Source organism: Neovison vison, chromosome 11 (assembly GCF_020171115.1).
Source record: "Neovison vison isolate M4711 chromosome 11, ASM_NN_V1, whole genome shotgun sequence".
Taxonomy (NCBI): Eukaryota; Metazoa; Chordata; class Mammalia; order Carnivora; family Mustelidae; genus Neogale; species Neogale vison.
This window is the reverse complement of record NC_058101.1, coordinates 44,989,469-45,133,647: the sequence shown is the minus strand read 5'-3', so window position 1 is coordinate 45,133,647 and position 144,179 is coordinate 44,989,469. Positions and strand designations below refer to the sequence as shown.

General features: G+C 34.8%; 1 protein-coding gene across 1 annotated transcript; it reads right to left on the bottom strand.

Annotated features, from left to right (window-relative positions):
• Positions 1-95,521: 95,521 nt before the first annotated feature.
• On the bottom strand, positions 95,522-96,091 carry LOC122890216 (sorting nexin-29-like). Its single transcript, XM_044225939.1, has one exon. The coding sequence runs from the start codon at positions 96,089-96,091 to the stop codon at positions 95,522-95,524; it is 570 nt and encodes a 189-aa protein (XP_044081874.1).
• Between the last annotated feature and the right edge of the window lie 48,088 nt (positions 96,092-144,179).

The following is a 144,179-nucleotide window of genomic DNA, read 5'->3' as shown; positions in this document are numbered from 1 at the left end:
GAACTTTCATAATCAGTACTCCTAAAGTAACTAAGATCTGTGGGTTTATAAATATATAATGAATGAAATATTCAGAAAGCATGTCAAATGTAGCAAACAGCATTTGCAGTAAAAAAAAAAAAAAAAAAAAAACTACTTCATGTTTTTTTCTGGCTCTTGGACTAAGCCAGGCCTTTCATATTTAGCCATTACTCTCACCAACTTTCAAATATTGTAGTGTATGCTTTTGCATTTTAGGCCAAGTATCTACCTCTATAGCCACTTTATTGATTTTTCTTTTTCTTTTTTTTTAATTTTTAATTAAAAAAATTATTTTTTTCTTACAAAAAGTGGAAATGATCTGAAAAACGGTTGCTATTACTTATTTTCCAAAGACATATCAGCCTAAATTCTAAAATGTTAAGACTTTTTTTTCCCCTCCAGCATAGGCCTTTTATTCTTTAATTATGAAATAAAATATTTCTATTTTAGGGGACTTTGAACATTCCAGAAAGGGTAAAATTTTTATTTATAATTCTTTATAAATGCATGTGGAACATATAGGTCTATGAAATCAACCTGTGAGTACTAAATTAAACCAATCTGCCCAACAGAGATTGTGAGACATAGTCCTAGGGGCTCCACCCTAAGACCTATAATGATTAGATGGCATTTTCAAGTTTTCACAGAATGCCATTGAATTCATTTTCCTACTTCCTTCTTTGTGTGAGAAGGTGTCCATCCTGTTTTCTGTGCTGCAAAATGTCCAGCAACCTCTATGTGTATTCTATGCAGTTGGTAATATCTTCAATGCTTTTAAGATTTTATGTATTTATTTGACAGAGAGAGAGGGAAACAGAGAGAACACAAGCAGCGGAGTGGGAGAGGGAGAAGCAGGTGGCCCGCTGAACAGGGAGACGGATGCGAGTCTCAATCCCAGGACTACCTGACCCGAAGGCAGAAATTTAACCAACTGAGCCACCCAGGCACTCCTTCCTTAATACTTAATAATGTTTTCTCCTATAAGTTATCATAATTGGGCATCTAAGAAAGTTTCCCAAACCTCATATGTCAGTTTAAATATGTTCTGAAAAATAAAAGTCAATGGTACTGTTCCCTATGTTAGCAACTATATTCACTTCTATTTCTCTTTATAGGCGGAGTAGTTCTTGATACAACAGACCTAACATCCTAAGAGACAGCAGTGATTTTAGATCTGAACAAAACAAAACAAAACAAAACAAGAAAAGAAAAAATTTTTTTAAATAAGAAAACTCTAATTCTAATTCTAAAATGGAATTAGCTAGTGTCTCAAAAATAGGGCAATGCATATATGATGTTATCTTAAGGAAAATAAGATCCTGTGTCAGAGCCCACGCTGCAATGTGCAACACCAGGATATTCAGTGAGGAGGAATACAGACTGAGTACTTCTAGAATATACAACTGAAGGTCATATGCAGAAAGAAACAGTTAGAGAGACATTATCATAAAAAGGAATGCACTTGATAATTATTGTCTTGTTTAAGCAATAATCTATGAACTGACTATAGGGAAAATATACGAAAATTAACTCAAAATGTTATTATAATTTAACACAAGCAGTACTATTTAGAATTTACTCTGAAAAATATCACCAATAGGTGGTGCTGCTGTGATTGAATTGGATTAAACTTCATGCAAATCTGACCCTAGATTATCCTATTTTTAGTTTCCTATATACCTCCATCTCGTCTACTTAGCAACTGTTCAATAGTGAACTGGTTATAAAATGTCACTGAGGATAGAATGTTTTTAAGTATTTGGGAGGCATTTTCTACCACCATCATTTAAAAAGATGAGAAATAGGTCAGAGATCATAGCTATAAAAAATAGACTGCTCAAGGTGGTACTTATCTGAAGAATGAATATACAAGTGCTCGACTCAAATGGAAGTTATGAATTTTGCATAAAGCCCTTCATTAAGGTTGAATTACATAATGTCTCATTTAATGGCATATCTATGTGACATTCCTTGTCAAGCATTATTTTTCGTTGTCAGACCAAACGTTTGATTTGTAAGATATAAAGCGAATTTCACTGACAGTAAAAAAAGCATGTTTACAATTTGCAATTAAACATGAATGATAAGACTAGTGAATGCATAATGTATAAGTATAAAAAAACTATGACTTTAGACATGCAAAATTTATAATAAAACACCAAAGTTATTCAAGTTATTTTGATTTTATTTTTAAAATATTTAATTATAAACAGATTTGAAAATGAATTGAGTTGATATCAGAATTATTGTGATACAATTTGAGACATGCAGTGATTTGTCAGAATAGAGATCACTTCTCAAAATTAAATATTAGTAACAAAACTTTATTTTGACGTTTATATGACAGTTAAAAAGTACACACATTTAAAACTATGTTAGCCCTTTAAAAAATAGCTACCAAAACAAATCAAGGTGAATATTCAAAAATAATTTTTTAAATTATTTCTTTTATTTCTTTTTGGAATAGATTCATAAACAGAAATTAAAATTTCTTTAACCAGTGGAAATGGGATTTTGAAAGTATAAATCATAAGTTTTCTCGTCAGGATTTTTACTCCTAGATTTTTCAAATTTGCCCATTCTCTCTCACTTTCTCTTAATCATATTTTAGAAACTCTATTTTACAACATCATAGAGTATTGCATATTTATACTGCTAAAATAAAACTTGTTTAAAAGAAAGCATGACTTTCTTTTAACTTGTTTAAAAGAAAGCATGACCTGAATTATGTAAAATATTAGAGTTATTAATTGTTACTAGTGCCCCCTATTTATATGTTGATGTCTAACCCTCAGTACCTCAGCATGTGATGTGATTTAGAGATAAGTAAGATCTTCACAGACATAATCAAGTTAAAATGAGGTCATTAGGGAAGGCTCCAATTCCCTATACCTGGTGTTTTAATATAAAGGGGCGATTCAGAGACAAGCACACATGCAGGGAAATCTGATGTGAAGAGACTAAAAAAACTAGCAATCTAGCAACTGATGAGAGACATCGAGCACAGACTCTTCCCTCACAGATGTCAGAAGGGACCAACCCTACCTACTCCTTGACCTTGAACTTCTAACCTATAAAACTCTGAAACAATACATGTTTGTTGCTTAAGTCACTCAGTTTGTGGTAAGTTGTTGCATCCCTAGCAAACTAATACATTAAATTATTAAATTATTACCATCTATAATATTTGCGAAAATGTTGAAACTGTATCTTGTGATTCAGACAAGTTTTACATTAGGGACAATGTTGTTTCAAAAAGTGAAATTTTGATCCCATTGTATACATTGCAATATATAATTTCCTTCTCTTGCATGCTTCTACTTTTTCTAATTTCATTCCACTGAAGAATAAATACATGGAAAATTCCTTATATGCTAAAAATATTAAATAGATGATGTTTTTCTAAGAAAATGAAGTATTCTTGATCCTTAAAGTTGCAGATAAATAAATAGTGCTTCCTCTAAGAACTGTCATAAACAATTTGCAATAGACCACTTATAAATATATAAGGTCAATTGAAATCCATACTGAACATCGTATGACCTTTACTGCTGATATAGGTTTATCATTATCAACAATTTTATTGAAAAGGAAAACAAATACTGAGGGCAACTACTGAGATATGTGAACCTTTTTTTATTCCAGTTTCAAAAACAAATAAACAAACAAACAAGACAGGCATCTATACTTCTGTACTTTTGCAGTTCTTTCAAGATCAATATGTCAACCTAGAGAAAACCCCATTTTTTCCAAGTTTCTCCAGAATGTATAACTCCTGTCAGAACTTTTCATGTATTGGTTTTTATAATAAATCTGAAAGAAAACAAATATATTAATTGCCACTAGGTTGTCTATTTATTTATTATTAGTTGTTCTCCTTTGGACAAAGAAGGCCTTAAGTATGTGATGAGGCAGTGAATGCAGAGAAGTTAAGGGCTTATGAAGGAAAAAACAAAAGTGATCATAAGCCAGAATAACACTTCTTCAGTGTATTCCTACTTTCAATTCTATCTTATCCATAATTTTCTTATTTTTTTTCTATACTAAAGATGATATCCAAAGCTACTCTATACACTATTTAATTTTATAAGACTCTGCCTTGGACTAGTTTAGAGCAATTTTTTCCACTTAATTTAATGTACTTCAACAATAAAATTAACCGTAATCACCACCACACGGTGGACACACACATATGTGCACACATACACATGTCCTATGTCATTGGAGCAGAGGCACTTGGCCTTGCCTTAGAGATGGTTGGTAGACAACCCTCAAGTAATCTGAACACATGCAAGATATGTGCTTCAAGTAATTATTTATGACAATAGCAGAAGTGGTAAGATATATTAAGTGAGTTGTCATGAAAATATAGGGCACATGCAGACATCATCTTCTTTGTTTAATTTTACAGATCAGTTGAAAGATCCTTATTAAGGAAAATAATAAGGTTGGTAGATAAAAGTAACCTATGGCATCTTCAGGATTAAGCATGAATCAAGCCTGAATAAAGTTCTCAGCTGTGGTGATAAACTTCTTAGAGACTTTTAATTCTCATTCCGGAAAGCTGATTAGAAGTCTGCAACTTGGATTCCCTAATGCAAAATCAATGTGAAAAATACTTAGGCACATACTTCAAAGGTTAGGAAAGATTAGGAAAAATTATTGTGTGTGTGTGTGTGTGTGTGTGTGTGACAGGTATAATTCTGTTAGAAAGACCATGTAGATCATTCCTTTCTTTAATTCTTGCTCCGATACTTTTTATTTTTAAAATGTTGTTGAGATAGTGTAAGAACTGTTTTATTGCATTCACTTAATGATGGCATTATCATTTAAAACATGTGAAATATTTACAAAACAAAAAAATATTTGCTATTTATTGTTTAGTACACAAGGTGCCAGATGGGACATTGAAAATGCTGTTTAAGAACCAAACCTCATCCTCAAAGAACCAAAGTCTCATCCTCAAAGACAAACTACACACACACACACACACATATATATGAATGAATGGGATGAGACCTGGAGTGAACAAATCCAAATTAAACATGAAATAGAAATGTTGGAAGCAAGAGTTTTAATGATATTGCCAATGGTGGTTTCAGGGCAAGGTTGTTTCTGAATTAGGATTTCAATATTTCTGGGAACTCCCTAACCAGAGCAGAAAGGAGCCACCAAGTATCATGCTAATTTACACATTTAATCATGTCAATAACAGCTTAAACAATTTCCAAGTTGCTGCTTCATGCAGCTTCTCAAGCTTCCCTTAACTTCACTTCCATGCCATGTCTTCCAGTTTCCTACCACATTACTCCCAGACCCACTAAACTTAACTTAGTTTTGCTGCCCCTGTTACTTTAAAAACATTATTTCTTTTAGGTAATACCTTTCACTTGGCTAAACAAAGAACTGAGTCAAATATCTAGAGTCTTTGTCATAACAAAATAGCAAAAAAGCAATCAAACAAACACACACAGAAAACAACTATTCCCGATTTTGTGTTCTCATATCATTTTGAGCTTTGTTTGACCATGTTGTCAAAGTTGATCTTCAAGTCAGTTTCTCTAGAAACAGTGTCAGAGAGCATTTACTAAGGGAGCACATTTTATTTATTTCTTTATAAAGATTTTACTTATTTATTTGACAGAGATCACAAGTAGGCAGAGGCAGGCAGAGAGAGAGAGGGGGGAAAGCAGGCCCTCTGCCAAGCAGAGAGCCAAATGCGGGGCTGGATCCCAGGACCTGCTCATGACCTGAGCCTAAGGCAGAGGCTCAACCCACTGAGCCACTCAGGTGCCCCAAGGGAGCACATTTTAGAGAAAACTATAAGAGTATTTGTAAAGCAAGATAGGACAGGGAAGGGAGGTAGGCAAAGAGGTGTTTCCAGGGGTACTCTAAACTTATGATCCCAGAGGTAGCTCTGGCTTATGAATTGCTCCTTGATCTCTATATTCCCTGAGTCATGGGTTATAACTTTATATCTCATATCAGTAAGTCACTGGCCATGACTGGCAAAATCTCCCAGACATCTTTTGATTGAGCTCTCTCTGTTGGTTAAAGGACAATTCTCTAGATAATGTGTAAATGGGGATCTTTTAGCAGCAATTTTCATATGTGGATGATGTTGACAGCAGAGATGAGGATAAACAAAGATAATCAGGATATATTTTCTGTGTGCATATAATAGTTTTTGTGAGTGTATTGCATATAGAATATGACAAGGTAAAGTAAAGGATCAGAGGTGGAAACTGGTCTATGTTTTAAGCTATTGGGGCAGTGATTTTTTTTTTTTTCTTTTCTTTCTTTCTTCCCCCACCCCCCACCCCCGAAATGTGTTGGGTTACAACAGAGTTCAGAGCATAAAATGAAGACTTCTTATCTAGCCTCTTATCTAGCCATAATAAATTTTGAAATGTTTTCTAGACATGCAGATATTAAATGAGGAGTGAGGTAAAAAATTCTTGAATTAAAGGGACAGGCCAAATGCAGAGCTATGAGTTAGGAAATCTTTGGTATACGGATGCCATATTAAACTACGGAAACAGGATCTATTTCCTGGGAAAGTTCATTAGCAAATTGGACCAATGCTAATTCCTGAGGCCCCACAGCTTTTGGAGCTCACGTATAGGAAGGAGGGAAAACAAAAAGAGAGAGAGAGAGAGACTGAAAAGTGCATACCAAAGACCCAGAAAATAATTCTGTTGAAGCCAAAACATTTTTCAAAAAAGTTATGAGATGATGCTGAGAGACTGAGAACCTGAGTAGACTGAGTGAACTGGAGACAGAGAGGTATTCTTTGCGTTTGTCAAAGGTTGCTGTTGGAAACCTTGTAAAGAACAAATAATCCAATTAAAAATTGGGCAGAAGACATTTTGAACAAACATTTCTTTCTCATACAGGTTCTTTCTCCAAAGAAAACATCCAAAGGGCCAACAGACACAAGTTTTATGAAACATTAATATCTAATAGTGCAAGTTCACTTTCCTCTTTATAAAAATTCCATCATCTATTTTCATCTACTTATTTTTTTACCATGAAATTTCCACATTTTCTTTAAAATATACCAAAACAAACCCTACAATGAAATAACAAAATATGAATCTTCTAAGATAGAAGGTGGCGGGTTACAAAATAAGTAAAAATGCCCTACATATATACACAAGAAGATGTTTAAATAGAGCCTTAGTTATACATAGAGAAGTTAAAATAATAAATTGGGAGAAAGGCTGATGTAATGTGTTATCGCTGAATGTATACATCAGTGTAAAATTTCTGTAGAGATTTTTTCTGAATTACCTTTCAAACTATTAAGTGTTCAAAATTTCGATTACATATATAATATATAATAAAATAATATAATAAATATATTTATATAACTATAACTAGTTATATAATTATTTTATATATAGTTATATAGTTATTTATATATCTATAACTATCTATATATCTATATATATGTTTTGCTGACAGCCCAAAGATGCCTATTGAAATATTGTTTGTGACAATAAAGTCCAAGAGAGTCATCAGAAATGATTAAATACATTCATTATACATTCATATTTATAATGGAATACTACCTTTGCATACCCAGTAGATTGATCTTTAAGATGTATTAGTAAGTAGAATTGCTGCCTACCAGTTAATGCCCTGGGGCAAACACCCTCAGTTGCCTAGGCTACTACCTATACTATTACCTATTCTTCCCTACTATAGACCTCCAATATTAATGATGTTTTAAGCAACATGGCTGTTCCAGGTAAAAGACTGATTTGATATAGTATGGAACTTAGTGAGAATGGATGCTTGCAGATACACCCCATGGGGGTGGGGACGTCATAAGTACATAAAATGAAAAAATGCTTCTCTAGTCATTCTAACCCATGAAGGATGAGAACAGAAAACGAACAGGTGACAGGAACTTCCATTGCCTTTAAAATCTTATGCTAGAACACAGTAAAAGTCCAACATATTCACTTCCCATTGGCGACAGTAAGTTAAGAGAATAAACTCCAAGTCTACCAGAAAGAGAGAGAGAAGGTAGGGAAGAATCAATCAAGATAGCAACTGAGGAGAAGGAATGAATAGTGGCAAACAAATAATATATTCTACAAATATCAATAAGATAATGACTAAAATTAATTGAAACATATAAAATAAATTAAATTCCATGATTTCATAATGCCAATGAAAATTAAACTTAAACTAATCAGAGTGCCTGAGTGTCTCATTCAGTTAAGCGTCAGCCTTCAGCTCAGGTCATGATCCCAGGGTCCCGGGATTGAGTCCTGCATCTCATTAGGCTCCCTGCTCAGCGGGGAGTCTGCTTCTTTCTTTCCCTCTGCCACTCTCTCTGCTTGTTCTCTCTCTCAAATAAATAAATAAAATCTTTAAAGAAATAATAATAAAAACTAAAATTATACAACTTTTCACCATTAAAGGGTACAAATTCACCAAATTATTATTCTAAATTGATAAATAAGGAAAAATGGGGAAATCAAACATTTTTTTGCCTCTTCTCCACTGTCTATACATCAAGCACAGCCAAATACTTGATGAAAGAAAATTTTATACTTTTGTATTTATGAACTTATAAATTAAGGGAAAAATGCTAAAATTAGAATATGGCATTTTTAAATCCCTAGAGAAATAATGGATATAAATGATGACCACAGTAGCCACTAAGATCACACAAAAAGACAACTGGACAGTATGTGCCTTCTGATGTCAATACCATACAACACTCAGAAATATTATATCCTTTCTCTAAATAAATCCAGCTGAATCAGATCAAGCTTTTAGATACAACTACTTACTATTTTATAGGAAGGTAATAATAGCAGGAGAACATATTAGGTGACATTATGGGAAAAGAATCTGTAAAACCCACAATATACTAAACTATACGGGACAAATAATCTAGTTCCATTAATAATTAGATTGCAAGGAAAACCAAAAGAGGGTTAATTATCTGTAGATTAAGAGATTTTAGAGATACATCAACAAAATTCAATGTATTGATGTATCTAATGTACCCATTCATCCTGATTCAAACAAACCAACATTTTTTTAAAAAGTATGTATAGGACAATTAAAAAATTGGATTACTAACTGCTTATTTGGTGATATCAAACAATTCTTATTATAGTGAAAGTTTAATAATGTAATTTTCATTATATTTTTAAAATTAATATACAGGTTACAAACGTGTCTTGTGATATTTATCGGTTAAATGATACAATGTCTGGGGGCGCCTGGGTGGCTCAGTGGGTTAAGCCGCTGCCTTCGGCTCGGGTCATGATCTCAGGATCCTGGGATCGAGCCCCGCATCGGGCTCTCTGCTCAGCAGGGAGCCTGCTTTCTCCTCTCTCTCTCTCTGCCTGCCTCTCTGCCTACTTGTGATCTCTCTCTGTCAAATAAATAAATAAAATCTTTAAAAAAAAATGATACAATGTCTGATAATTTGCTTTAAACAAATTTGGTGAGGATAGACATGAAACAAGGTTGGTTTTGAATTGATAACTGATGATAAATGAGTATATTTAAGTTCATTTATAATGCTCTCTATTTATGCATATATTTAACTTTTTTACAATAAAAAGTTCCCAAAATCAGTGTTCATGAGACATGTATAAACAGGAAAAGTAGAATGCAATATGTGATAACAAATCTATAATGAGATGGGGCACCTGGGTGGCTCAGTGGGTTAAGCCTCTGCCTTCAGGTCAGGTCATGATCCCAGAGTCCTGGGATCGAGCCCTGCATCAGGCTTTCTGCTTGGCAGGGAGCCTGCTTTCTCCTCTCCCTCTCTGCCTGCCTCTGTGCCTACTTGCGATCTCTGTCTGTCAAATAAATAAATAAAATCTTTTAAAAAAATCTATAATGAGAGAGCAAAAAGTAAGTAATGAAAAATAGACACATTCAGTTTTATATTTGTTATTGTCCTCTGAAATAATTAATTTTACAACTATTTATATATTGAAAATAGTACAGCTTTAAATGGTAATAAAGCTTTGGAATTTAAACTGAAGAGGTTCAATATGACACTTTATTCTTTTATGCAAAAAACCTGATTAAGAACCACTCCATGCATATTATTTTGTATTTTGCTAATTTCATCCTAAGGAAACCTACCTATTCTTCCTGAAGGGTATAAATTAGATGTTCTTGTTATGGGACACTGGAATCACTCTCAACTACAAATATAGAACTAAAGAGAAGAATAATGCCACCACTGCCACAGTATCCTTACTTAGCTTACCCCCAAATACATATTATACTAAAATTTATTATAATATCCTTGATACTGGAAAGGACTTAGAATGACACATAAAGTTGCAATAAACATCATTGTTTTCTAAAAATTGTTTCATGTGTTTTGGTACTGAGATAAAGATCTATTAGGATCTAACCTCTACCTCCTACACCATTTCCAGCACCAAAGAAAATGTGCTCTTTAAGTGAAGGCAATCAGTCTTGCAGTGTCTAGAAGAGATTGAGAAAAGTAACAACATTTAACCTCAGCTATACAAAATAAGCCAGCTGTATTTGGAATGCAAGCCATTCTACTTTGCTGAAATGGAACAGGAAATCTGAAGTCCAAGTTTCATTGCATCACACACATGAAAGACCAGTAGTTTTAGCATGTCTGGAGTGGTGAAAATGTAATGCAATTTGCCAGAACAGAAAAGGACCCGCAGAAGCTGTAGAAAAGAATATGAAAAATAAAACCGTGATTCCTTCTTTTATTAGAGAACAGGATTAGTTACTTCAAAAAGGGAAAGCAAAAGGACTAAAACTGGATTTTTCATACACCTCTCTATGACACTGTCCGGACCAACAGGTGCATTCACTGACTTAGGACATTTGTCTCCTTTTAGTGACACCTAGTTTTTAGAAGTTCATGAGAGTACATAAGAAATTTTCAATAACAAATAAAACCTGATGGAAACTTTCTAGGAATGATTAGCAAATAAGTAAGTAAGTAAATAAATAAGTAAATAAATAATAGTGAGCTAAAAGAGCAAGTTATTGTACTTTAGCAGATGGGATGAACTCAGTGATATTCTCATTTTGAACAGAAACTATATTTTTGCAAGTTTATGTCTTTCCTTAACTTGAGTGAGGTTCTAGATACTATATTAAAAACAGTTTGATTAATAAATTATTTTAAGGAGAGGTACAAATGCATACTAACATTAATAATAAAAATTATAGAACTTGTATTCAGAATTTCATATATCATCAAAATATATTTAGCTAAGACAACCTCAGCCAAACAGGTAGAAATTCTTTAAGTTTCATAAATTTGGTTAAGAGTGTTGCCAAATTCAACCTAATTCACAGTTCTAACTTGCCCAGATATTTTCTTTCCATTTTTTCCATGTTGGAAATTTGTTAATATATTCATAGTACTAACACAAATGGAGAGATTAAATATGTGAGTCTTGTTTAGCATTGAATTCCATCTCTACTTTCAGTATTCTGACAACTGATTTATTTAAAAAATAAAAAACCCTATAAAATTAGTAGATTATACCTTATATTTATTGTCCTGATAAATCATCAATGTCTCATATATTTAACATGTTGAGATGATACTCTTTGCAAGTTATTAACATACCAAATGATGCTCCTTGAGAATGACAATTTATTGATTGTATTTATAACATATATGAGAAAACCATGTTGGCCCAATAGAGGAAAGTAAAAAATTCATAAATAAAACCTATCCATTTAAACTAGTCTAGGTATACTTTTTTTTAATATTAACACAATCATATTAAAAATCAGACTGAACTAAAAGCCCTCAAAAGAAAAGCTATTTACCATGACTATCTACCTCTTCCCCCATGAAGACACCAAAGTGACAACAATCTGGACTTCTGTTAAGAACTCCAGTGACCAAGTGAGAAGCTATAGCACGCAGACCATTATAAAACCAAGAAGGGAGTCCTGTGAAAAGTTAGGAATATTATCTGCATTTGGCACGTTATTTCTGCCCCTTTCCTTACATAGCATAGCAAAGCAACTCAGTCTCAAACTCTCAATATTGGTGATCTTCCTTTAGGATGGAAACAAAGCACTTGACTATGTATCTAGTGTTCCACCTTGTCCCAGGGCTGCTCTGGGGAGTGATTTCTTTTCAAACTGACACAGAGCACTGACAGAATCCATGGCAGAGTTTGTAAACTGCTGGAAACAGGTGAGTACCAACACACATCCAAGCTGTAGTTTTGCAGACAGAAATGGGGAGAAGGTTGGGGTATTGGGGACCAGAAAAGTTTTGAAAGGTCCCAGAAGTCCAGCCAGGCAAAGACTTTCCCTGCACGAAGTCAGGACCTCAAGACTTGGTCTTGCATATAAGGACATAGAAGATTTCATAGAGTCCGTAATTTGTGCTGGAATATATATATATATATATATATATATATATATATATATATTTTTCAAATGCCCAACTCCCAGAAAAAAAAAAATTATAAGGTATTCAAAGAAACAGGGAAACATCATCTAATCAAAGAAACAAAATAAAACTCCAGAAACAAACCCTAAAGAAAAACAGATCTATGGGCTTCCTGTAAAAGAATTTAAGATAACTGTCATAAAAATGCCCAATGAGGCAAAAGAGAAAACAGATACACAATAAGTGAGATCAATGAAACAATACATGAATAAAATGAGAATATCAGCAAAGAGATAAAAACTGCAAAAACAGAAATCAGACATAAAAAAGAAGAAAATGCTGCTATTTGTGACAACATGGATGAACCATGAAAGCATTATGCTAAGTGAGACAAGTCAGACAGAGAAAGAGAAGTACTGTATGATCTTATTTTATGTGGAATCTAAAAAACTCAAACTCATAGAAACATAGTAGATTGGTTGTTGCCAAGGACTAGAGGATGGGGGTTGCAGAGCTGTTGGTTAAAGGATACAAACTTTCAGTTATAAAATAAATAAGAGAGATCTAAGGCACAATGGTGGCCACTATAGCAACGATACTGGATTACATAAACTTGAAGTTTGCTAAGAGAGTAGATCTTAAATGTTCCCACTATACACACAAAAAAACATTATATGAAATGAGGGATATGTTAACAAACCTTATGATAACAATTATCTCTATATATCCATTTATATATATATAATATTTATATATCCATTATGTGTGTGTGTGTGTGTGTGTGTATACTTTAAACTTCAATTTATATACTTTAAACTTACATAATGTTATTTGTCAATTGTTTAGTAGGTATGAAATTTCAGATTTGTAAGGGGAAAAATTCTGGAGCTATGTTTCACAGCATTGTGAATATACATAGACTTTATTTTAAAAGTAGTTAGGATTGGGGTGCCTGGGTGGCTCAATGGGTTAAGTGTCTGGCTTTGGCTCAAGTCATGATCCCATGGTCCTAGGATCAAGCTCTGCATTGGGCTCCTTCCTCAGGAGAAAGCCTGCTTCTCTGTCTCCCTCTGCTGCTCCCCCTCCTTGTGCTCTCTCTCTCTCTCTCTCTGTGAAATAAATAAATAATATCTTACTCCCTCCCCCCCAAAAAAGTAGTTAGGATTGGCAACAGTGTTCATTTTTAAATGTTTATTTTTTAAATCCAACAATTCATTCACATAGTGTGAATTCATTGAAAAATATAGCTGTAGTTTATTATAAAACTACCTGCGTTCAAATATTCATTCCTTGACTGAGTCATGTGATCCAGCACAAATTACCGACTCTATGAAATCTTCTATTTCCTTATCTGCAAATCTGTCATGATTATAGCATCCTCCTCCCAGGTTGGTTGTGTGACCTCCCTTTGTTCCTGTGTGACAAATAGAATTACTGTCAGAAACATTCAGCACTCAACTAATGTAATTGGGCCTAAGGAGATTAGTTATTCTATTGCTCTAGAGTTATAATCTCATTATGAGAAGGGGAAAAGATTAGAACTTCTATTTTAAATGGCTTCTTATTGAAAAATTATCAAGAATGAACTTTAAAGAGTTCATTATTGAAAAAATGAGAAAAGCATAAATCACTATACAAACATTATAATAGTAACTGTTACAGTGGAAAGATTTTAGAAGCACTAATTTTGAACTTAAAATATCCTAGACCTTCCATTGCCACAAGTATCAAAACATTTTGCATTTTTATTAGTGTTGAATAATAATATATACTTCTCAGAAGAAACAATTAATGTCCTCCACCTCCCACCAAGAAAAGCAAACACTTTGATTACTCAACTTCATGTGTTAGCAAAATAAATCAGTGGAAATATTTTCTCCTACTGACTCATACTTTAGCAATTAAGGCATATTTTTTCTTTAAAAGAAAAATGTAGCTTAGCATGGTCAGAGGAGTATTATGTTTGTAAAGCAATAGAAATAATCTGTCCTTCAAATATAAGAAAAATTTATTAATTTTTACACAGAATACTTGTTTTTGGAATACTGAGAAAATATAAAAGCAAAATAAATTATTGAATGGGAAATCAGTTATATAACTAAACACTTTTTTTGTTGTTTATGGATTTGTTAACTGATTTGATCAACACAAAAAGCTCACAACTAAATGCTTTTATTTAATGTATCAAAATAATTTTTATAGTATAAAATACATTTTGAGAAAGATATTTTAAGCACTGAAAATAAAATTAAGCTTTTCAGATAAAAATAATTACTATATTTTAAGTGTTGTGTTTTCCTTTTACATGTCATTTGAATAACCAAATTGGAAATATATTACCAAAAGCTTTCATAGGAATAGAAACCATGAGAGACGATACTGAGCTAACAGACATCTAAATTGAGGATAGATTTAAAAAGTGTTACCATGTTAAATTCTTCAACAATGAAAGTAATACTTATAATTTAAAGGAAAATATAAAATCTAAAAGTAATTCTAGAATGGGAAGTCAATTATATAACTAAAACCTCTATTTTTAGCTCAGAGTTGCTAAATCCTTTGCTCAAAATAGGCTGGTGATAGTTACAAACATGTGATGGGCTAGTCATCAGAGCTACAATAAATTTCAAAATCAGAAGACCACAACTCTGAAGAACACATGATAAGAACTAGAGTTAGCCAAAGGAGCAACATCAAATCACTCCGAATGCAGCCATAGGAAGGCATAGTACACTTTCAGCGCTACCTTCTCCACGGGCCATGGATGAGTGGAAAGGTTAAAAATCCACTAGTGGGTACGAAAACACCTTTGACTTAAAAATCTTGTGCGCCAGAAAGTTGTCTTAGAACAACTCTATAGACATAGTTTCTAGTGTTCCACAATTGATGGACCCTTTTAGAGGAGTCACCACCCTCAGAGAAAGGCAAAACAAGGAGCTTCAGGCAGTTTATAGATCTCCCAGTGCAATTGTAATTTTTAACATAAGCAACAGTGCAGAGTAACATAATTGACACATATCTTTTTCTGTTTCCAGGATTTAGAAAGTTAACCAAAGGACAAATGTCCATGCAGAGCAAAGGTTTTTGTTAAGCCTATACTCTCACTTATTATGACCAAGGATGGTTTCTCAGATCTTGACTGAGAGCTCTTCCAAAACAAAGGATGCTAAGTAACATTAGAAGCAAAAACACAAACTAAGACGTTCTAATTACCTGTAAGAATATTCAAAAGAAGATTAAAAAGCTGAAAAAAAGTTTCAGATATAAGTTAATTATGTGTTCATACTATCTATAGGAAATTATAATATTTGTATTTTTATTCAAAACTAAGAACTACATTTTCACCATTAAACAGAATATCCATGTGCAAGCTTTATTAAGTAGTTTATTTTTTGTACATTTTTCTAAAATATTTCATTATAAAAGAATTACACTTAGCCCTTAAGAATGCGGAGGTTAGAGACATCAACCCCCGTGCAGTGGAAAACACATATATAATATCTGACTCCCCCCAAAATTTGACTACTAATAACCTACTGTTGTGTTTCTGCTTACTGGTAACATAAACAAATTAATACATATTCTGTATGTTTAAAGTTTTTTATACTGTATTTTTATAATAAAGTATGCTAGGGTAAAGAAAATGCCATTATGAAAAGTCATAAGGAAGAGACTATACACTTAAAATCTTGTATCATATTTATCGAAAAAAGTCCACATATAAGTGGACCCATGCAGTTCAAACTCACGTTGTTCATGGGTCAACTGTATTGACAAAGATCACAGAATATAAGATCCACACAAATTATGGGTAATCAGTTGTTCTAAGTAATCAGTGTATTCTCAATAACTTGTTATTGAGCCAACAAACACAAACAACAGAGTTTCTTTTTATTATAAAGGATATTTTTGTTAGTAGTGATAAAAAATAATTTAAATCTTATTTCTAGGTTTCAAAATTCACATTATAACTAAAAGTTAGAGAATAAAAATAATTTTTATAGTACCATAGTCTATTAATTGAGGAATTTTTAAAGTGCCATGAGACTAATTCAAAGGAAAGATGACTTATATTTGCATCATTCAAGACAGATTTCATTGAAGAGCTAGAATTTGATATTGGCAATGGGAAAAGTGTTACTAAGTAGCGAAGTCTATTTCCCCCTAAAGAAGAAAGGAGAGTAACTTTAGAGAGATATAAAAACATTTAACATGTTCACAAAAATGTTAGTTATTTGTTGGAAGGTAGAGAGTAAGAACATTAGACCAAAGAGTTGAGGGGCACCTGGGTGTCTCAGTGGGTTAAAGCCTCTGCCTTCAGCTCAGGGCATGATCCCAGAGTTCTGGGATCGAGCCCCGCATCGGGCTCTCTGCTTAGCCGGGAGCCTGCTTTCTCTTCTCTCTCTCTCTCTCTCTGCCTGCCTCTCTGCCTACTTGTGATCTCTGTCTGTCAAATAAATAAATAAAAACTTAAAAAAAGAAACTAAGAGTTGAAAGTAAACTATAATAAACTCAAAAACAGGGAGTGGGGCAGTGGTGGTAAGGAAAAATAAACAATTTTAAAGATACCAAATGTGTGTGAGATGTGTTCTTTACAAGAATCCTATGCAGAGGTTTTTCAATCTGTCCTAAAAATAAGGAACCTGAGACTCAAAAACTTCAAGTCACTTTTTCAAAATTAATTATTATCAAATATCAGCACTAAATTTAAACCTAAGCCTGTCTGACTTCAAGATGCAAGCCCTTTCCACTAACCCATTCAAGCAGATTGAGAGAGTATCCTTGTGTGTCATGCCAGTTGCTTAGAATTTTTGTGTAAGACTAATGGAGTCACTTAAATTGTTTAAAAACTCTTGAAAGTGACTCCATTAGTCTTACACAAAAATGGAGTCACTTAAATTGTTTAAAAACTCTTGAAAGGGGACGCCTGGGTGGCTCAGTTGGTTAAGCAGCTGCCTTCGGCTCAGGTCATGATCTCAGCGTCCTGGGATCGAGTCCCACATCGGGCTCCTTGCTCGGCAGGGAGCCTGCTTCTCCCTCTGCCTCTGTCTGCCTGTGCTCGCTCTCTCTCCCTCTCTCTCTGACAAATAAATAAATAAAATCTTTAAAAACTCTTGAAAGTATGATCATGTGAAAAACAAAAACAAAACAAAACAAAACAAAAGATCCTGGAAGGGAGTAATAGAATTCTCAGGATTTATTAATATGTCCTCAAAAAGCTACTTTAAAACATGCTTTTACTGGTTTATAGGTATTTCCCTTGTTGGATTATGGTAATTCTCAAGAAATCTATCTACCCATTCACATTTATGTCCAAAACTCCACCCCCCCATCCCAGGAGGCGATAGTTCATTGATCTTTGGCAGCTCAAGTTAACAAAGTGTGAAATGTATAAAAATATAAACTTTCTACTCTGTGTTTCTTTTTTGATTCTAGTTTAACAGATTTTTTTTTTCCTTGTGTGTGGCATGGGCTGCCAGCATCTCACACGTGTTTTAACACTGTGAATTGAGATGAGTGAGATTGCAAAGAAAATCAGGGCAATTTATTTAATCATTCTCTGGGCATACATGGTAATTTAAAGAGTGTCCTAAATCAATCAGACTAGCTAAATCTTTCTCCATGAATTGTTTTTAAATCCCCATCAGGAAATAGTTTCAGGGTGTAGTGTGTTTGAAGCATACTGTGAAAGGTAAAGTTCCTTTGACAGAAATTTCTTCTCTCTTCTCTCTCCAGTGGTTGATCAATTTGCAGTGGCTTATCATTGTTAGAATCATGAACAGGAAATAAGATGAATAATATCCTATTTTAAGACTGCAGGAGTCAGAGAGTATCACTGACATCAGAGAAATGTTATTCCTTTCAAAAGAGCAAACATTGTGGTGCCTTGTACAAGGACCCAAATTTTCCATTCAGATGGATAATGGGTTGACCCAGACATTTATATTTTAAAATGAGGAAGCCATTGGCCATTTAAATTTACTTTTAGATATTGACCCTATTACGTTCTAGGGACAAATAGCTCCAAAAAGATCATAAGGATGGATACAGGACATAAACTTTTGCCATAGATGAAAACTTCTTTTTATCTTTCCAAGATTTTATCTGAAATAATTGGTAAGCAAGTGAAATGACTTCAGCTCAACTAAATTGACCTTTTCTATGTGCTGTTTGCAGTGTTTATATATATGGCAAACTATAGCAGCACTAGAAATTTGAATAAAAAAAATCTACTTTGGAAAGGACCTGCATTCAGGATAATCAAAAACTTCTGAAATGAGTCATGTTCATTTTCAGGCTATTTGCTGCTGCACCTGTTCAGACACTGTTCCAACTGGCTTGCGGTTTAACCACTCCCTCAACACTCTTGATTAAGAACACAGCTTCATCAAATAGGCTGGGAAACTCTCACACCTGTATTTGAGTTTAGATTTTCTCCTTTCAGAAAATGATCTTAAATTTTGTACAGAAAATTTTGCACTCAGTTATTTCTCTACATCTTTCTCAGAGGCAGTTCTACCTTAGGAGATGATATATGTTACCCACCCACTTCTCCATACAATGAAAAGGTATACATTGTTTTCACCAGGCATTTAGCCTCCCGTATTTGTCCAAAACTGTGAGAGACTAGTCATGAATAGGGGATCTTTGTGAACATTAGCTTTACTCTCAGAAAAATCTGGAAATCATAATCTAGCTCTGTCACTTACTGGCTATGAGGCCTTACTTAAGCTGCTTGAGTTTGTTAAACTTTACTTGTCTGTAAAATGGGTAAAATCATTCATCATTCACATGGCTTCGTGGATTTAAGTGAGATTATGTAAACATTCTAACAGGATTCCTAAGGTAGAGGAATCTTAATAAATTGAGGTACAAAGTGTTCTTTAGTTTTAAACCCAGGGAGATTTAATCCTACCCATACCCTGTTCAATATTGATCTATAAAAAGCATCTCTTTCTCTTTCCATGTTGGGACTTTCTTCAACAACAAAAATGTCTTTTCTCTCTTTCTCTCCCTCCATAATTCCTGGCAGATTATAACAAGTTTTCTTAAATTTTTCATGAATGGCAGTTTTATAAGTACGCTATATAATATGCAATGTTTTGGGAAGTCACATAATCACATAAAGTAAGAAATTAAAATTCTTGTGTTTCTGAATGTAACCCTCAAAACATGAAGAAAATGGTTTAAAGAACCACATAGTAATGTAGAAATGAATGAATGAATGTTTATTATTATTATAACCAATCAAGTACGTGAGTGTTTTTCACTCCAGGTTGTAAAATTCTCTGACTGCAACTCTTATCCACATGAACAGAATCATTCTATAGACAATTAGCTAATAGGACTTTTCTATTTTTGTTTAAAGATTATTAGTATCTGTGAAATCCAATTTACCACAATATCATCCCATTCTGATCCATTAAACCATCCATATATTTTCACACACATACATTTCCCATTACAATATATCTTAAAATATATCTTATTTTTCAAAAAAATAAGATATAAATATTTAGAGTATTTGGAGGGAAAATGTATATTTTTGTAACTATATTTGTATATTAATTTTATAAGTTGAAAGGCCATGTTATATTTTATACCAAATCTCCAAACATCCTCATTTGACTTGATACCGTAACATCACAGGTTGGAATACATCAGTGCCATTGGATTCATAATATCTATGCAAGTCTACACATTATATGCTTTAGCCCACAAGCAGTGACAGACATAAAGGAATCCCATTTCATACACAATTGCCTTGAAGTAGCTCAATGTTTCTCACGACAGCTCTACTTCCAGATTTATTTTCATATTATGGAATATGAGGTCTCAATTCACAATAGAAACTCATCCCTTAAAACAACAACAATAGCAAAAACCAACAGCAACAAGAGTCATTCATTTTTAGGACTTGTGTGTTTTTAGTTCTTCAGGGTCTGTGCTACCTTGAAGGTGGTAGATAAGAATTTAGAGCTAGCCAGGAACATAATGTGGTTATTTTGGGGGATACTTAGCATATTCATATTTGACTTTTGAAAAAATCAATTTGTGTGTCTCATATAATTTCTCTTGTAAGATAACTGATAGAACATTTCATTTTCCTGAACAAAACAGTGAATTAAAACATACACAGATGCAATGCTTGACTTTTTGGATATCTCTGTATATTATTTTTTAAAGATCATTTCAGGTGGAAAACATATTTCATAATAATAGAAAACAGCTTAAAAATTTTTAATAATTTTTCTCATACATACATATTAATGCCAAAAAAATAAGATCTTATTTCTATAAATGTGAATTTATCCCTTTTGACCTGCTTTTCATGGTGGATTTTCATTTTGCAGTTTATTTAATTTTGAATTTTTGCCATAACGATCCCATTCTTGGGGTTGAAGCACCACATTTGTTTCATCTACTTGTATGTGAAGCCAGCTACATCATGATTTTTCTTTCAAAATAATATCTTTCTTTTTAACATGAATTCATCAGAATTCTTTTCTTTTTTCTTAGGATAGCACTTTTAAGATTCATAAAATAAATGTGAGTGCTGTTTTCATTGCAAAAGCAGAAAAAAGGGAGAGAAAGAGAATGTACTGCAAGACCCTTGGAAATCATCTGAGTTGGAAAATAATTTAAGAATATCACTTATATTTATGTCTTTTACTTGATGCTAAGTAAGTTTCTTGAAGGCAGTGGCTAGGGCACATTGTCAAGGACATAGTGCATACCAGGAAATGCTGGCTGAGTTAAATGAGAGACTTGGTTCCTGAAGAGTTACTAGATTTTCACAGGATTCCACAGTAAAAGGGAGAGACAGGGGGGAAGACATTTTTTAAGATTCTCAGTGTTGTACTTTTCCTACCATGTCACTTCCTCAATGAGATTTTAGTTCAACATGGAGTTTTGAAAGGAGAAATAACACTATTTTTGTATACAGTAATGTTATCCATGCCTTTAAGATTCATGGTAGGTTACCAAAAAGGAACTCTGACCTGAAATAATGATAATTTATTCAATTATCACTATATAACAGCAAAACTTGGCAGCCAAGAGCTTTATACTGTCTGCTGAAAGGAAAGGTAGCATGGGCACTCAAGAAGACATACATTAATAGTGCGCTCTCCTGAATCTCATTAATTAAAAACCTAACCCGTTCAGCAATTTATTTTCTTTGGGTTTTTATCCTAGTGACTTTCCATCTCAGATTAGTGCAGAGTAACTAGATGACAAAGACAGATTTGCAACTGTAAATGTTAAGCTAATTATTTACTGTTGATTCCCTGTTCAACCTCTTTTTGTTCATTGGGATGACTTGATTTCCCTGCTAGCAGCAATAGGCAGGGCGAACAACAGGGTAGCAAGCTTCCACTATGGCTAATATTTCAATAAGCTAATTTACAAAAGCCACCAAACTGAGAGAACGAGACATTTCTGGAGACGTCTCAAGGTGAACAGCTGAGGCAAGGTAAATACATTGATACCCAGTTTAAACCGGCCATTTGAGGGCCATTCCGATATGGACATACAGGTTTACTGAAGATATTTGTAAATTTCCATGCCAAGTTCAATGTCTTTTATTTACAACTTGTCATCCTTTTATGATATACTCCTCCACTCCAGTAACCCCTTCAAACAAATCCACCGAGCTTCCCCAAGGTAGAATTTGTCGAATTATGCATTTCTCTGTCTTTAATTAATCCTTACTTCATTTGCCTGAAGCTTTCCTCACTATGATAATATTAACATGTGTAAAAGGTTTTTGTAATTAGGACAAACAGGATTGCAGCTGGAACAAAGTATTCTCAACTGGTGTCTATGCTTCATTACATAGGATGTCCTAAGTGTTATTTGATTACCTCACTCCTATAATCTTGATAGAGTAAAACTCTCCAGTTTTCTCATTTTATTTTTGTCAGAAGATATTGTGAACAATAAAAAGCTTTTCTTAAAGTTCTGAAACAACAAAATCTATTTCATTAATTAAAACTAACATATTTGCCCCTTAGGATCAGTGACATTTTATCACCCATACATCATACCAGACAATTACCATTTCATAATTTAAAAAAAAATGTCTAGATCAGGGACTGGCAAATTATGGCCATAAGCCAAATCCAGCTTAATGCTGGTTTTTATAAATAAAGTTTCACTGAAACATAGCAAAATCCGTTCATTTATATATTTTCTCTGGCTACTTTTGCACTATAATGGCATTTCTGAGTAGTCGTGATGGAGCCATTATGATATCCAAAGTCTAAAATATCTTCTATTTAGTCCTTTAGAGAAAATATTTGCTGACCCCTGGTCTGGACTGGTCCACTGCAATTTTACTTTATGTGTAATCCACATACACGATTGTGTTATAAACGTCAGATACCGAAGCCCTATGAAAACAACTTGCTCTTATTAAAACAAAACAAAACAAAACACAGCAGCATATTGTTATGAGGAAATTACAATTGAGTGTTTTTAAGAAACTTTATCAGTTGAGACGGAGCAGTGGTGTTCAGGATTTACTACACGTACATAACTGATAGCAAGTACACACAATAGTTGCGCTTCCCCTTCTGACAAGTTCAAAAATCAGTGAACACTAGCACCTCTTCTATGTTTCTAAGGTATGGACTGAGCTTATTGGACTGCCTATACCTAAGTTCTTCTTGTCTTTAACGCTGCTAGAGGCAGAAATATAAGATTCTAAGGTAGAAAGTGGCCACTATAACCATAAGAGGCTGTGGACTCCAAGAAAAAAACTGAGGGTTTCAGAGGGAGGTGGATGGGGGATGGGTTGTCCCCATGATGGGTATTAAGGAGATCTCCTATTTCATGGGGCACTGGATGTTATGTCTAAACAGTGAATCTTGGAACTCTACATTAGAAACTAATAACTTACTGTATGTGACTAACATAACACAGTAGGTTCCTGCTAAGAACAAACAAACAAATGAACAAAAAACAAACAAGACAATCTGAGAGTTTGGGGGGTGGGGTGAGCCTGGTGGTGGGTATCATGGAGGGCACATATTGCATGGAGCACTGGGTGTGGTGCATAAACAATGAATTTTGGAACACTGAAAAAAAATTAAATTAAAAAAAAACAGTTGGAGTGAAGAATAAAGTCATTGGGTCTCCTTAAAGAGTTTATACTTTGGGTAGCTGGGTGATGAACTTTGGGGAGTGTATGTGCCATGGTGTTAGCCACACCTCCCTTTTGTTAACGTGAAGAAGAGTGCTAGGTTTCTAGAACATTTCTATGATCTGATCCTCAGGTTGTAACTAGAAAGGTAACCAAAATTAATTCATGATTTATTTATTTATTTATGTGTACTTTCATTCCTTTAGTTAAAACATTTATTGAACTATTAGGTACCAGTTACTATACTAGCCATTGAGGAGAATATAGAGGTAAATAAGTTTTCTATTCTGAAGTGGCTTTAATTCTCGGATTAGCAAGATGTTTGGTAGGGGATGGAAAGTTGGATGAAAACCAGAGAAGCACAAAAACAAGTGCAAAAAAGTGACTTGTTCTCATTCCAAAATATATCAAAGATCTCTGCAGGATTTCAACTTAGGCACTTTTCACAAAAAATATTAGTTTGGGGAGAGTTGAAGAAGATATCAGATATTGTGTGTGTATGTGTGTATACACACATATATTTATATTCCTGATATGATATTCATAATTATACACAAACATTCATAAACAAATAGAATTACTAGATGATGTACCTTAACATTTACCTTAATAGTCAGTAAGCTTTTATTAGTTTCTATGATGTGATTTACTAAACTATTCCACATTATCACTCAGATACTCAAGAAACTCTCTGCCATCTCAAAATTGTGACTTCTAGGTTTTGGTCATTAGCAATGTAGAGTCAGACAGTAGTTTGTACAAGATCCACCTTGACTTAGACACCAATTCTGTCCACACTCCATTGACCAAAACTCAGAAACACAGACCCACATGATACAAGCAGATTTGAAAATGCAGCCTCTGGCTAGGTAGACCTTTTCAGCAATGTCTTTCCACTATGGGACAGGTCCGTTTGATACAGTGATTTCCATACCACAGTGTTTAAAAAGTTGGTTATGTTATGTAGCTAAAGAAAAATCCCAACGTCTGGCAGAACCAATTTTGTTTTTCTATAGTTATTAGAAACTCTCTTAGATTGGCTATAACCATTTACCTAATATCATAATTGTTTACAAATGTATTTCATATTCCTTAATGGAATGTATACTCGTGAAGATAGTAATTCTATAGTATTTTAGAATTTTCTTTAGGGTTCTACCCTATTCACCGTTTTTGAAGTTATAGGATCACTACCTTTTTAATTTCAACTGCTATTTCAATGGAAAATGATGGATATTTAAGTTTATTGGGCTCCTTCTATGACATAACTCCTCCACACTCATATTTATAGAAGCTGGAGACTGGTGCATATTATTACATCAGCTAACTTCTGTAAGCCTAATAACAACAATTCTGGGAAGTCACTTTTGAAGGCCATGACCATGACATTATACTATGGTAAAATGATCAAGAATATCTTGCAAAATACAGAGATTGCATCATTAAGCAGCCTTGATCTACATGAGATCATAGTTTACTTCCACTGTTTTTGATATTCAGAAGCATTTTTTTTCTGGCCATTTACTAATGTTGACAGGACTTTTATCAATGAATTGATTTTTTTTCAAAAATATTTTCAAGCAAAGTATCCATAGACAGATCTATTCTAGACCATTATAACATTAGTATTGGGATTTTAAAAAGGACATATAGTGCTAGAAACATGAGTGTTAGTTCTAAGAGGATTTAATTGCTCTGAGAACAAGAATGTATAATAACGTAACACTGGTAAATTAAGAAAGGAAGCAATTATGAGTCATCTATTACTTATTTATAGGGGAAAATAATGAAATGCCAGTGATATGGAAATTGTTTTCTTCCTGGTAGAGCAATGGTAAGTCAATATAAACAGAATAGTTAACATGATGTATTTTACAAAATATAGAACTGTGTAAGACAGAAACTACTTTGCCATCAAATTAAACATTAAGGGTATTCAACTTTGTCTTTAAAGGGATCAAACTAGAATGAGACCTAAGGTATCACATAAATAAAATTCTATCTGAAACAGAGCACCTGAATTTTGGAGATGCAAGTCACCAGTTCTGAGCAAAAACTCAAGATAAAAATTGTCATTTAGTTAAACACAGGTTAGCAATTTGAGTCAATTTTCTTTTTCAGCCAAATATCAACTCTTGGAATTGAGAACTGTGAATTTCACTAAAGTAGATTTTTAGTACATATCTGCCTCCATCTTTTCTAACCAAGACTGTCATAATAATCTCCTAACAGACACTGTTGCCCTCTATAATCCATTATCCAAACACACAGCAGATTGTTTTTCCCCCAGCAGACTCAGACAGAGATTAGGTTATAAAGTGTTCATGAGAGATCAGTACCGCTGAAAAGGAGCAGGAGAATGCAGGATTGCACTTGGACGAGTTTGAGCTGAGATATAGACAAACACAAACACCTGACATGATCAGAAGAAGTTTTTTCTATCGCTCTCTCTCTTTTTATTTAAATTCAATTACCCAGGGCAATATTACACATGGAGAGTCTCCTTTGTTGGCTGAAATGTCTGGGCCTTTCTATCCTGGGCTATGGACTGCCCTGGGAAGGGTATAACCTCAAATGAGGCAGCTCTCTGTTCCCGAGGGCAGACCCTGAAGTAGCTGACTAGTGGAGGCTGTTTGCTTACTAATCCTCACAGCTGGGACTCTTTTCTGAGGCTGATCTGGGCAGTTCATCTTATGGCTTCCAGAAAACAACAGGCAAAATAAAGTTTTTGAAATACAAACGGTTTTATATCTTTGTTAGCCCATAACTCTTCAATGGTTTCTACTGCAGTAAGGACAAATGTATTATGAACTACAAGATGGAGTTAATGTATTTTCAATTTCATTTCATTTCTTCCTTCCCTTTGCTCAGTGATTAATTAATATATAGTCTTAAAAACATTTAGTCGTTGAGTTCTTCAAAGAAAAATCCACTTTTCCTAGCTTAATGACTTGTTGTTCCCTATGCATATAATGATCCTTAACCTGACTTCACATGTGTAGTTTCTAGCCTCTAGGTCTTGGATTAATGGTCTATACATAGACAAGACTTCTTGAACTACCCTGTACAGCAGCTGTTCTTTTGACTGTACCTGCTTGTTGTTTGTCTCCACAGCAGACAGCATGTTCTGTCAGAGTGGTGATTATGTGGCTGTTGTTGAATGCCATAAGACAATAAAATTAGAAGTTAATGACAGAAGAACTCTAAAGGCCATGGTCTGGTAATAAAATAACACATTACAAAAGCACAGTTGAGTTAAAACTGTAAATATTTAGAAATGAATAATAGAAATATTGTTAAAAGCTATGGATCATGGTTAGTATGACATGTAAGTTAGCATGAAAGAATATGAATATTAAAGAAAATAAAATAGATACTTAAGAACTCCCTTTAAAATTTCAAACATACTTGGTTTTAAGAGTTATATTTAACAAACCTTCAAGGAATAGTTAATGTGTTTTTAATCAAGTTGTACAAAAATCTTCTTAAAAATTAACTCACCTCGGGGCACCTGGATGGCTCAGTGGGTGAAAGCTTCTGCCTTTTGCTCAGGTCATGATCGCAGGGTCCTGGGATTGAGCCCCACATCCACGAGGCCAGTTCTCTGCTCAGCAGGGAGCCTGCTTCCCTTCCTTTCTCTCTGCCTGCCTCTCTGCCTACTTGTGGTCTCTGTCAAATAAATAAATGAATAAAATCTTTAAAAAAAATAAAAATAAAAATTATCTCACCTATCAATTAATTTAGTAAAGCTCTTATAAGCATGTTTCCAAAACCACACCCAGACAAAACAGACAAACAAACAAAAATAAGCACAGGCCTGTTTCACTGAAAAATGTAGATGTCAAAATTCAAAGCTAATTATTAAGTAACCAACTCTAATAATGCATTTCATAAATACTTTCTAGTTAAAGATGCTTAATTCCAGGACTCTGGAAATATGTAACAGGAAAAAAATATGTATTAGTGTACTTGGGAACCTTAACAGATTGAGAAAATCCATATTGTTTTATAAGTTGTGTCAGAAAAAATAAAACAACACAAATAGGTAAGCTACCTCTTTGGGATAAAAATGTTCAGCAGAAGAATAGAGACTTCTTAAATATATAAAAGTTGAATTTATCTACCAAACTCTATAGCAAATACTATACTTAATAAGGACACTTTACACATTCTCTTTAGCATTAGGACTAAGAAAAGAGTGTCCAGTATTACTTGTCCTGCTACATTATAATCAAGGTCCTAGTTAATCTTATTCATAAAGAAACAAAATAGAAGCTTAATTTATTTAAACATGATAGAATAATTTCCCTAGAAAATCCAATAGAATCAATGAGCTATTAGATGTAATTAAAGTTTTAGTAAGATTAAAATGAACTATTTAGTAAGATAAAGTGAAAAGTTCACATGCCCAACTGAGTATCATTTCTCTATAGCAGTAATAATAAAGTGGGAAATACCAATGAGAGTAAGGTAAGATATATAACAGAAACTAAAAATATAAAATATCTAGGAATTATGTTACTGGTAATTGGCACTTCTTAAAAAAAAACCTTAAAACTAACAAAGAGAAGGTAATTTATCTAAATCTGGGTTTCTCCACCTCAGCATTATTGACATTTTGGAGAAGATAATTCTTTGTCATAGAGGACAGTCCTGTGCATTGTGGGAGCTTTTTCATCCTTGCCTGGATATTAGTGGCATCTCCCCAGTTGTAACAACCAAAATATTAGATGACTAACATGCCCAGATATTACCAAATGTCCCCCAGGGGACAAAATTGCCAGTGAGTTAAATAACTTAATAATAAAAAAAGATGCTTTATGTACACAAAATAATCTATAACTTCAACGTTCATCACAATAGCAGTTTTATTTTTAAGACTCTTTATAAACTTATTCGTATACATAGAAATATAAGACAATGAGTAACTAAGTCAACTTTGTAAAATAAAAAGAATAAAGAGGGAGACTTGCCCAGAGAGACAAAAATCAAACTTTCATACCTCAACATCACAATCATGAAATTAACATATAATAAACCATATTTACTTAAAAAAAGAGACATAGACCATTGAAAAAAATTAGAGAGCAGGCAGAGTCATAGCGAAAATTTATACTATTAGGTGGGCAGTAGCACTATATATTAAGGAAATTTCAGGAAGTTTAGTATATTGCAGTAAAAAACTAGATTAGCATATAAAGGCGAGTAATAATAGATTCCTTTCTAAGAGTACACATAAAAATGGATTCTAGTTAGATTAAAGACTTAATACATAATTAGGCATGCATGATACCTTTTGTCTTGGAGTGGGAAATAGATTCTTACATGAAATTTTAAAAACAAAAAATAAAGCCAGAAATGACTAATCAAAATTTTATTGTCTGTTCATGGAACCAAAGCATAGTGAAAATTAAAAGATGTATAACAGAATACGAAAGTACAATTTAGATGTCAAGGAGTGACAAGAGATTCACATCTAGAATAGGATGAGAACTCCTGCAGCTCAACAAAGGAAAGACAAAAGTAGAAAACATTTGTAATGAAATAAAAACTCAGTTTGCAGAAGAAACTACCAGAACTAATGAATATATGAAAAAATTCATAATCGTTACTAAACAGAGAAAAGAAAATTAGAGTAACAGTAAGATATGGCTTTGCCTATTGGACTGACAATAATAAAAAAGCTGGAAAATGCCAAGTGTTAGTGGGAATGTGAGTCTCACTCTTGGTAAGATTGTAGGGATTGGCAGTCATTCTAGGAAGCTCCATATGGGGACATGTGCAAGGTTATTCATTGCAACAGTGTTCTTAGCCAGGGAAAGGAGTTGGAAACAAATTGACTGTCCATCATCTGCAGTGTGGATAGATAAAATGTGGCAGATGACACCACAGAGTGTTATAAAGTTAGAAGTTATGATTTAGATGTATACACAGGATAATGGATAGATTGCAGACATGTAGCGCTTAGTGAAAAATAGAAAAAAGCCTGAGAGATAACACAATAACATTTAATTCTTAAGCAGAAACTTGCATCCCATAATTTAAATACTTTAAATGTCTTCCTGATAGGAAGCTTTGTTCTATGACTTTTGTAAATGTCATGTAGTTATGTCTGCTGGCCATTAACCTCCTTTGGAGTCAATCTGCAAGTTAGTTGCCTACTTGTCTGATTTTCAAATTGTAGTTTCATAACTAGGTTATACTAGGGCATATATTATTTGCCTTCAAATTGTGTACTGTCATTTCTTCTTTCATATATTTCTACTTCCTTGCTCTGTAGTACCATAAAAAGTGGGATGAACAGAAAATACAATATGGCAGTCACATGTCCCAGAAAGCCTTACACAACTAAGAATACACCACCTTCCCAAAATACACACTTTTTCTTACCATTTCCTTACAAAAGATTTTTTAAAATTTAAAAAACAAAGGAATATCTGCCTAGGTTCTTAATCTCATGGAATACAAGAAGAAATAGTACTGACTTACTGAAAAAAAAAAAAAATAGATGAGAAAGAAAAAAGGCTATCTTTTTCCCACATCAGCCTAATACAAATGACTCAAGTCAGGGTAGAGATGGGAGTGGAAAAGTAAGACATCTTCCCATATTTTCAAGTTATCTATTTTGCATAATGAATTTGAGATACAATGTTAACATCCATTAAAAGCCAGAATATGTTTTCCTATAATCCATCTACATTTGTCATCTAAACAGTATCCTTAATATTTCAAATGTTCTCTCCTTCCCACTATCCCTCTCCTTGTGAGTGAAAGAATGTTATAGTAGATATATATTTAAATTTGAATTATGTATAATGCATTATAATAAATAGCATAAATATATTATAAAGTATATACAATAAATAATAACTAACAATAAATATGCTTTAATTATATGAAAGTTATATAGAAGTTTAAATTACACATATATAATGGCCCCCAAGTTAGCTAGTTTCTGCATTAGAGCTTCAAACATAAAGCCTGTTAAGTCCCTCTTCCTGTTTCACGGCATGTTGTTATTTTCAGTTTCTTACCATACTTGTTCAAAGGTTTTTGGACTCATGATTCTAAAAGTTGGCATCACTCTTGGGTTTGTTTTAACCAATAATATAAGTGATGTGAAGATTGTGTATTACTCCACATAATTAAAGAAAAGAAAGTAGCCAGGAATAAAGGTCTTTAAGATTCTAGAGCTCTCTTTTAATTTCTCGTTAATCTAAATCTGGATGAGTAAACAAGGTCAAGATGAATCCATCCAACTTCACTACCAGGTCAGTTTCTGTTTCTTCATCAATACTTACTGACAGTTCTGTCGCTAAACAAAATCACTCAGTTAGGGCTAGGTATTGTTCTATGAACTGAAAACAGAAGAAAAAAGAACAAAGTCTCTGTTCTCATGGATCTTTTATTTTAATAGACTGGTCAACAGAATAATAGAGTAATTTCATAGATCTTAAAAGGTTACAAAGAAAATAGAATCAGAGTGATATGATAGCAAATTTGTGCCAGGCTTGGATGTGTCTCAACAGGTAAGAGGAGACACTTGGGGCCAGATTTTGAGGAAAGGCTCCGTAAGAATATAATATTCAAGCAGAAATAAATGAGGAAGAAGAAACTTGTCACAAGACCAGGGGACTGAAGACTTGGTCTCGTAAATTACAATGTGCTTTCTATTACAGAGCACTGTCTCCAAAAAGATATGTGGGCTATTTCTGTTTTTAAAAAGCCCACAAATTAAGTATTTAACTTAATGTATTTTGAACTGATTGATTTTGTTGTTTTGTATTCTCCCTTGAACAAGATAGAAAGTTGCTGAAACAATGGCATTGGTTTACCATATCCATTATTACAGTTATTAAACTTTTAATCAATACAAGAGGATATAAACTTTCTAAGGAAAATAAAGGAAACACTTTAATTTGTTCATTTGAAAGACATATCAAATATCAAATACATATATGTTGGGCATTATGTAGATGAGAAAACATTTCCTTATCCTTCCTGTATGTATGTACGTATATAGGTGTGTGTGTATTTATACCGAATTACTCAGTTTTTTTGGGGGGGCGGGTGAGGAGGTGATCGATATGATGACAAAGCAGCCAGAAATGTCCTGATATGTTGGCCTGTTCGGGGAAATATGTTTTTAGATACTTGAAGGGCAATACTGGAAATCAAACTCATTTTTTCACTATGATCATGCTAACCCTAGGTGAACTGCACAGAAAAGCACAATGCGTCTTACCCTGTGAATTTTTTCCTCAAAGGACAATGAAAAAAAGATTACTTATTCTTTTAGAAATCATCAGTCTCCTACTTCACTTTTCCCCCATTTCTTATTAATGGGCAATCCAGGCACCTGCCGATGTGTGAGTGGTGGCTTTTTAAAGGGGAAATTTCTAAATATTTAGGAAATGGTGTTTGGATGAGTTGACAAGGGTGGCAAAATTCAAAGTGCAAAAATATGCTGGAAAAGCACATTAGGAATCTAAATGTAGAACATTTAAATGAAGACAGCAGTGTATAATAATTAGGCTCAAAGCAAAATATGTGAAAGCAGAGAACAATCATATGTTAACCTAATCTGATGCTCAGAGAATTATCTCAGGTTTACTTGAAAATTTGCAACTGTTCATAAGTGTTTTAGATTGCTTTCATGCTTAGTTCATCAGTTTGAAAAAAGTTATGCACATATTGTAGAACTCTTGTGCATATGTTATCAGCTCTTCTTTTGCTGTTTATATCACCACTAATTAACATTTTTAATTAAGACAAAAAACACTGTTAGCATAATACATAAAAAATTGGAGCAGGTGCTTAGGGTAATAATTTGTATAAATAGCTATTGCCCTACACTAGCATCTAAATTATGATCATTAACTAGCTTTTTAGTGGATCAAAGTGAAATTCTGCCTTTTATTTAATTTAAGGAGAAAGCAGGAAAAAAGAACACACTACAAATATAAATGCAGACACTACAAAATTCTATTATCCTCATTATAATCCTAGTGTATGCTGCATTTAAAACTTGGCCTCTTAAAGCCTGTCTGGACTTCTTCCCCTTTATCCCCTCTGATCTTCCTATTCTCCCCAACTATTCTTGAAAGCATAATTCTGAAAAGAAATTTTCTTCCTGATTTTCTCTGCTCTCCAATTTCTTTTCCCATCAGAAGCAGGATGGGTTTTTACAGCACTCAGTAATATATTCCATTAAAATAGGAACTCTGAATTAAAATTAGTTAATATATATACCCATTTTTTCCTAGTAAAAAAGCAAACTACTAGAGAATGTACATCACCAGCATATTGTTAAATTAAGTTAATTTAACTTGTCGACGTGAATTAAATTAAATTAGTTATTTAAATAGAGCTACTTAACTGTAAAGGCACCATCTGCAATATGCTGATTTATGAGGCTTCAAACTTACCTAAAGCTCAATAGCCTCACTTCTCATTCCTCTTGCAAAGACTTTTCCCCTACCTATGTTCAGAATCAATGACATCATTGGCTCCGCAGATACCCATAAAGAAACCATAGATCTATGTATAATATTTTTCCTCTCTCTCTTCTGATAGTCAATGGTCAGAACCCACTATGACAACTATAATTTAACAAACACGTATTATGAAATCTTCTCCAGGACTGAAAATGCAAAGAAAAAACAAACAAACAACAACAACAACAACAACAAAAATAAACCCATAAAACTATGATATATTACATTTTAGCCATGCTATCTTGAAATGTTTTTGCTATCACCCTATTAATTCAAGGCTTTGTCCTGTTCTTATTTTCATCATTTGCCTAGGTTCAAAGAGCCTTATTTTGATTTTCTAGTCTTTGGTCTTCACAAGGTGGCCCAATTATTTTTTTCCTATGAAAACTATTATTTTTCAGGATGCTGAGTGGCTCAGTTGGTTAAGGGTTTGTCTTCAGCCCAGGCCATAATCTCAGGGTCCTGGGATCAAGTCCCGCATCGGGCTTCTTGCTCCGCAGGGAACCAGCTTCTCTGCCTGCTACTGCCTCCTTGTGCGTGTTCTCTCTCTCTGAGAAATAAATAAACAAATAAAATCTTTTAAAAAATTGTTATTTTTCTTCTTTTGTACAAATAAGTAACATCTATAGTTGCCTTTTCTGTGTAGCAACTGCATTACAGAATATGTGTGACATAGTAAATTTCTATCTAATTTTTAAGTATTCTCACTAACTTTGATCTGACCCTAGCTTATTTCCCGAAACTTGTTTCCCATTATATCATTCTCCAGTATACACAGAATTTTGCATTGCTTCCATGTCAAAGTATTATGTATTATTGCCCTTGGAAGTTTGATCAGATACAATGAATTAAAAAAAAAAATCTTGTTCATATTAGGTTCTCCAAAGATCTAGAGTCAGTAGGATATATAGGGATGTGTACGAGGAGACTCATTACAGGAATTGACCCATATGGTTATGGAGGCCAAGAAGTCCTACAATCTGCTGTCTGCAAAATGCAAGTGCTGGAAAGTTCTTGGTGTGATTCAACCCAAATCTGAAAGTCTGAGAACTATGGGATCTTACAGTTTCATTCCCAGTCCATGCGGAAGACCTGACAAGGCGATGAAGGAAAGCAGAGGGACGGTTGTTCTAAGTCTCAGAGTTTGAAGGCAGGAGCTCCTATGTTTCTTGGTAGGAGAAGATGGACATCCCAACCCAAGAAGATAGAGAATTTCTTATTTTTCTGCCTTTCTTTTCTGTTTGTATCTTCATGCACTAAATGCTAATCTTTTTCAGAAACACCTTCATAGACATACCTCAAAACACTGTCTTACTAGCTACCTAGGCATTCTTCAGTCTACTCAAGTTGACACATAAAATTTACCATCACCGTCATTAAAACTTAGGTAGCATTTACTTTACATCATATATTATCTTCAGTGCTTTAGAAATATTAACTCATTCAATACCTTGTGAGGTAGATATTAACATTTTATCCATATTATACATGAGAAAACCGAGGTATATAAATTTTGCTCAAACTTACTCAGAATTAAATGGCAGAGTCAGGTTTCGAGTTCAGAAGTTTGGCCCCAAATCCATACACAGAACCACCAAGATGGACTGATCCTTCTGAATTCCTGCGTAGGAATTGCATGGTACCACAGTAGTATGCATCTTATTTTAAAGTCATATTAAAAATTCAGCTACATTATATCATTACTCAATACACTTGACTTAAACAAGTATGAGGCAGTGCTATTTATAAACTTGTGGACAGAGGATATATTTTGCGTTTATCAAAATGAGGTATTTATATAGCACAGTATCTTTTATGATGTCAAATAAGTGATGCAGTTCTTTACAATAAATCCAAGGATAGGGTTAGATATAAAACTACTATAAACCTATATGAAAGTATTTGCCTAACCATAAAAAGAGGAAGTAGTAAAATGTCAATCAAACAGTAACATGAGTATTCAATTTATGTATACTCCAAATTGTGATATATACATTAATGATTCATAATGTTCAGCTGTAATAATTTAAGACATTTTCAAGTTAACGTTATAAAAAAAATTTGAGGATTTTTTTCTATATTCATTCCATAGGCCTTTTTAAGTTTACAATCTTCACATCTGTTTGAAATAACTGACAAATACACTTCTAGAAGTTAAAAAGATATTTTAAACACTTCAAACACTTTTTGGGCTATAATAATAGTACCGCTTAATGTAAAATCATTACTTTATATTATTTTAGCCTATTAATTCTAAGACTGAAAGGAACCAACTCTGTAAGTCTTAAAATTTTATTTTTCATAGTATTTACTACTCTTTCAAGTTATAGTGTTTATTTACTTGTGCATTTCCCTATTGTCTGCCCTATAAATAAAATGTAAGATTCACAAGGCAAGCATTTCATCTGACTTACTCATTGAATAACCAGAATCTGAAATAGCTTTTGACCCATAGCAGGCATTCAAGGAACATTTGTACAATTCCATGTGCTTCAGTTTCTAAGTCCAGGGCAAGTGAACTTGACTCATGATCTCCTATGGATTGAATGTTTGTGTTCCCCTCAGATTCATATATTGAAATTTGAATCCCAGGGTGATGGTATTAGAAGGTGGGGCTTTGGGGAGATGATTAGGTCATGAGGGTAGAGCCCTGAAAATGGAATTAATGCCTTTATAAAAACCAGAGAGGGAGACAAATCATAAGAGACTCTTAATCTCAGGAAACAAACTGAGGGTTGCTGGGATGGAGGGGGATGGGAGGGATGCAGTAGCTGGGTGATGGACACTGGGGAGGGTATGTGCTATGGTGAGTGCTATGAATTGTGTAAGACTGATGAATCACAGACCTGTACCCCTAAAACACATAATACATTGTATATTAATTAAAAAAAATAAAAAGAGATCCAATGAGCTCATTTACCCCTTTGATCATGCGAACAAGCATACAGGGAAAAAATGACTATCTCTGAACTAGCAAGCAGGCCTTCATCAGACACCAGATCTGCTGGTGACTTTATCAATCTTCAGAACTGAGAGAAATTGATGTTTGTTGTTTAAATTACCCACTGTATGTTATTTTTGTTATAGCAGCCCTAATGGACTTAGACAGGGTCTATGGAGGTCCATTAAAATTCATGGAGATGATCAAAACATGTAAGAAGTTCTATATATAAAATTTCATACTCCATTTTCTTTTTATGTGAATATGTGATTTTTTTTCAAAGTAGTACATGAAAGAAGAGATTTAGAAATTCTACTGTGGTATTTATTTCACTACCAAATCTACTTACACTTTTTTTGTTACCAAACAACTTGAAAAAGGAAAAAAAAAAAAACAAGCAGAAAAAATAGTTTTGAATTTAAACAAATGTGAAATGAACAAAGTGGTGGTTAAAAAAAAATGAACTCCTTAAGAACATATCTATGAATAAGCTACTGCAGCTTCTGATATGCAATGATTAAGCTTTGGTTGGTTATACTATATATTTCTTATAATTGCATATGTTTTCGATGATAAACTTTATAACCAGTGTTTAACTTGTGCACAGTACATGTTACAATTTGCTTAGTATATGTTTCTCTAAAATGATACACCCAAATTATGACCATTGATTGTCCCATCCAATATACATAAATGACATTATACCAATAGAAATTCAAATAAAAATGATTAGTCACAATAACACTCTAATAAACCAACTATTAATTTTTTCCAGTATTCTATTACATATTTCACTATTCCTATATGGATTTGTGTCTGTATACATGAGTTTATGGTTTTGTGTGGAAGCTATCATAGTAAACATGTTTTTGTATTGTTGCACTGTCTTCATAGATACCATTTAAGTAAACACATCAAATGTATTTAATTGACATAATGTACCTTTCTTTAATTGATGTAACATGTACTGGTCAGCAATAAGCTGCTTCCAAATGTTTACTTTTGAGGATAAAGTTGTAATGGAGATCTTCAGGTATTATTCTTTTCCTCTAATCTGAATGATTTCCTTGGGACAGTTTACTAATAGTCAAGATATATAAAATTTTTAAGACCTACAAGTATGTGAAATCGCTTTCCAAAAAGGTTATACTTTTTTGTTGTTGTTTTATATTACCTTCATTGTTAGTATTAACATCAGGCATTGATTGCACTACTTCATGGGCAGAAACAGTAATGAGAAAATACCCGTCTCTGGAGAAGGACATAGTTATAAATCAAGGATAGTTCTTGGAAACCTGCCAACTAGCAGACACTGAGATCCCAAGGAGAGGGGGCAATGTCCATTACAATCTCAATATATAAGATAAGAGATTGATTTTATAAACATATGGAGATGGTAAACATCAATAAACAGAAATAAATCAGAAATAACAGAATAATAACAATATAATAACAATAAACAGAATTAAATAAACAGAAATAAAACAGAAATTAATAAAATTCCAAGATGAAGAGGCAAAGCAGGGAGAGAATCACTCTTCAGACATGAATGCATACAGGAATGCATTACAAAAGAAGGTGACAGAGGGGCAGCAGAGCCACATTCAACAGTCTGTCATTTCTTTGGGTATATTTACGATTTTTTACTTTTGGTTGATGTCCGTGTAATTGCCTACCTAAACCATTTTATTTTAAAAGCTGAAGTTTTATTTTTATTTTTAGTTTATTAAAAAGTTGAAGATATTTAATATGCTCTCGGGCAGCGGTCTCAGGCTCCTGAGAGGATGTAGAAATCTTGTACAACACGTCTTGCAGAATCCAAACAGCTGAGCTGGAGCTGAAAGAAGGAAAGAGTAACGTCAGGGTCCTCTACAAAATGTGTAATGGTTTTTTTAAGATCCATTTTAATAAATGAATGAAAGTGTCTTATTGTCTTTCTTGCAATTATCTTGTAATTAGTCTTAATGTCTTACACGAAATGTAAGACAACATTTTCCTGTTCATGTGAATGGCAAACTATTAATGCAACTTAGATTCTCCCTAAGATATTTTCATCCACCGGATAAAATATTCGTTGCCAGCAAAATCTGCGTGTGTACATGAGAAAAAGGAGAAAGAGAGAGAGGGAGGGATGGTGGGAGGGAGATGGAGAGAGAGAGGAAAGGAATCAATCTTTATAAAAAATGGGCAAAGTCTATAAGATTTCTTGAGGCAGGTATTCACTATTCCCCCAAACTCTATTTACAACTGCTATAAAATAATAATCCCCTTTTCTTGTTCACTTTTATGGGCCTGTCTACAAACCCTAGAAATATTGTGTTTGGATGAAAAAGTAGAAATCTTAGAAAGAGTAAAAATCAAGATTTGAGCTTTTTAACTTTAGCAGAGGAACCTGCCCACATAGGCTGAGCTTTGCATTTAACCTCCCAAACAGATTCCTTATCAAATATTTGTGACTTTTGAACAAAATTAGATGAAATCTGGTCAGCCACACACATACAAATAAAATAAGAATTTCAAAAAGTGCTCCACAATGTATTTTTTATCGTACTTCTACCTTAAATGTCAATTAAATTAGACAAAATTTTTCAGGTCATTTTGAGACTTGGTTCCAGTTTGTGACTTATGGTACCTGAGCTTTCCTAATGTATAGTCTTCCTGTTTTAAAAGAATCTTTGAGGAGAGCATTGGTTGAGAATTAAAAGCAGGTCATGAATAGAAAGTAACAGATAATACATTGTTTTTGTTTACTTTTTTTGTTAATCCCCTCACATTCAGTTAACCCACATGAAAGCATGAGCTTTTAAAATTAATGGAAACTTTTCTCTCATAGCTTATTGTTTGAACAAGAATAAAGAAGGGATTTACTTGAATTTGTCACAGTATAGAGACCTTTTACAAACTATCATTTCACTCTTTGATATCTGCTCATGACATTAAACAATTTGTTGACTTAAATAGGTGCTATGAGAATGATTCTACTACCTGGAAACAAGAAGGTATGTATAGGGGCGCCTGGGTGGCTCAGTGGGTTAAGCCGCTGCCTTCGGCTCAGGTCATGATCTCAGGGTCCTGAGATCGAGTCCCGCATCAGGCTTTCTGCTCAGCAGGGAGCCTGCTTCCCTCTCTCTCTCTGCCTGCCTCTCCATCTACTTGTGGTTTCTCTCTGTCAAATAAATACATAAAATATTAAAAAAAAAAAAAGAAGGTATGTATATACTTACTCTAGCAGGGGCAGATTCCAAAAGATTGTATCTGTGAATTGCAGCCAAATTCACCAGCATGATCCCTCAGTTTGGTATCAGATGTAGATATTTTAAAGATTTTGCTAGCTATAAAAACCATGAATTAGCTTATGTGAAAAAAAAAGTATTCAATAGTATTTCAGAAACAAGTGTGTAAGAGCTGATCAAACAGTTCCCCAGTTAATATCTGTCAAGTAATCTGGAAGAAATCCCATAATGACAAGGCTACTTGGTCGACTTTCTGGGGACAGAAGTCCAATTAAATGTGGTCTAGGTAGTTTCAGAAAATTTGAAGACATAACAATAAATTTATAATTGTTAGGAACTATAGGATCTTTGGGACTGTGTATCTACATAGTGAAAATGAAGAGCAAGAAAATGCATATAGTGCTTAACATTCTGAGGTTTGAAGTTAGACATAACCAGAGGGGGTCCTGGCTCTGCTCTTGTGAGACATTTGATTTTAATCCTGCTGAGCATCTTCAGTTTTATCTTCTCTAGAATGAAGAAAGGATCTTTTTTATAATATTGCAAAGAGTCATAAAATACAGTGTAAATAGAGAATGTGTTATATAGTCCATGGTAATTGCTTAATAAATTATGGTGATAAAGTGATTTAGAATATACAGATTATTTCTTGGCTTACCATGTTTAGAGGATTAGATTATACATAATAATATAATATGATATAATATATAAGAGTATATTTATATTATATGTGATTTTGTACAATAACTTGATTTGAGAGATCTGTGCTTGATTTCCCTACTCTTTATTTGTGAACACATTTAATAAATCATCTGTGTATTGGCTTATTCTTCATATTCTATATAACATCCTCTCTTTTCTGCATTACTAAGTCATTGACTAGTATCATTGACAAGGATCCTAGAATACTGTGTGCTTTTTTATTGTTAATTTTTACACTTAATTGCAAAAAAGGCTTGGTTTTATATAATTCCCCCCAAAAGCTCTGGGAAGGCATAAACTGTATATGTGTGTAAGTGCATATGTGTGTGGGTATGTGTGTGTTATTCCTGCAGATTAGCAGAGTGTCTGATCCAGTGAAGGAACTTAATAAAAGACATTTTCTGAACTGAGACATGTTATGCTATTCAGCCACATTTGTAATGATAGAACCCAAAGTTTTCAATCCTACTACAAATGAAACTGAATCAGAAAATTACTTTTGCTTTATGGATAAAATATTTTATAGAGGGCACGGCTTGCATGGAGCACTGGGTATGGTGAAAAAATAATGAATACTGTTTTTCTGAAAATAAATAAATTGGAAAAAATATTTTATATTAATAGGTTGAGTGCTGCTGAAATATAAATGTTTACATCTTCTCAAACTGTTGAAAGAGACAAGAATGAATAATAATAATATGGTACTACCAGAAGGAAAGAAAAAAAAATGAGCTATAAAATAAATACTCAAAAAAGTTTCTTTGATTTTTTTTTTAAAGATTTCATCCACCTGACAGAGAGAGAGAGATTACAAGTAGGCAGAGAGGCAGGCAGAGAGAGAAGGGGAAGCAGGCTCCCTGCTGAGCAGAGAGCCTGATGTGGGGCTCGATCCCAGACCCTGGGATCATGACCTGAGCAGAAGGCAGAGGCTCAACCCACTGAGCCACACACGTGCCCCTAGTTTCTTTGATTTTCAGTGACTTTTCCCTTTACACCAAAGCATTAAAATAAGTAAGTTATAGTTTAAGAGGAAGATTAATATGGTATTTAAAAGAGGCCTATGACATGTATTCCTTAATTTATACAACATTGTATGTGAAGTATATTACGTGGAGCTGGGAAGAAAAAGAAACCCATAACAAATTGCATATGCCCCAAGAAAATATTTTAGTTTGTTATATAAATAAATATTGAACAGAGAAAGTTTTATATATTGTGAAATACTCTTGTGACTTCTTTCCTTGGTTTTTGAAAAATAATATTCCTCTGTAAATTCTTGGTATTACAAAGAAGTAAAAGAAGACCCCATCCCATACACACCCACCCAATGAGATGAAAACTTTTCAGAAAATTTGAGAAAATGCCATGCTTATTTGTTTATATATTTAAAAGCTGTCATCAGATGGATATCAACTAGACAGTTGGTTTTGCAGCATATCATAAATCTGTCATGGCCAACTTTATCATTTGCTGTCTGACACTTTCCAGTACTAATCATCTCTGTGAAGAATAAGAAGTTGGAGTGGAAAACTCTTTGTAAACCCTCTCTGTAGTACATTTGTCAGTTTCATGTTTTTAAGTCCTTGCTGCTACTGTGGGGACATTTCTAATTCATTCTCATTTGAGAGTCCTCATTTTATCTACTTTTCAGAGTGCAGTGTTATCTGATGTTGTTTCATGCTGAGATGAAACACTGACTGTATCAGTAGGGATAACTGCTGAGAAGAAAGAACAAAAGAATCGTATATATCTAACAGTCCAGAATTTTCACTGGGGTTGTGCTGAGCTAGAGGATTTACTTATCTCCCAAAAGGATTGTTTCATAATATATCAGTTCTTATAAACTTTTAGACGTGCAAAGGAAGTAAGAACTCAAATGCAAGTTACACATATGGGTGAAGTCTTCAAAGTGTCTCTTTTTGTCACTTTCTTTTTATTTCCCGTAAGAAAACAGTTTTGCATATGCAACAAGATTGTCCTTGGGAACTTTGATCTAAAGGATAGAATTTAAGAGTTTAATCTCCGAAAATAGGCAAAACTTTACCTTTGTTTATCTGATCACTTTGCAAGTGTGCCCACTAAAGTACAGTTGGGAGTAAATATTTCAAAAAACCATGACACAATTAAAATGATTGAGGAAATTATGTGATCTGCCATTTTAAAAAAGTTAACTACAATTTAGCTTTTTTTTTTCCTAGGTTAGAGTCATGATCTCATGCTTAGAATATATTCTAGTGCAGATTTTAAATATAAAAACCTTGAAGAATCTAAACAATCTGCTCATATCTTGAAAATCTTCTTAAAAATCATATGATGAAACCCTTAGCAAATTTTAGCTTTAACCTTAATTTGCATGATAGATAACTTTTTCTTTTTTCTTTTTTTTTAAAGATTTTATTTATTTTACAGAGAGAGACACAGTGAGAGAGGGAACACAAGCAGGGGAAGTGGGAGAGGGAGAAGCAGGCTTCCCACTGAGCAGAGATAGGCAACTTTTTCAAACATGACATATCACTCCAGTTTGCAGGCACATTAGATAATATTTATAAAACTTTTTACATCAATCTTGGAACATAATGTAATATAGCTGTTAGTGAAAAATAGAAGTCAGGGTAGCAGTAGTGAAGTAGTAGTATTAATAGAATTTTTAATAATTTCCCTTTTGAAAAGCTAATTTAAAAAATACTACTAATATTTGACATCAGTGATTATCAGAGTCACTAATGGATAGATTAGATTCATAGTTACCATTCCATAATTCATGTTTGTATGCAAATTATGTTATAATTATAGTCCATTGCCTATTAAGACAAAGCTATTTATGTGTTAGGTTAATGTTTAATTGATATATAGCAAAATGGAAAATAAGAGCAATGTAATGGTATGCTTCATCTTAATTACATTCATATTCGTAAAGATTTTCTCCTCTTTTTCCTCTCCTAAGTGAGAAAGAAAATATTTCATAAAATCTTTCATAATAAGAAGCACCATATGGCTCATTATTTAATCAATTAGAGAAAATTGAACAGAACAGATTGTTCTTTTGTAATGCAGTAAATCTTCACTTTACCTTCCATTACAGTGAAATTCTGACCTCAGAATTTTAGGTTTGATCACAGGTCTTTGATCCTGGCCACAATTTGTTAACCCTAAACAATGGATTTGCTGTACTTATGTTTGATCATTTAGATCATCAAAAAATACTCTTGACTGTCAAAATAATAACTGAATTTTCAATATTAGACATATCCATGAAGAATGTCAAAAAATAAGAAGGATGATAGAGGTCAAATTTAAAATTAACTTCATCTTTGAAGACTAAAACATCAAGAATAAGAAAAAGTGAGATTCTACACTGAAACATTGTAGCACATAGAAAACTATAAGTTTTCATATAAACATGAATTATAATAAAGCACAATAAATAGGGTAGTATAAGAATCTCAGTCTAAGTGAAGAAAGTGTCAATTGATAAAGCATCTAACGAATGGGAAAAGCACAAGTAGAGTTAGTATATGAGACACACTTGTTTTCCTATTCTTAGTTATGCAAATGTAATTACCTACAGATGTCATATAGATGCCTTAAGAGAATTAGGTGGACTGATGGCATTCTATGTTCAGCCTCAGTGCCCAGGATAATAAGGAATGTTGGAATGTGGCGAACTGGACATCAAGTTCCCCGTCCAAAAGGCACAGACACTACCACTTTTTTACTTTTTGTGTTAATTTCTTAAATAGACTTTTTAAAGCAGCAGAGATACACAATGAAATTGAATAGAAGGTATGTAAATTTCACATATATCCTCTGCCAGGACTCAGGCACAGTCTCGCCCACTATCAACATCCTACACCAGGGCAATACATTTGTTACAACTGATGAAACTCCATTGACACACGATTACCAAGAATTCACAATTTGCTTTACGGCTCATTCTTTGGGTAAATATACTTGTTCAAAATTGTAATGACATGGATCCATTAATATAGTATCATACAGAATGTTTTCACAGTCCTAAAAATCTCCTGCTCTCCCTCTTCATCCCTTCCTTCTACTTAACCACGGGAACCACTGACCTTTTTATTACCTCCATAGTTTTGCCTTTTCCAGAATGCCAGTCATACAGTTGGAATCATACACTATGTAGCCTTTCAGATTAGCTTCTTTCACTTAGTAAAACACATTAACGTTTCCTTCATGTCTTATTATGTCTTGATAACTCATTTCTTTGTAGCACGGAATAACATTTCATTATATGGATACCACGGTTATATTTATTCATTCACCTTCTTAAGGGCATCTTGGTGCTTTCTCTTTTTGGAAATTATAAATAAAGCTGCTATAAGCATCTGTGTGCAGGTTTGTTTTTGTTTTTGTTGTTGTTGTTTGTTTTTTAAAGATTTTATTTCTTTTTATTTGACAGACAGAGATCACAATTAGGCAGAGAGGCAGGCAGAGAGAGAGAAGGAAACAAGATGCCTGCAGAGAGCCAGATGCAAGGTTCCATCGTGAACTGAGCCAAAGAAAGAGGCTTTAACATACTGAGACACCCAGGCGCCCCATGTGTGTAGGTTTTTGTGTAGAAAAAGTTTTCAACTTCTTTGTGTAAATATCAAGGAGCACATTTGCTCGATTGTATGATAAAGTATGTTTACTTTTCTTCAGAAACCACTAAACTGTTTTCCAGAGTGATGTGTATCATTTTGCAATTCCACTGGTAATAAATGAATGAGAATTTCTGTTGCCCACATCCTCACTACCATTTGGTATTGTCAGTGTTTTGGATTTTGGTCACTCTAATTGACACAGTGACAACTCATTGCTGTTTTAATTTACAATTTCCTAATGGCATACTATGTTGAAAATCATTTCACATTGTTATCTGTCATGTACATATCTTCTTTGGTGAAATGTCTATTTAGGTCTTTTGCCCATTTTTAAATTGGGTTATTCATTTTTTACTGTTGAGTTTTAAGTGATCGTTCTAGACCTCAGATAACAGCTCTTTATCAGATACATCTTCTGCATCATTTCCTCCCAATATGTGGCATGTCTTCTAATTCTCTTGATATTTTCTTTTGCAAAACAGAAACATTTAATTTTAAAGAAATTCAGTTTATCAATTTTCCTTTCATAGATGATACCTTTGGTTTCATATCTAAATAATCCTAGCCATACCTAAGGTTATTTAGATTTTCTCCTATATTTCCTCCTAGATTTATATTCTGTGTTTCACATTAGGTCTCTGATCTATTTTTGAGTTAATTATTGTGAAAGGTGTACAGTCTGTGTATAGATCCTTCCTTCCTTCCTTTTTCCCTCCCTTCCTTCCTTTCTTTTCTTATTACATGTGGATGTCCAGTTGTTCCAGCATGATTTGTTTAAAAGGCTATCCTTGCTCCATTGTATTTCCTTTGTTCCCTCATCAAGATGAGCTCTTTATGTGGATCTATTTCTACCTTATATATTCTGTTCTTTTTTTTGTATTCTGTTCTTCTGTTCTTTTAAACTATTTGTCTTTTTTTTCTCTTTGTTTTTTTTTTTTTTTTTGGTTTTTGTTTTTCTTTGCAAATACCACTCTGTCTTGATTATTGTAGATTTATGGTTAAGTCTTAAAGTTATGTAGTATCAGTCCTCCAATTTTGTCTTTCTCTTTCAATAATTATTGACATATCTGGGTCTTTGCCAAATCTATACATTTTTAAATATTAGCAAAAATATTTCTTTAATATTGTGCCTGCCAACACTCTATAGACCAAATTCAACATCTTTGTAACCTGTTTTTACTCCACAGATTGCAAGTGTGTGAAGCCTATCCCAACATATCAATATAGTATTTTGACATGATTTCTAGATAATTTGTTTCATGTTTATGGTAGGACAGTAAGTGGGAAATTCAGATTACCTTCAAAATAACTATTTAGAAAATATAGAACAGAACTGATGACTCGAGAGTTAGCTGTCCTAGCACATCTGATACTGATAAGAGCCTATTATTTACTCAAAACAGAAGCAGGGACTGTGGTCATCTAGAGTGAAGGTGAATCAGTTACCACGGAAACTATGTCCAAGGAGATATCAAGAGGGACTCTTGCTTGCTTAGTATTGGAATCACTGCTGAAACCTACAGGAGTTATCATGGAAAGGTGGTTTGACAGAAGACACCCTTCTTTATTATTTTAATGTGCCCTTCTTGTGTCATTTCCTAGATGGAAGCAATATCTCCTTGATTTAACTCTACCTCTCTCTGCTTTAAGCCCCTGAAAAAAAATTCTGCACTTGCCATCTAGAATGCTTCCCCTGGTCCTATCCTCTCCCACCCACCAAGATCAACATTAATTCCTTAAGTAAGTCTTTTGTTGCTCTCCAAGATTATATTACATTTTTTAATCTCATACGCTCAAAATATCTTTTACTTCTACTGAATACGCTTATCATAGTTTTAATAGAATAGTTAATTTTGTATTTGTGTGTTTAATTCTGTGTCATATACCAAAATATCAGCTCCATAATAGCAAAAGCCATGACTGAATTACCCTCCAGTGTACCTTGTGTCTAACATGGTCTTTACAAATAGGCAGAATAAGTTACTTTTTATGGGTGGAATGAATAGATAAATATGAATATATTGTTGGCCTTTGTAAATGTATTACTCTGTGAAAAGATAGTAAGAAACATTATTTCATTTAAACGTAATGGAAATGAAAACTGAGAACAGCTGAGAGTGGACTCAAAAAATTATCACCGACTCTAACATGAGCAAAAGCAGTTCTCCATTTTCTAGTTGTACTAGCGTAACTTGAAAATAGTTGCCAACCACAAATAAACCAACAAGAAACCGAAGCTATCTTGTTCACCCTGGTGTGGAGTTAAGGGTTACTTCATTTTTTTTTTTTTTGGTACAGCTTTTACTACGTTATCATTAATTTAAGAAGGACTTATTGAATGCTTTCTTTATTTCTTGGAATTAGTCATTCCCTTTAAGTGGGCAAGTCCAGAACCGTGACACAATTTTCTTTACAATATTAAAAAGCCCTAGATTATTATGTTGAGATTTTATTTTCTTGAAACTTCTAATAATAAAACAAAATTGCAGTTTCACAGCTGTGATGGTTCCTTGGTTTCCATAGAAGATGTTTTTATAAAGCAAGGGTTGAGAATCCATCCATATTCAAATGTTCCCCTTGCATGATGGCTCAATTATTATTGTTGGTACTAATCATCTCAGTACTTGGCAAGACTCATTCATACTGCAGGAAAGCAAACTTTCCCAGAAATCAAAACACCAAATGTTCTGAACAAAATAATTGGAGGATAAGGGTCCCCTTAGAATCTGAAATTTTCACTTGACAGAACCTTGACAAATGTGAGTGGGTGTTTAATCAAAAGGATATTTGTCATAGAGCATAGCTCACAATTTTCAACACAGCAAAGGAAATATTTGGTTCCTATGGTGCAACTGGAGCTTAAATCCAGGCAGACCATTCCAAGTTTCTGATCCAGACTGATTTTTAATTCAGAAGTCAATGGCTTGAAGATTCAGTTTCTGGGATTTGCACAGCTGAGAGCAGTGGCTTACATTCCTACAAAAGGTAGTGATGGTAGAACTGTGCATGAACACACACAGTTCTAGGAACTGAACTGAATGCCTGAATTAAAGACAGATGCAGGATTCTCGCCTGTATATTTATAAAATGGAACTGATATTTTCAGAGTCATAATGTTTGTGTTTACGTGCATTCACCTTTTGAAAATCATTACCAAAAGTGGGTGAGGAGTGTGATTTTATACTTCATTTTTTGTTGATTTTGTTAAGTCTCGCTAACAATTTTAGATCAGCTGGCTCATCTTGCAAAATGTCAGTTATTAAATGTGAGGTAGACTATACCTTGAGGAATGTTTAAAGTTACTTATATCTTCCAATAAAATCTGTCTGGCATCTAGAGTAATGCTTTTTGGTGTAACCTGGTTTTTTCCTCATATATGTTTATGCATTAGAGAAAGCAAAGAGGTATTTAAAAGTATGAAGTAGAAAAGTATAAAATCAAGAAAACCCCATTTTTAAAAACAGCTATGAATATTAAAATTAATATTAAATTAATATTAAAATATTAAAATTGCTGAACCCTTTTTAAGTATTGGGTATAATTTTAAAGTCTTATTTAAAATAATCCTTACAAACGTACTTTAATAATGCTACTTGACAACTGAACATGTATTAAAGCACATAGTAGCCAAGTATTATGCACAGCAAGTTAATGAAAGAGCCTACATTCTAATCTAGAATGTCTGACTTCTGAATCCATTTTCTCTTTAGATTTTATTTATCTATTTGACAGAGAGAGAGAGAGAGAGAGGCAGAGAGAGGACCAGGGGAGGAGGGGCAAAGGAAGAGGGAGAAGCAAGCTTCCCACTGAACAAGGAGCCCAATGCGGGGCTTGATTCCAAGACCCCGGGATTATGACCTGAGTCAAAGCAAGACACTTCACTGAGCCATCCAGGTGCCCTGAAACCATCTTCTTAATTGCTAAATATCAGAGGTCAAAAATTTATCTCATATATGCATTTTTTCCTTAAATAGCATCTTTATTTAACTTTGATCTTTAAATAGCATCTTTATTTGACTTTGATCCCCATGAGCATGCTATTACTTTTTATTGGTGGATCCATCAAACTGAGCATCCCAAATAGATCCTCTAAGATTTTTATGATTTTTCATCTTCCTAATTTTTCATTTTGCTTGTGTGCAATTGGCCCATTCCAGGTCAGTCGGTTTGTTAATTGTCATACATAGAACCAGGTTAATTGAGATGCCCGGGTGGCTCTGTCATTGAGTGTCTGCTTTTACCTCAGATCATGATCCCAGGGTTCTTGGATGGAGCCACACCTGGAGCCCTGCAGGGAGCTCCACATGGAGCCCGGGCATCAGACTCTCTGCTCAACAAAAAGCCTGCTTCTCCCTCTCCCTCTCCCCTGCTTGTGTTCTCTCTCTCTCTCTCTCTGTCAAGTAAATAAATAAAATCTTAAAAAAAAAAAAAAGAATCAGGTTAATCACTTTAATCATGTTACCACCTATTCTTGCAATGATAACTTTTTCACCTAATGAATCCACTCCTATTCAACTTCTGTTTGGTTATAATCTAAGGCTGAACTTCTTTCCTAATACTTGTCCAATGCTTTAAAACTGAGCAACTTCACTTTCTTCTGGGACCATAGATGTCATTTGCCCTAGAGACAGGGATTTATCACATTATACTTCCTGAATTCTGAATATTCCTTTCTGTCCACAGCTATATGCATGCCTGAACATGTATATCACTGTGCCAGATATTGCAATGTGAAGATAACAAGATGTATTTCTGTCCCTTGATTTGTTTGCATGTTGATATCTTTATGATTTTTGCATTATATCTGGAGAATGATTCCTACATTATGTTGAAATTCGAGATTTATAAATTTCTGAGTAGCATATTGTGTGAATTTTAATTTATCAGACATTTCTTTTTCAAACCCACTCTTTAGAAAATGTTAAGAATATATCTCACAATAAAACTAAACATAATTCTGGTATTCTGATACTCTTGTTCTCAAGCAGAACACTACATGCCAGTTATCAGTACCAGGAGAAGACTTCAACAGCATGGAAAATAGCAAAGATCATCAAAATGCCAGGCACCAGAACAAATTAGAAGTTCTAACATGTATCTTGGTATCTGAGTTTCTAAAGAGAATATAGCACAGTCAGGCACTGGATAGAACAATGCCCTTACCTATGTAGAGAAGAGAGAGAGTAAGAACTCCAACGGTGTGCACTGAGAACCACTGAGGCACACAATTAAGCAAGAAGGAACATTAATTGGGTATAGAACAAAGAAAGATATTCTTACACAGGCTAATAAGCCTGGCAAGGGCTATGTGGGCTCTTTATTTTTTCTCATAAAGAAGTGTTCAGGCCTAAGACTCATTCTTATGTAGCCAAGCAGGGGTCAAATGAACATGGCATGTCTTGCCCAACACATATGTATACATAGGTAAATTAACCCAAGTGGAAAGATAAGTGATTTGTTTTCATTAAGTATGGAAAGGCTATAGATGTTATACTTGAGGGATTCCTTCATATCCACTGTACCCTGTTAAGGATTCCTGCCATGTTTAACATAGAGTCTTCTTTCAAATTTAAAAAAAAAAAAAAAAAAAAGCACTGGATTTTGGTAGCACATTGCAGACCTTTCTTTTGGGGGTGGGTAGTTCATGCCTTTAAGATGATAATTTATATAATCATAATCTGTTATATCAACTAATAATATAGTTATGTGTAAATGACAATCTAACTTCAATTTTATTTTAGCAACGGTCGAAGTTTTCTCTCTTTGGTATATCAGCTTTCCTTCTGTAAGTGAATATCTGTTTTCTAACTACATTGTGAGATCTTTGAGACTATAAACAAATATCTTCTACTTTGACATACCTCATCACATGCTAACACATTGCAATTTGGACAAGAAGTAGGCAATAAAATCACTTGGATTAATGGAATAGTTTCAGATGCAGGTGCAAACAACTTGTCAACATTATATTCTATTTCTTTCTTTCTTTTTTTTTTTTAAGATTTTATTCATTTGTCAGAGACAGAGAGTGAGAAAGAGATTGAGAGCTCAAGCAGGGGGAGTAGAGGACAGAGGAAGCCAGCTCCCTACTGAGCAAGAAGCCCAAAGGTGGCCTCCATCCCAGGACCCTGGGATCATGACCTGCGCCGAAGGCAGACACCCAACTGACAAGCCACCCAGTCATCCTGCATTATATTCTATTTCTCTACAACTCTTTTTATCTTACACCGTGAAGTGTGAAATATTTAAAATAACACTTACTGTTGTGGGTATATTCATTTTATATCAGTATACACCCAATTACAACAAACTTAGTGGCTAAAAACTACACACTATCTCACAATTTCTGTGGGTGTGAATCCTGAGCATGACTTTGCTGAGTGCTCTGCTCGGAGTCTCACAAGGCTACATCAAGATGTTGGCCGGGTGGCATGATCATCTGGATGCTTCATGTGGGAAGAACCTGCTCCTAAGCTCAGTCACGCTGCCAACAGCACCCATCTTCTTATGGCTGTGGGTTTCAGGATTCTATTTTCTTGATGATTGTTAGTTACACCAACAGGCCCCCTACAATTTTTGCCACATGGCCTTCTCCCAACATGGCAACTCCCTTAATCAGAGCCAGGTAGAGAATCTCTCCAGTCTCTTAATATGGTTGCATTTATAACATAATATGATCATAGGGATGAAATCCTAGCACCTTTGTAATATAACATCACTTAAACAAGGAAGCGACATTTCATCATTTTGCCATGTTTTATTGGTCTAAAACCAAATCACAGGTCCTTCTCATACTCAAGGGGAGAAGGTTATATATAGATGTGTCCACAACAATAGGTGTTCTTTGTCATAAAGGAAAGATTAAAAAACGTTTGCCTATAAAGTTTATTACATTCTTAGTGAATATTTTAGTCCAATTTATTTAAATATATATATAATTATAGTCATACATATGTGTGTTTATTATATATATGTGCATATATATCTATATCTATATTTAACAACAACAGAAAAGGACTATTAATTAGTAAGAGTTTTACTAATCCAAGTGTTTATTTTTTCCATGATATTGACCGTTTAAAATGAAGGCTTTAAGTTGAGAAGTTTTAAAAAGATCAGCCAAATAGTTATAGTCTTTTTCAAGGCTATATTTTAACCCATTTTCACTTATGCATTCTATTTATGTATATCTTAATTAGTCAAGGAATGAGATGCCAAAAAAAGTGCAGCATTTTAAGATTTTAAGAAAACAAAATAGTAGTATGTCTGACTAGGAAATCTGTTTTTCATCAGAGATTGTCTGCTCACCAGGTAAATTCCTTACTATCTATCTATCATGGGCTTCAATTTTCCAACAGAATAGCCTGATTCATCACTGTTATGCCAATGACACCCTGCTCTATCTGTCGTTGCCTAGTGATTCCCCTGGGGAAACTTTAATATTTCAGGCTCATATGGAAGACATTAAGTTTGATATCACAAAATTTCTTTCACCTAGAAAATACTAGAATGGGGGATATGCATTGACTTTGACTATTCATACCGGAATTTTAGACACTTTAAATTTAAAAGAATCACAAAAAGTTGAATGTCAAATTTTCATTTAATCCATGATAAATGAGACCCAAAGAGAAAATGTGATATAGCTTTGACCACCAAACAAATTAGTTAAGATATTTAAATCTACATTTTCTAACTTTACTTTTTTTTTTTTAATTTATTTATTTGACAGACAGAGATCACAAGTAGGCAGAGAGGCAGGTAGAGAGAGAGGAAGGTAAGCAGGCTCCCCGCTGAGTAGAGAGCCAGAGGCAGAGCTCAATCTCAGGACCCTGGGTTCATCCTGAGCTGAAGGCAGAAGCTTTAACCCACTGAGCCACCCAGGCGCCCCCATTTTCTAACTTTAAAGCGGTGTATGAACCATCTATTAAACATTTTATATATGGTTGGCCCTTAAACAACATGAGTTTGAACTGTGTGGGACTACTTATACACAGATTTTTTTCAATAGACTACAGTACTATAAATGTGTTTTCACTTTCTTATGACTTTCTTACTTTCTCAATTTTTTTTCTCTGGCTTACTTTATTATGAGAATGCAGCAGATAATAGATATACAAAGTATCTGTTAATTGACAGTTTAGGTTATTTGTCAGGTTTCTAGTCAACATCAGGTTACTAGTAGTTAGATTTTTGGGGAGTCAAAGTTATACCTGGATTTTTGACTGTGCAGGTAGATTGACACCCTAACCCCCAGGTTGTTCCAGGGTCAAATGCAGACCTGGCAAGCCAGGCCACACAAGGCAAATTATAGTCGCAGTGTTACAATGGCAAAGTAACCCTATTATGTGATGCTCATACCCATTTCTCTTGCCCTTCACATTTTGCTCACACTGCCACTTCAGCTCCTTCCAGATCTCTTCATCCCCTTTAATCTTCCTCCTCCTCCCAGTATTTGTTCTAATCACTAATAAAGCACAAACGCATTAAATTATTGTATCATTTTCTGCCAAAGAAAGTTTTACTCAAAGAGGGACCAATTCAGTTTCTACCATTGTCTCTGGGCTTATTTTCACTCCAAATAATACACTTTTTAAACTACTCATAACCTTAAGTCATTAACTATTATTGTCTACTGCTATACTCTCTGGCTTCTGCTTCTCTGGTTTCAAAAACTGGTCTCTTGAGCTTTTGGACTTTAACATGATGATCAATCCCGACATCTGATCTTTGGAGATGCCACTTATGATAGAGTAGCGTTCTGGTAAAGAAAGAGATGTGAACAATCAGAGTTATACTATTTACAGTTTCATTTATTTTGGGGGGCAAGGATCTCAATGGTTTCAGAGAGTGTACAAAAATTACCTATAGGAAGTAGATACAGCAGGGAAAATTCAGGAATTCTCCTGCCCTCACAAAATTTATATTCTAGTTAGGGAGGTAGATAACTAAATGGAAATTTGAATGGACATACATGCAAAGTTAAGTACCAAAAATACTATGAAGAAAAAGCAGGGAAAGTAAATATAGAGTAATGTTGATTGACAACATATTTTAGATATTCAGGGAAGTTTTGCTAAAGAATGAGTCTGGGCAAAGATCTGAATAAAAAGACCTTTCAAAAGACTATGAATGGTGATTGGAGTGAGAATAGCAATGTAAAGATCCTGGTGAGGGAATAGCTACTTTATATGTGGAAATAAATAAATAAATAAAGCCAAAGTGATGGGACATGCAGCATCATGGTACATATGGACAGGCTACTGATGCTTTACAATAAGGGCAATTCACATTAGTATAATGTTCAGCAAACAAATCATATTAGATACTTCATCAATGCTCCAGTTAGGGGTGCTAATCCCCCACACAGTTGAAAATTCACTTATAACTTCAAGTCCCCCCAAACCTTTAATTAGCCTACTAATTAGTAGTGCAGAAGCCTACTGATAACATAAACAACAAATTAACACATTTTATGTTATATGTATTATATACTATATTTTTTTATTTTATTTTTTCAGTGTTCTAAGATTCATTGTTTATACTATATTCTTACAATAAAGTAAGCTAGAGAAAAGAGAATGTTATTAAAATTTCATAAGAAAGAAAAAATACATTTACAGTACTGTATTGTATTTATTTTAAAAAAATCTGCCTGTAATTGGTCCTGCACAATTCAAAGCTGTGTTGTTCAAGGGTTAATTGGTCTGTAATTCCATATATATGAAGTCAAAAGCAGTCAAAGTTTATCTAAGGTGTTAGAATAATTGTTGTGGGAAGAAAGAGCAAACTTGATAACCTCTTCTGAAGAATTTATAGTATTTCATTTTTTGGTCATGGTACATTGTCTTTATAAAATTTTGTGTGTTGTACACTCATAATGCCCTCCTCTGTAACAATTGGGCTACAATAGACATATTTTAACAATCAAAATGCCAGTGGAAGGACATAAATAAATACTGGGGAAAACAAATGAAAATATCAGCATTAGAGAAGCCGATCAATCTAGAACCTAGAGAGGAAAGACCAGAGCATATTATGGTAGTTTAAGAGAGTGTCATTAACAGGTATTTAGTATAGTTCTTTTCAAAAACCAATACTACCCAGGTTCTAACTAAGAAGATCATTCAATAGAGTTTGAGAGACAGACCAGGCAATTGAAATAAATTTTATAAATAACAGAGTATTCTAAAATGGTGGTGTTCATTGTTCTATGGAATATACTATAAAGTTATTATTCAATAAAAAACAAAGTACACTTAAAGCAAGTGAATGACTGTTTCATTAGGAGTTATACGAACACAATTATTCATGAACTAACATGTTACTACATTACTTAAGTTCTCTAGCTTATTTCTCTGTACCCTTGGATAATGTTTCATTTTTTATGATGGCTTCTTCCTCTCTTTCCTTCCTGTTTCATCTTAGAGTGACCCATGTATCTTGAACATGCCTTGGATTCTCTTATCATCACAGCTTGTGCATATTGCTATGTTTTATTTTATATTTATAGGTATTTGCTCAAATTATCAACTGGCTAACTCCTGCTTACCATTTAGATATCTCTTTCTCAGTTGCATATTCTCTGAACACCAAACATTGACTTCTGTTACTTGTTTGAATCCTTAACACTAGGCACTAGCATAGCATCCATAACTTTGTATTATTTATGGGCTTCTCACCAATTGCCATTTCTGACTAAACTGTAATCTGGAGGTGGAGAGCTGCTGTGTCTTGCCCATAGCTATATACATGGCATCAAGTACTTGATTCATTTTTCTTTTTTTCCTGAATGTATGAATGACTATAATGAAAGGAAGGAAAGGGGGAAAACAATAGAAAAGGAAGATTACATGTGGAAAGACGGAAGAACAGGGCTAGGAATCAGGTCTTTATACTTCTGGTCCAGGGTTTTTTCTTTAAGAGTTACCCACTGAAATGGATCTTAGGGACAAGGAAGAAATAAAAATTACTAAAACGATTCCAAAGGGAGTTTGAGGACTCAGATGAACACAAATATGACACTCTGTGATGGCAAAATGTTTACTCAGTTCCAGCTTACTTTTGTCTTCTGGGAATGCAGGACTCTGATAACTCTGATTTTTTTTTTTTTAAGATAATACATAGATCTGGATTTTGAAATGGTGGCTAGTAATTCGATCATATTTACAATTTATCTGTAAATGCTGTGCTTACCAACAGTGTAGGATATCTCCACCTTGTATTTCCAAACTCTGTTCTTTGCTGATCTCCTAGCGTAGTCTATTCTAGCTAGGCATTTCATTTTTAGAATGAGGATTCTCTCTTCAATTTTTCTTTAAGCACTTCTTAAACTTCTGATGTTTTATTTGAAGCATTCTCATGTGTCACAAGAAAGTCGATAGTGGTCAGTCTCCTCAATATGACAGAAAGTGTGTTCTTGATCTGACCCGATATTTAAGAAAAGTGATCTCATAAATTTGAAGGTTTGGGGGATTTTCTTTAGTTCTTATTTTTCCCAATTTTGAAGATAATGATACATGCTGTCAAGTCTTCTAATGATTCACTCTAAGTTTAGTTATTATTTAGCTATATCACTAGGAAAAAAATTTTGAGTTGGATCTGAGTTCACAACTTTTAAATTTTATTTTATTTTTCAGCATTCCAAGGTTCATTGTTTATGCACCACACCCAGTGCACCATGAAGTACATGCCACCCTTAATATCCACCACCAGGCTCACCTATCCCCCCACCCCTCTCCCTTCCAAAATCCCGAGTTTGTTTCTCAGAGTCCACAGTCTCTCAAGGTTCATCTCCTTCTCTGATTTCCCCCAATTCACTTTTCCTTTCGTTCTCCTAATGTCTTCCACGTTATTCCTTAAGCTCCACAAGTAAGTGAAACTATATGGCATTTGACTTTCTCTGCTTGACTTATTTCACTCAGTATGACCTCCTCCAGTCCTATCCATGTTGATACAAAAGTTGAGTATTCATCCTTTCTGGTGGAGGCATAATTGTATACATAAACTCTATCTTCTTTATCCATTCTTCTGTTGAAGGACATCATAGTTATTTCCACAGTTTGATGGTTGTGGCCATTGGTACTATGAACAGAGAAGTACATATGGCCCTTCTTTTCACTACATCTGTATCTTTGGGGTAAATGCACAGTAGTGCAATTGCAGGGTCATATGACAACTCTAGTTTTAATTTCTTAAGGAATTTCCACACTGTCTTCCAAAGTGGTTGTACCAACTTAATTTACCACCAACAGTGTAAAAGGCTTCCCCTTTCTCCGTATCCTCTATAACACTTGTTTCTTGTCTTGTTAATTTTGGCCATTCTAATTTGTGTAAGGTGGTATCTCAGTGTGTTTTTGATTTGACTTTCCATGATGGCTCAAGATGAATGAACATTTTGCCACATGTCTGTTAGCCATTTGTGTGTCTGTTCACGTCTTCTGCTCATTTTTTGATGTAATTATGTTTTTTTGGGTATTGAGTTTGAGGAGTTCTTTACAGATCTTGGCTATCAGCCCTTTGTCTGTAGGGTCATTTGTTAATATCTTCTCCCATTCCATGGTTGTCTCTTTGGGTTTTTTTTGTTTGTTTGTTTGTTTGTTTGTTTTGTTTTTTGTTTTTTGTTTTTTGTCTCTTTGTTTTGTTGACTGTTTCATTTACTGTGCAGAAACTTTTAATCTTGATGAAGTCCCAAAACTTTATTTTTGCTTTTGTTTCTTTGCCTTTGGAGACACGTCCTGAGAGAAGTTGCTGTGGTCAATGTAGAAGAGGTTACGATCTAGGATTTTGATAGATTCCTGCCTCACATTGAGGTCCTTTATCCATTTTGAGTTTATCTTTGTGTATGGTTTAAGAGAATAATCAAGTTTCATTCTTCTATACATAGTTGTCCAGTTTTCCCAGAACCACTTATTGAAGAGACTGTCTTTTTTCCACTGGATATTTTTTCCTGCTTTGTTGGAGATTATTTGACTGTAGAATTGTGGGTCCATCTCTGGGCTCTTTACTCCACTCCACTCGTCTATGTGTCTGCTTTTGTGCCAGTACCATGCTGTCTTGGTGACCACAGCTTTGTAGCAAAACTTGAAATCAGGCAACGTGATGCCCCACCTTTGTTTTTCGTTTTCAATATTTCCTTAGTGATATGTGGTCTTTTCTGGTTGCAAAAAAATTTTAGGATTGTTTGTTCCAGCAATTTGAAAAACGCCGATGGAATTTTGATCAGTATGTTATCGAAGATATAGATTGCTCTGGGCACTATAGACATTTTAAGAATGTTTATTCTTCCAATCTATGGGCATGGAATGCCTTTCCATCTTTTTGTGTCTTCTTCAATTTCTGTCACGAGTGTTCTGAAGTTCCTTGAGTACAGATCCTTTACCTCTTTGGTTAGGTTTATTCCAAGGTACGTTATGGTTCTTGGTGCTATGTAAATGGATTAGATTCTTTAATTTCCCTTTCCATATTTTCATTGTTAATGTATAATAAAACAACTGATTTCTGTGCACTGATTTTGTATCCTGTCACATTACTCAATTGCTGTATAAGTTCTAGTAGTTTGGGGGTGGAATCTTTTGGGTTTTCCATAGAAATTATCATGTAATCTGTGAAGAGAGAGAGTTTGACTTCTTCTTTGCCAATTTGAATACATTTTATTTCTATTTGTTGTCTGATTGCTGTTGCTAGGACTTCTAGTACTATGTTGATCAACAGTGGTGAGAATCCACATCCTTGTTGTGTTCGTGATCTCAAAAGGAAGACTGTCAGCTTTTTTCCACTGAGAATGATATTCACTGTGGGTTTTTCATGGGTGGACTTTATGAAGTTGAGGAATGTTCCCTCTATCCCTACACTTTGAAGAGTTTTAATCAGGAATGGATTCTGTATTTTGCCAAATGCTTTTTCTGCATCAGTTGAGAGGATCATGTGATTCTTCTCTCTTCTCTTATTGGTTTGTTCTATCACATTGATAGATTTGTGAATGTTGAACCATTCTTGGATCCAAAGGATAAATTCCACCTAGTCATGGAGGATAATCTTTTTAATGTACTGTTAGATCCTATTAGCTAGGATCTTGTTGAGAATGTTGGCATTCATATTCATCACAGATATTGGTCTGAAATTCTCCTTTTTGGTGGGTCTTTGTCCAGGGTAATCCTGGCTCAGGGGAAAGGCTTTGGGATCAGGGTAATGCTGGCTTCATAGAAAGAGTCTGGAAGTTTTCCTTCCATTTCTATTTTTTGAAACAGCTTCAAGAGAATAGTTATTATTTCTTCTTTGAATGTTTGGTAGAATTCCCCAGGGAATCTGTCAGGTCCTGGGCTCTTGTGTTTTGGGAGGTTTTTGATGACTGCTTCAATCTTGTTACTAGATATTGGTCTATGTAGATTGTTAATTTCTTCCTGTTTCAGTCTTGGAAGTTAGTAGGTTTCCAGGTATGCATCCATTTCTTCTAGTTTATTTAAGTTATTGGCATATAACTGTTGATAGTAATTTCTGATGCTTGTTTCTATTTCCTTGGTGTTAGTTGTGACCTCTCCCTTTTCATTCATAATTTTATTAATTTGGGTCCTCGGTCTTTTCTTTTGGATTATTTTGGCCAGTGGTTTATCGATCTTACTGATTCTTTCAAAGAACCAGCTTCCAGTTTTGTTGATGTGTTCTACAGTTACTCTAATTTCAAACTCATTGACTCTGCTCTAATCTTAACTATTTCCCTTCTTGTGTATGGGGTTAGCTTAATTTGTTGTTGATTTTCCAGTTCTTTAAGGTGTAAAGAGAGTTGGTGTAAAATTTGGGACTTTTCAATTTGTTTGAGTGAGGCTTGAATGGCTGTTTTTTCCCCTTAGGACTGCCTTTGCCATATCCCATAGGTTTTGGACTGATGGGTCTTCACTCTCATTTGTTTCCATGAGTTGTTTAAGTTCTTCTTTGATTTCCTGGTTGATCCAAACATTATTGAACAGGATGGTCTTCATCTTCCAAATGTTTGAATTTCTTGCAAATTTTTTCATGTGGTTGAGTTCCAGTTTCAAAACATTGTGGTCTGAGAATATGCAGGGAATGATCTCAATCTTCTGGTATCAGTTGAGTCCTGATTTGTGACCCAGTATGTGGTCTACTCTGGAGAAAGTTCCATATGAGCTCAAGAAGAATGAGTATTCTGTTGTTTAAGGGTGGAATGCTCTGTATATATCTATGAGGTCATCTGGTCTAATGTGTCATTAAAGCTCTTGTTTCCTTAATTGATTTTCTGCTTAGATGATCTATTATTGAAAGTGGAGTGTTAAGATCCCCTCCACTTAATGCATTCATATCAGTATGACTTTTTATTTTGATTAACAGTTGGCTTATGTAGTTGGCTGCTCCCATACTGGGGCATAAATATTTACAATTGTTAGATCTTGGTGGATAGACCCTTTACGCTGATGTAGTGTCCTTCTGTATCTCTGACTACAGTCTTTACCTTAAAATCTAATTTATGTGATATGTAAATTCTTACCCCAGCTTTCTTTTGAGGCCCATTGGCATGAAAGATGGTTCTCCATCCCTTCACTTTTAGTTTGGATGTATCTGTAGGTTCCAAATGTGTCTCTTGTAGACAGCATATGGACAGATGCTGTCATTTTATCCAGTCTTCAACCCAGTGTCATTTTATCCAAGCATTTAGGCTGTTCACATGGAGCACGATTATTGAAATATAAGTTTTAATTGATATCATGTTGCCTGGGAATTCCTTGTTTCTATAGATTGTCTCTGTAAATTTCTGTTCTGTGTCACTCTTAGGTTCTTTTTTCTTTTACAGAACCCTCCTTAATATTTCTTGTAGTGCTGGCATGGTGGTCATATACTCTTTTAAACCTTGCTGGTCTTGGAAGCTCTTTATCTCTCCATCCATTTTGAATGTCAGGCTTGCTGGATAAAGCATTCTTGGCTGCATGTACTTCTCATTTAGTGCCCTGAATATGTCTTGCCAGCCTTTTCTGGCTTGCCAGTTTCTGTGGACAGGCCTGACGTTATTCTGGTGGTCCTTCCTCTGTATGTAAGGAATCTCTTACCCCTAGATGCCCTTAAGACCTCCTGTTTGAAATTATGATTTGTAAATTTCACAATTAAGTGTCTGGAGGTCTTTCTAGACTTATTGATCTTGGGGGGTATCCTTTCTTCCTCTAGGACATGAACACTTGTTCCATTCCCTAGATTAAGGAAACTTTCCTTCAGAATTTGTTCAACTATATCTTCTAGTCTTCTCTCTTTCTCCCCCTGCCAAGGTTCCCAATAATTCTGACATTGGAACATTTCATGACATCATTTATTTCCTTAATTCTGTTTTCATGGCTTCTAAGCTGTTTGTTCCAGGCCTCCTCCTGATCCTTTTTCTTTATCATTTTGTCCTCTAGATCACTAATTTGATCTTCTACCTTGGTTAATCTAGCTGTTGGAGTATTTAGATTAGATAGATAGTATTCTTTAGTAACTGCCCTATCATCCTCACTTCTACCCTCACAGATTCTATGTTGCCACTAATGGTCTTTTCCATCCTAGCCATTGCCTGGATAATTGTTACTCTGAATTCCCTTTCTGACATACTGTTTATGTCCATATTCTCTAGTTCTGTGGCAAAGGGCACAGTCTCTGAATTTTTCCTCTGCTGAGTATTCCTCATCCTACCCATTTTGCTGAAAGGTAGTTGAGGGGAGATATAGCTGAATATATCAACCATGATCCAGACAAGGTGCACCCTGGAAAGTTTCAGAGCAATCAGAACTCACCACCACCAAAAAAAAAAAAAAAAGAGAGAGAGAGAGAGAAAAGAAAGAAAGAAAGAAAACCCAGCCAAAATTGTACCCCAAAGTAAGATTTGGGGCGCCTGGGTGGTTCAGTGGGTTAAGGCCTCTGCCTTCCGGTCAGGTCATGATCCCAAGGTCCTGGGATCGAGCCCTGCATCAGGCTCTCTGCTCAGCGGGGAGCCTGCCTCCCCCCCTCTCTCTCTGCCTGCCTCTCTGCCTACTTGTGATCTCTGTCAAATAAATAAATAAAATCTTTAAAAAAGTAAGATTTATAAGGTACATAAAACAAAAATGAACAAAAAGACTGATAAAAGTTAAAAAAAAAAAAAGGAAAGAAAAACCAAGCCAAAATGAACCCCAAGGATAAGATTTATATGGTATAAAAACAAAAACAAATATACAAAAAATATATATATATACAGAAACACTGACAGAAGAATAAGATGAAAGGGTGGTTATAAACCCTCAATGTAGATGATGAAGGTTATTTTGGTTCTTCTTGAGAGTATCTTGTTATCTTTGTTAAAGGACTCAACTCTCCAGAGATATGGGGAAATTAAAAATGGTTTATATTTAGGGGCAGTATTGAATAGGGAAAAAAGGATTACCTTAAAGCTTACATCTACATGTGTATTAAAAAAAAATAAAGAAACACAGGTATTTGTGTGAAAAAAATTCTAGTTAAAAGTTATTATAGAATATATTGTACTAAACCTCTAGTTATAATGGTGAGTAGGTTAAAAAAATTAAAAGAACAAAAATCATGAGAATGAATCAAGAAAGAAAGAAAGAAAAGTTGTACCTATGAAATATACAGGTTTGAGGGCAATATAGGGAGCTTAATATATTGTTTTCCTCTGATGTTGGGGTTTTACACTTTTATGGGGACCCTGTGGTGGTTGTCCTCCTGTTCTTTTGGCTTGTCTTCTGGAGGAGGGGGCCTGCCACACTGTTTTCCAGTCAACCTTGCTTTGGCTGAGTTGCCCTGCCCCCTATAAAGGGGCTTGGCTCTTTGGAAACCGGTTTTTCAGGCTTTTGTTCTCTGGCAGCTTTTGGCCGCTTTTTTGGAGGGTTAGTGGAAAGTAAACTGCCTGCACCCAGACTTCTGCCTCAGACAGAAGCCTCAATCTGCTACCCTCTGGGTGGTCCAGAAAACATAGACTCCACCTCTGAAACTCCGCTGAACAGCGCACCTTCCCAGTGGTGGTGCACGTCCCTAGCCACTGTCTCAGTGGCCACCTGAGGCCCCCCGCTTGTCTCTGCACCCCTGTGCCACTAAAACCAAGAGCGATATTGGTCCAGGCAAACCCAAACCCAGATGGCTTCTGTTGCCGGGATTGTTATCTGGGACAGCCTACACCCATGCAGGGTGCATTCACACCTGGCTGTGGCAGCACAGATCACAGAAGACTGTGGGCCAAGAAACCCTGACCAGAGTCCTCTCTGGATTCTCTCAGGTGTAGTTTGGATGTGTTCAGATACTGTGGCTGCACAGTTTGCAGAAAGGCTGCGGGCCTAGAGACCATTAGCTGGCACCCACACCAGGCTCGCTCAGGTGTGGGCTGGAGTGCGCCCAGCCTGAGTCATGGTTCAAGCAGCAGAAGGCTGCAGGCTCAGAGACCAAGGACTGGAGTCCCTGTCAGGCTCTCTCTGGCATGAGTGGTCGCCAACAGTGACCATTCTGGGACTGTGGGCTTAGACCAGTGCCTGTGATCATCCAAATCTACCAGTTGCCCTTTTTGAATGCTTTTGCATTCAAAAGATCTTTTGCTCTTTTTGAATGCTTTTAACCAGACTCCAAGTTAATACTGGTCCTTAATCACAGGGCACTTTCATATTGGGGTATTACTTTCCAATGGATTGCTTCTGGTGGCTCTCTCCCCTTTCTGTTTTTCTCTGATACCAGTCTGAGCATTACCCTCTGCTTTACCTCACCACTGATGATCCAGAAGTGTATAATTTTACATCTCAGGCTGATTTCTTGGGTGTTCAGAGTGTTCCAGTAGATATTTAGCTCACTTCAAGGAACTGGTTGAAACAGGGTCTCCTACTTCTCTGCCATCTTCTGCTATATCCTTAAGGTGTTCCTGCACAATTTTTGGTTTATCTTTCAATATTTTTTTGGACTAAGTTTTGAATAAAAACATCTACAAATATAATGACAGAACTTCCTTCAGTGTAAACTTAACTTTAAAAAGTAATCTTTTGATTTTTACTTATTGGTCTACAGGTAGATATCTTCCTTGTAAGTTAGAATTACAGTTAAAACTTGTTTATAATAATGGATTGTCTACAAAAATGTATCAACTTGGTTTATTCTAACTCTGGTTTTATTATTCTAAGCATTTAACAGAATATTAACAGTTATAATTAAGCTAACAAAAGTTCTATTAAAAAATATTAAGTTCATAACCTTGAAATGTTACATCAGTTTGAAAGCTGAGAAAAGGTGTATTTCCAGGTTGAGTAACAGACATTAGAAAAGGAACTTTTTCAGAAACAGACCCATAAATATAGAGAACAAATTGATGGTTGCCAGAAGGGAGGGGGGAGAGGTGATGGGCAAAATAGGTGAATGGGAGTGGGGCATACAGGTTTCCAGTTATGGGATGAGTGAATTACAGGATGAATGGTACAACACAGGAAATATAGTAAATGGTATTGCAATAGTGTTGTAGGGTCACTGATGGTAGCTATCCTGCGGTAAGCATAGCATTGCATATAGAGTTGTTGAATCACAATGTCATACACCTGACACTAATATAGCATTGTGTGCCAACTACACTTCAATATAAAGAAAATGAAAAAAATATAAAAAGTGAACTTCAAGTCAAAGAAAAAAACTTTGCAGACTCAGATAAGAAATAGATTGTATTTTAAAGGCATTGTTAGCTTCAAAAATTATATTATTTGACATTTCCCAGAATTTTTTATAATCCTAATTTATCTTTGTTAATTTATACTGAGATTGGCTTATAAATTACATAATATATAACTTTTTTTTCACAATTTCTGTCTTTATTTTTAGTTCCTGTAGATTTGTTTTTGTGAAGCTTAATAGGCAAAACTGGACATGGTAAGTACGTAGAGTCTTTAGCATGAGGATCTCTCATATATTAGCTTTAGCAATCCTTATTAAACTTATATTTGCAATTCAGTCTCACTGCATTCAATTATCTACAGTAATCTAATAAAAAGACACAGATAAGCTAAAAATTATTGATTTTCATTTCCTTTCCATTAGAGTAGGTAAATGATTAGCTACTGTCTCTTGATAGAAAGCCAATAGCTACTATTTTATAGAATATTTTTTCTTTTCTGAAATAGTTTTGCAATTAATTAACCCATATTTGTATTGATCACTTGCATTTTTAATTTACTACCCTAAGCTGAAACTTGAAAGACATATGAGAAGCAAGGAGCTTAATGGGGACAAGAGCCAGATATGCAAATGAGTGACTTGAATCTTTTGAAGTGACCTACAGATTGTGCTAGAAAGACTGTTACTATGGTTACGTTCAGAGAGATGTTCAAGGTTAAAAGAAAAACAAAAAATAGGTTAGCTATTCATCTTTTCTCTTACTATTAACTATGTTAATTATTTGTGGTTTTGCTATGATTGAGGGAAAAGAAAATACTCAAGAAAGGAATATTTGTCTCTTTAAAAGAAGAGCAAGAGAAGAGAATTAATATCTCTGTATGAACATTTGGGAGTGTATTATTTGTGGGAGGATGTTGCCCTGCTTCACAGATACAGCGATGATCCAGCTAACTCAACAACAGAACTTCCAACTCTGCAATCTTAAGATGTCTACTTTGTGTATCAGAGTTTGCTTTATACCAAAAAATCAACACAATTTAGCAGTCCAAAAACAATCTAGTTAATTTTTTATTGCTACATAATGGATTACCAGAAATTTAACAACTTAAAACAACACAATATTATAATATTATTATTTCCTGTGTCAGGAGTCTAGCATGTTCTATCTCTCCTCCAGGCTTCATTAGGCTGAATAGAGGTGTTGGCTTGCTGTGTGCCCAACTGTAAGCTTGACTTAGGAAAGATCCACCTTCAAGATTCCTCAAGTTGTTGCCAGAGTTCATTTTCTTGTATTTGTAGACCTGAGGTCCCCTTGTCTTAGTAGATACTGGCTGCTTACTGCTCTCTTTGTAGAAGTTGCTCTCATGTCTTTGTCATGCAGCATCTTCAGACTCCGCCATGAAGAAGTTCCCCTAAATTGTAATCCTCTCATGCTTTCAATCTTCTAGAATGCTCTTCTAAAAGTAGTCAGAGAAAACTTTTACAGTTTCATGTGTTTGGGTCACATGATGATCTCTCTATCTGAGGGTCAACCATGCTATATAATATAACCTAATTATAGAAGGAAAATCCATTAAATTCACAATCTCAGGGATAATGAAGTATGTGTATATCACACAGGTGAGAAATCCTGCCTACTACAGCTATAAATCTCACAAACCTGCTGTGCTAGGCTCAGTGAAGTGGTTTTTCTGCTATGGGATATTATTGGCTGGTCTCAGTGGGGTCATTTATAACTATAATCAGCTGGATATTAGCCTTGGCCTGGGTGTTTTATGATGGCCTTGTATGGAAGAGTTATATGGAGAGGCCAAAAGGAACCTCTCTCTACCTTATTTCCCACCCTTCAGCAGGGTAGTTTAGTATTTCTTTTTTGCCCTGTGTCCAGATTTCCAAAAGAGGGTGTGCAAAGACTCTTGAAGCTGACACTATAAATTCATACATGATCCTTTTTGCCACATTTTATCCAAAGTAAGTCACAAGTCCTGCCCAGATTAAAGGGTGGGGGTAATAGACTCCACATCACTAGGAGATGGGAAGAATATGTGATCATTTCTGTCTATCACATTTATTTCTTGATAAGATTAATTAAGACCAAGAAGAAAAAAAATGTTAAGGGGGAATATGTCATGACAAATATATAATTGACTAACATTTATATCATTTATTTTAAGAATTTAAACTTATTTAGTGAAGATTTCTGGATTGGAGGAACTGGGAGAAAATTAAAATTTAGGAAAGTGAGACAAACACAACTACAAAAAAGAGTTTTTATACTATCTTGATATAGAGGATAGGTAAGAGGAGGACTGGAAGTAAAAGAGAGGTGACATTTTTAGCTGAAACTAAATTTACTTTTTTTCCATTTCTACTTTGCTTTGACCAGAATTTGATACATTAAAAAGTGGAATAAAAATCTTTGACTCTTCTTTCACATTTTATTATCTGGGAGATATTCATACACAATGTAAATAAAAGCCACTAAACATCCTTCCTCTATAAACACTGTTTTAGCTTTTATAAATTTTTTTCTGCTTATCATAGAAGTTTGAAAGAAATTTTCAAAAATTAAGTAGCCTTCTTCATCTATTCAGGATTTGTTATGTGTCAACTTTCTTCCTGTTTTGCACAATCACATAGGAAGATAATGGATAAATGAATTAATGAGACACATCTATTTATTTTTAGGTCTCTTATAGTCTGTCTTAGACAATGATGTTCAATTTACAGCATGATCTAAAAAGGGGAAACCAGGGGTTCCTGGGTGGCTCAGTTGACTAAGCACTTGCCTTCTGCTTAGGTCATGATCCCAGGGTCTGGAATCAAGCCCACTTCCGGCTAAGCAGGAAGCCTGCTTCTCCCTCTACCCTTCTTCTTGTGCTCTCTCTCTCTCTCTAATAAATAAATAAAATCTTTAAAAAAATAAAAAGGAGGAAACTGAACATCTACTCTTTATAATTGATGTTGATCTATTTACACTATGAAAAAATATATATAAGTTGGTTGTTTTAAAGAAAATAATGGTAGACTATTTTTCTAGTGACAACAGATTTCTCTGGACGATAGGCCAGGGAAGTTGGTTTCAATGCTTAGAATTCATCAGGTCTATTAATATTGAAGGTTTGAGAGAAATCAACTTCCCAAATTCCGTGGTTTTGGTGGGTCCAAGATTCAAATTTGTATCCCCTTCAAGGATGCCTATCAAGTAGATCATCTGCCTCCTCAGAAATCTCTTAAATTCATTTTACTTATTGTACTGGTATGGTATCTAGGAGAGTAGATGGTGTCTGCTTTGTTCAAATATGCAGATGTTCAGAAAATTTATAAACTCAGAATTTTTATAAATATCCATCATTTGACGTGCCTCAAAGTGTATGATATTGAAATGCTAGGTATTTTTTTTTACCCCCTCTGAAAAAAATTTAGCATAAAGAGGAATCAAGAGGTCATAGAATTCTGTTACTGAATGGATAAAATTTTCCTAGAATCTTTCTATACTCCTGTTACATAAACCATATAATTTGATATCTCATATCTCCTGAAAATATCCAGCATAATGAATGCCCGTTAGGAGGAGATGAGTTTTAAGAATCTAAAAATATGGATTCTAACTCTGATTTTATTAATTCAGCTGGCAATTTGGGAGAATCTAACAAATAGTTGAAATTGTTCTAGAGATTGATGATAGAGTAGTAACCAAAATAATGTCTTTCTTCTCAATGTGTTTGTTTTATTTGAGAAAGGAGAAAAATAAATAATATATTACATCAAATAGTGATAAAGAAGGATATAATAGGAATTGTCAGAATCCCCTCACATATCAGTACTTACTTGCTCCTTGCACATGGATCCAAAAGCTTTCTACTGTGAGCATATAGGACTGAGGTGTTTTCTGGCAGCCTAAGTACACTGAATCTACAAATGGGAAAGATAAAAAGCTGAAGACATCATGGCCCAAGAGCAATTCTTCTCAATGTAAATGATGGCTGAATACCCAAACTTCATCTCCTCTCAGGTGGGACACCTTTACTATTTATTATGTGAACTTTCCTGGGTTCTGATGTTTCCTACAGTATTAGCCTCCTCATTAGTACACCTTGTGTTGACTGTCATCTCTCCTCTGTTTTGCTCCCAAGTGCTCAATCATGTTCTTCTTCAACTTACATCAACATCTTTGTCTCAGGGTCTTCTCTGGAGGAATCTAATACAAGACAGAGATTAAAGGTAAATAAATGATAGTGATACCTAAACAGAGTGGCCACAGAAGACTTCTTTTATGAGGAGGCATTTGTTCAGATACTTGAATTAAGAGGACAGTCATATGGACAAGAGCAAAAGAAGCATTCAGACAAGGGAACACCAGTGCAAAATCCCCAGTGAGTTGAAGAAAGAGCAAAGCTGTGGTTAAATGGGTGAGCAAAGAGAATATAGGTAGGAGAAGATGCCTTTGTTTGTTCAGGCCACTATAACAAAATTATCATAGACTGGGTGGCTTATAAACAACACACATTTATTTCTTACAGTTCTGGAGTCCAGGAATTCCAAGAGAAAGGCACTGGCAGTAAAGGTTCACTTCCTGGTTCACAGATAACCATCTTCACACTGTATCCTTACTTAGCAGAAGAAATAAAGGTCTCTAAAGTCTCTTTAATAAGGGCAGTAATCCCAATCATAAGGCCTTAACACTCATGACTTACTGACTTCCCAAAGGTGCCACTTTCTATTATTATCTCTGTGTGGTTAGGATTTCAACATATGGATTTTGGTGGGACATGAACATTCAGACCATGGCAGAAGATGTTAAAAGAACTTAAAAAAAAAAAATCTTAGACATTTGAAGAACTTTGGAGCTTCCTGTGAGTGATATAGAAATAGCTGGACAATTTTAAGCAGAGAAGTTAGATGATTTGATTTATATTAAAAAGAAAATTCGCTCAGGCTGCTTAGTGGGGATTAGGATGTGAATACAAGGTTGAAACAGAGAGAAGTAAGGGTCAATGTTGATAAGGTTAATGTCTGATAAAGGTGACAGATAATGCTGGCTTGGACCAGTGTGGGTAGTGTTGGGGTGGAGTGTGGGAATCACATTCTCAGGAATCTCAGAATAAGAGTTGATAGGGTATGATGATGGATTTCACCTGAGGTATGAGAGAAAGTCAAAATCCAGGGCTTTTGTGTTGAGAAACTAGGAGAACTGAGGTTTCTTTTATTGAAAAAAGGAAAATTATAAAAACACAGTTTGTCAGGAAGGACCAAAATCTGGTTTTGAAGAATAAGTTGTCAATGCCTATCAAACATCCAAGGCTTTGTCACCAGATAGCTGCACAATGACAGACAAGATGTGCAACCAAGGAAAATCTTTACTAGCTTGGGTGATATGGGAGGAATCCAGCCCGCCACCCAAAAGACCTCTGTATGTTTTCCAGGTCTGACCACGGGTAACTACAAAGGTTTTCTGTGGCAAGTGTCATGGGGTAAAACTGTCCTCTCCACATCAGGCCTGATACAGAGATGGTGCACTGCCATCTCTAGGGAGTTGCAGTCAAGGAATCAGACTCCTCTGGCTGGTCATACACTTCACAGAGGAATGATTTTGGCTCATGACTTCACTCAGGTTTTTATTCAAGACTGCTTTCTTTCCCTCCTCAAGGCAGCTTAACCAATACCTCCTTGTGGGGCAAGAGAGATGAAAACATCACCTCCTAGTTCTACCCCATAAAAGATCTGTAAAACTGGGCAAGCTTTAATTAGGAGTTCCCTCCCCAGGAAGACAACCACCAGGTTCGTGAGAATCCACTTGACCATCAACAAGTGCAGCACTGTCCTACCAGAAGAAGAAAAGAGACAGGGTAGTTGGTGCTTACTTCCGTTTTAGCCTCTTGTTTATAGTATTTTGTAGGAAGTGAATAAAGGCTTGACTGTGACTTTCCTTTTTGCTTGATTTTAAGCAGCTACTCTGACACCTGGGAGCTCAGCTCTCTCCAGGTCAGCTGAGCACCTGACAAATGTTACTGGAGAAGCTCAAGCATGTTTATCCATTCCAACAGCCTCTCCAGAATTTCCATGAACAGCATTGATATGCATGCCGGTCCTTGAGGGTGAGGAAGGAAGAAGGGTGGTTATGAAGCAAATCTTGAAATTGTATTGATGTAGAAAGGACAGTGTTTTTAACATATATTTATGCTTTATGTTACAAATCAATACAAATCATAAATTATCCTCAAGATTCCTTTTCATATTTTTATGAGCCCTTCACCACTACTTCTCTACTACACCTCAGTTGTGTCAATAAATCATACATCAATTTAGCAAATATTCATTAAAAACTTATCCGATGCCAGGAACACAGTGGTTAGTAATAGGCAGATTCCCTGTGAGGGGTTGTACTGGCCTGGTGAGGTGGACATTAAACAAATAATAACAAAAATCAGTATATAATACATAATTTTAAAGGACAGTATGGAGTGTAGTGAAAGGGTGTTACAAAAAAAGATGAAATTCACTTTTACAGGGAGGTGTGGGAACCACATGTAAGGAAGTGGCATAATTTAATCTGAGACCTAGAGAGATAGTGGGAGGGGTCAGCTAGGCAAAAGGATGAGGACTGTTTCAGCTTTGAGTGCACAGAACTGGGGCAAGGTGGAGTTCAGAGAGAGATACAGTAAAAAATAAATAATTTTAAAAGGCTTGAAAAACTGAAATGGTATCTGTGTCCATAATTATTATTGATCATTACAATAATGGTGTCTAAATGTCAAGAAAATTTGTCTATGGCCAAAAGGTAAGTGGTAGAGAAACTCACAATGCAACCACGTGACTACAATAAGCCACTCAACATCCTATTTCAAAATACACTTGTTCACCACAAGGAGCCAAGAAAAAACAAAACAAAACAACAAATAAACAAAAGTAGCAAAGATGCCAAGATCTGGAAAAAGCAGGGAATAGGGGGTAAGAGGCAGATGCTGATGCTAGAAAGATGGCCATTCCAGTGATCAAAGCTGTTATTCAGAGTGCTAGATACCAGGGTTTCAGCCACACAGTTGAACATGGTTGCAGGAACTCTAGGACTACAGATCCAGAAAGCAATCAGGTGGCATGGAAACTGCTTATCAACTTGTTATGGGGAAGAGGAATTCACTCATTGCACATGCCTTCTGCTCATGTCTTGGAGTCACCCATTCAGACTTCTAGGAACTGATTCCCAAACCATCCCATGATTCTGTCCTTTACCTAAGGAACTGACATTTCCTGATCTTTCTCATTAATTTCCACCTATACATAAAGGCTTACAGTCCTTTAGGGCCAGGTTCCTACTATATCTTCAGTGTTACTTCCTTCCACTCCCCCACCTGTAATGCAGGATTTTCTGTCACACTCAGCTTCTTTCTACTCCCAAATGTACTGTATTTTGTCTGAAGCTGAAACATTGCACATTCTCTTCCTGCTGCCAATAATATTCTCTTCGCTTTTTTTTTCCCTTTCCTTTTCAAACTTCTACTTGACTTCCGTGTGTCAACCTATGTACTTCCTTTAGAAAGCCCTTTCTGATCCCATGTCTGGAAGAAAAACACTTGTTTTGTGTGTCCAAAACACTTCTAGATTGTAATTACATTGATCAGGAATAATAACAATAGGCAAGCATGAAACAGAGGGATACTTTTAAAACATGCCTGCAAATTCTTTGATAACCTCCTTAAGATGTAGTTTCAATATTCTGTTCCTTTGACCATTTTGGGTTGACCATAGTGACTCACTTTTAGCCCGTGGAATGGGTTATACATAATGCTTCATGAGCACTAGCTCTGTGTCAGAAAAGGTGATGAAGTTTCCACATTGCCCACCACAGCAGTATTCTGAACTAGTCCCCCAAGATTCCCTGTCCTAACCCTGAGGAGATCAAATCTACCCTTGACTATGTTCTGTTATGTGGGAAGGGAAATTTTTCAGATGTAATTAAGGGTACTTTATCATTTGACTTTGTGTTAATCACAAGGGAGATTGTCTGAGTGAGTCTGAACTAATCATGTGAAACCTTTCAAGTATAGAGATTTCTCTGTCTACCTGCAAAGTATGAAATTAAAGAAGTTTGAAATATGGTGGAAGTTTGAATTGAGGAGACCTTACGCTAATTGCTTTGTCTGTTGGAAGGCCTGAGGGAAGATCTAGGGCAAGGAACTGCAGGTGGTCTCCAGGAAATGAGGGCAGTTCCCCATCAGAAATAGGGTTCTCAGTCCTACAACTGCAAGGGAGTGAATTCTGCTAAAAAATGAGCTGAAGGTAGATTCCTTTTCAGAATCTCAAATGAGCAAGTAGTTAGCCCATAAGTTGAATGTTAGACCCTGAGTAGAGAACCCACCTGAGGCTGCCCAGACATAGTGATATAGTGTCAGAAATCTGAATATTCTGAGACCACTGTGTTGTGAGGATTCTTGGGACACTTCAAGAGGCCACATGTAAGTGCTCTAGGTGACAGTCTCAGATGAGGTCCCAAGTGACAGCCAGAACCATCACCAGACAAGTGAGTGAAGACATCTAATGGTTCCAATGTCTGACACAGAGTGACATGGAGTCATTAAATCTTCCCAGCAGAGGATCAAGATATTGTGCAGCAGAATCAAGCCATCCCTGATGATTTTCCCTTGATGGATTCCAGACTCATGGAAGCCATGAGCAAAATAACATGGTCATTTTTAAGCTAAGTTTTGGGGTAATTTGGTGTGCAGCATTAAAGGCTAAATTCTGCCAACAAATGGATATTAAGTAACCTATAGGACCTCTTCCAGAATGGACAAAGAACTTAATTAAATTTGAATTATCGGGAATGCACAGATAAGAAAGATTCGCAATTATGCCATGGGACTGCTCTGGTGGGAACCCTACATTTATATTCCTTCAGCTCTGCCTCTGCAAGGCTAGAGAGTAAAAATGAGACACTTTCCTGGGACTATTCCAGAAGATGCAAAAGCCTTTCCCCTACTGTGATCTCTTTTGTGGTCTCTCATTACATGTTGCTCACAAAGACCTACAAGTCTACTAAGGCAGAACCTTGATCATATATGGACCATTTAAGGCCAGGACATCAGGAAACTGTGTTATTTTAGCAGCCCTTTCTCTATATTATAGGAAGGGAAAGTACTAATAAGAGTAGATGGTAAGTGAGCCACAACATATATAATACCTGCCATAATATTTCCATTTATCCATCTCTTCAAGGGAACTAAGTGCTAGAGGAAGAGGAAATGTTCTTGTTCATTTCTATCTGTTCAACATCTAGTAGAGTGGCTGGCGCAAAGGCAGTGCTTGATAAATATGTATAAATAAGAAGAGGGATTATTCTTCTCTTGAACAATAGTTTCCTGCCTTGTTTGGTGAAGCTCACTGAAACAACTTTAGTTAGCCATGCTGATGTAAAGGGCATGAGTACAATGATAATATCTATGGCTGAAATACCTATGTCTACATATGTCAATGTCTGACATACAGAATGGACATATTTCATCCTTCCAACCTCCACTTCAATTATCTTCCATCAGCTCTGCCTTGTGGAGTTGAAAGACCTTTAACTTAAACTCTTTTGGATTAACTTTCCTGCCTTACTGCTATGTGTTTTATGTTATTTCCCGCCTAGAAAAAATATGCTTGGGTCATATATATATATGTTATATATATTCATATATAACTGAATTCTTTTGGGGCATCTCTGAAAATCACCTTCCCACTGCCCACCCACCTGGCTATGAACTCTATTTCCTTTTTCCGTGGCATTTTTCAAAGAGGCAGGAAAGTGTGAGCAACAAATGCAACACAAGAAGGCAAGTAGAAATGGAGATACGCAAATCCAAGCAGAAAATTGGAAAATATGTCTCATGGTTAAAGAGAAATGAAGCTATTAAAACTGAAAGACAAAATAAGAAACAGAATAAAAGCCAAAGTGACTTGAAGCAGGAACCCAGAGTAAAAGATTAAGGATCCAGAAACGCTCCTGGCAAAATTTAAGAACAGTCAAATGGACCACACTTGGGGGATAGATCATTTAACTAGAGGAGTAGAAGCTGTCTGAATCACTTGAGTCTTAGGTTTGCAGAGGTAAAAACAAATGTTTGAATTCTAATATCCTAATATTCTGCTACCCAGCCTCTCTTCCTAGAGGACTAGGAAAATGACATGGCCCCAGCCACAGAGAGAAAGAAAAAGATTGCAGAGGCCAATGACCAGTCAGTCTTTTAAAACGAGAATGAGAAAAGGATTGGAGAGAATCTTCTAGTAGTTCTCTTAGACATAGCATTCATTATGTCCTTGACTATTGAGAGAGAATAAAGTGCTTTAAAATATTTAATTCCTTGAGATCTAAATTAAATATGTCACAGATGATTTTAGGAGAAACTCTATGTAATTCCTGTTTTAAAATTTAAAAATTCAATTATACTTGTAAAAAATTAATTCATATGCATGCACATGTATACAAAAAGGCTTCATTTTATAGAGAATGCCACAAACCCCAAATGCAATTTTAAATATAAAATTATAAAGTAAATCTGATTCTTTTACTTGTAGATACTGTAGAGGGACTTTAGTGAACTGACAAAATATGTTCTTTCAAAAATAAATTTCTGAGAAAAATACTTTGAAAAAATTTTATAATTCCATATATAGGGGAAGCATGCAACAATTAATATAAAATTTTATTTAACCATAATGTTATAGCATATGTGGTTCTTTAATATTATACATTACTAAAAGAAAATATGTATTGTTTCTTTAAAAACGTATGTATTTATATTTCCAACATTGTTCAACACAATGGAAAACAATTGTTCTAAGCAATCTGGTTTTGTGCTTGACAAAAGAACATTTGCAATTAAGTGACTCCCTACCAAGGCTTAGAATACTCTTTAGCATAGTGTCAGAAGTTGTATATCTTTTCTATTATTGTTGTATTTTGTTATTAGTCATCACTCAGTGGAATTTATGTAGGGACTAGTCGCCCAAACCTGTGCTCCTACTGAAACATAAGTCACTGATCACGCTCCATTGTGTGGAAGTAAAATTATCACAAGTAAATGTGTCAGAAGTAAATTTGAGCAAATTTGTTGTAACTTATCTAACAGAGTCCTGAAAATTCTAGATAATAAATGCATAAAATTGGACAAAGGTATGTTTCAATTAGGAAATAGGAAACTATTAGTAAAGTTTGAGTTCAGAAATAAAAACAAAGCTAAAATGGCATGTATTGAAACAAATAGATCCAGAGTTAAGCATTTGGCTTTATAAATTGCCAATAGGCTGATAATGTTTAGAATTGTGGATTATCATAATCTGAGTCATCCTTTTAGAAATAACTCTGCAATTGATGTATATTGTAAATTGAAGAACACTAGAATAGTGAAGTTAATTGGAGAATATGGCAAAGTTTATTCAGAGTCATGAAAAGTTGAACTTCTTTGAGGGGGGTGCAAAGGGAGAGAGAATCTTTAATCAGACTCTGAGCTCAGCACAGAATCTTAATCACAAGACCCTGAGATCAAGACCCCTGAGATCATAACTTGAGCCAAAATCAAGAGTCAGATTCTTAACTGACTGAGCCACCAGGCACCCCAGAGAGCTGAACTTCTGATAGCACTAGGAATAGAAGGTTTCATCTCAGAGTAGGAAGATGAAAATGGAATTGGGGAGTTGGAGTTTAGGAGTATGGATAAGGGAACAGATTTTTCATTCATAAACAGAATAAATAAAAACATTTCTCCATCTTCTCCAATGATTAAGATTTTCCTGTACCATGAAAACCAAATGGAACAGTGATCATTCTGTTACTTAGTAAACAACTCTAAGATATCTCCTAATTTGTATGATTGACTTATTAGTAGAGCTTATCAAAATTTTACTGTTTATTACTATGAATGAATGCTGACTGATTAAATGAGACAATGAAGTGATGTATCAAAGGAGCACAATTTGTTTCCTCATACATATCGGTAAATTATTTAATATTATTTACATAGCCTTAATATTTTATTTATTTTTATTAAGTATTAATTAATATTTAAATTAATAACATTTAATTTATAGTTTCTCCAACTTGTAGGGATTTAAAGTGATTCTGGATCATTGCTGGATATGATACAAGTCAACAAAAGGCCTCAGAAACCTTCAAAAATCTCCTGTCATCCCTAGTAAGATCAGTCATCTTTTAATAATGTTCATAGAGGCTTTGCTATAACTAGGCTAGCTCTTACTATGACTTGGGAATACAGTTAAATGGAAACTAAACTTCATAGAATGGGTCTAGTCTACATTCTGCTCACTAAAATGGGAGTCGCCATATTATCTCTAGTCTCTCTGACTAAAGGTAGAGAATTCAGCCCACTGGAAAACCAAGGAAAAAACCTCATGTAAGATGAATTTATTCTCAGTGATCATACTCAAATCAAATGTAGCTGTGTAACTGTGCCACCTTTAAGTGTTTGGAAAATCACATTACTTTAAGAGTTAAAGTTATATCCAATAATAAGGACCATTTCAGTCCTTATTATTATACAAATATAACTTCTGTAAAAATAAAATGTTCATGAGTATCAATAGGTAGTGGGTAATAAACCCCTAAATCTATCTATAGAAACATGAAGGTAAACATAAAAAAAAAAAAACAACAAAAACCCAGCTTTCAGTACCTTATAACATACTCCGTAAATACCTTTCACTTCACGGATGTGTGCTCATTCTATTATTAGATGGGTCAACTAGCCTCTAGAATACATTATTTAAAAACAAACAAACAGAAAATAAAACAGAACAACAACAACAACAACAAAACTCGTGGCATATTGCATAGTTTGTGCCCTGTAATGAGAAAAGCATTAAATGGTAGAGTCAAGTTGACTCCAGGTACAGACCAGAGCCTTCTGGAGTGTTGTCTACAATACAAAGTTGAATAGACTAAGCATACTTCTCTCAAAACAGTTAGCAAGCTAAATGTATGCTTGAAATTCAGATTCAGCCTTGCAAGAAATCTCACGCTAGCTTTAAATCATAGAACCATAAATCCCAGGACATGGCCGTATTAGCCCAGGAATGACTTCAAGATTGGAAAAATATTTTACCTGGGATTTTTTAACTAGACCTAAAGAAAAAGCTGGTGATTCACTTCTGGTGGCTATGCTATGAAATTTTTGTTTCCGGAGCACTCGTTTCCATATTTCTTCCATGCAGAGGAAGTTAAAATGAAGCAGAGGAATAAAAGCTAGCACAGAAAACTTCTTAAAAGTAACTTATGATAGAAGAATGTCATTCAGGTCCTTGGTTTAATTTGCCATGCTATCCAGCCACAGGACTGTTGTCTCCCTACTCATCTCTGATAAACCAAGATTCTTCCAATTGGCCACACCTTGCACAGGTTAGATTCCTTCATTTTCAAGCCATCGATCCATAGATTCTCCTTCATTTAATTAATTACAAAGCTATTTTTATATTCAACAATATTTATTATGTACCAATTACATAGAGGACCCTATGACATACTGTGGATACAGACTTGAAAAAAAAATAACACTCTTGATAGCTTCATAGAATGTACATCCCAGAGAAGAATAAGATGCTAAATAATGAGCTAATTATTACATCACGATGTTGATGGGTGCTGTGAAAGAAAAAACAGTGGTTTCTGAGAATGCATGTGAACCACTTTTGGAGAACCTTGAGCTAGTGATGTTTAAACAGAGTTTGACTTTATTCAATGGAACAGTGAAACTCTTTAGACCAATTTGGTTTATTGTATTTTAGAATACTGACTGTGAAGAGGTTAAGAGGAAGTCTCTACTCTTCAATATCACTTACTTTGGAATTTGGGAAAAGTCACCTCTAGCTTCATTAGATACATTTCTCAGTCTGGAAAGTAAGGAAAATCCAATCTTCCATCTGCTGATAAAATCTGATTACAGTTTCCAGTGTGCTATTGAAATCAATAGAGATATTCAGAGTAAAATAATTAATAATTTTTATGATATTATGAGTCATTTTAGAGAAAGGATGGGTGTTTTCTTCATAGTATCTACAAAGTGATGCACATGGCTCGCATTTAACTTGTTTGAGAAGAGGCCGTATTCACGGTCTTGTAGGCATGAATGAAAGCCTGATATTAAATAAGAATATGATGCATTTATTATCCTAGTTTAAAGTTTTCCTCTAGAGGCGCCTGGGTGGCTCAGTGGGTTAAAACTTTTGCTTCTGGCTCAGGTCATGGTATCAAGGTCCTGGGATCGAGCCCCGCATCGGGCTCTCTGTTCAGCCAGGAGACTACTTCTCCCTCTGCCTGACTCTCTGCCTACTTATGGATTCTCTTTCTCCATTGAATAAATAAATAAAATCTTAAAAAAATAATAAAAATAATGTTTTCTTCTAAGACATACAAGTAAGAACTTTATGTATTGTTCAATAATTTCTTCTTACATATTCTATTGTTTACAAAGATGAAGTAAAATAATTAACAATGATCCTTCAAAGTTATTGTTATTATTTGCATTGCAAGATCCCAGACCACCACCAACTCGGCCTGTATAATACCTTTCTCATTATAGTGAAGTCTTGTTTAATTTTATCTCTTTTTCCATACTTTCTCTCCCTCATTCCTTTTTTCCCTTGATTTTCTTCTTTCCTCCCTCATACTCTTTTTTCCTTTCACTTTTCTTCCTTCTTTAAACAAATAATATTGAATGCCTACTGTTTCTAAGAACAAAGTACTAATTATTTTACAAACAAAGCCCAAAGAGTTAGGGATTTTGGTCCATTAGAGGAGATAGATATTAATAAATTATTGCAAACATAGATATTTAATAGTTTATGCATTTAAAATTCAGGACCATGGTGTTATGGACTAAATGAATCTCTCAACATAAAATTCATATGTTGAAGCTCTAGCCTCCGGTGTAATGGTATTTGGAGGGGGAGACTTTGGGAGGTAATTAAAATTAAATGAAGTCATGAGTTTGGGGCCCCAATGATAGCATTACTATTCTTACACTAAAAAGGGGAAAGAGAGAACAGATCTCACTCTATTTTCCCAATGTGAGGACACAGTGAAAAGTTTGACATAGGAAACCAGGAAGAAGACTCAATCAGGAACCAAAATGGTCAGTCCTTGTACTTGGACTTTCTAGACTTCAAAACTATAAGAAAGAAATGTCTGTTCTTTAAGCAACCTAGTCTATGGTGTGATGTTGTAGCACCCCAAGCTGACTAATTCATATGATATTAAAAATAAAATTTATTTCTTTATAATTAGACTATTATCTGGTTTGCAAGGTTCTTTATGTATGGTAGCAGAAATTATAGTACTGCCAATCCACAATTGCTGGTCAGTCCTGGCTGTTTCAACTCATAATTGTCTTTTTTTTTTTTTTAACCTTCTCTTTTCTCTCTTTTTCCAGAGAAAATTCCATATCATCCTGCCTCATTTGAAAATAGGTCTGTTTCATGGGAAACGATCCATGTAGGAGCCTAGAAAATGTGCAAACTTTGCTTCTTCATTCTTGTGCTGAAATATCTATAGTCCTATCTTCTTCTCTAGTCCATGGGATACCTTTGCAACTGCTCTTAAAATTTCAGGCAACCTCTGTACCTTTCTTAGAAGAGAGACCCTAAAGTATTTCTTTACATTCGACTGCTTGGAACAGCATATATTTGAGAGGTCAAAGTAGAAAGAGAATAGTAAGCCATTTCACTTCCTCAATTCTTAGATCTTCTCTGAGCCATTTCTCTTTTACTCAGATCATCCCATTCAAAGAATTCCATGATATTGCTTTATCCCAAAGGTGAAAATAAAAATGTGATTGTGTTTCTTCTGTTTTTTGATTTTTAAACTTAAAGGTTATTCTTTCATCATTATTGTACTCCTAATTGCTCATTCTACAATTTTTGGCCCTGAAAAGAGCCAATGTATACGCCTTCATCAGTGATCCACACAAATGATTTCACAGTCCCACCATCCCCAATCCACTCTAAAATATATTTAGAGTAGAATACTGATCTTATATCAATTGTCATTCTTTCTAATATTATTGCTTCTTTTGTTTGAGGGTTTTTTTAATCCAGGTATTTAATGCTTATTATTAAAAAGCCAAACTTTGAAATGCAAGTCCTTTTGTTGTTCAAAAATGTACAGCCTCGCAATTCAAACTGTGTGACATTCAACATCTGTTTTTTACTGTGAGTGTTAAGTGACTAATATAAAACTAAAAGAAATAATTTGGACAGAGAAAGATAAAAACCATATATTTTCACTTAAATGTGAATCTAAAAAAAAAAAGAAACCAACGAAAGAGCAGGAAACACACTCATAAGTACAGAGAACAAACTGGGTTGAACAAACTTGGTTGTCAGGGAAGAGGAAGATGTAGGGATGGTAAAGTGGGTGAAGGGAGGGTGGAAGTTCTGGCTTCCAGCTATGGAATGGATCAATCATGTTGATGAATGGTATAGCACAGAGAATACAGTCAGTGGTATTGTAACAGAATTATATGGTGACAGATGAAATTTATACTTGTGAGCATAGTGTAATGTATAAAACTCTCCAATTACTGTGTTGTACACCTGAAATCAATGTAATATTGTGTGTCATCAGCTAGCTATACTTTAAAAAACAAACAAAACTAAAACTAAAAAAAAAAAAACTTTCTTTTTCAAGTTATACACACTTTTAACACTGAGAACATAGCATATGGAAAGGTTTCTGCTGATAGAAAGATGAGATTGAGAGGAAATGGTAAGGGGACAAGGTACAAAGTAAATTTCAGGAAACACCTGCCACAATCTTTTCTGATAATGCTGTGAAAAGGTAGCTATAGTTGGCTGGGCAATTGTATCCTTTCAGGACAGTAAATGAGTTACCTGTTACCTGCCTCTCTGAAAGAGTAGTATTTATGGCTAAACCTGAAATGAGGAGTAGAAATTAACTATAATAACCAGAGAGGTAAAGTTTTGGGAAGGCAAAATATTAGACTATATCAGATCAGATATGGTAAGAATGAAAGATTTTTATTTTCAAGGGTCCAGAAAAAAGTATGGTAAGAAACCAAAAAGTGAGAAGTTAGCATCTACAGATGAGACCCCCAAGCTTGGAGTCAGATAAAATGCTAAATGATTTAGATTCAATCCTAAAGACAATGGATTTAATCCTAAAGACAATGGGAATCCAGGGAATATTTTCTGATGGAATACAAATGATGTAATTTGAATTATAAAACCATGTGACCATAACTATGAAGTTGTACCCCTAGAATCATGGTAGGATGGGTTACTTTCTTTATGTGCATGTGCCGTTAAGGTGATATGCTTTAATTTCATGATCTTATCTACCTTCAGACCACTGATTTCTTTAAAATGCTGGTGAGATAGAGCAAGTCCCCATGTCAGCTGATCACTTTAAAATTAACAATATTTGGGACACATCTTTTGAGACAATATTTTATTATGCAGGTGATGGTAAAATGAGCCATTCTTTGAATACTTTGTATGTGGGTACTCCTTCCTGAGGTTCCCAATCTTTACATAATGCATACTTTGGCTACTTCCACTTGTGGTTTCATCGCCTATATGCTGCATTTGCTTAAAGAGAACATCCTCATTTAATTGTACATATGTATGTATGTGCTTGTGTACAGGTAGATCTTTTTTTTAGAAAGGTTTACAGAAGCTTAGAATAGAAAAAACTTGGAATGGTATTTTAGGCAGCCATAAACAATAAAATGCTGTCATGTCACCTTTTCTGACTGGCCTTACAGGGGGAAAAAAAAAAGGATTCAAGTCTGGATAATCTAAGAGGTAGAAAACTGATACAGTGCCTTATGAATCAGAATATATACTTTCTACAGCATAGAAACATAGGCATTTTTTATTCTTTCAGGAGATGAATTTCAGAGAAATTCTACTGTCTAGCTGAATTAGTTTTTATGATCATAAAACAGCCTAACATAGTTAAAGGGATTACTGCCTATTGGCATTAATAAATTATAAACTAAAATTAAATGTCCATTGGGGAGACATTTAGAACTTGGATGCTAAACTTTAACTTATGGTATGGAAAAAGTCAAATGATACATTAATTAAATTAATATCTGGCCCTCCACTAGCAAGAAGGAGCAGAGAAGAAATTAAAGATATTAATATAAATGTTAGAGTTGAAGCTCAGCATGAAAAGATGTGATTCTGCCAAATTAAAAATAATTACCTGATTAAGGTAGAGACAATAGTATAACAAAATACATAATCAAAGTTTAACTTCAAGGTTTAAAGTTCTTTAATTTTAATTTTGTTTTATTTCTTTCATATAATATAAACTTTAAACAATTCAACAATAAAACTAGCATTTGAAAAAATAATTTAGGACTATGAAATGGAAGTGTTTATTTTATTTTTTAAAAATTTTTTGAAGATTTACTTATTATCTTAGAAAGAGAAAAAGTATGTGTGAATGCAGGGGAAGGGCAGAAGGAGGAAATATTCAAGCTGACTCCCTGCTGAGCAAGGATCCAGACAGGACACAGGGGTTTTGATCTCAAGACACGTGGGATGATGACCTGAGCGAAAACCAAGGATCAGACACTCAACTGATTGAGTCACCCAAGTGTCCCAGAAGTGTTTATTTTAAAGCTTTGGTAAATTATATGTACATTTAAGTAAAAGTTAGTTTTATTAATCATACAAACTTATCTGAATTTTTTCCACTTTATAAAAAGACTAGTCTAAAATATACTTAGTGTATCCTCTGGTTGCCTGCCCTGAGCTTAGCTATACTCCAGATAACACTAAACTATATTTATATTTATTTTTTAAGTGCAAAGCAAGGATATGAAATTAACTTTTTATAGTGAAGTAAAATTAATATGTAGCAGGATGATTTCCCAAAGACAACTCGGTCAATCTTACATTGTGCTCAGAGATGGCTTTTTAAAAATAAGAATCTCTTTTCCAAACAATTCCTCCATTCCAGTTCAATGTGCCAAAGGTTTAAGAAGTCTACTGGCACCATTTAAAAACTTGATTAATTCTCAAAATGGATATTATTACAAGCTAAGGTATACATTTTATAATGAAATAATCAAAACCATAGTTCAGCACAGTTTTCTTCTTTCAAAAATATTGTTAATTCTTTAAACAAGTTAAAAAGACACGACAAAACTCAAAACAGCAAAAGAAGAAAACAAAGAGTTCTGAATATTTGGATGTGGGCATCAGGACTCATTCTTTACATTAAATGATTGCAAATTATCTTTCTGAGTATTCTAATAGTCTAATTTCAATATATCTGCATTATTTTTAATATTAAAAAACTTACTTTATTCAATTTAATTAAGCAATTATTTTTATTATTATTTTAATAATGTGTATAAATTAATTTAAGCTGGCTGAAAAGCACAGTACAGTGGGATTTGCTTTCAAATAGACTTTACTCAATAAAAATTTTTAATAACATTGAAGTTTTTTAGAACAAATAAAACATTTAAGACTAATTAAAGACATTAATCTGATCTAATATGATCTAAATATGATAGTATTTTTATCTGTGTCAACTTAACCTTCCACATTATGGAAATAATTCCCAAATGAGAATGCTGATAGATTATATTTGGAAATGTGTGACTAAATTGTTTAGCCTCTCTGTGTGTATAAACATGTATTTTAAATGTTATTATTATTTTATAGAATTTTGTATGTTTTATATTGACTATATTTATGGTGATCCTTGAGTTTTGAAAATGAAAATGTCTGCAAAATAATGTCGGGTATTTACTGTGTTCTTATAAACACACAGGAAATTTAAACATCTTTGAAATTATTCAAAACTTTGACTTTTAAGGAACTTACAAATAAAAAATAACTGTTTCTCTTCAACTCGACATCTAGTATACATTTACAAATGCTGTAAAGAACTGGTTGTTTATTATCATATAGATTCAGTTTTAGTACATTTTAGGAAAACATAAATAGGATATTTTAAGAATGTTTCTATATTGCAATATTCTTCACATAAAATATATTAAAGGAAAGTAGAATCATTGTGATAAATATAGGTATTTTGTCCAAATATTGCAATGTGAAAAATATGTCAAATAGTTATACTTAAATTGACAATATTAACATTTAATAGAAAGGAACATTTTAAAGTACATCATATTTTCTTTTAATTTATATTTTCTGTATATAGAATAATATCAGTGATATGTGAGTATGTTATTTTTTGTTACAAAACAAATTATCACAAAATTTAGTGGCTTAAAATAAGAAATAATTGAATCTTATTTATAAAGTATATATCTTATATATAAAGTGTATAATATATAAATTATATCTTATATATAATAATAAATAGCTCATAGTTTTGAGAGTTAGTAATCTGGGCATGATTTAGCTCGGTCTTCTGGTTCTGTATCTCTCACAAGGTTACTGCCAAATCTTTGACCGATGATATAGACATCTTCAGGCTTCCACTGGAGAAAATTTCCTTCCAAGCTCATTCATATGGTTGTTGGCATGATTCATTCACTTCCTTCTGGACTTTAGAATTATAAGACAAAGTTGTTGGCTGGTTTGGTTGAAGCAGCCCTAAATGTTCTCCATAAGTCACTCCATAACATGATAACTGACTTCATCAAATCGATCAAGTGACAGAAAGTAAGAGAGATACAATGAGATGACATCTTGGGGTGCCTGGGTGGCTCAGTCAGTTAAGCATCTGCCTTCAACTCAGGTCATAATCCTAGGGTCCTGAGATTGAGCCCCACATCAGGTTCCCTGATCAGCAGAGGGCCTGCTTCTCCTCTCCCTCTGCCCCTTCCCCCCAATCATGCTCTTTCTCTCTCTCTCTCTCTCTCTGTGTCCAAAAAATAAATAAATAAATACATCTTAAATATATAAAATCTTAAAAAAAAAAAAAAAAAGACATCTCACTGGTGGGAGACAGATAAAATGGCAGAGTAGTAGGAGAACCCTAGGCTTGCCTCATTCCTTGAATACAGTTTGATAAATATCAAATCAGTCTGAACACCCAAGAAATCAACCTGAGGCCTGATGAAACAAACTGCACAAGTAGAGGGAGAGAAGAGACCACATCATGGAAAGTAAGAAGTGTGGGGACATGATTTGGGTGAGTAAAAAGGATCATGCAGTAAAGGTGCTGCAGAAGGGAGGCAGTCCTGATCATGAAGAGAGGGGAGTAGGGGAGACAGAAAGGGGTGCACAGGGGATTGCACAAGAAAAACACTTCCCCAAAGCCATTGACTTAATGAGTTTTTACAATCACCAGAGCTCGAGACTGGAGCTTTAGAGCTTTGTGCTGTGGCCAGTGTGGAGCCTGGAGAGCTCTGCAGTGTTTGTATGGAGAATGAGAGCAGATAGCCCAGGGCACATGGTTCTTTCTGGGGGTCTGCTAGGATACATAGGGAAAGATGGTTCAGCATTCTTGGTGCACATCTGCGTTAGGGTGCATTGTCTCTCTGGGGATGAAATAGTCATTCAGTAGGGTGTCTGTTTAGCTCAGTCAATAGAGCATATGACTTTTGATCACGGGGTGATGAGGTCAATCTCCACATGAACATGGAGCCTACTTAAAAAAAAAAAAAAAGAGATAGAGAGAGAGAGAGAACCATTTTCTGGGTGCCATTATACTCTCCTGCCCCTTAACATATGGGCACAGGCACCTGCTGAAAGGGGTTAACCTGAACATGGGTTTTCTGCTATGCTCTACTTCAAACTCCAAGCTCCTGTGTGTTGGTACAACTGCCTTTCTGGGACAAACCTGCACCAGCCCTAATATGGTGAGACACCCTTCCCCCAAGAGGACCAAGGTAGGTCAATGCCATCCCAGTTCTTCAAGTTTAGAGTTTTAAAACTCAGCCAGCCTGCCTAGGATAAAACACAGGTGCACTGTGCTGCAGGGTGGGCAGATGGCCCAGATGTAGAGAGGGTGAAAGCAGGGATCTGAGGAAAACCTGGGTCACACCAAGGGAAATCGTTTGCTCTTCTGTGAAGACTTCCTTCACAGTGGTGAGTGCAAGCTCCTCTTTCTGGGGAGGAAGGAGAGGACTGGTGTTATTTCCCTCCCTAACCCTCAGCATAAAATAACTTTAGTAAGAGCACAGTGCCAACAGTGGTGGCCTAAACTGCTTACACCAAGCCCTGCCCCTAGCCTTACCCTCCAACACACACACACTGCAGGTATTTCTTTACTAGGGCAAGTTTCTGAGAACCACTGCAGTGGGTGGCTTCCCCAGAATACCAACACAAACCCCTCACATGAACCAACACTACTGACAATAGAGTGCTGCAAAGTTTCTGCTCTAGGGGAAATAGCATTAGGTCAGAGCACACTAGTTAAAACTCACCACACTCTGGCCAAAGCCCAAGCACTAGACACACCAGAAAAGGAGAAATTCCACAGAGGACAGATCTGAGGGAAAGAGGAGCCAAAACACAGCAACAAAGTACACACAGCATACACCAGAAACACTTCCCGAAACACCAGACACTAAACAGTGTATGAACTCTTCTTAATAAAGCCATTACACTCAGGAGTAAGAAACGTAACAGGCTTTCTTAACACAGAAGAAGACAGAGACCAGAATAAAATGCCAAGGTGGAAGAATTCATCCCAAATGAAAGAAGAAGAAGAGGTCATGACCAAGGATCAAATTGAAACAAATATAAATAATATGCCTAATTCAGAATTAAAAACAAAACAACAACAACAACAAAATAATCATGGGGCACCTGGGTGGCTCAGTGGGTTAAAGCCTCTGCCTTAGGCTCAGGTCATGATCCCAGGGTCCTGGGATCGAGCTCCACATCAAACTCTCTGCTCAGCAGGGAACCCGCTTCTGTCCCTCTCCCTCTGCCTGCCTCTCTGCTTACTTGTGATCTCTGTCTGTCAAGTAAATAAAATCTTTAAAAAAAATAAATAAAATAAATAAAACAACAATTATAAAGATGCTAGCTGGGCTTCCAAAAAGTATATAAAACACCGGGAAATCCCTTACTACAGAGATAAAAGACTTAAAAACTAGTCTGACCAAAATAAAACAAAAGGTTATAATGTCCATAAGGATGGAAGAATCAGAAATGAATAAGTAATACAGAAGATAAAATTATGGAAAATAGTGAAGCTCAAAATAAGAGGGAGAGAAAAGTATTGGATCACAAATGTAGAGTTAGAGAACTCAGAGGCTCCATGAAGCATAATAACATTTGTATCATAGGAGTATCAGAAAAAGAAGAGAAGGAAAAAAAGGCAGATTTATTTAAGGAAATTATAGCTGAAAACTTCCTCAATTTGGAGAAAGAAACAGATATTCATATCCAGGAGACACAGAGAACTTCCATCAAATCCAACAAAAGCAGGTCAACAACAAGACAGATCATACTAAAATTTGCAAGCTATAGAGATAACAAAAAAACATTCCTAAGAGCAGCAAGAAAAAATAAGTCTCTAATTTACAAGGGAAGGCAAGTAAGGTTAGCAGCAGACCTCTCTACAGAAAATTGACAGGCCACAAAAAGTGACATGATATATTCAATGCGCTGAATAGGAAAAATATGCAGCCAAGAATACTCTATCTAACAAGGCTATAATTCAGAATAGAAAGAGAAATAGAGTTTCCCAGACAAAACTAAAGGAGTTCATGACCACAAAGCCATCCCTGCAAGAAATATTAAAGAGTACTGAGTGGGAAAGTAAGAGCCAAAGCAACAAAGACTAGAAAGGAATGGAGAAAATCTCCAGAAACAACAACTTAACAAGTGATACAGTGACAATAAATTCATACCCACAAATAATCACTCTGAATATAAATAGTCTAAATACTCCTATCAAAAAGCATTGGGTCAGAACGGATTTTTAAAAAATAAATAAATAAAACCATCTATATGCTGTCCACAAGATACTCATTTTAGACCTAAAAACACCTGCAGATTGAAAACAGTGAGATAGAGAACAATCTATCATCCTAAGGGACTTCAAAATAAAGCCAGAGTAGCCAAACTTAAGACAAACTAGATTGTAAGCCAAAGGCTATAACAAGAGGTGAAGAAGGGCCCTATACAGTAATAAAGGACTCTATTCAATAAGAAGTTCTAAAAACTATAAATATTTATGCCTGCAACTTGGAAATATCTAAATACATAAAACAATTAATAACAAACATAAAGGAACTCATTGACAACAGTACAATAACCATAGTAGAATTTAACATCCCACTCAGCAATGGACAGATCATTTAAGTAGAAAATCAATAAGCAAACAGTGACTTTGAATGAAAAACTGTCCCAGATGGACTTAACAGATATAATAAGAGCAATTTATCCCAAAGTAACAGAATACATATTCTTTTTGAGTGCACATGGGGCATTTCCCAGAATAGATCACATATGGGTCACAATCAGGCCTCATCGAGTGCAGAAAGACTGAAATCATAACATGCATATTTTCTGACCAGAATACTATGAAAATTGTAGTAACCAGAAGAAAAAAAAATGAAAAAAACCATAAATACATGGAAGTTAAAGAACATCCTACTAAAGAGTAATAGGCTTAACCAGAAATTAAAGAAGAAATAAAATAAAAACACATGCAAACAAATTAAAATAGAAACACAAATATCTAAAACCTTTAGTTGCAACAAAAGCAGTCATAAGAGGAGACTAATACAAGCCTACCTCAAGAAGCAAGAAAAACTTCAAATTCACAACCTAATCTTACATCTAAATGAGCTAGAAAAGGAGCAACAAATGAAGTCTAAAGCCAGCAGAAGAAAGGAAATAATAAAGACTAGAGCAGAAATAAATGATATAGGAAGAAAAACACAAACACACACACACACACACAGTAGAACAGATCAATAAAATTAGGAGGCAGTTCTTTGAAAGAATTAATAAAATGGACAGACTTATCAAAATAAAGAGAAAGTATCCAATTAAGTAAAATCATGAATTAGAGAGGAAAGATCACAACCAACACCACAGAAATACAATTATAAGAGAATATTAAGAAAAATTTTATGCTAAAGAATTAGGCAATATGGAAAAAAATGGATGAATTCCTAGAAACATGTAAACTACTAAAACTAAAACTGGAAGAAATAGAAAATTTGAACAGACCCATAACCAGCAAAGAAATTTAATCAGTAATTGAAAATATCCCAACAAACAAAAGCCAAGGGCCAGATGGCATCCCAGGTGATTTCTACCAAACATTTGTAGAAGAGTTGATACCTATTCTTCTCAAACTGTTAAAAAAAAAAAAAAAAAAAAAGAAATAGAACTAGAAAGAAAACTGCCAAACTCATTCTATGAGGACAGCACTACCTTGAATCCAAAACCAGAAAAAGATCCCACCAAAAAAAAAAAAAAAGAAAAAAAAAAAGAAAAAAAATCTCAGGCCAATATGCCAATATCCCCAATGAACATGAATGTAAAATTCTCAACAAAATACTAGCCAATCAAATCCAAAAATGCATTAAAAGAATCAATCACCATGATCAAGTAAGAGTTATTCCTGGGCTCCAAGGGTGCTTCAATATTTGCAAATCAATCAACATGTTACACTACATGAATAAAAGAAAATATAAGAACTATATGATCCTCTCAATAGATGCAGGAAAAAGCATTTGTGATGTATAGTACCCATTCTTGATAAAAACATTCAACAATGTAGGGATAGAGGGAATATACTTAACATCATAAAGACCATATATGGCCCATCCTAAAGGCCATAAATGAAAGAAAAACTGAAAATTTTTCTTCTATGGTCAGAAAAAAAAAACAGTGATATCTACCCTCACTATTGTTATTTTACATAGTACTGGAAGTCTTAGCCTTAGCACTCAGACAACAAAAAAGAACTCAGTGGGTTAGGCCGCTGCCTTCGGCTCGGGTCATGATCTCGGGTCCTGGGATCGAGTCCCACATCGGGCTCTCTGCTCGGCAGGAGGCCTGCTTCCTCCTCTCTCTCTCTCTCTGCCTGCCTCTCTGCCTACTTGTGATCTCTCTCTGTCAACTAAATAAATAAAAAAAATCTTAAAAAAAAAAAAAAAGAACTAAAAAGCATCCAAATTGGCAAAGAAGTCAAACTTTCACTATCCACAGACAACATGATACTCTGTGTAGAAAACCTGAATGATTCCACCAAAAAACTGCTAGAACTAATTCAAGAATTCAGTAAAGTCATAGGACACAAAATCAATATACAGAAATCTGTTGCATTTCTGTACACTAATAATGAAGCAACAGAAAGAGAAACCAAGGAATTGATCCCATTTAAAATTGAACCCCAAACCATAAAATACCTAGGAATAGATTTAAAAATAAATAAATAAAAGAGGTGAAAGATCTGTACTCTGAAAACTATAGAACACTTATGAAAGAAATTGAAGGTAATACAAAGAAATGAAAAAAAAAAATTCCATGCTCATGAATTGGAAGAACAAATATCATTAAAATGTTTATACTACCCCATCCAGTCCATGCATTCATTGCAATCCCTACCAAAATACTACTAATATTTTTCACAGAGCCAGGACAAATAATCCTAAATTTGTATGGAATGACAAAAGGCCCCCCAAAACAAAAGCAATCTTGACAAAGAAAAATAAAGCTGACATATCAGCCAGAATTCAAGTTATATTTTAGAACTGTAGTCATCAAGACAGTATGGTATTGGCTCAAAAACAGACATTTAGATCAATGGAACAGAATAGAAAACACAGAAATGAACTCAGAACTAAATGGTCAACTAATCGTGGACAATGCACAGAAGAATACCCAGTGGAAAAAAGGCAGTCTCTTCAATAAATTGTGTTGGGGAAAACTGGACAGCGATGTGAAAAAGAATGAAACTGGACCACTTTCTTATACCATACATAAAAATAAATGCAAAATGTTTGAAAGACCTGAATGAGACAGGAAACCATTAACATCCTAGAGAAGAATACAGGCAGCAACCTCATTGACGTTGGCCAAATCAAACTAAAAAATGAACTATTGGGACTTCATCAAGATAGAAAGTTTCTGCACAGCAAAAGAAACAATCAACAAAATTAAAAGGCAGCCTATTGAATGGGAGAAGATATTTGCAAATGACATATCTAATAAAAGGTTAGTATCAAAAATCTATATAAATAACTTATTAAACTCAAGGCCCCAAAACCAAATAATCCAGTTAAGAAATTGGCAGAAGACATAAATAAACATTTTTCCAAGGATGATATTCAGATGGCTAACAGATACATGAAAAGATTCTAAACATCACTCATCAGGGAAATACAAATCAAAACCACAATTAGATATCACTTTACACCTGTCTGACTGGCTAAAATAAATGACATAGGATGCAACAAGTGTTGACGAGGATGCAGAGAAAGGAAAACCGTCGTGTACTTTTGGTGGGAACGCATACTGATACAGCCACTCTGGAAAACAGTATAGAGTTTCCTCAGAAAGCTAAAAATAGTACTACCCTACAATCAGTAATTATACTAGAAGGTATTTATTTACCCAAGACATATAAGAATACTAACTCAAAATATGTATACATCCTGATGTTTAAGCAGCATTATTTACAGCTGCCAGGTTATGGAAACAGCCCAAGTGTTCATCAACTGATGAACAGATAATGAAGATGTGGTATATTTGCACAATGGAATTATTCAACCATAAAAAATGAAATTTTGCTGTTTGCAACAACATGGATGGAGCTAAAGAATATTATGCTAAACAAAGTAAGTCAGAGAAAGACAAATACCATATGATATTGTTCATATGTGGAATTAAAAACAACAAAAGAGCAAAAGGAAAAAGAGACAAAGAAAACAAGAAACACACTCGTAACTATAGAGAACAAACTAAGGGTTGATGGAGGTATCAGGTGGGGGGATGGGCTAGATGGATGACGGGTATGAAGGAGGGCAGTTAATATGATGAGCACGGAGTGTTTTATGTCAGTGATAAATCACTAAATTCTACTCCTGAAACCAAAATTACACTATATTTTAACTAAGTAGAATTTAAATAAAAACTTGAAAAAAAAAAAAGATGATATCTCACTGATGAAGTTCTAGAACCTAGGTGAGGTTCGGTGGGCTGAGGTCTGGAGCTGATGACCAAGAAAGAATTCTTGAGACATCTTTGGTGCAAAATGGTGGTTTATTAAAGCACGGGGACAGGACCCGTGGGCAGGAAGAGCTGCTGCCCCGGGTTGTGAGGGTAGGCATGTTATATACCTTGCGGTTAGGGGAAGGTGAGGGGAAGGGATGGGAGGTTTCAACAGAGTTTTCACATGTTAAGGAGGGCCTACAAAGTGCCGGGGGGAGGCCTTGCCCTTATGGCTTGATCAATGTCATCTTTAGGTCAGGCATTAACATCAAGATAGTTGGGAGATTCTTGGTGGGGTATTATGATCCTGCTGTCATTTACATTCCCTTCTACCTCAGCCTCCTCCAGTTTATGGTGGGGAGGGAAACATTAGGGCTTCAGGAACTGAGAGTTATTTGCCTCTGGAAATTTATGCTATTGATAAAGTAACCTCCCTGTTTAGGTCTCTAGGACATCTGTGGAGCAAGGGAGATTCCTGTTCTGCAGGACTGCGATCCCTGCAAGTTAACTATTTATCATTTTATGGCGGTCAGGGGTGTCTGAGGAAGGCTACACATATTACGGAGGGGTGAAGAGGGGGTGCAAGGCGCCAGCTTTTGCTCTGTCCTCAGCCAGCCTCCTGCTCCCTCATCATCACCACACCTTAGTCATAGTTTCATTGTAAAAAGCAAATTATTGGGTTTGGCAAACAATTAAAGAGAAGAAATTTTACGAAGTTCCTGATACCAAGAAGCAGGAATCTTTGAGAGCTACCCTCAAAATATGCCATCCATATATGTGAAAATATAATCTTGCTCCAAAAATGTTCAAATTTCTGTGAGAAATCTTGATCTCCATGAGACATCTGGGAAACTCTCACAGTAGCAAATACCAGCTTTATTCTTTGGTCAAACAACTGTCACATACCATCCTTCAGCAAAGAATATGTTGATTTGTCTATTAAATGGAACTCAGGATTGAAACCTAAAAAAATAAAAGAATGCTACAATGGTAGTTGTTTCTAAACTGATCTTATTCAATATTATGGAGTGCTACAAATCAAGTTCTGTCCTGTTAATTAAACACAAATTACATTTCTCAGCTGCATTTTACTTTGCTTCCTTTTATCTGGCTTATACACATAGTGCAACTGAAAAGGAGAAAATAAAATATATCACTGTTAATTGTCCACATTCAAAGAAAACACAATAATGAAAATCCATATTTCTCATATGGAGAAGCTATCTTAAAAATCCAATGCATTTAATAGTACCTTGCACACTAATGCATACAGGCAAGCCAGGTCAAAAATAAGAATGTCTATTTAAAGAAGATCCTTTTATACTTGCCCAACTACTGTTCAATGAATTCCTAGAAAGTGCAGAAAGATATGGAACATTATTCTTCCTATGCTGAGTGATTCATTAATGTTCAACTACCTTGGATGATAATGGAACTATCCAAGCACATTATTGGAAAAATGTAGCACTGGAGAGTTGAACAAAAGTAATTCAGAGGATAATGTGTCCCAGGAGGGAGTGTATGACCTACTCACTATATTAACTTTGTATTGTCTTTGCTTCTATGATTGGTTAAGAAAACCTATAAAAATGGTTATTAATATTTTAGAAAAGTGTTGGAAAAGCTATTGCACTGCATTTATAAAATAAATGAAGCAAACTACTAAAGAATGCATTCAAGGATCATTCTACACTGGGATATTTACAAATATACATTCTTTGGATTTGGAGTATAATCACACTTGAATAAAAACTATTATTTAAAAGAAGATAACTACTATTTAAGAGACATTTTTCTGCTTTAGTTGTGATAGTAAATCAAATAGAGAAGTAAATTATTATTGAGTGTTTTCTATATTCCAAGTATAATTGGGTGGCACAAAGAAAACTTTCTACAAAGAGGTTAGAATTGCATCAACATATATTTGTACATTATTTTAACATATATAAATCAATTTCATCTATGAAAAGGATGGTTATCTTCTTCATACTCATTTTAAGTAATAAATCTAAGACTATGCAATTTATAACATGACATAACTGAAAAAAAAATTGAGTTCATTGTTTTATTCCTTTAAGCAAATTTTTACTAAAGTATATTCTCTATCTCATTTGAGTATAAGATAATGTTTCTCTGCATGTCACCCATGGATTACTTTATTGGAATCCCCTGGATAATGTGTTAAACATGCATGTTCTGATCACAAAATTTACCATTCTGTATCAAATTCTTCAAGAGACTCCCAGAAGAATATCCATTTTAATCAAGTCTCTATGTGATTATTATGCACAGTAAAGCGTGGGAACTACTTTCCCTAGTTGTGCTGGTCCATTCATTTTAAGCTGGAGATGAACTTTCATTTGTGAAACTAATAATGAGGATTTGAAAGAGATGGAAGATAAATAATAGAAAACAGGAAAATAGCAAATTGTGCTTAAATGTACTGGATTTTGTTATTAATGGCAATTATTGAAATTTTACTCTGTGTCAGACCATGTACCAAACATTTTACATGCAGTATCTAACTTAAATCTTTAAAACATTCTCCTATGAAAGAGGAAATTTGAATTTCCAATTCACAAATGAAGAAACTGAGACCAGGACAATGTATTGAGCTAAGATCACAGTTATTATAGGAGAGAATAAAAAACAAGTCAGTCTCATTAAATTCTCAACCTCTATGTTACCTTGGAGATAATGTGGTCTGCAGTGGTTAAAGAAAGCTTCTCTGGGAAATGCAACTCATTTCAGAATTGGTATACAGAGAATAGGGACTTATAATGATCTCTGAGTAATGACTAGGGTTTATAAACATAATAAAAAAGAGAGAGCATTCCTGTTTTGACCCAATGATTTAAGTAAATCTTGAAGTTGGATATAAATAAAATGTATGTGACACCAAATAGTGAAGTATAAAGTAGTGGGTTGAGTTCCCTCCTTGAATAGAGTGATTATTTCTCCCGTAGTTCAAAAGTGAAAATTCATACCTCTAACAACGTGAGGAGATTTTTCACTTTGGGATTGAGAGATCTTGTTCAGTCCGATTTTCTTTTTTCTTTCTTTCTTTTTTTTTTTTTCACACGTCAACAACACCTTCCACTTTCTTTCCAATTTCATGAGATAGAAGAACAAGAAATGTATACCCCATTTTAAGTTAGGTCACAGTTACATTATTTTCACATTACTAGGACTTAAGTCAGTGCCAGGGGGAGTCCGAGAATGTCTCCTTGCATCAGTTACCCACCGAGGCAACAGCGACGGACCTATTTGGTTCTGGAACATTCTGTGAGACAAAAAATGGTATGAGCTGCACGAGGGTCTCCTTCTTGGGGCTGGCAGCGAACTCGGGGGCCACCTGGATGACCTTGTTCATGATGCAGTGCAGGTAATTCTGGAGCTGCTTCCTCCGCTCCTCCACAAACTTGGCATCCCTGTTTCCAATGGCCTTTTTGGGTGGGAAGTTGTAGCCCCTCACTTGCGGGTACTTGTTCTGTAACTTGTGGTGCAAACTCCAGAACTCTGTGTACCGCCGGTAGACGTTCCACTCGTCGTCTTTTATCCGGATGTAGACCTGATACACGTGGAAGGCGTTCGCCGCTTTGCCCCAGAGAAACACCGACGGGATCCACACGTTGATCAGTGTCCGCGTTGATATTTCAAAATCCGATAAACTCTGGTCTTCGGACGTTTGACTCAAATCTCCGGGAACCGGTCCCCGCAGGTCAATGAACTCCTGCCTCATCTGGGACACGAGGGCCTCCTTAATCTGGCAGGATTGGAGTACATTTTTCCTTCTGCACATAGTTGTTGTCATATCTGAAGGATTTGAAGCAGATATTGTTATATTTGAAGACTTTGTTCACTCTTTTCTGAAACTCTCTTCACTTTGGGATTGAGAGATCTTGTTCAGTCTGATTTTCTTTCATTGATCTATAGTTTACCAATCTATTTGTTTCATTTCTTCTTCTGGATGATTATTCAAATGTAGGTTTTGTTCAGCATACTGTCCAATATGGACTCTAATGGTTTTAATGAAAATTTCTGGCAGGGGTTTCTTAAACTAGTGTACACAATATTGAATCCTTATGAGATTTAACAGTAACACTTTGATGCCAATTCAATCTTGATCATTATTTCTTCTTTTGTTTTTGTCTGGCAGTGTCTCAGTTGTATTTAAATTTTAACAAAGCTGTATATGGATCTTCCTAACTCCTCAATGAAAAGTCAATTCCTCTTCTAATAGATTGATTTAAGAATGGATATGTGAAGCAATCCTAACAATTAAACATGAGATGAAGCTCTCTGGAGGAGAAGAGTAGTTGTTAGGAAAATTTTCTTCCCTGATAAAAGAGACACACCCAGAAAAATCATCCTTGTTCTTTCACTGGGTCTTTTGTTGGGTCTGGATGCTATTCCGGGAACCAATGCATCCATTTTGTATCCAAGAATAAGACTAGTCCAAGTGAAGATTGACATGCCAAGGATGGCAGGGAAGAAAGACAAAAAGGATTAATGTCCATAGTGATATTTTAAGTGACTATATCACCAAACTTGGAACTTAATGTTAAGTACGATGATGATTTTTTTAATTTAAATTATTTTAATTTGGTCTTTTCTCTTGTTGTCAAAGGCATCCCCACCAATTCTAGTGAAAAAAGAGAGTGATACAAACTTGAAATTGTGAGATTTAATGCATGTTTCTGAAAATACAGTTTATAGGCTTCACAAAATATTAAAAATATGAATAATAATCAATTCTTAAAATGTACTCATTGGCACACTGAAGACTTGCAGATATTCAGCTTCACCCTTATACCTCACTAATACAATAATTTCTTTGTGATCAAAGTCTTAATTTCTAAATGAAATCTGATTATGTTATTTCACTGCTTAAATCTCCATCCCAATATCCTAAGGCATTTGCTTTTAGGAGAGTAAAAAATGTCATATTGCCTACAATTTTAATTCTTCTATTTCTTTATAGCAAGTTTATTAAATTACTCTAATCCTTCAAAAAATCAATAGAAAATGAATGCAAAGCTTCTTGAGTGATGAACTTGTCATGAATAAGGAAATAAGAAAATAGAGTAGAAAGGTGACCTGTCTGCATCACATCAGCTTTTCAGCTACTGCAGATGGAGCAGTATTCCATTGAGAAGTGTCCAGGAAGACCAAATGATGGTCACAACAGGAGCCCTTGTCAAAACTGGGAGGGTGGAGGAGAAGCAGAAGATACTGAATTAGCAACTGAGAAGATCAAGAAGCAGTGTATTTCAACTCTGGTATAAAGAAAGGCAGCACTGGAATGGCAGGGAAAAGGACAAGAAAAGCAAACGCATTATCTTTTGAAATTCATATGATGAGCTGATTTAAATCTCATTTCCTCATTCCTCAAATTCCTCAGAACAGTAACTGAGTGAATAAAAAGGGAAAAACGATCTTTGATCTGCCTAAGGCTCCCCCTGTCCCCACTTTCTTCAAGATTTGGTGCTTTTATTGTATTACTGTGGGAAGGAGAGAATCCTCTTTCTTCAAGGGACAGCATCTTCAATGTGTTATAGTAGAGAGGAAAAACAAAGAAAAGGGGAAAGTGTGATAATTTATAGGCAATTCCTGTGGTCCTCTTTCTGCTGGTTGACACCATCTGAATGATGCTGTCTAGATGCTAATGCTCTGACTATGGAAGGTGTTAGAACACTGTTGATTTATGGGATGCTTGTTTTCTCTCCACTTCTCCATTGGAGATTGAGTAGATTTTCCTTGTCTGTAAAAGATATTTCCAGATTCTTACAACTGGAGCCTTTGACCCTGCAGACATTCCTCTTAGCTAGAAAGGGAGGTGCTTGGGGAGCAGCCCCTATCTTTTGAGAGAAGTCCCACTCCTCTAATGTTTTCTGCCCATCATTTTGTTCAGAAAGTATGACACTGGGCACTTTTGTGTTCTTAAGTCCATAGTATAAACTTTATTCTGAGAAACAGAAAAAAAAATCCCTCAAGAATTTTTAAAAACTGTTTTATTTAGCAAAAACAAGACAAAAGGAACAGTATTAATGTTTTCCAGTTAGAGTTCATGTACTGACATCTGTGAAAATAAAATTTCATGGGTTTATTAAATTCTTTCTCTATTTTTATTGTCTTTTTTTTGTAGAGAACTGTAATATAAAGAGAGGTAAAACATAAAAAGTATACTTTTAAGTATTCTGAAGTTTATTCCATGGAAAAAATACCTGAAACACTGGCTATGAACAAAACTATTCATACCAAAAGTTGTTTCTTTGGACAAGACTTATCCTAGGAGCTTAAGCTGTGCACTGCATTCAAAAGTGAATGAAAATTTGCCCACAATTCTACTGAGGAAGGGAATAAGGAGTTTTGTGTTATTGAATTCATCCAAAATGAAGAGGGTTAGGAAAATACAGGCAACCTTATAATAAAATCCTATCCATTGGATAAGATGGCTAATTCTTGTATTTGTCCTTTTTGTAAAATGTGTATGTATACATGTGTGTGAGTGTATACACACACACACACACAAATTCTCCTCTATCTCCATGTTTCCTATGTATCTCAATCCTTTTTATGGCTGGCTTTAAAACTCAACATCTTTTCAGTTTCTCTTGAAAAATCAAAAATGAAACACTACCAAGTAATGCCTATTTTCTGTAGTTTTTCTATCTGGAAAACAGAGATGGGGTGTTTCTACTATAAATCTTATCAACAAATAAAAGGAAGTTACCCAGTTTTATTTTCCATAGTCAAACATTTCTTGATTCCTCTTATCTTCTCTTTTCCTCTTAATTTTTATCCAGAAATTTCCATTAGCACTTCATATTTTTAAATTCTTTATGTACAATTTTTTTTCATGCAAAATGATTCTGTTTTCTCCTGGCTCTTGCATACAAAAATAATTAACAAATAATCTTTCAACTAATACTGCTCCCTACCTTGGAAGGCCATCTATGTGTTTGTATGGGAAGTCTTTTATAAATTCTTCCTCTGCAGTCATGACCTTATGTTTGAGTCATGAAGAGTGAAGAGACACAAGTTTGTTGGAGGAGGTACAATATTGGCTAAAAACTAAATGTCACTTTGAATAATAAACATAGAATATCAGTGGCATAAACATTATGGTTCCTACATAATATATAACACAGAACATTGATCAAAACCTTTTCTCATAGCCTATCTTCAGGAGATCCTAAGGAGTTAGTTCACTCATGGTTCCTACTGGTGGGATTAACAAGAAGTTAATTTTAGCATCAGATCTCTCCATAGGGAGCCTGAGAAAAAGAAGATAAAGTAACACCATTCATGTTGTAGACAAAGGACCTGTCCTTGAAACATGGGAGAAAAATTCTGTGACCTCCACTGACAACCCAGGAGCACATAGGAGGGGAGCAGCAGATCTTTCAGAACAAGGGGTTACCTATTATGAATACTATCCTGATTGAACACCTGGGGGGAGAAATTCTTGAAAATTCATGGCCTATTCAATCATATATAGATAACATATATATGTTTTGAGAATTTGGGAACTAGAAAGAACTCCCAGAGATCCATCACTCTTCATGTCTTACCTATGGTTTCTGCCTCTCCGTTACATAAGCTTTCAAACTTTGTGTGCATTCTTAGAAAAAAACAGTTTTATCATTAAAATATTTTTCATGCTTTCTATGTAATCTTGTTAGTTATGATGCATATATAACTCAAACAATATATTTAATGGTTTATTTATTTTCTATAAAATAAAGTATCTTTTTAGAAAAAATCTTTTTGCAATCTACAAAGATTTCATTGTCTTTTAGTCTCAATATTTTTTTTCTAAGTTTTCTGACATGTATTCTTTATTTTTTATGGATTTAATATAATTAGATTTTGAAAGGAAAATAATCCCATAAATGACAAGAATGCAAACCCTAAAAGCTATTTCGTAACACAGCAAAACTAGACTATGTAGATAAAAGTATTAAGAATTTCTGAAACATATTATGGAGCTGAAATTCTATTTGATCAGATAGAAATGGAGTTTAATATAAAAACATGATTCTTTCTCCTTAGGCTATATTAACAGTTATGAATTAAAAATATGAATAGATTTTTATTAAGGGGGTATCTTGCATGCTAGTCATAGTTCTATCTGTTCTTACTTTTCATTTACTCTAATTACCTTGAACCTATAAATAATGAAAATTGCTAGTGAATGAAACTTGCCATTGTATACATGAATTTTATAGTGATGCAGGCTGAATGAAACATCCAGCTCTTTTATCTAACACTATTCTAAATTTAGACAAATTACTTAAACTGCTGAAGCCACTGTCTCTTATGCATATAATGGGGATATATCAACTTGTATGTTTGAAAAAAGGATTAAGTGAGAATTTATTTAGTAGAGTACTTGGCATTCAGTAGTTGCTCAATGCATATTAATTCCCACTCTTACTCTACAAGGAGATGGAACATTCCATTTTCAGAATAGACCCATATTAGATGCTGAAACTCATTTTATTAATAGCTAACCATTGAATAAGTGCTTACCATGTACTAGTGCTTAGCACTTCACATGTATCATTTCATTTATATATCAGAATAATACCATAATGTAAGAAATATTATTATCCCCACTTAACAGATAATGAGTCTGGGGTTTAGAGGAGTACCTTGCTAATGAGAACACTGTTGCTATGATAAATTGAGATTCAGGTCAATGAGTCTGATGTCAGAGCTCCTGCTTGTATATTTACTTTTTTGGATTTAACTCTGTAAGTATGTCTATGGGTGTTTGAGTGTCTTTATTTCCTTTTATTTGAGGCAGATTTTGAGCGAATTTTCTTTAACAAGAAACTATAAACTATATGATTATCAGTGAGCATTTACAGACTGTCTGCTTCCCATGTTTCTCAAAATCATATTTATCTACTACTTAAGAAGAATGTTTTTCAGAATTAAGAATGTTAAGAATGTTAAGTAAACACTAACCTTCATAATTAGTGTTTTGGACCTGAATTTCCTGATTTAGATTTTGGATTTTTATAACATAGATAAAGTTAGATATAAAGATATATAATTTTAGAAAAAATTTAAGCTTCTTATTTTGGAATAATTTTAGATTTAAAGAAAAGTTCAGGAGTTGGGGTGCCTGGGTGGCTCAGTGGGTTAAAGCCTCTGCCTTCGGCTCAGGTCATGATCTCAGGGTCCTGGGATCAAGCCCCGCATCGGGCTCTCTGCTCAGCAGGGAGCCTGCTTCCTCCTCTCTCTCTCTCTCTGCCTGCCTCTCTGCCTACTTGTGATCTCTCTCTGTCAAATAAATAAATAAAATCTTTAAAAAAAAAAAAGTTCAGGATAGTAGAGACAGTTCCACATACCCTTCAACAAGTTTCCCCTAATGTCAACATTTTACATAATCATCATGCATTTTTCAAAACTAAGAAAACATTCGTTTATTAACATAAATTAAGCTATAAACTCTGTTCAGATCTGACCAGTTTTCCCATCAATGTCCTTTTCCTGTTCCTGGATTCAAATCAGTATACCACAGTACATTTCATTTTTACATCTCCTTGTTCTCCTCCAATCTGTAACAGTTTAACAGTCTTTACACATGTTTTGTGACCTTGAGAATTTTGAAGAACACTATTTACTTTGAAGAATGCCCCTCAATTTCTCATAATTCGATTGGCATTATAGGTTCAAAGGGCAAAAAATCAGAAGTAGGGTGCTTGTTTACCACATTGCAACAAGGGTGTATGATATTAACATGACTAAACACTGGTGATGTGAACCTGAGTACTCTGTTATAGTAGTGCCTTTTGGGTTTTTCACTATAAAGTTCCTATGTTTTCCCTTTGTATAGTATATTCTTTGGCAGCAAGTACTTAGGTAGAGCTCATACTCAAGAAGGAAATTTAATTCCACCTCCCAGAAGGCAGGAAATACCTATTATTTAGAAATAGTCTGGGAACGCCGGGTGCCTCAGTGGGTTAAGCCTCTGCCTTCGGCTCAGGTCATGATCTTAGGGTCCTGGGATCCAGCCCTGCATCAGGCTCTCTGCTCAGCAGGGAGCCTGATTCCTCATCTCTCTCTCTCTCTCTCTCTCTGCCTGCCTCTCTGCCTACTTTTGATCTCTGTCTGTCAAATAAATAAATAAAATATTAAAAAAAAAAAGAAAGAAAGAAAAGAAAAAGAAAAAGAAAAGAAATAGTTTGTAAAGAAAATTTGTTCCAGGATGCCTAGGTGGCTCAGTCAGTTAAGCTGATACTTTTGGCTCAGGTTATGATCTCAGGGTCCTGGGATCGAATCTCACATTGGGCACCTTGCTTGGTGGGGATCCTGCTTCTCTCTCTGACTCTCTGACTCTGCCTACTGTTCTGCCTGCTTGTGCGATTGCTCTCTCTCTCTCTCTCTGACAAATAAATAAATAAATACAATCTTTGAAAAATAAATAAAAAAAAATTTTCCCTTCTCCTTATTCATTCATTAATTAATTCCAACATTTGTTTAAATCAATATGGGCTCATGTATATTTGCTTTATACTTCAAGTTAGAATCTAATGTTGCATTATTTATTTTGCTCCTTTAATTTTCCAGCTTTGAGCACCAGGAGCTTTTCAAATGGATAATTAAAAAAAAAAAAAAGTCTTTTCTCGAATTTATAGGTATCTACACATATCTACAAAGTTTATTCCCTGATAACTTTAGCCTATACAGATTATCTGACTTCTCTTACAAATTCTGTTTTTTATTCCATAATTAACAACTTATAAACCATTTTATTTACTAATTATCCTGATCTATGAACTTCACTTTGTTAAATACCACCTTGCTCAGTGATCCACTGAACAACAAATCTTGAGAGAATTCTCCCTGTTGGATAATGATAATGTTGGATGCTGTGGAAACTGAGGGGAAAAATATACATCATCTGTCTTCAAAGAACATACAGTCCATTTAAAAGAAGAAAAATAGCACTATTGTACCAGTTACATAAGACCTCAGTAAACGAAGAGCTAAGATTATGGGACTGAGGAAAAGGGCAGCAAGGCAAGGCTTTATAAGGATTAAAATGTGATTTATCCAATAAATACAATGTGTTAAGGTTAAGAATAAAGTGGTGAGCAGAAGATTAAGAAGTCATGTCAAGAGCCTGATAGTTTTAAGATCAAATGCACAGAATACTATGATATAACTTCATAGGATCTGAGTCTAATAATGGGGTTCAAAAGGAGCTCTGGAAGTGACTTTTATATAAGACCTGGATGATTAAGTAGAAAAAACACTTTAGGACTTGTGTGCAATCTTGGAAAGAACTCTCAGAGTAGGAAATCAGAAAGATGATTCTACATAATGTAGTATTTTCTTACATTCTCAAATTAACTATAAAATATCTGTGGGTAGGAGTTTCTATGCAATATTAGTTAATACAAAATTGATTGACAATAATAATTCTCATGGAATTTTCATATGTATGCATGTACAGGTTTATGTGTGCAAGTGTATATGTATTTGTGTATCTGCCTGTATGCTTTCCCTGTCTGATTTCTTTCTACCTGGCCATACACATATTCTCTTATTATTCATTCATTTATTCTTCCAACAAAAAATCTCCAAGTACTTTGTAATAAACAAGATACTAAAATCATCCCCAAAGACTCTCTATCTTAAATAACCTCACTCCCTTGAGTATAGCTGGAAACTGTGAATGTGATGAAGTATAACTCCTACAGTTATGTTACATTTTATGGCAATAGGGATTTTGTAGATGGAGTTAACAATACAAATCAGTTGACTTTGAGTTAATTAAAAAGAAGATTATTCACGTGGGGTTGAATTGATCACACGGGCCCTTTAAATCTGCATCTAAAGGTCAGATAAAAGGAAATTCAGAGATTTAAAGTACAAGAAACATTTGATGCATTGTTGCTGATTTAAAGATGGAGGGGCTAAATGGATAAGGATTTAGTCCCCTTTTGGTGCTGCGAATGATCCTAACAGTTAGCAAGACATAGGAATCTTAGTACTGTAACCATAAGAAACTGCATTCTTCCAAAAGAATAAACTTTCAATTTAATTTTTCCCTAGACTTCCCAAATGACAACTCAAACCTGGTCAACACCTTGATTCTAGCCATATGATACCCTGGGCAGAGAACCCATCCAATCCATACTGAACTTCTGAACTGCTGACTTTGATCTAATGAATGAATGTTGTTTCAAGCTATCAAGTTTATAGCCATCAAGTTTATGGAAATGCAGCAATATAAAACCAACACACACTTATGTGTATCAAACACTATTTTAGACCCTCGTAATGATCATCAGGATATGCTATCTTATGAGAAAAAATAAAAACAACAACAATAGCAAATCTCAAAATTTTTGAGCCTTAACACTACAAAATTTTAGTTCTCACTTATGCAAATCTCCCAGGCAACTATCTAGTGTGTAATGAGTAAACCTTTTATTCAGGCTTTGTAACTTCACCAACTTGTAATCTTGTAAACTTGTAACTTTGCCAACTCAATACCAGTCTGTATCTATGATTTTTTTGAACTAGCGTAAAGAAAAACTGGTGGATGGGGTTCCTGGATGGCTCAATGGGTTAAGCCTCTGCCTTTGGCTCAGGTCATGATCTCAGGGTCCTGGGATTGAGCCCTGCATTGGGCTCTCTGCTCAGCGGAGATCCTGCTTCCCCCCTCTCTCTGCTTGCCTATCTGCCTACTTGTGATCTCTCTCTCTCTCTCTGTGTCAAATAAATAAATAAAATCTTAAAAAAAAAAAAGAAGAAGAAGAAGAAAAACTCGTGGTGTATAGCCAACAAATATCTTTCCTTTGAAATGGATATACATCACATTCCTCTACAGCAATTGACTTGAACTACCATGAAGCCATGCCTGGGGGTACGGAAGTTAATGCAACCATTAAGACAACAGGGTATATGTAAGCAGTAGAAGTCTTTACTATACTTGAGTGACCAAGAAGACTTTTAAACCAGTGACAAAGATGAAAATCCTTGTCTTCATGATATTATGTCTTAGTTCTTCAAGAGACTCATCTACCTCTGGGGACAGATGATTATTATTAGAACATTTAACAGGAATATATCAGAAGGTGAATGTATAAGCTTGACTTCCAAATTAACAAAATAATATTATCAAATATTATTATCAAATAATATTATCAAAATATCAGCCAGTCATATCAGATAAAAGGCTAGAATCCAAAATCTATAAAGAACTTAAAAAACTCAACAACCGAAAAAGAAACAAAACAAAACAAAAAAAATCCAATCAAGTAATGGGCAGAAGAAACGAATATATATAGAAGATATATAAAACTCTAACAGACACATTAAAAAATGCTCAACATTATTTGTTACCCAGGAAATACAAATCAAAACCACAATGAGATACCACCTCACACCAGTCAGATGGCTAAAATTAACAACTCAGAAAACAGCTGGTGTTGGCGAGGATTTGGAGAAAGGGGAACCCTCTTACTTGTTGGTTTAATGCAAACTAGTGCAGCCACTCTGAAAAACGTTAAAGAAATGACTCGAAAAGGTAAAAATAGAACTATTTTATAACCCAGCAATTGTACTACTAGATATTTATCCAAAGGATACAAAGAGAGTGATTTGAAGGGGCACATACACCCCAATGTTTACATCAGCCATGTCCACAAGATCCAAAATATGGAAAGAACCCAAATGTCCATTGACAGATGAATGGATGAAGAAGGTGTGGTACATATATACCATGAAATATTACTCAGCCATCAAAAAGAATGAAATCTTGCCATCTTCAACAATGTAGACAGAACCAGAAGGTATTATGCTCAGCAAAATAATTCAGTCAGAGAAAGACAAATACCATATGATTTCACTCACATGTGGAATTTAAGAGACAAAACAGATTAACACAAGGGAAGGTAAGAAAAAATAAAATAAGATGGAAACAGAGAGTGTGGAAACCATAAAAGACTCTTAACTCTAGGAAACAAAATAAGGGTTGCTGGAGGGGAGATAAGTGGGGGGCATGGGGTAATTGGGTGATGGACATTAAGGAGGGCACTTGATATAATGAGCACTGTGTGTTATATGCAACTGATGAATCACTAAATTCTACTCCTGAAACAAAAACAAATAGATAAACAAAAATCAGCCAGTCTATCTTAAGGCCCTACTAACTTATTCAGGCCAAGATGGAAGCAGAGAGGAGGGGGAATCATTTTTGCTCCTGTGGAACTGAGAGGAGCCAACAAGAGTTCAGAAGGCAATGCTTTCATATTTATCCCATTCTTGGTTTGAACATTCAAGAGATTGCAAACATAACTCTACATCCACACCTGGGAATGAAGGAAGTGTACTGAGGTCAAGTCCTTCAGAATAAGAACATGTTTTAAGACAAATCCTTGGGGCTTCTGGGTGGCTCAGTTGTTATGCATCTGCCTTTGGCTCAGGTCACGACCTCAGGGTCCTGGTATCAAGCCCTGCTTCTGGTCCCTGCTCAAGGGGGATCCTGCTTCTCCCTCTCCCACTTCATTTGTCTGTGTTCCCCTTTCTCACTGTCTGTCAGATAAAGAAATAAATTCTTAAAAACACAAACAAACAAACAAACAAAAAGACAAATCCTTCACCCTGTCTCACACACATTTTTTTAAGTCTTCATCAAACAAATCCATGAACAAATAACTTGATGGCATTAGACAAATTAAAAAAAAAAAAATTAATTTTTTTAAGTTAATTTTTTAAGTTAAAAAATTTTAAAAGTTAAAAGTTAAAAAAAAGTTAAAAAATTTTTTAAGTTAAAATAATAATAATAATAAACAAATAGACAATATATGTAGATAAAATGTGAGGAGAAAGGAATTTTTAGGATGCTGTTCTCATCAAAAGAGATAGTGGCTAGACCGTCCAAAAAATTTACTTCGGGAAAAAAAAAATTACTTTGGTTCTCTGCAGTTACTCAGTTTCTACATTTTTAGAGATGACTGCACACTAAGTTTAAGGAGTTGCTTTTACTGGCAATTTCTGTGTTCCTCTTTAACTGTCAGTGCAAAAAAAAAAATCAATGGATGTATTCAAATATCTAATACTACAATATAAGACACCATAATTGTTAGAAATTTGATTTCCCTTGCTATTGTTAGGCAGCTTGTCAAAAAACAGATTCCTATGTGTATGAATTACTGGGATGCAGACACTTTAAATCAATTGTTTTAATAAATTCTACATAGTTAAGCCTAAGTCCTAAATTAGTTTTAATTTTGTAAGTCCTAAAGAAATAATTCTTCATTTTTTATTGTTCTATCACCTCCTAATTCAAAGGAAATATCACTTTTTGTCATATTACAATACAAAATTAATTATACTGCTTTAACAAAGGCTAGTTGTTCATACTTTATCTTAAATAATTAAGGATTTGAAGTTCAGTAGAGATGCTTTTATTTGCTATGGATTACACTAGACATGTAAATGCCATTATATTTTTTAATAAAATTTACATAAAATATAGAAGCAGTAAATTATAAAAAGGACAATTTCTATGCATTTAAAGTTTTACAAATTTGTATTATGAACCAACATCAGGGTGCTACACCAGTTTCCATGAAGAAATATATGCAAAACTCCAGGTCTCTAAGGAAGTTGGAATAAAAAAGGAAGATAGCAGATAACAGGGGGAAAAATAGCTATAGTATGAATTAGAATAAATCATTAAGTATATGTGAACAAGACATACAATACTCTAACAGAAAATAATTCAATTCTTCAATCGTGTATTGATGCATATTACATGACAGACTCCTTGATAAAGTTTGGGGGTCAAGTGTGAAAGAAAGCTGGCCTAAATCCCACTTCTGAAATGTATAGTCTTGGGGTGTAGTTGTGTCACATTTCCATCCAATAATCCTGCAAAGAAATGTGAAGTGACAATTTAGTTAAGTTGTCCAAGGAGATCATTGTTTAATTAGGGAGGACAAGGAAAGTTTCCTTCAGGAAGTAATGCTTGAATTCAGAAGAAAAAGAATAAGGAATAAAGATTAGTCAATGAAAGAAGAGAACATTTCAGGGAGAGGGAATATCATATCCATGAATCCTGTGGTGAAATGGATGTAGTAGTATCAGGAACTAAAAGAAGAATTTTGTTGTAAGTAAATACAGTAGAGTAAGAAAATATTTAAAATGAGTTGATATCTGTGGAAACTCATCTGATTCTATCAGATTCTGCCAAAAGAAACTCTCATCCAAAGTCAAGTATATACTAGGAATAAAAGATTTAGTTATTATTTATGAAGATATTAAGAGTATTTTCTTACTATAGTTGTTGATCTTAGGGGTATTTACTTTCTATAGTTGTATAGGATTGTATAGTTGTATAGGATTGGGGAATCCCAAATATACCTTGAGCTAGCCAGCTTCCTTCCTTCTAAGTTCTCTAAGAAAGATACAGAAAGAATAATGATAAAAAGATAGCAATATTCTATCTTTAAGTTTTACTCGTGCTTAATATGTTAAAACTTAAATGAAAAGATTTCCGATAAACAAAAACAGATCACTAATTTATATGTGAACACTTCCCACCAAAATTTAATCATCTGCTCTCTAATCATTTTGGTCAGGAGATAAGCCAGTAAAAGATTATAAATAAAGAGTATTAAAAAAGGAGATAATTAGTTTGCTGGACTTAGTGCCATATGTGAATGCGGCTGTTATTTCTATTTAGAGCACTTGTTAATCTAGACATGTTTGGAAAAAAAGCAGGATGGGACACAGCTGGGATTGTCTTTTAAACTTTCCACTTACTATTTCTTAACATAAATGTCATAAAGAAGCCAGATAGAGTGTCACAACCCTGTGTGAAACAATAAACAAAAAGCCTACTCTTCAACAAACATGGCCCAAGTTGAGTCCAGAATACAATCAACTGGATGAATCTTCTCTTTCATAGGGAATTATAAAAAGAGGGCATGAGAACTTTAGTTTATCACCTTGAATATGTGCCAATGGAGCTTTGCGATTCTCAGTGTCACTAGCAAACACTGTAGATAGAATAAATAGAATATTAACTAACAAAAATTTAAAAGTGGTTAGGTGCACACAAAATGTTTTCACAGACAGTGATTAAATAAATTGTTATAAATATAGGAGCATATGTAAGGAATGAATGCATATAATCAAAATAATTAAATAAGGAAGTCTTTAGACTGAGTTAGCTTCGATACCTTGGTAGCCTGCAAAACCAAATCAAAACCCAAGCCAGAATAAATACACTTGAATTCAAAAGAGTGAAACTTCAGAACAACCAATCACAAATGGCCAATAAGGCTTTCCCAAACAAGACAGCAGCTTAAGATATAGCCAATCAAAAATTTTCATTACTTTGCTTCCATGTCTTCTCTGTTATAAACCTCTAGCCCAGTTCTTCTCACTGAAGCACTCCCAAGCACTTTGGATTTGACATTGCCTGATTCAGATCTATATATACACAAACGATTCTTTAAAATGTTGATTTGCCCAGTTGATCTTTAAACAAAACTAATTATTGATTAATGGAAAAGATGCTCACAGAGGTTACTTCATGATGATCCCAAATTTCAACTATATAAGGGGAATACTAACAAAATAATGAATGAAATACATGACCAAGTGTGTTGTTACATATCACATTTTTTTTTTCTTTTCTGCCATTATTTTCCCTTATCTCTTCTACCCAGTGAAGCAGTTAGCAAACATAAGCTTCCTTTGTCCAGGAGATAGTTTGTTTTACAAATCTGAACTATTGGTTGAGATTACACTGGATGATTCCTAGGGAAATTCATGGAATATACTAGAGAATTTTTTTTGTTTTTGTTTTTTTTAATGAAGAGACAAGGTTTTCCTCCAGGCCTAAAGATTCTGCTAGAAGAGAGAAAGGAAAAGATAGAAGTTATGTGTGGCACTGTGAGCACAAGGAACATGTGGCTTGTTTCCTGGATCTCAGGAATTATGCACAGTATGAGAAAGTAAACAACTGTGGCATGAAGTTTTCTGACCAATTAACTTGACAAAAGAGAGACATGTAATGTCAAAACTGCAAGAAATGAAGGATTACACAAATAAGAACTACGAATATGTCTATCTCTACTCAGAACCAATCTGTGTGGACAGCCCCATAGAGAAGTCAGTGCTCTCATCACCTCTGCCCACCTGGACTTTGGCACTAGGATTGTGAAACTGCGGCACAACACAGCTATAGATGATAACAGGAAGGACTGAGATCAAGCATTCTTGCAGAAAATCAAAAGGGAAGCAGGGGGTTAACTTACATACTTGAATATTGGTATCATGGTTTATCCCTGCTACTACACGTAAAAATAGCATTTGGGAAACTAAAATTCAGAATAGACCAAAGACTGTGAATTTGCTGCAAATAAGAATGGCATCACTTTTACTTGTGTGCAGAACTTGAAGAAACAAAGAGGATGTTGATTGCACAGTGGAAAGAATAGAGTACATTCATTGCTATGTAGCCGTGACTGTGTGCCTGTTAGCAGGTAGGAATGCAAAGGTATGAAACAAGATAACAATCTCGTTCCCTCCAAAAGCATCCTGTTATGAACTGAGATACAAGTATATAGTTATAAATTCACTCTACTGGGAGAGTGGCATAGAAAGACTTGCCTGTTTGCCCTAGGGAATCTTAAAGAATGAAGGATTCTTACCCCTTAATTTTAAACAGATTGTATTTCCTATGCAAATTAATTAAGCAATTTATTATTTCCTGGTTTTGTGATATTGTACCACATATAGATACATCTACTTATCTTTATTGTGATGTTATCCCTTAGCTACAATATGATTTCCAAATCCCTTTTGCTATAATACTCCATTGGAAGTTCAAGCATGCTAACCTTTAGCATTAATGCTATACCTAAGTGTCACTGTCTTCTCAGTCTTGTTGAATCCAAGCCTTCTAAATGAAATACTCAAAGACTTGCAGTTGTTCATAAAATGGCTTCTTCTTTAAAGGTTAGCTATGGACTTATCCTCTTGACCTAGTAATAGCTCAAAAGAGTTTAGTAGTTAGGTAAAACAAATCAGTATTGAAGGAAATCAATATGTGAAAATTAATAAAGGAAAACCCCACTAAAATGGAGTGGGGAGGTCAGTAGGAAAAGCTTTCACACCCTACCACTTGTTAGTTGGAAATTCAAGAGGAAGAGAAAGACCTTACTTTCTCTTGGGCTTACAACTTTACTATCCCACCAGTGGGAAGGAAGTTTCCTTTGTCTCCTGGCAATAGCCCAAACAAGGATTTACTGTCAAACTCAATCATTGAGAAGGCATATACATTGAATTCCTGGTTTACTCTAAGGACCTTTTTGTTTATAACAGCCCCTCTCAACTCCCCACTTTCCTCTATAAAGGGGCATTCCTCTCTTATTTTTCTGTAGACTTCTTGGATTGTGATTCTCTGCTATTCTGGAATAAACTCATTCTTTGCCAGTAAAATAGCTGGGAGTTTTTATTTTTATGGTTAACAAATCTTAAAAAAGAAAAAAAATCCAGAAAATTATTGCTATTTCGCCTACCTTACAGAAATCAATTGTTGCTCAAAAGGGTACCAGGTGGTGGGTATTATAGAGGGCACAGCTTGCATGGAGCACTGGGTGTGGTGAAAAAATAATGAATACTGTTTTTCTGAAAATAAATAAATTGGAAAAAAAAAAAAAAAGCTCCATTCCCACCTCTTTTCCAAAATAATTTGTCACAGGATGTCAAAAATGTGAAAAGTACCCATGATTTTTTCTCTCTTTTAAACTAAGTAATTCAAAGCTTTATACTCTTTAAGTTCATACTATAATTTTCCATTTTAATTAAATTGATGAGTTTAAAATACTAATAATTTGACACTTGTCATGAAGTCCATTAACATCCATCCTTACAATGTATTATTTTCTTAGTCACCTTTGAACTAAGGTTGTAAAATCACCAACAAAACATTTCTATGTATCACCCAAACCGAATCACATACATAATAGCATAGTTTCTGATATTGCATTCAATTCTCATTCTTGCTTTTGGGTTTGGAAGCTTGGGAAGGTCTTCGATCCTTTCTCATTTGATAAACTTCCCAATCTTTAGGAAGACTACATTATTAGGAGACTTGATTGAGATAACCATATGGAGGATAAACTAAGGCTAGTAGAAATCAACTTGACCACATTTTTGTCTATCATCTACTTGATAGGAAGCTAAATGTCATACACAGAGTCCCAGCATTTGAAGATTTATCTAAACAGCAACTAAAAGCATCATTCCTGCATTTACAAATTGCCTTAATGTCTGGAAATTTTGAGTGAGTAACATTCATCCATGCAAAATCAAACTTATAATTCAAACCAAACTTTTAACTCAAACACATTTTTGGAAAACAGCAAAGCAGCCTTTAATTTACTTGCATATTCTTACATAATTCTTTTTATTATTTTCTGTGCTGTGATAAATTTGTAATAGTCTGTAATCATGATACTCAACATAAGATCTGAGTATCAGAACTACTGGTATCAACTGGATTTGATTAAAATGTAGAATTTCAAGGGCCAGTCAAAATCTATTGAATAAGAATCTTCCTTTAAAAAGAAAAATATATATATTTCTATGTTTTTTTGTTTGTTTAGAGAGCATGTGTGAGTGAGGAAAGGGTTGGATGGAGAGGGAAACAGAGAACCTCAATCAGATTCCATGCTAAACCCAGAGCCCATTGCAGGGCTCAATCTCAGGATCCTGAGATCATGACCTGAGCTGAAATCAAAAGTCCAGCTCTTAGGGGCACCTGGGTGGCTCAGTGGATTAAGGCCTCTGTCTTCGGCTCAGGTCCTGATCCCAGCGTCCTGGGATCAAGCCCCATGTAGGGCTCTCTGCTTGGTGGGGAGACTGCTTCCTCCCCATCTCTCTCTCTGCCTACCTCTCAGCCTGCTTATGATCTCTATCTGTCAAATAAATTAAGGAAAAAAAAAAAAAAAGTCCGGTGCTTAGCCAACTGAGCCACCCAGGTTCCCCAAGAGTTTTCATTTTTAACAAGATGTCCAAATGTTTTGTGAGCATGTTGAAATTTGAAACAACAACAACAACAAAAACAGCAAAACACACTTGTTTGTAAGATACTCTTGGTATATCAATGTAAATCATGGCTTCTAGGTCTTAAAACCAACTTTCAATTTGTCAGATAGTGTGGTTTTTGGTTATCAATGTTTATTCCTTAGATAAATATCACTGGGTAACTATCATAAGGAAGCATCTTTTGAGGTCCTGCTAATTCAGCAGTGATATAGAAAAAGTTGTTTGCTTTTATGAACTTATATTCTATAGTAGAGGAGAGTTACTAAACACACAAAATAAGATATTTAGAATGTTAGAGAGTAACAAAAATATGCAGTAAAATAATTCATAGAAAAGGGAGGAGGGAGATGGCATGGTCAATATGAGATACTATGGCTTAGGAAATTCTTACTATAAGGATAACATTTTAATACATTCCTATAGAAATTGAAGCAGCAAGCTAAGTGCATATTTAGAAAAGAAGAAGTAGACAAATTATGTGATGAGATGTTTCTATGCTAATCCTGTAGTGCATTGTTAGTTCCACTAACAAGGTTAGAAAAAATATAACTATTAGGGGAAATTGCTATTCTTTGAGTGACTATTAGTTGCAGCTAATGTGTTAACTCATTTATATATATTACCTTATTTAGTTCCCATGATAACTGTATGGGATAAACATTATTATTAGCTTGAGGAAATGGGAGTCTCAGAAATTTTGAATAACCTGCAAATTTCAAACAGTTTGAAATAGATGAGTTTAAGGTTTAAATGCCAAATCAGTTGTCTCAAAAGACCATACTATTTTCTCTACTGTCCTAGTAAGCTGAAAAGTAGCACTATCAAACTGAGTCAAGAAAAGTTACTATTGACTTCAGTTATTTCCAAAGCATATGGAGGAAGGTGTATAAACAGCCTAAATGTAATACTGACTATATCATTACTTAGAACAAATTTTTATTAAGTAATCTCTACGCCCAACATGGGGCTCAAACTGAAGACTCCAAGATCAAGAATCTCATGCTCTACCCACTGAGCCAGCCAGGTGCCCTGACCATATTATCATTTTTAATAAGTAATTTTAGCATTGGGGTGAAAGAAGGATCAGCAGTGGGATTAACTTTATTTTATAAAACCTTCTTTTGCTTCACCAACCCCACTATTTTATAACCAAAATCCCCATAAGCAATTCTGTTACATGATAATATCTAGCGATCATTGAGGTAAACTTTTAAAGAACCTGACCAATATTATCCAAAAGCAATTTGACTTTAGGGGAAATTAATTTACGCAAGATTAGTTGGAATTATTATTATTATTTTTAAAGATTTTATTTATTTGACAGAGATCACAAGTAGGCAGAGAGGCAGGCAGAGAGAGAGGAAGGGAAGCAGGCTCTCTGCCAAGCAGAGAGTCCGACCTAGGGCTCCATCCCAGGACCCTGGGATCATGACCTGAACCGAAAGGCAGAGGCTTTAACCCACTGAGCCACCCAGGCGCCCCAAGATTAGTTGGAATTCTAACTCACATTTTTTTCTTTTAAGGACAATACAGCTGCCAATAAATAAGCTAAATTACCTTTGTAAACTCTTTATCAATTTTTACCCAGGTAGTGTGCAATTTCCTTTGCAGCATGTTTCCAGATAGTCCGTGCTGATTGGACAGTATCAATCTTACAAATTGCATTCACCACTTATTATTTGAAAAGTTATGTGATGACCAAGGGATAAGTAGAACGAGTCTGCACATTGGAAATAGAATATTCCAAACTCTATTTGGTAAAGTTTAAATGTATTAGGTATATATTTATTCTATTCAATTTCCTCAAGTGTTTACCTATCTTAATTTTAAAACTCCATATGACTCAACTTAGATTTTGTGGACCCTTCTGTAACTTGGATTGTATTTGAACTTTTAACTCAAAGTTCCTGAAGAAATCTGCTTTAATGTAAATTTACCTTGTGACTGACAGCTTGACAAGAAATATCAGAATTGTGAAAATTTGAGGATATTGTCACAAGACTATCTTTGAAACTAGACAAACAATAGTGATATTATAAAGAAGGTCACTTACTGTGATTTTTGGAATTAAAACTTATCCAAGAGTATACAGTTCCACCATGTATAGTGAAAGCAATTTATTGCTGCTTTTCAGTATTGGAAAAGAAAAAGTTCATGCTGTCATTGATTGACCTTTAAAAAGAAAAATGTAGCTGGCTTATGGGTAATAAGAAAGCAATATTTTTTTTGTTACCTTTACTAGTAGACTTTCTTCATTTAGGTCTGTTGCATAGTTTTTTTACACATTTATTATAATCTGATGGATAAACAAATTATTGCCAAGTCATATTATCATAATGGATATGCAACTTCCTTTTTGTAATATTTTTAAACTGTAAATCTTGAAAAAAATTAAATATTAGAAAAACTTGTTTTTCTTTTAATGTAAGCCATTTTAATTTCCTCATTTGATAAATGCCATGGCACAGAAAAAAAGTAATAATTTTTATTATTTGTTCTTATAAGAAAATAAAACCTCATTTTAAAAGGGTAATAACATTGTTGAATATCTTTGTGGTTGTAATTGTCAATTTCTCCACCTTGAAAGAAAATATGATTATGTAGCATAAAAACAGTGACTGATAAAAAAGTTTACATGATAAATGATCACAGTCATGGTCACTTTTTGCAATTGAATAAGGAATGATTGTCTTGGAACTATGACATTTTCTTATTCAAAATTACGTTCATATATCTTCCCTCTTTTATCTTCATTTTCAGATACTCACAGCTTTTTGTTGTACCTTATATTTTGTGAAATACTAAATAAGAAAAAAAAAGACTTGGTCTTGTCATACTATCTCATATTATTATTGAAATCAAGGTTTAGCTTTATTTGTATCTGGTTTTATAAGATTAACATAATTATTATGTCCATATTTTTTAAATTACCTATTTTCACAAAAAAGGATGTCAAACTAATTTCTTGAACACCAATTTTACTTGCAAAATTTAGTTTTTCTCCTGGATCTTCTGATTCAATTTGATTTTCTACATTTAGGGTACGTGGGTGTTAGTAAGCTCTTACCATTAAGAATATGACATTTTAGAGGCACCTGGATGGCTCGGTCAGTTAAACATCCGCCTTTGGCTCAGGTCATGATCTTAGGATTGTGGGATCAAGCCCCATGTGGGCTCCCTGTTAGCAGGTGTTGGGGGTCTGCATCTCCCTCTGCTCTGCCCCTACACCATCCCCACTTGAGCTCTCTCTCTCTCTCTCTCAAATAAATAAGAAAAATCTTTAAAAAAGAAAAAAAAAAAGATGATGACATTTTAAAATGTAAGTGTAGTTGTGTACCTGGATGGCTCAGTTGGTTAAGCCTTGGACTCTTGGTTTTGACGCAAGTCATGATCTCAGAGTTGTGAGACTGAATCAGGCTGTGGGCTCTGTGTTGGGCATAGAGCCTGCTTAAGATTCTTTCTTTCCCTTTCCCTCTCCCCCTTCTTCCCCCATCTCTAAAAAATAAATAAGTAAAAATAAAAAGAAAAAAGCCTAGTAAAAATGTAAACCTAGATTCTGACACATTTACATTGGTTATTATTAGATAAATGTTTTGAGTTTTTAAATTCATTACACTTCATTTCATTTTTAAAATTAGAATTTAGCAATGTTATCTTCCAAATTTTAATCTATGCCAAATATGGTACAAAATCTAATTGTAGACCCTTTATCAAAAGTTCTTCTTGCTTCAAGTTGAACTGAGTTAAACTTGAGTTAATTCTCTTGAAATCATTGCCTTTTCATTCTTTCAAAACAGAAGGTAAGCATCTTCTTACAAGGCATCAGGGATTTTATATTTTATAGTATATAATATTTATATTTTAATGCTTTTTTAAAAAGTTTTTTGAAATTCTTGTTATTGTCAGCAACAGATCCAGCTTCTACTATAGCCAGCATCCAATGAACTGATATTCCAAAACCCAAAAACCTCAAAAGATCATTTCAGTCAAGGTAGGCTTCTATGCTATGAAATAATTCCTGCTCAGTTTATTCATACTTCATTATACAGATGAAGGCCTAATTGTTCAGAGCATCTCAAAACCACATTAAAAAAAGGAAACACCTAATGGTTCATCTTTTGATTTGTCTAAGTGATTGTGCATGATGTTTTCTGCTTGTTACTTCAGGAAAGATGTCATTTAGGCATCATTTTCTCCATATTTTTCTTCCATTTCCCTTCTATCTTGTTAAAAGAAGAGTGGTAGAAATGAGCTCATATGGGCATATTCAATTTGTTGTCCACTCTTTCTATAGGCTATCTATGGGACATAATAGGAGTCTATTTGGGCACTAAGGAATCTGGAATTTGAAAATTTAGGCAGATTTTCAAAGATATATGTTGTGTACATATTCTACTGGAACTAAATTGAAGCACATCTTTATCAGAGAATGGAAAATTGTAATATTTTAGTAACATAAAAAATTCCAATAATTCTCTGACTTATCACAATAAAAACATATTTCTCATTTTATACACCATGCAATATGCATAGGATGAACATGCACTCAGGGTGCCATGCCAAGTTTTTCCCATCTTGTGTCATCACGTTCCAAAATATGTTGGTCTCCTCCCCATTCAGTCAACAGATGGAGAAAGAGAGCCATAATTCTGGAAGAACGTGCTTATTAGGCAACTGTGAAAATGATACCTATTAGATTCACTCATACATTGTATTGATCATTGACAAAAATGTATTCACATGGCCACAGCTAGAAAGTTAGAGATGTGATACATTTCAGTCACACACTCAGTTTAGCAGTAAGGACTGTTCTTGTTGGATACTGGCAATTTCTGTTATAGTTTTATGCATGTATTTTCTAATTGTCATATATATCTATATACTTAAATATGGTCTTCTCTCTGATCTTATTCAGTATCAACTAGATCTCATGTGACCTGCCAAAAAAACACATTTAAAGACTATAATCTACTTTGCCTTCCACTAAGCCATCAGTATTATTTGGAAATTTTACTGATTAGTAACTTAATTTTAACTATAAAAGTTAATACTTTAATACTTTTGGGGTGCTGGGTGGCTTAGTCATTAAATATCTGCCTTCAGCTTAGGTCATGATCCCAGCGTCCTGCTCAGTGGGAAGACTGCTTCTCCTTCTGCCTGCTGATCCCCCTGCTGTGTTCCCTCTCTCACCATCTCTTTCTGTCATAAATAAATAAAATCTTAAAAAATAAATAAAATAAAATAGAATAAAATTTAACACTGTAATCTAGAAAACTCTTTAAGATATGCTGAGGTTTTTCTCCTTCCATTATTCCCTTTATTTCCTATGAGATGAGTTATAAAAGAAAAAGAAGGGGCACCTAGGTGGCTCAGTCAGTTAAGCATCTACCCTTGGCTCAGGTCATGATCCCGAGGTGGTGGAATGGAGCCATGTGTCCAACTCCCTGCCCAATGGGGAGTCTGCTTCTCCCTCACCCTCTGTCCCTGCACCACCCTCACCCGCTGCTGCGCTCCCTCTTTCTCAAATAAATAAATAAAAACTTAAAACAAAACAAAACAAAAAGAAAAGAAAAGAAGAAGCAGAATAAGGTCTGTTTCCACTTAAAAAATTCTTAATGAAAATTGGCACAAATGAGGTACAGTTTTCTACATGGGTTTTATAGTTTCTTAGAAGATATAAAGAATTATTTTTGCCTTAAACACTGATTTTAGTTAATAATCTCATTAGCCATATTTAGACATAAATTCTAGTCTTTAGTGATGGACCTGCATCAGTTGTAAAAATAAATAAAAGAAAAGAAAACTTTATTATTATGTAATTATTCAATAACCATAATAATCCCATTGCAATTTTTAAGGTTCTGTGCATTCACAAGTGTTTAATATCATCTTTTATGTCTTCATAAAATTACTGGTGTAACAAGGCAAAGAAACTTGTTGTAGAAAAATAACCTGATTACTTGTTTCAACATACTGAGTATTGTTTACCAGATGAAATAGGTTACCCAAAACTTGAGTGGCAAGAGATATTCAACAAATATTTAATGAAGTAAATTAAGCTTTACATCTCTCACTTTTGATGTGTCAAGCATTCTTAAAATACTCAGTACTTCCAATGTACCCAAAAAATCTCTTTTTAAAAGAATACTATAGCAGTGAAAACTGCTCTAAGTGATATTTTTGTTAAATATATAAGATTATTAATAGCAAAATAACTTTATTTTACTTTAGTATTTAATATCTAATATGAAATCATTAGTGATTTAGTCAAGGTCCCATAGTTTGCCATCAAAGTGTGACTAAAACATGACCATGTGCTTCTTCAGCCAATAGACTTTCCAAAACTATTCAAAGTCATCTGACATTCTCTTTCATGAAACACCCCCTTATTGATCCTTATATGGCTCTCAAAACAGAAGTTAAAATGGACAGAATCAGAAAAGGTGGTCTGTAAAATGGAACTTTCAAGGGTATTATATATTAAACTTATGGGAAAAATAAAAACATTATCTTATTCTGTTATTCTATTAAAAAACTCATCAAAATTACCTCATTTATTTTCAGAAGACCTCTCTTATTCTTGTTTGTTCACTTAGAAACAGCTGCAATTTACAGAGTGGGGAAAAACAAGTCAGAATTGACTTCTTGTATAGAAGAATGAAATTTGACCACTCTCTTACACCATACACACAGATAAACTCAGAATGGATAAAAGACCTCAATGTGAAGCAGAAAATCTTTCGGAATCCTAGAGGATAATATAGGCAGTGACCTCTTCAACATTGGCCACAGCAACTTCTTTCAAGACATGTCTCCAAAGGCAAAGGAAACAAAACCAAAAATGAACTTTTGGGACTTCATCATTTTCCTCTGCACAGCAAAGGAAACATTCAACAAAACAAAGAGGCAACCCATGGAATAGGAGAAGATATTTGCAATTGACACTACAGACAAAGGGCTGATAGCCAAGATCTATAAAGAACTCCTCAAACTCAACACTCAAAAAACAGATAATCACATTAAAAAAGATATTTTAGACATACAAATGGCTAACAGACACATGAAAAAAAAAATGTTCATCATCATTAGCCATCAGGGAAATTAAAGTAAAAAATACATTGAGAGGGCGCCTGGGTGGTTCAGTGGGTTAAGCCTCTGCCTTCAGCTCAGGTCATGATCTCAGGGTCCTGGGATCGAGTCCCACATTGGGCTCTCTGCTCAGTGGAGAGCCTGCTTCTGCTCTCTCTCTGCCTTCCTTTCTGCCTACTTGTGATTTCTCTCTCTGTGTGTCAAATAAAGAAATAAAATCTTAAAAAAAAAATACATTGAGATAATACCTTACACCAGTTAGAATGGCCAAAAATAACAAGACAAGAAATAACAAGTGTTGGGGAAGATGTGGGAAAAGGGAAACACTCTTACACTATTGGTGGGAATGCAAGTTCGCGCAGCCACTTTGGAAAACAGTGTGGAGATTCCTTAAAAAATTAAAAATAGAGCTATCCTAGTACTCTGCAATTGCATTACTGGGTATTTACCTCAAAGATACAGATGCAGTGAAACAAGGGCCATCTGTACCCCAATATTCATAGTGGCAATGGCCACAGTCACCAAACTGTGGAAAAAGCCAAGATGCCGTTCAACAGACAAATGCATACAGAAGATATGGTTCATGTATGCAATGAAATATTACAACTCCATCAGAGAGGATGAAGACTCAATTTTTGTATCAACATGGATGGGTCTGGAGGAGATTATGTTGAGTGAACTAAGTCAAGCAGAGAAAGTAAAATATCATATGGTTTCACTTACCTGTGGTGCATAAGGAATAACATGGAGGACATCAGGAGAAGGAAAGGAAAAGTGAATTGGAGAAAATTGGAAGGGGAGATGAACCATGAGAGACTGTGGACTCTGAGAAACAAACTGAGGGTTTTGGAAGGGAGGGGGTGAGGGGATGAGTGAGCCTGATTGTGGGTAATGAGGAGGGCACATATTGCATGGAGGACTGGGTGTGGTGCCTAAACAATGAATCTTGGAATGCTGAAGAATAAAATTAAACTAAAAATTATTATATTTGTACCAAACCTTCTACCAAAAATATCTCACAAAGGATTTTCACATTTAGTCAAATTAAAGAAAACACAATGAGTTTTTGTTTCCTACTACATGTCCATGTATCTCTTTTGTGCATGACCTTCTTGTTGATTTCAAAGATTGCTTAGTAGTGCTAAAGGCACTAGAGGAGTTAGAAATTTATTAAAATAATATTCTATATTTTTAAGTTGTTAATTCAATACCCAAAAGGGAAATAGTAGAAAGACAGAAGGATCTGTGTGATTATTCTGCATTGATTTTAAATGCATCTAAATGCTAGTTTTTTGTAATTACCTTTACGGTCTTATACTTCAGTGGATTTTTCTGGAAAAGAAAAATTAACTCTTTTTTATTTTAAATTTATATGCACCGAATGCTTTAAATTCAGATACTCTTTTCCTTCTTTATTTTTTCAATATCAATTCTCTTCATCTTTCTTCTCTTCTTCTCCTCATTCGAAAGAATACACACACACACAGACATACACACACACAGACACACACACATATAATTGAGTTATATTATAAGTAGGCAAATATTTCTTCTTTTTACAGCAATTACATGAGAAAATAATACATCCTAATGCTGTGAACTTAAATGTTGATTTTTTTTTTCTGGTTTTGTTTGCAATTTAGGCTCTAGAATATAATTTAAAATTCATGAGGTGACTAGAAATGTTCTGACTTATATTTGCCTCTGTTGCATGACTAATGATGGATAATGCATGACTAATGATGGATAATGGAGACATTTGCCTTTTGACAAGATATCTTTACAACTGTGTAATATATAGTTTAATCCTATTGTATGATAATTATTAATTGTTTTATTTCCTTAACATGGCAGAGGTGGGAAGAGAATTTCTGCTAAAAAATTACCTATAGACTCACATTTGTAGAGCACTGGATGTTTTATAAGACTGATGAGTCATAGACCTGTACCTCTGAAACCAATAATACATTATATGTCAACTAACTGAATTAAAATAATTTTTTAAATTCCATTAATAAAACCTTATATGTCAAAATGAAAACTTTCAGTATTTCTCTGGGCATTTCTAGGAGTTATAAACTTAATTATACTAATAAGAAACTTGAGAAAAAACAAATTTACTGGGTTGGAGAATTCTGGTCATTGATAAAATTCCTTTTACATTTGAAATAGAATCTTATATAAATTATTTCTTAGTGCCAATGATTACCTTTAAGTACTGCTTATTTTATATAATAATTTTACACAATGAAATGGGCTCCATTGTAGTATTTGGAGTTACTGATCCCTGCGATGTTTCAGGATAAGGCTAGATTGTCACTTGTCAGAAATCATAGATATTTCAATAGATAGAAATTATAAACTAAATCATAAAAACTTAATTCTAAAATACAATCAGTTTATGTTACTTCCTGCCTTAAAATCCTTTGGTTCTTCTTCTTTGCTTTCCAAATAGAATATAAAACAGCTTAAATTATCTTATACATCTATGTACAATTGGACTCTTACTGATTTCTTTAGCTTTTTAAATTTTTTTTTATTTTTTATTAGCATAAAATGTGTTATTAGCCCCAGAGGTACAGTCTTTGAATCACCAGATTTACACACTTAATAGCACATACCTTCCCCAATGTCCATAACCCCACCACCCTCTCCCAAACCCCCTCCCCTCAGCAACTTTCTGTTTTGTGAGATTGAGAGTCTTATGGATTTTCTCTCTCCAAATCCCATCTTATTTCATTTATTCTTTTCCTACTCCACAAACCCCACACATTGCTTCTCAACTTCCTTGTATCAGGGAGATCATATGATAATTGACTTTCTCTGATTGACATATTTCACTAAGCATAATACCCTCTAGTTCCATCCACGTTGTTGCAAATGGCAGGACTTCATTTCTTTTGAGGGCTGCATAGAATTCCATTGTATATATACACCACTTCTTCTTTAACCATGCATCTGCTGATGGACATCAAGGTTCTTTCCATAGTTTGGCTATTGTAGACATTGCTGCTATAAACATTATTTGGGTGCATGTGCCCCTTCAGATCACCACATTTGTATCTTTAGGTTAAATACCCAGTAGTGTGATTGCTGGGTCATAGCGTAGTTCTATTTTCAACTTTTTGAGGAACCTCCATGCTGTACTCCAGAGTGGTTGCACCAGCTTGCATTCCCACCAACAGTGTAGGAGGGTTCCCCTTTCTCTGCATCCTCGCCAGCATCTGTCATTTCCTGACTTGTTAATTTTAGCCATTCTGACTGGTGTGAGGTGGTATCTCATTGTGGTTTTGATTTGTATTTCCCTGATGCTGAGTGATGTGGAGCACTTTTTCATGTGTCTGTTGGCCATCTGGATGTCTTCTTTGCAGAAATGTCTGTTCATGTCCTCTGCCCATTTCTTTTTTTAAAAATTTATTTGAAAGACAGGAGAGATCACAAGTAGGCAAAAAGGCAGGCAGAGAGAGAGGACGGGAGCAGGTTCCCTGCTGAGCAGAGAGACCGATGTGGGGCTCGATCCCAGGACCCTGGGATCATGACCTGAAGAGAAGGTAGAGGCTTTAACCCACTGAGCCACCCAGGAACCCCACTCTGCCCATTTCTTGATGGGATTACTTGTTCTTTGGGTGTTGAGTTTGATAAGTTCTTTATAGATTTTGGATACTAACCCTTTATCAATATGTCATTTGCAAATATCTTCTCCCATTCTGTCAATTGTCTTTTGCTTTTGATGACTGTTTCCTTTGCTGTGCAGAAGCTTTTGATCTTGGTGAAGTCCCAATAGTTCATTTTTGCCCTTGCTTCCCTTGCCTTTGGTGATGTTCCTAGAAAGAAGTTACTGTGGCTGAAGTTGAAGAGGTTGCTGCCTGTGTTCTCCTCAAGGATTTTGATGGATTCCTTTCTCACATTGAGGTCCCTCATCCATTTTGAGTCTATTGTCATGCGTGGTGCAAGGAAACGGTCCAGTTTCATTTTTTGCATGTGGCTGTCCAATTTTCTCAACACCATTTGTTGAAGAGACTGTCTTTTTTCCATTAGACATTCTTTCCTGCTTTGTTGAAGATTAGTTGACCGTAGAGTTGAGGGTCTATTTCTGGGCTCTTTATTCTGTTCCATTGATCTATGTGTCCATTTTTGTGCCATACTGTCTTGATAATGACAGCTTTGTAATAGAGCTTGAATTCTGGAATTGTGATGCCACCAACTTTGGCCTTTTTTTTCAATATTCCTCTGGCTATTTGAGTTTGTTTGTTTTTTTCTGGTTCCATATATATTTTAGGATTATTTGTTCCATTTCTTTAGAAAAAAAAAATGGATGGGATTCTGATACGGATTGCATTAAACGTGTAGATTGCTTTAGGTAGCATAGACATTTTCACAATATTTGTTCTTCCAATCCAAGAGCATGGAACATTTTTCCATTTCTTTGTGTCTTCCTCAATTTCTTTCATGAGTACTTTATAGTTTTCTGAGTACAGATTCTTTGCCTCTTTTGTAAGGTTTATTTCTAGGTATCTTATGGTTTTGGATGGAATTCTAAATGGGATTGCCTCCTTAATTTCTCTTTCTTCTGTCTTGTTGTTGGTGTAAAGAAATGCAACTGATTTCTGTGTGTTGATTTTATATCCTGACACTTTACTGAATTCCTGTACAAGTTCTAGCAGATTTGGAGTGGAGTCTTTTGGGTTTTTCACATATAATATCATATCATCTGCAAAGAGTGATAGTTTGACTTCTTTGCCGATTTGGATGCCTTTAATTTCTTTTTGCTGTCTGATTGCTGAGGCTAGGACTTCTAGTACTATGTTGAATAGCAGTGGTGTTAATGGATATTCCTGCCATGTTCCTGACCTTAGTGGAAAAGATCTCAGTTTTTCTCCATTGAGAATGATATTCACGGTGGGTTTTTCATAGATGGCTTTGGTGATATTGAGGTATGTGCCCTGTAGCCCTACACTTTGCAGAGTTTTGATCAGGAAAGGATGCTGTACTTTGTCAAATGTTTTTTCAGCATCTATTGAGAATATCATATTGTTCTTGTTCTTTCTTTTATTAATGTGTTGTATTACATTGATTGATTTGCAGATGTTGAACCAACCTTGTAACCCTGGAATGAATCCCACTTGGTTGTGGTGAATAATCCTTTTAATGTACTTTTGGATCCTATTGGCTAGTATTTTGGTGAGAATTTCTGCATCTGTGTTCATCAAGGGTATTGTTCTGTAATTTTTTTTTTTTTTTTTTTTTGGTGGGATCCTTGTCTGGTTTTGAGGTAATGTTGGCCTCATAAAAATGAGTTTGGAAGTTTTCCTTCCATTTCTATTTTTTGAACAGTTTCAGGAGAATAGGAATTAATTCTTCTTTAAGTGTTTGGTAGAATTCCCCTGGAAGCCGTCTGGCCCTGGGCTCTTGTCTATTGGGAGATTTTTGATGACTGCTTCAATCTCCTTACTGGTTATGGGTCTGTTCAGGTTTTCTATTTCTTCCTGGTTCAGTTGTGGTAGTTTATATGTCTCTAGGAATGCATCCATTTCTTCCAGATTGTCAAATTTGCTCGTGTTTTGTTGCTCATAATGTGTTCTTATACTTGTTTGTATTTCTTTGGTGTTGGCTGTGGTCTCTCCTCTGTCATTCTTGATTTTATTTATTGGTTCCTTTCTCTTTTCTTTTTGACAAGTCTGGCAAGGGGATTTTCAATCTTATTAATTCTTTCAAAGAACCAACTCCTAGTTTCATTGATTTCTTTTATTGTGGTTTTTGTTTTGTTTTGTTTTGTTTTGGTTTGGTTTCTATTTCACTGATTTCTGCTCTGATCTTTATTATTTCTCTTCTTCTGCTGGGTTTAGGCTTTATTTGTTGCTCTATCTCCAGCTCCTTTAGGTGTAGGGTTAGGTTGTGTATTTGAGACCTTTCTTGTTTCTTCAGAAAGTCTTATATTGCTATATATTTTCCTCTCAGGACTGCCTTTGCTGTGTCACCACAGATTTTGAACAGTTGTGTTTTTTTTTTTTTTTAAAGATTTTATTTATTTACTTGACAGAGAGAGATCACAAGTAGGCAGAGAGGCAGGCAGACAGAGAGAGGAGGAAGCAGGCTCCCTGCTGATCAGACAGCCCGATGCGGGACTCGATCCCAGGACCCTGAGATCAGGACCTGAGCTGAAGGCAGCGGCTTAACCCACTGAGCCACCCAGGCGCCCCAACAGTTGTGTTTTTATTATAATTTGTTTCCATGAATTTTTTTCAATTCTTCTTTGATTTCCTGGTTGACCCATTCATTCTTTAGAAGGATGCTCTTTAATCTCCATGTATTTGGATTCATTCCAAATTTCCTCTTGTGATTGAGTTCTAGCTTCAGAGCATTTTGGTCTGAAAATATGCAGGGAATGATCCCAATCTTTTGAGATTCAGTTGAGACCTGATTAGGACCCAGGATGTGATCTATTCTAGAGAATGTTCCATGTGTGCTAGAGAAGAATGTGTATTCTGTTGCTTTGGGATGGAATGTTTTGAATATATCTGTGATGTACATCTGGTCCAGTGTGTCATTTAAGGTCTTTATTTCCTTGTTGATCTTTTGCTTGGATGATCTGTCTATTTCAGTGAGAGGAGTGTTAAAGTTCCTTACTATTATAGTATTATTGTCAATGTTTCTTTGATTTTCTTATTGATTGGTTTATATAATTGGCTGCCTCCATGTTAGGGGCATAGATATTTAAAATTGTTAGATCTTCTTGTTAAACAGACACTTTGAGTATGATATAGTGTCCTTGCTTATCTCTTACTATAGTCTTTGGCTTAAAATCTAATTGATCTGATATAAGGATTGCCACCCCAGCTTTCTTTTGATATCCATTATCATGGTAAATTCTTTTCCACACCCTCACTTTAAATATGGAAGTGTCTTTGGGTCTAAAATGAGTTTCCTGTAGACAGCATGTTGATGGGTTTTGGTTTTTTATCCAGTCTGATACTCTGTGTCTTTTGATTGGGGCATTTAGCCCATTTACATTCAGGATAACTATTGAGAGATATGAATTTAGTGCCATTGTATTTCCTATAAGGTGACTATTACGATATATTGTCTTTTCCTTTCTGGTCTACTACTTTCAGGCTCTCTCTTTGCTTGGAGGACCCCTTTCAGTATTTCCTGTAGAGCTGGTTTGGTGTTTACAAATTCTTTTAGTCTTTGTTTGTCTTTGAAGATTTTTAATCTCTCCTTCTATTTTCAATGATAGCCTAGCTGGATATAGTATTCTTGGCTGTATGTTTGTCTTGTTTAGTGCTCTGAATATATAAGGCCAATCCCTTCTGGCCTTCCAGGTCTCTGTGGATAAGTCTGCTGCCAACTTAACATTTTTACCATCATATGTTACAGACTTCTTGTCCTGGACTGTTTTCAGAATTTTCTCTTTGTCACTAAGCCTTGTAAATTTTACTGTTAGATGCCAGGGTGTGGACCTATTCTTATTTATTTTGAGGGGTGTTCTCTGTACCTCCCAGATTTTGATGCTTGTTCCCTTTGTCATATTAAGGAAACTCTCCAATAATTCTCTTCAATATACCTTCTGTTCCCCTCTTTCTTCTTCTTCTGAAATTCCAATTATTCTAATGTTTTGTCTTATGGTATCACTTATCTCTCAAATTCTCTCCTCATGGTCCAGTAGTTATTTGTCTCTCTTTTGATCAGCTTCTTTATTTTCTGTTATTTGGTCTTCTATATCACTGATTCTCTTCTGCCTCATTTATCCTAGCAGTAAGAGCCTCCATTATTTATTGCACCTCATTAATAGCTTTTTTTTAATTTCAACTTGGTTAGATTTTAGTTCTTTTATTTCTCCAGAAAGGGCTTTTATTTCTCCAGACAGTGTTTCTCTAATATCTTCCATGTTTTTTTCGAGCCCAGCCAGCACCTTGAGAATCATCATTTTGAACTCTAGATCTGACACATTACCAGTGTCTGTACTGATTAGGTCCCTAGTCTTTGGTACTTCCCCTTGTTCTTTTTTTCCTGTGGTGAGTTTTTCCAACTTGTCATTTTATCCAGATAAGAATATATGAAGGAGTGAATAAAATACTAAAAGGGTGACAAATACCCCAGGAAAATGTGCTTTAACCAAATCAGAAGAGACCCCAAATTGTGGGGGGAAGAAAGGGGGTAAAAAGAAGTTCAGAAAAAAAAATTAAAAAAGAAAAAATATAAAAAAGAAAATAGAACAGAGTCACCCACTTAATTTTGGGAGTATTTTGATCTCTTAGAAAAAAACTTCTCCCAAAAATTTTTAAGAATGAAAAAAAAAATATATATATATATACATATATGTGTATATATATATGGAATATGACTGTAAAGATAATTTCTTTAAATTTCTAAAATAAGAGTTAAGATAAGTTGATTGGGAGAATAAAGAAAAAGAAAGTGGAGGGAATTTGCTCAGGCTGGAGATTAGAACAAAGCCCTGTGGTAGACTTAGGGTATATTTTGATCTATTAGAAGAAGTTTTTTTAGAAGAAAAAACCCTATGTGTGTACAAAAAATAAAGTTGATACAATGAAGGATAAAATATGACTATAATAATGAAGGTTCAAAAAAGATTTTTTTAATGAAAGGTATTGTTAAGATAAACTAGTTAAAAAACATTAAAAGAGAAAAGAGTGAAAGTTAAAAAATTTTAGCTTAAGAAAAAAATAAAATTAAAAAAATTAATTAACTTGGCAAGACTAAAGAATTATGGGGAGAAAGCCATGAATTCCATGTTTTGCTTTCTCCTCTGGAATTCTGCTGTTCTCCTTGATAAGTGAACTTGATCTTGGCTGGATTTCTTGCTGATCTTCTGAGGGAGGGGCCTGTTGTAGTGATTCTCAATTGTCTTTGCCTGAGGCGCAATTGCACCACCCTTTCCAGGGGCTGTGCATTACTTAGCCAAGGGCTAAGTAATCCACTCGGGTTCATTTTCAGGAGCTTTTGTTCCCTGGATGCTTTCTGTAGAGCTCTGGAGGATGGGAATAAAAGTGGAAGCCTCCCAATCTCCAGCCCGGAGTTGCTGAGAGCATAGGGCCCCACTCCTCAGTGCGCCCTCAGAGAAAAGTGCTCAATCACTCCTGTCTCCCTAGCTTCTGGCTGCGCTTCAAGCTCACCCAGCCTGTGACCAGTTGTCTCTGCTCTGCCTGGAATCTCCAAACCCAGCATATCCCTGTGTTTTTATAGGGGAATCTTCCCAGATCTCTCTGGTCACAGAGCAGGGGCCTGACTGTGTAATGGATCACCGTTTAAGGTAAGTCTGAATTGAGAGCTCACTCCTCAGCTCCATCTCTGTAGCCAGCTTCCCTGCTCTAATATCTGGGAGCTCTGTGACACTCAGACACTCCTGGTCCTTCTGTCACTCGGCAGGACAAGAGACCATGCTGGCGCAGAGTGGGCTTTACCCTGACTAACCTCTGGAGTGATGTCCTTCCATGGAGCAGACGTTTAAAAGTTCTGATTTTGTGCTCCATTTCTCCACCACTTGTGGGGGCTGGCCCTTCCCCAACACGGTCTATCTTCCTGTCTTTTGGATTCACTCCTTCGTAAATCCTACCTTTCAGAAAATGCTTGATTTTCTGTTTCTAGAATTGCTGCTCTTCTTCTCTTTGATCTCCTGTTAGAATTGTGTTTGGAGTGTTTTGATAAACTATATAGCTGCATGATGCTACATGATGTCATCTCAGTCTGCTACTTCTCTGCCATCTTGACTTCTCCTGATTTCTTTAGCTTTTTGAGGTAAAGAATCTGTACTTAAAAAACTATAAAGTACTCATGAAAGAAATTGAGGAAGACACAAAGAAATGGAAAAATGTTCCATGCTCTTGGATTGGAAGAACAAATATTGTGAAAATGTCTATGCTACCTAAAGCAATCTACACGTTTAATGCAATCCGTATCAGAATCCCATCCATTTTTTTTTCTAAAGAAATGGAACAAATAATCCTAAAATATATATGGAACCAGAAAAAAACAAACAAACTCAAATAGCCAGAGGAATATTGAAAAAAAAGGTCAAAGTTGGTGGCATCACAATTCCAGAATTCAAGCTCTATTACAAAGCTGTCATTATCAAGACAGTATGGCACAAAAACGGACACATAGGTCAATGGAACAGAATAAAGAGCCCAGAAATAGACCCTCAACTCTACGGTCAACTAATCTTCAACAAAGCAGGAAAGAATGTCTAATGGAAAAAAGACAGTCTCTTCAACAAATGGTGTTGAGAAAATTGGACAGCCACATGCAAAAAATGAAACTGGACCGTTTCCTTGCACCACGCATGACAATAGACTCAAAATGGATGAGGGACCTCAATGTGAGAAAGGAATCCATCAAAATCCTTGAGGAGAACACAGGCAGCAACCTCTTCAACCTCAGCCACAGTAACTTCTTTCTAGGAACATCACCAAAGGCAAGGGAAGCAAGGGCAAAAATGAACTATTGGGACTTCACCAAGATCAAAAGCTTCTGCACAGCAAAGGAAACAGTCATCAAAAGCAAAAGACAATTGACAGAATGGGAGAAGATATTTGCAAATGACATATTGATAAAGGGTTAGTATCCAAAATCTATAAAGAACTTATCAAACTCAACACCCAAAGAACAAGTAATCCCATCAAGAAATGGGCAGAGTGGGGTTCCTGGGTGGCTCAGTGGGTTAAAGCCTCTACCTTCTCTTCAGGTCATGATCCCAGGGTCCTGGGATCGAGCCCCACATCGGTCTCTCTGCTCAGCAGGGAACCTGCTCCCGTCCTCTCTCTCTGCCTGCCTTTTTGCCTACTTGTGATCTCTCCTGTCTTTCAAATAAATTTTTAAAAAAAGAAATGGGCAGAGGACATGAACAGACATTTCTGCAAAGAAGACATCCAGATGGCCAACAGACACATGAAAAAGTGCTCCACATCACTCAGCATCAGGGAAATACAAATCAAAACCACAATGAGATACCACCTCACACCAGTCAGAATGGCTAAAATTAACAAGTCAGGAAATGACAGATGCTGGCGAGGATGCAGAGAAAGGGGAACCCTCCTACACTGTTGGTGGGAATGCAAGCTGGTGCAACCACTCTGGAGTACAGCATGGAGGTTCCTCAAAAAGTTGAAAATAGAACTACGCTATGACCCAGCAATCACACTACTGGGTATTTAACCTAAAGATACAAATGTGGTGATCTGAAGGGGCACATGCATCCAAATAATATTTATAGCAGCAATGTCTACAATAGCCAAACTATGAAAGAACCTATATGTCCATCAACTGATTTCTTTAGCTTTTTGTCTTCTCACTCATTACGTCAAATTCCTGGCTTCAACTATTTCAAATTTTAACTCACCAAATATGCCATAATCCTTCCTCTAGCCCTTTTAAAAATTGTTCAATTATCTATAGCTCTCCTTTTCTTTTCTTTACCTTATTTCCACCTACAAATTCCCTGGGTTTCATGTCCCTTTAAATAACTGTTCTACAGAAAATTTTGTTTGTTTGTTTTGGGTGTTTTTTTCCCCCATTTTATTTTATTTTATTACTTTTCAGTGTTCCACCATTCAGAGAGTCAATGTCTCTTTTGCCTGGCCCCATAGCATCAAACATTAGGACCAATGGTAACACATCAAGCACTAAAATTCCTCATTACCTGATCTGTGTTGCCCCAGTAGACTATAAAAATCAGGAACTTAGCAATTGTACCTTATTCATTTTTGTATCCTCAGCGACTGGCAGAGTGTTAGGCACTCAACATTTCACAAATTAGAATACACATAGACACTCTTCTCATACACATACTCACACATTCACAATTTCATACAGAGAATTGATAAGACCTTTATTTTATTTTACTTTTTTTTTTCTTTTTTTTCTGATGTGTCAAAGAAAATGGTATGTGAGAATGCAAGTTTGGTATCTAGAAGTAACTGTATGGGGTCATCTGAACACATGACCACAGCAGAATATGACAATTACTGTTACTGATTCAAATATATGCTGATTCTAGTGAGATTTGAAAAGCATTTAGACTTACCATATCTATTCCCTCTTTTGTTTTTACAGAGACTATTATGATCATTGACATATCAATTAATTCACCTCTAAACCAACATTATTTAATATCCATAAGAGTAATGCAATAGCTAAAAATGCACAAAACTTAATTCTTAACAATAAAATAAATTTGGTTTGGAAATATCCCAGTGATACTTATTTTAGAAGAAATAATCTATAGTCCTAGTGAATACAACTCTTGAAATACAACTTGAAATACAACTCTTATGTTGAGATATCAACTCAATTAGTTTCAATAAAACCTCCATTCTTTTTGGTTTCACTGCCTACTCATTATCTGTTATTGAATTTTTAAAAATTTTCAGTCCCTAATCTACATGTAAATGTGTTAAATTCCTTCCCAGTGCATTTCCTCTGCATTGAACTAAATTTTAATTGTGTGTATAGTACTATTTATTTATAGTACAATAAAATATACTTTTTAATTATTTATTTTTCTAAATAAGCCACTTATAAAATAACTGCGCATTTCTATTTCTAAAACCAACTGTTCTATTTGGATTAAATTCATAAAATATGAATATGAATTTATGTTTTGAAGTGAAGAAAAATTATACATGTCTTAGTCTCATACAGTTATTAATTCTTGAGGATTAAGTGGTATCTACACATCCCAGTACCTGGATAAAGAGTAAGTTCAATTAATATTTACTTATTTAATGGAAAGTTAAAATGTAAAGTAGGAGTTAACAATTATACTTTCACTTGACCAATACACACTCATTTGTTGATTTATATTGACATGTTGGGAAGTTGAACTGTATAATATAATTTGCTAAATAACTGGAGAAGAGAAAACTACAAATTCTTTATGTCATTCTTCTTTCGTTTGAAGGAAGTTTATTATTTTTTTCGTTTTTTTTTTTTTTTTTACTAAAAGGGTAGAGAAGCACTTATCTCAAACTTCGTTTTACTGAAATTATAAGATAATGTGTTTTATGCAGCTCTATGTGAATTTGAAGATCTTCACATTGAACAGGAAATGAATTCTAAGAATGAAGGATGCCATATGTAATTTAAAAAAAAAAAACAAAACTGACTTGCCAAAAACTTTTTTTCAAAACAAAGCAAACATTTTCACTAAATATATGTAGCTATAGAATACAGTTTTAATTCAGGTCCACACTTTCCCATTCCCCTCAAAAAAATAATAAACAAGACAAAGTCTAGGGTGAACTCATTTATTCGGAAAGTTATCCTATGTACTTTACAATAGTATGCTTTATTGGCAAGCATAAGGAATGCCTTTTAGGAGCATTCTATTGAGATGAAAGGCTGGAACTTTTTCCAACAGATTCCATCTATTAGCCTTGCAGAGTTGTATGCCACACTTCTGGGTTAAACTTTCACCAGGGTCCAGAGCTCTAGAAATCTTGGAGAAGGTCCAGGGATACATGTTGAAAACTAACAGATATTCTGTTATCTGTTAGTTTTCTGGTGCCAAAGTGCATCATTCTTTTTGGCATGGCTAAGCTGAAATCAGAGATTAGCCAGAGGGATGTGATGCTGGTACCCAAAATGCTTGCTACAGTAATTTTCTATAGAGCACACATGACTCTGTGTGCTTGGCATATATCAGAGAATAATGCAAACAAAAATCTTGGCCTTTGAGAAACTTCTATTCTGATAACTTAAAATGTTCAAGCTGAGCTAGGTGAAGATTAGGGTAAATACATCCCTTTATCATTTGATTGAGATTTCAAATAGAGAATAATTTGCAATATTTCATAATAAAACTTTCACTAAAAAATATTTACCTCCATTACGACAGTGTTTTCCTTCTGGGAAAAACAGGAAATTGCACTAATAGTTAGTGATAAGAAATAGCAATGCTAAGGTAGTATGATTAAATTCATAAATATCTTCTTTATCAGAACATAATGTGTGTATGCTGATATATATATTTATTGAAAACAGTAAAAAAATTTCCATATATAACACTGACAGCTTCTTTTCCGAACTGAAAATTAGTCTTTTTTAAAAAATAATTTCCTTTGAAGACACATTTTATTTTTACTATTTCTTTTTTTTTTTTTTTAAGATTTTATTTATTTGTCAGAGAGAGGGAGAGAGAGCGAGCACAGGCAGACAGAGAGGCAGGCAGAGGCAGAGGGAGAAGCAGGCTCCCTGCTGAGCAAGGAGCCCAATGTGGGACTTGATCCCAGGATGCTGGGATCATGACCTGAGCTGAAGGCAGCTGCTTAACCAACTGAGCCACCCAGGCGTCCCTATTTTTACTATTTCATAGGAAATTCTACAATTGGTATCATAAACAAGATAATACTGCTTTTGCTATCTTAATTTTCTCCCATTTTCCACTGATTTTAAATTCTATTTAAAAAGACCATATTCCAGGGATGCCTGGGTGGCTCAGTTGGTTGAGCAGCTGCCTTCAGCTCAGGTCATGATTCCAGCGTCCTGGGATCGAGTTCCACATCGAGCTCCTTGCTTGGCAGGGAGCCTGTTTCTCCCTCTGCCTCTGCCTGCCACTCTGTCTGCCTGTGCTCACTCTCGTTCCTCTCTCTCTGACATATAAATAAATAAAATCTAAAAAAAAAAAAAAAAAAAGTAAAAAAATTAAAAAAAATAAAAAAGACCATAGTCCAGTATTTTTCATGATTAAGAAAAAAAAGTACAAGTTTGCATGCCCAAGACAATTATTATAAAATCCACCATGAAAATAGAAAGAACATTTTATAATTAATTAAAATAAATATGTGTATATTTACATCCTGATGTAATTGTTTCAATAATCTACAGTTTACCTTGTATCCAGTGTTCTTAAGATACCTCAAGAGATTTTTGAGCAGCTTGCTAATTTGCTAGTGCCAATGTCTAGATAGTTTCATAATATTAAAAAGCATTTTGGTTTAGATAGTGTCCACCTGGAGCCATTCAAAGTAATTACAAAATTAGGATCAAAAGAGAAGTATTATTTGAAAAGAGTGTGTGAGACCTTAAAATATTGGTAACATTCAATGCTCCCTTGGGAAAATCAATTCTACCTTGGGTTGTGCCGAAAGAGTTAATTATTTATAATATTTGGAATGATTACACTGTTTTTTGTGGCAGACAGCATTTTAGAGCGAAGGCCACAACAATAATTTCCATGTCACATGTTATTCTAGGTGGTGGCTGTGTTTTTCTATGGCGGATAGAGAATGACCCTCCACCCTTTAAATCAGAATCATCCATCACTCCCTTATAGCCAACTGGATGGGGTGAAAGAGACATTGCATGACTTCGGAAGCTAGGTCACAAAGGGGAATGGACCTTCTGCCTCCCCTGATTGGACACAGATTTGGAGCCCTGAGCCACAGTAGAAGAGACCCTACTATTCTGAGTCTGCCATGGTACGGGGGAAAGCCGAAATTAGTCCATGAGGAGCAATCGCATGGAAAAATTTTCAGACTACATGAAGATAAAGACGAGGGAAGAAAGGGAAAGAGGAGAAGTGGTGTATGAAGGAGGGAGATTGAGAACGAGAAAAAGGAAGAATTCACAGATGCCCCTACTGTTTCAACTCTGGCCACTACCTGACTGCAATTACAGGACAGATTCAGCTAGAAACACCCATGGAAGCCTTTCTGAATTCCTAACCTACAGAACTGTGAGAGATAATAAAATTATCCTTGCTTTAGGGAGATAATCAAAATACTTCTTAAACAAAATACTTCTTAAAGAGAATAATCAAAATACTTCCTAAACATAGCTTTTGTATCTTTAAAAAGTATTATTTACATCAAGACTTTACCCCCATAGTAGAGAACACCGAATGTTTGTGCTTAATATATGTTTATTGGTATTTAATTTGCTAACTTTCTTTTATTTGAGGAATCTATATGTTTATACCTAAACTTTCCTCACATACTTTAATCCAGAAAAACAGCTTATGCAAAACTATATGTGTGAAATAGTTAAAAGATTCCCCCAGGGCCTCATATCTTGAAAATAGGCCAGGGAATTTCTGAGATATGACTCAACTGACCTGGCACCTTTCCTTCTTTCCTTCCTTCTTTCCTTCCTTCCTTCCTTCCTTCCTTCCTTCCTTCCTTCCTTTCTTCCTTTCTTTCTCAAAATTATTCCCCAAACCCAATTGCTTGCAGTTCAGTCTGTCATTTTTCAGGTTCAAGAAATCTACAAGCTATACATTTAGCTTTATTATTTATTCTTCACTCTGTACAAACCACTTCAAAACTCAAAAATTTAAAACAACCTAAGTCAGAACCAGAAGGTCCCTTTTTCACTACTTTCTATTGGCCACAGGAAGTCACAAAGACAATCCATATTTGGTGGGTGGAAAAATAGACAAATAGACTTCATCTCTGCAACTGATCTCAAAAGCACTTGGAAAATAACTGCGTCATTTTGCAAACATTCTGCCATATGAACCTAGTGGCCAGTCAAGAAAACACATTACCAAAATAGAGAAAGAATGTAATTGCTTTCTCTGACAGTTACCTCTCTGTCTCCAGACTTTGTGTATTTTTATTATTCTTACCATATTTACTTTTTATACTCACTCTAATTAGTGGTGATAACAGAAACAAGAACACCAATGTTAATAATATCAATTAATAGCTATTGAAACTATCTGCTAGATACTGTACTATATACTGACATATCTAATTTATTCCCCTCAGCAGTGATAGGAAGTAAATATGATTTTAGTATGAAGTTGTGATAGAATAACTGCACATAGTTTTTATTTTATATTGTTACTAATGACAGCTGTATATTTCAAAGTACAAACGAGCAACTGTGCGTTGGCATATAAGGACCTACACAGTCTTCACACACTGGAAATTCTTCAATGGCATCTTCCGTTCTACCGTTCTCTCATTCTACTATAGGAACTCTGGTCTCCTTGTTCATCTCAAAGAGGACAGGCATAGTCCTCTGTACTGGTCATTCCATCCTCCCGGAGCATTGCTGCCAGCTGTATGTATAGCTTCTTCCCTCACTTCCTTCAACACCTTAACATATAGTGCCTTCTTAATGAGATCCAGCTTGACCATGTAATCTCTCCCTCCTCCTTTCCCCCAACCTTGTCCTCTTCTGTCTTCTCCTGATGACTTGTCACCTTCTAGCATATTATAAAATGTACTGCCAGAATTGAGATTGGCAAACTACAACCTCAGTTGTGATTGGGTCTGGCTGGATTTCTGTTTTTGTTAACAAAATTTTATTGGAACACAGCCATACTCATAGAATGATGTATTATCTAGGGTGGCTTTTCTAATACAATGGCAGAGTTGTGTTTCAACAGAAATGTAAGAGCCCTAAAGCTGGAAATATTTATTTTATGGCTCTTCAAAGAAAAAAAAGTTTTGATCTACATCAGAATGTGAATTCTAATAGGGCAGAGAGGCATCCTTTGTTCTATATATTCTAATGTCTAGAAAGGCGAGATAATTTTCAAAGACATGAGTTTTCCAGGCTACCTCTCTTTTTTATATACCCACATATTAATTGTATTATAAATACTTTCAGATAAAATCAAAGTAATATAGGAGGGACAATTTCGACTTGGACAATGTAATACAGTTTGAAAAATATTTTCACGTTGGCATATGGGTGGCTCATTCAGTCGAGTCTGAGATTCTTGATTTCAGCTTTGGTCATGATCTCAGGGCCCTGGGATCAGGCCCGACACTGGGCTCCCTGCTCAGCTCTTAGTGGATATTCTGCTTGTCTCCCTTCCCTTCTTTGCTTCTGCCGCTCCCTTGCTCATGCCTGCTCTTGTTCTTTCTCTTTAAAATAAACAAATAAATCCTTAAAAATATGTATATTTCTTGTCCAACATAGATTCATTATATGATGACATAAATACTTTTGCCTATTCCTTTCATACTAGAGTTGGCTGTTGAAAGAGTTTTCTGATATATAGATGTATATGTATATACATATATATATATATAATCTTGATATTATTTCTTCCTCAAAATTGATTGCTCTCTCTCCTTTAAATTCCAACTAAAAACTCATCTCTATTTTTGAATCCTTTCTAATTACTTTAGTCTAAAATATGTAACACCAGTTTTCATTCCTGCATCTCCTAATAATTCTATTATTACTATGGATGCTTTCTTATATGCTAAACAAGTTTTCTAGGTATAGATATAGTACTTTGGCACTTATATATAATTGCACTTTGGAAATTATATATAAAAAATTAGTTTCTTGAATAGGAGTTTTGCACTTCTATCTAGTGACTGACACTGAACTTGGAATTCACTGTCATTCTGCTAATATTTGATTTTGTTGTGGTGGTCACAAGTTATCTCTGTTAAAAAATAATTTTGAACCTGCTAAGTATCTGTCTTTAACTATAAGGTATTATACTTATTATTTCCTCAAATGCTAAAGGCAGCCAAATGTATATAAAAAAAGAAAAATCATTAGAAGTTCCTCAAGAAGAGAAGTTCTCAAATGCCCAAACCTCCCTTTCTTTATCCAAGGTGTAAATGTCACATCCCAGCCTTTGTCCTTCTACTTTATTTCAGACAATATTAGAAAGTGTCGACATGTGAGCGATGGATACAAGTTTTCATTTGAAAACCATCCAACCACAGAGAAGTATTATTTCACATAATTAGGAGAGTGAATTAAAGTCAGGGCTTAACATATGAGATCAAGATTTGTTTTCAGCTCCACTGTAAGATGTATTATATTCATGCATTTTTTCAATAAGCATTTTAAACTTCCATTTCCACACACTTTATTATGAGACTATGGATAATGAAGGCAACTAATATTTGTTTCTACCCATAAAGGAGACCATAGACTTGGAGGCATGGGCAGACAGAGTGCCACCTATCAATTCACACTGAATTCTACATTCAGATGCATATTTGCAAGATTTACATGGACTTGATCCAATCTATATAGGCAAACATTTTACAATTAAGCTTGCTGGGGCTTTTTCTGTTTGTTCTTTATAAACATAAATAGGAATTAACTTCATTTTTTTCTTCCCCGAGTCTCCTGTAGTTTCATCAATTCCTTAAAAAAATTCTGAAGGACATTTTTTTTGGAAATTTCTATAAAAAATTCCTTAAGTATCTCTCATGTTGAAGTCAATTCCTGACACTGTACAAATAAATTTAATATTTTCTTCATCTTTTGAAAATTAGTATTTCAAGAAAATGTTTAAAGAGCTTACATTTTCCTGATAATATCTGACATTATCATTTTTCCTAATATCCTGTTTTCTGACTACTTTTGCTTCATGTGATCTCTTCATATTCTCAATACAATAGTTAAATGTAGCTACTATTTGGCAGCCATATAGTTTTCTGTTTTGAGTTATCTAACCATTTATATAAATGGTTTACTTTATCTTCTCAATTGCATTTTAGACCTCGTCATAGCAAGGAACAGGCCTTATTTATTTACTACACCCATTAAGAAACAATACTTTAGATCTTGGGACTTCATCAAGATCCAAGGTATTGTTTTTTAATGAGTGGTAGCAAATAAAGAGAACTTATTGCTTGCTATGATGAGGTCTAAAATATAAGCGAAATAAGTCAAGCAGAGAGAGTCAATTATCATATGGTTTCACTTACTTGGGGAGCATAAGGAATAACACGGAGGACATTGAGAGATGGAGAGGAGAAGTGATTTGGGGGAAATAAGAGGGTGAGACAAAACACGAGAGATTGTGGAGTCTGAGAAACAAACTGGTGTTTTAGAGAGGAGAGGGGTGGGGAATTGGGTGAGCCCAGTTGTGGATATTAAGGAGGGCACGTATTGCATGGAACACTGGGTGTGGTGGATAAACAATGAATTTTGGATCACTGAAAAAATTAAATTAAATTAAATTTAAAAAATACTTTATTAAGTGTTCATAAATATTTTAAATGATTGGTATTTTCAAAACTATAGATTGACAAAAGATATTCAATTGTTATTTCATATTTTATCTCCACATAACAAATACTTGTGGAAAATTCCTTATCACATAGAATTTAGTAACTTCTTCAGAATTATGTACATTTAGAGTAAAATCTCCATTCTTATTCTTAACATCAAAATGGAGATTTTTTTCTGGTATTCCACTGACATTTTCAATATAGTCTGTGCTTAAATCTCTTTATCCATTTTATTTATTTTATTTCTTTTCAACATTCCAAAATTCATTATTTATGCACCACGCGCAGTGCTCCATGCAATATGTGCCCTCCATTAATACCCCCTACCAGGCTCAGCCAACCTGCCACCTCCCTTCCCTCCAAAACCATCAGTTTGTTTCTCAGAGTCCATAGTCCCTCATGGTTTGTCTCACCCGCCAATTTCCCCCAACTCACTTATCTCCATTTCCCAATGTCCTCCATGTTATTCCTATGTTCCACAAGTAAGTGAAACCAAATGATACTTGACTCTCTCTGTCTGACTTATTTCACTCAGTATTATTTCTTCCGGTCCTGCACATTGATATAAAAGTTGTGTATTCATCCTTTCTGGTGGTGGCATAATACTCTATTGTATATATGGACCATGTCTTCTTTATCCATCCATCTGTTGACAGGTATCATGGTTCTTTCCATAGTTGGCAACTGTGGCTATTCCTGTTGTGAACATTGGGATACTGATGGCCTTCTTTTACTACATCAGTATCTTTGGGGTAAATACCCAGTAGTCCAATTGCAGGCTCTAGGGTAGCTCTCTTTTTAATTTTTTTAAGAAATCTCCACACTGTTTTCCAAAGTGGCTGCAACCAACTTGCTCTCCCACCAAAAGTGTAAGAGGGTTCCCTTTTCTCCACATCCTCTCCAACAGTTGTTGTTTACTGTCTTGTTAATTTTGGCCATTCTAACTCATGTAAGGTGGTATCTCAATATGGTTTTGATTTGAATCTCCCTGATGGATAATGATGATGAACATTTTTTCATATGCCTGTTAGCCATTTGTATGTCTTCTTTGGAGAAGTGTTTGTTCATGTCTTCTGCCCATTTTTTGATGTGATTATCTATTTTGTGTGTGTTGAGTTTGAGTTCTTTATAGATCTTAGATATCAGCCCTTCTCTTTGAGATCAGGAAAATGACAAGGATGCCCACTCTCACCACTGTTGTTCATCATAGTACTAGAAGTCCTAGCAACAGCAATCAGACAACAAAAAGAAATAAAAAGTACTCAAGTTGGCAATGAAAATGTCAAACTCTGTCTTCACAGATGACATGATACTTGATATGGAAAACCCAAAAAACTCCACCCCCAAACTACTAGAACTCATACAGCAATTCAGTAACGTGGCAAGATACAAAGTCAATGCACAGAAATGAGTTGTTTTCTTATACACTAACGATGAAAATATAGAAAGGGAAATTAGAGAATTGATTCCATTTACTGTAGCACCAAGAACCATAAGATACCTGGGAATAAACCTAACCAAAGACGTAAAGGATCTGTACTCAAGGAACTACAGAAGACTCATGAAAGAAATTGAAGAAGACAAAAAAGATGGAAGACTATTCCTTGCTCATGAATTGGAAGAATAAACATTGTTAAAATGTGTATATTGCCTAGAGTAATCTATACTTTCAATGCCATCCTGATCAAAATTCCACCAGCATTTTTCAAAGAGCTGGAACAAACAATTCTAAAATTGGTATGGAACCAGAACAGACCCAGAATTGTTAAGAAAATGTTGAAAAAGAAAAACAAAGCTTTACTACAAAGCTGTGATCACCAAGACAGCATGGTACAGGGACAAAAACAGACACATAGACCAGTGGAGCAGAGTAGAGAGCCCAGATGTGGACCCAGAACTCTATGGTCAAATAATCTTTGACAAAACAGGGAAAAAATATACATTAGAAAAGAGACAGCCTCTTCAATAAATGGTGCTGGAAAAATTGGACAACAATGTGTAGAAGAATGAAACTTGACCATTTTATTACACCATACACAAAGATAAACTCAAAATGGATAAAAGACCTCAGTATGGGGCAGGAATCTATCAAAATCCTGGAGAATATAGGCAGTAATCTCTTCGACATTGGCCACAGTAACTTCTTTCAAGAATTTTATTTGAAGGAAACAAAATAGAAAATGAACTTTTGGGACTTCATCAAGATCAAAAGCTTCTGCTCAGCAAAGGAAACAGTCAACAAAACAAAGAGGCAACCCACGGAATGGGAGAAGATATTTGCAAATGTGCTTAAATCTTGATCGAACCCATGTATGCCCTGCCTAAACACACCTCCTTCAGGTATCTGCTTCCTTTGCTCTCCATTTCTTTACAGATTCTGTTCAACATTAGCTTATCAAAGAGATTTTCTTGGATTTTCTATCGAACAAAGCAAACTAGGTCCTCTTTATCCATTGCCACATCCCATCACATTATTTTTTCCAATAACTTTAATGTTCTCTAAAGCTGTCTGTCTGTTTATCTATATATTCGTCTATCTATCATCTATCATTTATTCACCACCTCCACTCCAAGAATAATGCTCTCTGATAGGATAAATATTTGTCTGTTTTCATCCCTGTTGTTTCCTCAGTGCGTCCAATAGCACCTAACACATAGTATGCATTCAATTAATAACTTTTTTTATACACCACTAATTATATCTTTTTAAATCTTATTTTTTTTCTTTTTTTAAAAGATTTTATTTATTTATTTGACAGACAGAAACACAGTGAGAGAGGGGACACAAGCAGGGGGAGTGGGAAAGGGAGAAGCAGGCTTCTGGCCAAGCAGGGAGCCTGACACAGTACTGATCCCAGGGCCCTGGGATCACGACCTGAGCTGAAGGCAGAGACTTAACTGACTGAGCCACCTAGGTGCCCCCAATTCCACTTTTTTAAAGTAATATTGAAAATATCTTAATGGATGAATGATGACTAGTAACATTCTAGACATATTCTAGTCATGTTAACATTAACATATTAACATTAAATGTTAACATGTTTGCTATTTTTAATCATCAGTGCACAAATATGTAAATAAAATGTTATTTTAATTTTTCTATTAATTTTAAATAACTGTTATATTTTAATTCTTATTTGAGAGTAATGCTGAAAGTATAGATATCCTAATTTTTTGCCCTATCCATTCATAGGTGACTTGTAACCAAGTGATTAATACATTTATTAAAATACTCAGATTTCATTTTCAAAAATGAAAGAGATGTTCTCATTTTGTGCAAAGGACTATTAAGATAAAATGTTGTTTTTATCATTTTGTCCTAAACTATCTAATTAATGGCAGAATTTAACTAATGGCAGAAAATAATGATTTTGTTGAAGGTGTTCATCATTAAATTAATTCCTCGAGTATTCCTTCCTTTGTTTGTTTGTTTGTTTTGTTTTGTTTTTAAGATTACTGCAGGGATTCTTATTTTGGATGAAGAAAGAAGAAGTTCAGCTAAGTACATGGTTGTCACCAGTTCTTCTTATGATACTTCTCATTTTTAAAAATTTTGTAATGGGTTAAGGCTCATTCAACAGAGTAGAATGGGACAGAAATATTTAATAATGAACTAGTACTTTCATACACACACACACATACACACACGCGGGTGTGTGTGTGTGTGTGTGTGTGTTTGTTTTTGACAACAGAATCTTCCAGAGAAACTCTCCATCTAACTCCCAGGAAGTTAGTAGCATT

Excerpts from the sequence above, each read along its gene's own strand:
- LOC122890216 (XM_044225939.1), bottom strand. The coding sequence starts at position 96,091 with ATGTGCAGAAGGAAAAATGTACTCCAATCCTGCCAGATTAAGGAGGCC.